Source organism: Periophthalmus magnuspinnatus, chromosome 7 (genome assembly GCF_009829125.3).
Source record: "Periophthalmus magnuspinnatus isolate fPerMag1 chromosome 7, fPerMag1.2.pri, whole genome shotgun sequence".
Taxonomy (NCBI): domain Eukaryota; kingdom Metazoa; phylum Chordata; class Actinopteri; order Gobiiformes; family Gobiidae; genus Periophthalmus; species Periophthalmus magnuspinnatus.
In genome coordinates, this window is record NC_047132.1 from 11044421 (window position 1) to 11163789 (window position 119369).

Genomic DNA, 119369 nt, shown 5'->3' on the forward strand with positions numbered 1-119369 from the left:
AACATTGATTTAAGCCTGAACCAGGGCCCTGGTCTTATTGAACCAGGGTCTAAACCAGAGACTAAACCAAAACTAAACCAGGACTGAATCAGGGTCTAAACCAGAGACTGAACCAACACTAAACCAGGACTAAACCAGAGACTAAATCACCTCCCCTGCTCCTACTAAGACATGAAAGAAAGAAACCAGGACAATAATGTGTAAATCAATTTTAAATAAATTCTCCTATTTGTTCCAAGTAAAGTGATCTGAAACTGTAAACCGGATTCATACGTCTTTTATTACACAAAGAAAAATGCTATCACAAAGTTATCACCAAACATTTAGCAATAAATATGAAGTCCGTACACAACATTAAAATGGTAACTAAGATAGAGAAAATAAAGTACAGGTATGGGACAGTGAACAGGGAGCACACAGCACGCACACGGACACGAGAATGACAAAACCAATGATTATGACGCTATCTCCAAATCTGAGCAGGTTTAGAGTCTTTGTTTCAAGTCTCTAAAAACTCAAATCTACTCGCTGGGATGGGAAATATTACTGTGACCGCCCCTTTTGTACGACTCATTTCAACTCTTTACAATCCGGTTCCTTAAACGCCGTTGGAGTTGCACATGAGGCAATCGTGAGCTGGCAGTGAGCGAGGTGGTCTGCTAGTCTGAGGACATCTTGAGTCTGTCCATGTTCAAATGCCTGGGGTGTAAAGCCTCTCCATTCAGACCCAGGCCAGTTTAAGAGGGGCCCCCGCTGTCCTGGGCGTCTGAGCCGGAGGAGCCCTCAGCGGCAGGGGCTGGAGAGGTGCCCGGCTCCTCTCCTGGAACAACAACAACAACAACAGAACAAAAATAATGATCATAAAGTGAATGGTAAATCGGTTGCGTTCATTCTCTGGGGGTTGAAGCTAATTAGAGGCACTGCTCTGTCTGAGGCTCTGTTACTTGAGCTAGACTTTAAACTGGGCTTTGTTTTAACACAATCTAACCATAAAGAACCTTTTGCCTCAATGTGTTGTTTAAATCCATTTTCTATTTTTTCTTGAGTTTTCAGACTCAAACTTACAGTAGGAAATGTGTCCTCTGCATTTGATCCACCCTTCAATGCCTCCGGGACAACCTGTCACGACAGTGCCCAGTGACCCGCCTCCAGATGTCCACCTCCAGATGTTAAGCTAGTTTTGGTCAGGAGTCAGGACTACCTTAACTGGAGGATTTAATCCATTGTGCATTTTGCATGTTTTGGGGAAACCGGAGTACCCGGAGGAAACCCACCCAGCGTCCCAGGAGTCGAACTCAGAACATTGCTGTGAGGCGTGTGCGTGCCAGCCACTTAGCCACCAAGCTGCAATATGACTCCTTGTTCAAAAGCTGGATCAAAGAGGATACTGACATCTTCCTCCTATCACACACCTGGGACATGCTCTTCTGTCTGAGCGACACTATAGGTCCAACAGGCTGACCACGTCTCAGGACGAAACAACAGCCCTGACCAGTGACAGCCCTGAAGATGTCTCGCAGGAGCAGCCCAAACTGGTCCAGTACATAATAACATCTCATACAATTTATTGAAAAAAAACTCAACTAAAGCCCCATTTACACATGCAGCCTGACCTGGGAGTTTACCTGCAGTGTGTGTGCAGTGTGAACGAAGCCCGAACTGACCCCTCTGCATTTTTAAAAATCCTTAAATTACCAGGAATATACAGGGAAAATGTATGTGTGAATGAAGGCAAAAAATTGCCATAGACCAGTAACACTCAGTTTAAATGAGCCAAATTCAAGTGTGAACAGACGAGGCAATGTTCTGGGACTGGTGCCTGTGTGAATAGTGCATATGGGTCATATCTGTTCTGGCATTTCCTGGGATGTTTGTGTGAACGGCTCTTCATGTTGTGTTATCCTGACATACCTTTGCTCTTGAGGTCCATGCCCTCCAGGTCCTGGCTGAGCTGGCTGGTGCTGGCCACGACCGCGCCCTCCCCGGCGATGTCGGGCACCGCGTTTCTTCGGCCCGTACGATCGCACGTAATGAACTCTGAGTAGGACGCCTCAACATCCATCATCTGCACACGGCCACAGACACCATTACACCTGAGAAACAGAGAAGAGAGACAGGTAAGACCAAAGACACTATTACACCTGAGTGAGAAAGAGTGGAAGACAGGTAAAGGTAAATACAGAGACCATAAACACTGTTACACCTGTGTGAGAAGAGACAGGTGAGTCCAGAGACCAAAGAGAGAGAGTTACACCTGAGGAGAGTAGGAGGGGGGTAATATTACACTTGTGAAGCCAGTGCATTCCCATCAAAACAACAAAACTTTTTTATACAACAAATAATATACATGTTTACACAAAATGATCCACAATCTCCCTTCATGTTTTCAACTGGACTTAAGAAGCACTTGTCAGGAAATAACAATTCAATTCATTTTTTTTTTTTTTTTTAACAAAATTGTGCATCCCTGCTCCCGATCAAGACACACTGACACATTGAGCCAGTGAAAATAACCATCGCAAAAAGCTCCGTCTCAGTCCAAGGCTGATCTCAATGAATGAAAAGGCACCAACCTCAAGCCTTAGAATAATAGTGTTTCTATTTCTGCAGTGCGTTTAATGGCTCTGTTCTGCTAATAGTCCTGCCCTAATTACAACCGAACAAAAGACCGACACTCCACCAGCCCACGACATCTGCATATACGTATACAGCAAGACTCGGATTCAAAACAGGGATAAAGTGACGCAAATCTGCCCTCACTTCACTGGTCAAAACTAGAGTCATCAAAAGTATCGAAAATCATACACTAATTGAACTAATTAAACTAGTATCAAAACTAAATACTCATTTGAATTCGCCCCAATAACTGCTCTCGCCCGGATGAGCTTCATTTGACTGGAGCCGAACGCTGTGGGTGACGTCACACTCACTTAGTCCACATCTTTATACAGTCTATGGTCAGGGTTGATTGATTTTAGCGCAACTTTGCTAAAACCTCCGAGACATTAAATTACACTGAAAATGATCATGCTGACTTTCCCTCTGAGCTGATTAAGGCCTGCAAATGTAACTTTTTTTAAATCATTTTAAACTCCATTTACTTCCACTTTGCTTTATAATCTTCATTACACCAATAAAGAAGTGGAACCAGGTGAGAAGGATAAAAGTCGTATCTTAAACAGGGAAGAGTCATCCCTCATTTCTCTTTTCTTAATCGCATTGTACTGTACCTTACCCGGGGCTTCTTTTCTTGCCAAATAAAGCATGAGATCTGTCTGTACTACGCCCTACAGTAACACTCCAGTATTTCCACTGTCATACATACAATTCCTCTTTTATCACCAAAGACAAAGATTCATAATTTGTTTGTAATATATTTGAGAAATCTATAGTCATTGTGAAATATTTTAGTCCAATTCAGATTATATTTTTCCTGTAGATTCGCTGAGACAGTGAAATTTAAGGCCTTCACCTGTGTTATAGAAATATTTCGCTTGTAACCTGATAGATTACCAAATTCTTTCAGCACTTCATCCACCCATTAAATGAATTCTCAGGTTCCTCCGTGTAAATAAGATCATCTGTGAACACTCTGACCTTGTGTTCAACTCCCGCCACTGTCCCACCTTTAACCTGGGGACTTTGTCTTATCAACTGTCCAAGAGGCTCGATAAATAAAGCGAATAAAAGTGGGGAAATTGGACAGCCCTGTCTGGTTCCCCTTTCCAACTGAAACAAGTCTTTATCTGTGTGGTTGGTTTTGAATATAGCGCTTAAATCACTCTGGTAAGCATCTCATGAAAAGCAAAAGGTGGACCGAGTGAGTGTGACGTCACCCATAGTGTTCATCTCCAGTCAAATGAAGCTCATCGAGGCTAGAGCAGCTATAGAGGCCGATTTAAAGCGGAGTTCCATCAGCAGCAGTTACAGAGAGATGGGCCACAGTTTTCTGATGTAAAGTGAATTGGAATCTGAGTCGATGGAGCTGGAAGTGCGCCCGTGCTCACTTCCTATTTGGAAAGCAGCGGCTTGCAGGTTAGCTATGTCCATTTATATATATAGTTTATGATCTAGCTCCACTATTATGTATAAATCCGGTCTCATCTAGAACTGATTATCAAAACATTTTATAATCAACGTGCCAAAATGGAAGTAAATAATCTATACTCCACATTAAAGACACTTATGGGTATGTAATTTCCACACACACTTTTTTTAAAATCACCAAAATAATGGTTTCAAACTCGCACACACAAGAGGGAGGAATTCACCCATTTGTTAAACCCAATTCAATATTTGGAACAACATTGGAGCCAGACTCGTTTTCTGGCATTTCTCCCACTCTCCCGTGTACCCGACAGAGCCTGGGGGTTTACCGGATTTGAACTTCTTTATGGCTAAATTTACTTCTTTAATTGTGATAGGCTTTACTAGCATCTCATTTTGTGAAACTTGAATTTTATGCAGCTCAAGGCCATACAGAAACGCATCAGTAGAGTTCTCATTAGCTGCTGATGGCTGGGTATATAAATCTTGACAAAACTTTCCAAAACATTCTTTGATTTTCTCCCTTGAGTCTTCACCATATCCTGTACTAGAGCCTGACCAGCAATAGAATTATCAGCTTATAAATTGTATACTCCATTTGTTATTTTCTTATTTTATAGGTGTGGATCATGCTCCAACCTCAATCTGTTTTTTTTTTTTGTTTTTTTTTTGTTTTTTTAGTTCTAGTTTGTAAAGCTCATCAATTTTGTTTTTGCACCATCTTTATTTCAAACCTCACTTGCACGTTGGTATTTTGGCTCTCCCTGTTTTGCATCTGTTTCAGTTTTTCCTGTAGGTCTGCCAGAAATTGACCCCTACTTTTTTTCATAAACGCTGTTGATGTTGGCAATTGTTGATATTTGAGAATTTCTAATCTTAAGTCTATCAGAACTAAAAACAAAGTAATAATCAATCCTCGAACGGAGTGTGGGCTAGAAAAACGCGTGTAATGTCTGGCATTTCAGTGCATTTAATTGAGTTTTGTCTCTCATTAATGTTCATATGTTGACTTCCGGACACAATAGCGAAATAAAAATACAAAGATCATATAGAGCGGGTTAATATGAACACTTTAAGACCAGAATGATGAGCCTGACAGCAGCAGTTACAGAGAGAGGAGTGACAGTTTTCTAATGTAAAGTGACTTGGCGCCAGAGTTGATGGAGCCGGAAGCGCAGCCCATGATCATTTCCTATTTGGAGCGCAGTGGGCGAGCAGGTTAGCTATGTCCGTGTACATATTCAGTCTATGGTCTACCCTGATATTAAAATCCCTGCCACAAATAACCAATCCTTGGGACAGAGCCACCAACTCAAAAATGCTTTTATAGAAGAGCCAATCTCTCCCTGGTGCAGTATAAACATTTATCTAAGTTACATCAAAGCCTCTAATCCACCAGTAATCTTAATAAATGGGCCTCCCTCGTCTCTCTTCTCAGACCCATGTTCATATGCAAGAACACTTATTTAAAACCTTGCCTCTCAAGCCCTTGCCCAGACCTATGAGTTTCATTTCATTACACCACTATGCATTTTCCCCCAGTCCAGTAAAGCAGTCAGTTCCAATAAAAAAAAAAACAATGTATAGCTCCCCCTTTTTAATGTAACAGCAAACATAATTAAACTAAACACTAAACTGTAAACTTTCAAACACACTGCCAAACATGAGGTTCAAACTCTATTCTAATTCTAATTATTCACGTCAATGAGTTTATAAGCGCTTTTCAAAAATCTCAGAGGCCAGAATAAAGTTTTGCTGTCACAGTAATGCAAACGACAACTAGCATGCTAACAGAGTGTATCCTGATTCTCAAAAGATATAACGCTTTATAATTAGATGCGGACATCAGACAGTACAAAGTGTTTTCATTTCTACTTTGAGAGCTGCTTATAAAATATATCTGTACTTGGACAAAACAAATCTTTTAAAAAATGTGAGATGCTAAACCAGACCTACTATACAAAATCAACTTTTTTAGTGCAGCTATACATAGGAGGTGCAGACTACTCCGCGGCTTTTACAGTGACGTTAGCTCCGTTGGGCACCACAGAAGTCAGCAGATTTGTTTCTTTTATTAAGTTGTTAAAATGTCCAAATTATCACAGTGATCCCCAGGTGTCATAGATTACTACTATGTCGCGTACACAAGCACAAGCACAACATGTCTTCTTTAAAGAGGGTCAAGTGTCCTCAAGCAAAACAAAATGGCAGAATCAAAGAGTTAAAGTTCCCAAGAGGAAGGACCGTTTTGGCCTCTGAACTATCCCAGCATACTTCACTCTTTTGTAGTGTGCCAAAGAGGAAGTGCCCTGGGGATGTGACTCTCAAAGTATTTATAGTACCAGTAAAGAAGATATTTGAGATTTTGAAGTATCGTCCTATTAATTAAATGAAAGTTCATGGATTAAACCAGGAGTGAAATGGACAGAAATCACTTTACTGGTTAAGTGCTTGTTTATTTTTAAACTGAATCAAGTGACTGTGATCTAAAATGTGCAAATTAAAACATAATGATCCACAGGTGTCATAGATTATAACTATAGGACAGACACAAGCACAATATGTCTTCTTTAAGTTTATCCAGTGCGGACATTTTGAAGTAGCTCTGCACGTTGTTTGTAGAGCTGTGGTTTTATGGAGGATTGTGGGGAGCTGTTTGCCGTTTCTGCTCCATTGGCCCAGTTGTTTTGAGGCTGATGGAGCTGGGGATAATTGCTTTTGGTTTTAATGAGTCGCTGCCTGCACACGTAGAGCTGTTATCATTACAGCGTTTCCATGGAGGAGCAGAGAGGAGGAGGAGGGCTGCACCCGTCTCCTCCGGTTTGAAGGTCCTATATTACACAAAATTAACTCTTGCGAGCTTTAAGCCATGTTAAAATGCTGTTACCTCCTCAAAAACATACATGGAGTTGTGTTTCATTCACACAAGTTTCAGTAAGCCTGCATTTTTAGTCTGTCTACATCTCCAAAGGTCAAAATGTTCCGTTCCACCTTGTGATGTCATACACTGGAAGTTTTCCGGTTAACAGCTACATTTTACTTTTTACTCAGTAGATTTTTGAAATAATCCTAATGATTCTAATGAAGATGTATGGAGTTTAAAACACAGTGAAGGACTTCCTGTATCAACACATGACATCACAAGGTGGAGTGTTTTCAGTTTGAGAGAAGAACTCAGGCTAAATATACAGAGTTTGCGTGTTAAACTTGTCTGAATGAAAAACACAACTCCAGGTCTGTTTGTGATGAGGAAACAACATCATAACATAGATCAGAGAATACTGTTATATGGGTTCTTTAAGCTTTGGGAAAGGTCATGTTCATATTGTAACTTTCTAAAGATTATAGTTTAATTTCATACTTAAAATGAACTTGTTCTGTTTTTCATATTTCTAAGACTGTAAAAATCAGGTAGAGTGCTTTTAAACAGTTTGCAGTGGTCCAAAGTTATTCCTCACTTACCTTATACATTCAGAGCATCCTAATTATTCACAGTTATGAGTTTATAAGAGCTTTTCACAACTTTCAGAGGCCAGAGGAGAGTTTTGCCATCCCAGTCCTGCTAACAACAAATAGCATGCATGTGCACTTTGTGATTCTCGGACAATAAAAGTCTATAATTAGATGCAGACAGCACACAGCTGACTTATTTTGACCTCAAGAGCTGCTTATACAGTATATCTGAACTGGGACAAGACACATTTTGCTCAAATACAGGAAAAAATCTGGCACAGGGCCTTTTTTATTTAGAGTATATTGAAAAAACAACACAAAAAACAAAAAAATAACTTTGTGACAAAATCAGATTTCTGCAATTGATCAGATATTATTTCACAATATTAGGCCATGGCACAGAGCGGTGGTATTTCTCAGTCACACAGGCTTCATTGTTTTTCATCCAAACCAGAGATTTAGAAAGACACGTACGAGTATATTACTCAGGCAGAAATACAGAGTAATGGTTCAAGAAATTTGACCAAAAAGCATCTTTGGGAATACTTCAAGAATAGTCCCTGTTCCAGCGACACATCTGGTTTATCATTTCAAGTGCATGTAATTGAAAAAAAAAACATGCAAAAGAGAGACATAAAACAATGAGAAAAACTAAATCATATCTGAAAGAAACACAACTATTCAAATCATTTCATATTATCGACATAAAGTTTTTGTTACTTTAGACTCACAGTGGGAAGAGGAACCACAACTTTTACTCAAGTAAGAGTACTGCTACAATGTACAATATATTACTCAAGTAGGAGTTAAAAAGTATGAGGTTTGAAAAGTAATCTGAGAAGTAGAATTGTATTAAACAGTTACTCGAGTAAATGTATTGTCCATCTCTGTATCGGACCAGTTAAACAGTGTCTCACCCCTTGTGTAGAACTTCAACTCAGCCTAATGCTCAAAGATCCCAAACACTGGAGCGTCCACATCGTCCACACAGACAGCCCAGACTCTGATAAACACAGAGGTCAGGGGTGAGCCGTTTACACTCTGATTTGTTTAATGCAAATGAACAGGTAAATGTCCTCAACGTCATCTCTACACAACTACAAACTGAGCGTACAACACAGCACTGATGGGAACCAGGACTAAACCAGGACTGAAACGGGACTGAACCAGGACTACACCAGGACTAAACTGGGACTGAAACGGGACTGAACCAGGACTAAACCAGGACTGAACTGGGACTAAACCATGAGTAAACCGGGACTATAAAAGGTCTGAACCGAGACTGAACCAGGACTGCACCGGGACTAAACCAGGACTAAACTGGAACTAAACCAGGACTAATCCGTGAGTAAACCGGGACTATAAAAGGTCTGAACCGGGACTGAACCGGGACTGAACCGGGACTATAAAAGGTCTGAACCGGGACTGAACCAGGATGGAATCGGGACTAAACCAGGACTAAAACAGGACTAAACCAGGACTGAACCAGAACTAAACCAGGACTGAACTGGGACTGAACCAGGACTAAACCATGAGTAAACCAGGACTATAAAAGGTCTGAACCGAGACTGAACCAGGACTGAACGAGGACTGCACCAGGACTAAACCGGGACTAATCCGTGAGTAAACCGGGACTATAAAAGGTCTGAACCGGGACTGAACTGAGACTGAACCGGGACTAAACCAGGACTGAACCAGGACTAAAGGGTAGAGATCGTCACTCACCAACCCAAAAGTAGTAGATACTATATGGCCTATTAATATGAAGTAGAGTGCCCCCTGGTCCTTATTATGCAGCTATTAATTCCACCTTTTTATTTTATTGGATTTATGTCTGTGTGTGTGTGTCTGTGTGTGTTTTAGTGTGAGTGAATGTCCACTATGAGCCTTTTAACTGCCCCTCGGTGACAAATACAGTTATCCGTAAGCCTGTTGACACATATGAGCACAGATGCCAAAGGTGCAGTCTGACACAGAGAAAAAAACACAAGTCTCACAGGAACAGCACCACCTGTTTACTCTTCACACCTCTGCCTCTCTTCCTCTTCCTGCTCTTAACACCACGACATTAGGTCATTTCCAAAAACTACTTCCTTTTAGCTCAGTCACAATATCACATTTTGAAGCGTAATATATTACTGAAGTGAATATAGACAATAAACACTAATTGAAACCAAAACATTAAGCAGAAATATGCCCCAAAAGGTATTCTAAATGCACAAAATTCTTAAAAATATGAGCTGTAATAAATAAATAAATAAATAAATAAATAACAGAACGCAACACTTAAGTAGATGGCCTGTGTCTATAATGAGTCATAAAAGTTCATCTTAATACAGAAAAATAGCCAAAAAATGTCCAATTCAGACAAACTGGTCCCACAATAAATATTGACCCCAAAAAATAATGGTACCATCTGTCATGTGTTGAACGATAAGTCGATACAGTCATTATTGTGGTAGGCCTACTGTCTTTCTGTTAAATTAAATATTGTGAAACCAAAATTGTGAACTGGATCTCACAATTTATTCATTATAAATTATTCAAAATCTCATCTAGTTGGAACCAGTCTCATGTCTTGTCTTAGAGAAACTGTCTTGTCCAGTGATGTAAGAAGTACTCGATTTTGTTACTTAAGTAAAAGTACAGTTAGCAGAGCAAAAAAAAAAAAAAACTCAAGTAAAAGTATCACATGAATAAATCTACTTAAGTAAAAGTATTAAAGTACCCTTTTAAATGTACTTTAAAAGTAAAAAAGATAAAGTATTTCACACAAATTGAGGTTTGATAAAGATTTAAATTTAAATTTTGTTCAACAGAAACAACTGAATCAATCTTTTTTTTCTATCTGTTTTTATTTGTATATTTTTGTTTTGCACAAATTATGAACATATTCAAAATAAACCCTCAGCCTTTTCAGCAGGTCTCAAATTATCATAAAAAATACTTCTGCTTTTCAGTCCTGTTCAAAAATGTAGTAGAGTAGAAAGTACAGATACTGCTCTCAAATGTAGTGAAGTAAGAGAATCCACTGTGAAATGTACTAAAATAAAGTACAGATACCTAAAATGTGTACTTCAGTATAGTACTTTACTACTTTTACTTTGTTACATTCCACCACTGGTCTTGTCCCATCCTAAATTATTTGGTAACAACTTAGTCAGTAATTAGTTCAATTAACTGATTAGTTGAAATAAATCAGTTAATTAAACTACTTATTTTAACCCTACATCCCAATGACATTAAAGGAGAGTTCAAACACAAAAGAACCATATTAAAGGTCCAGTACCTGATTTTTACTGTGTTAACTGGAAAAACAGAACTAGTTCAGGACTAGTTAAAATTTTGCTCAAAAAGATGGCAAAATATTTAGAACAGGGGAGGCCATTAATAATTTTCCAGACGTCTTTAAAATACCTTGCCAGTCAATCCAGTCTTTGTGGACTGTTCCTCTCTTAAACACTACAGATGGATGAGGTAACTTCCAGTGTGACCATAACAGTACTTCCTGTCCTGTTCTCAAACACATATTTGGAGCCAAGTGTTTTACTGTCCTGACATTTCCACTGGAGTGTAGATTGCCCACACGACGCAGATCAGGCAGAGCCATTTTGAAGGATCTCCAAGGGAACGTGAGTCAGCACACTTTCAGGGCTCCATTAGAGGGGCAGCGAGCTCGGTCCCACCGGATCTGTAAACGCCTGACGTGTGTGTGGAGTAAAACTATGTTACACAAGAAATAAACTGGGCTATTTAAAGCTGTTTTTACATCTATGGAGGAGCTGTGGGTCCAAACATTTTATGTTTCACTGACACGGAGACAGACAGAGACACAAACACACACAGCTAACAAGGCCCATATTCTGCTGTGTTGACTATCATGAGCTTGTAAATGTTTAAACCTCTATTTTATCCCCCCAGGAGAACATTCATAGGGATGATTGGTGCTGTGTTTTTATAGTGTTTGCTATTTATTGGAGCTGCGCCGACTGAGAAATGTCCCTTGAGGATGAATAAACTATTCTAAAAGTATAAGCTCCCTAGTATGTACATATATGCCCCTAGTAATTAAACCCTGTGTACTTAAAGGTGCAGTATGTAACGTTTCTGATAGAGAGTCTGCCACCTGCTGGTCTCAGTTAAGATTGTATTGTTTAGCCTGAAATGTTTGCCAATGTAACAAACATCTTTGCACTCGATGGGTCTTCTGTCTGTACTCTATGGGTCCTCTTTATCTGAGGAAGTTACTGCAGCTTTATACTCCATCAGAGCCCTGAGGTCTGCTGACCAGCTCCTGCTGCTGTGCCCAAAGCCAGGCTCAAGACCAGAGGCGGCAAAGCCTTTTCTGTGGCGGCGCCAAGACTATGGAACAGCGCCCTCTGCCTGTTAGATCCCCTCAGTCTTTAACACAGTTTAAGACTAGTCTGAAAACCCAATTTAACACTAGCTAGCCAGGATATACAGGTGTTATATTGTACTTTTCCTATGTATCATGTTATCTGTATATCTGTGTTTTTATTGACTTTTATGTGAAGCACTTTGAGCAGCTGAAGATGTTTTAAATGTGCAACAGAAATAAACTTTAATTGAATCCCCATAGAGTCAAGCCAGCACTGTAGTACTTGAAATTGCAGTGGCCACTGAAGGCAGCACACACTACCACACAGTTTTGGTAGTGTGTGCTACCAAATTTTCTTAGTTTTCACCAAAACAACCCACTTAACAGCTATGCCACAGCCTTAGACTGATGTATGGGCACATATTCTACATTTAAACACTTCAAAACCAGAAATAGTAGGGCAAGGATTAGTTGCTTTGCTTTAGCATTTGTTTGTCTAAGGGGCTATCCCATAATTCTTTGCAATGTGATGTCACAATCTATATTTAGGAGCTGTGAAAAGCATTAGATCTCCAAAAATGAATGGTAGACAGTGCTATTAAAATGCCATATACACAGTTTAGTAGCAAAAGAAAGTTGCTTTAGTATTTAGTTCCACTTCAAAAATACAGATCTGAGTTTAACACATTAAAGCCGATAGAAGCTTGTGACGTCATCTGAAACCAAGAAATTCACACAGTGTTTGTGAGAACCTGCTCACATCCCACACCTCGTCTACCACTGCTCTGCTTTTTCCTCATACATAAATAAACCCACTGCATCTGCTCCTACAGTACATGCGCGGTCTGCCTCTCTCCTGCCCCCTGTGGGACACTCTGAGCGCTGGAGTGAAGGTCTGATTTCCCCCAGGCGCACAGGAGATACAGCTCTGGTCATTTACACCAGCTCTCACAAGAAGCGCTGAGCTAAAACACAAACCTGCTGTCACTCAAAAGGCTTTCAACACCACGGCTTCACAGCTACGCCCGAATATAGGTCCAGCGCGAATCTCCATCTCCCCGACAAACAAGGATCTAAGGAAATGTAAAGGTAAAACATAATGTAAAAAGGGGGAATATTTACAAGGATGGAATGAAGTTAGAATATTCATCTTGAGGAGTGGTATTGACAAACTTAGATATAGACTGACTGACTTAATTTAAAGAAAAACAATACTATATCCCATAATCACTTTAAAGTCCCAATACCATGCATTCTGTTTAAATAATCATAATATTTATCTACTCCACTTGTAGCCACAGCTGCCCTTGGACAAACTGACAAGACTAAGGCTGCCAATTGGCCCCTCTGACCAACACCATCACTCTCCCACACAACACTTTCATTCTAGGCAAGAAGAGTGAAGTGTCTTGCCTGAGGACACAACAACAGAACTTCTGGGAATTGACTCTCTGACTTTCGCCTTGTGGATCGACTTTCTAGACACTTCACCAGTTACATTTCACAACTACCTGGCATTGTCACTGGTGGTTGTTTCCACATGGTTCTTATCTCACAAAAAATACTTATGGACTATATCATTCAATCGTTTTTTTGTTTTTTTCATGAACAGCTGTGTCTATTTTTGGACTAAAAGGACATAAAAGTCAGCTACAGCTTAAATATACTTTACTTTTATGTTAAACAAATGCACAGAGAAAAGTTCTTCTGTGTTTTGTTTTATAAGTGTTAAATCAATGTGAGTGATGTGAATGTAGCACAGATCCTGGAGGGGGGGAAGAAAATAGCAATTAGAATCAAGCCAAATAAATAATTTCTTTATAAATAAAGTTATTTTGTATGAACTAATATATATATATATATATATATATATATATATATATATATATATATATATATATATATATATATATATATATATATATATATATATATATATATATATATATATATATATATATATATATATATATATATATATTATATAATATATAATATATATAAATATATATTATATAATATATATATATATATATTATATAATATATAATATATAATATATATATAATATATATTATATAATATATATATAATATATATTATATAATATATATATAATATATAATATATATTATATAATATATATATATATATATATATATATATATATATATATATATATATATATATATATATAATAAAAATATATATAAATATATATATATATATATATATATATATATATATAAATAAATAAAAATATATATAAATATAAATATATAAAAATATAAAACATTTGGCTGCTCATCCAAGCCATTCTTCAGTTCTGGTCAGATCGCTGGTGAACACTGCCTTATATCTGTCTGTATGAGATTCCTGTCTATTTCAAACCTACAAACACTTTAAGACAGAAACTGGTTCACCCAAAGAACAAAACCTCAAGTCGTAAACAAAGTAATGTGGTCTACTCCATTCAGTGTAGTGAAGAGTGCAGTGAACGTTACACTGGAGAAACTAAACAGCCACTGAGGATGTACCAACACGGTCACAAGAGCTCCTCTGGACCTCAGTCTGCTGTACATGTCCATCTCAAAGACACTAACCACTCCTTTGAAAATAGTGAGGTTCATATCTGAGCCAGAGAAAAGAAATGGTTTGAGAGGAGAGTTAAAGAAGCTATTTCTGTTAGGAAAGACAATCCTTCCTTAAACAGAAATGGGGCCTGAGACATAATCTCTCACAGATCTATGATTCCATCCTCAGACCCAAGGGAAACAAGAAGAACAATAGGAGGGCTATTAATGGTTGAATAGGGTTCTTAAGGCTGAAACTGGAGACAAAAGCTGTTTCCAGTTTCAGTGTAGTTAGCTCCTCCCTTCAGATAGATATAAGGCAGTGTCCACCACAATCTGATCAGAACTGAAGAAGTGGCTCGGATGAGCAGCGAAATGTTTTCACTCCTACAACAATTTGTCCACTTGACAGATTTAAACTTCATATTTTGCTACTTTATGTGTACTTTAAGTGCACTGCAACTGTACTTTAATTGTACTTTATGTGTACTGTACTTTAAGCATACTTTACATGTACTTTACGTGTTTCTGCAGCAGGCCGGCCCTTTCAAAACTATAGTTCAGATTAGGCGTTTAGACGTTTTGGTTCAGAAATTTAGGACACAATACCAGAGGGAAACAATGAGTATACACTTGATAGGTACAGTATCTGAACTCGTAAGATGCTTCTGGACAGTCAGTGTGACCGGGCTGTTCTGAGATCAAACATCAAATGCTCCAACTGAATGAACAGCAGCTCAGGTCACAACACAAGTCACAACTGCACCTGCGCCAGCAAATGCACCACTCACGTTTTCGCCACTGGGTTTAAACATTTGTGCCAAAGGCAGTGTATTTTCTTACCGGATAGATAGATAGAAGAGTTGATGAAACAGTGTCTCACAGTCAAAATGTTGTGTTTAATAATATCTACATTCAGTCACAGTCTGCAGCGTCTGCGCGTAAAGTTGAACCCAAATACATAATATGAATCAAACTCCGCCAAAAAAACTCATCCTTGGTCCTGGTCAAAGTGTAATTCCCAGGTAAATGTGGTGTAGTATATCCATGTGCTCCGCAGTGCTGTCTTTGTTATTAATCACCATAAGATGACAAAACAAAAGTGAAACTTAAGCGTGTATATGTCCACATCAGCCTCAGCTGTGCGGCTCGTGTTCATTCGCGCGTTAGTTTTGAGTTATAACTAAACAGATATTACATAGTTTACATACTTTTAATAAAGGAATTATAGTCATAACATGATTAAAAGCTTGAATAATATTTTTGCTTAATATTGGCCATTTATTTAGATAAAACATTGAGATATAGTGCTTCTATTTAATCCTTAACTGGTTCTTTTTATCAAGTTTCTTTTATATGTTATTGTGAATGTTAAACAAGCATCTATTGTTCAACTTTTTCAAATTTGAACTATGGGGCCTCCATCTCCTCTATTAATGGGACACAATGGATTTTGTGAGTTTTGTGCACCACTTTGATATTTGTTTTTTGTCCAAATCTAAAGTAAATAAATAAATAATAGTAAGTCTTACATGGAGTTGTTACAACGTGTTGAATTTGTTTCCATATTTTCACATTGTTCAACAGTATTTTGTACAGTTGCGCATGTAACTTATTTGTAAATAAATTAAACTGTTTACTGAATACCTTTTCATTGTAGGAAACAAATATTCACTAGTAGGCCAATAATAGCCTTATCATAATAACATAGTTATTAAAATTATGATTAAGTATCATTACAATGACCTCGAACGATAGTTTGAATTTCCATCAATGTATTGTCCTCCCCTAGACCAAACTGAGAGTTTTACCCCTGACAACAGGTCATTAATATTCTGAATTCAAGTTTATTTTTATGTATATAGCTTAAGTTTCAATTTCTTAAGATTTTTGCAAACCAGAGGAGACAATCAGGGCATCTTCACATAACCGTAAATGAGACGCAGAGCTCTCCCACGCCTCAGGCCATTACCAATCAGGCAAGAGGAGAATACTGACCGTGAGAATAGCATTAGCATAGCATTAGCGTTACCATCAGCGCACTGGAGTGAAGTCATGAATTAAACAAAAGAACTACACAGAAAAACCAGGCTCAGATCAAAAATCGATGAGCTCCATGGAGTAGCTCAGCGGGAGCAGAGAGGTCTCCCCAGAACACATCCATCACAAGAGGAAAATCACAACTCATAATTACACACAAATATGTTTTTTTAATGGACAACATTGTACATACTGAACTAAAAGTCTTGTCTCCATGGAGATGTTATTGCTTGGAATTTTCCACAGTATGGCATTAAAGTTATGTCTTGTCTTTAGTCAATCCAAAAACACGCACTGAAAAATAGTAGAAGAAAAATTCATATCTGTCAAGAGGAGAAACGTTTTAGCGTGAAGACGTTTGGCTGTTCATTTAAGCCACTTCTTCAGTTCTGGTCAGATTACTGGTGGATACTGTGTTATATCTGTCTGAAGGGAGGAGCTAACTACACTGAAACTAACACAACTTTCTGTTTACGATTTCTGTTCGTTAGTGTAGTTCAATAGACTTAGCTAAGTGTGAACTGTGCCCGAGTCATGTTCTGCATAATCATTCAGACCCCTAATGGGAGCTCTCACACCTATTAGCATGCTGGCTAGCACGATTGTTTCCTTTGAGTTGATTTAGGTCTGAGGATGGAGTTATAAAAAGGAAATAAATGATTTTTTCTTTACAGATCATACCTGGACAACTGAGGGATTACACACACATACATTAAAAATATATAAATAAACATTGGGGGAGTGTTTTTGAACCATCCACATGCATGAGTTGTGCAACACCCCCGAGATAACTGATATATTGCTTGGCTGGTCAATATCGTTATCTGCATTGTCTGGAAAAATCCCATATCGGTCAATATCCAGAACAAATAAATGGGACAGAGCTTGGACCAATCAGAGTGCAGCACTGTGGTTTTGGGCAGAAGCCAAACGTTTCCCCTATCAGTTTCAGTGAGAGCCATTAGAGATTGAATTGAGTTATGCACATTATCAGAGTGCTGGCTTTCATCATCACTGCTAGATATGCTGTGTTCATGCCGTCCTCGGGAATTTGGGTTTCTGAGATAAGATGGGGTTCTCGGAAAGTCTGGATTTTGATGTCACCAATATCAACATCACTGAGGTCGTTCATTAACAACAACAGTTTAATAGAGCTAATCAGTCAGTGTGTTGTTGTTGGCCTTCTCAAAATGGGGTCAGCTCTTGGTTCCCTCATTTGTTTGGTTGGAGGGCCTGGTTTTGAGATTCTGGTTAAGGTTAGAGCTAATGTTAGGGTACGGGTTATGGATTTACTTTCAAAAATATCTTTTAAAAGGGCCCATACTATGCTTTTTTCTGATCTACGTTACAGTGTTGTTTCCTCATCACAAACATACCTAGAATTGTGATTTGTTTCGTTCACATTTAAGACACAAACCCTTTAGGCTGAGTTCTTCTCTCAAATAGAAAACACTCGTTCCACTTTGTGATGTCATGTGGTAATACAGGAAGTGCTCCACTGTTTTTTTTAAACTTGATACAACTTCACTAGAATCATTTGGTAGCATATAGAAAGATGCTATTCTTGTCTTCCTTATTTTAAACACCGTAAAAAAAAAAATTTAAAAAAAGTTTCCACGAGTCTACTATTTGGTGAGACGGTGTATTGGTCAGAGAGTGAATTAAAAACCAATTTGTAAATTATCTCGACCCCAATATTAGGCTTTAGGAGTACAGCCAAGAAAAAATAACTTTACAATACAACCATAGATAAACATAATATGAGCAATTTACAAACTACTTTTTTTTTTTACAAAGCTTATCAACAGAAATACTGTTGGCAACATGGCAAAAGCTGCTCCCAAGTGGCTTACAGATTATATGCAATTTGGTCACCTACAAATGGTCTGCAGAATCTGTGACCAGGACTTTGGGACCAAATCTGGGGACATGATGCCAGGTTTCAGGAACGAGGGAACAAAAAGAATACAAAAAGCAGATCATCGAGCCAAAAATCTTAACAGGGACTTCCTTCTGGAAAAACCCGCCTCAAATGACTCAAGAACGTGTTATTCTTAGTACGATCCACAGTGAGGATAACAGAATAAGACTAATCATACAAACGTACTGGAGTATTATTAAAGTGATCACACTCTAAAAAGTTTTTCCAGAGCCACCTCTAATCCTACCTCCTACTGGACACAAATTGCTCCCCCTCGTTCTTGTTGTGAAGCACTCTGTGACATCCCTGCCTGTGAAAGGTTCTATATAAATAAACTTTGTCCAGAAATGTTTTAGTCTGACAAACCTTTGCAGTGATTACAGTTATTGCAAGCAAGCAGCAAGCAAATAATATCCCATGTATTTCATTTCCTGTAAAACCGCTTTTGTTATGTACAGGCTGCTCTGACAAATTTGCATGTTTTGTTTTGTTGTTTTTTTTACATAGTGATGACCAAAGGCACGTAGAGGACGGGCCTGTCTAATACCTCTGTCTAATCCCTCCCTCCTCCCTGCGCCTCCTGTTGTCGCTGTATCGCGCCTCCTCCTCTGAGCTCCACACACACAGTTGCGTCTCCGTATGGTTCTGCAGACTCCACGTTTCCCTCATGCTGATTGTTGATATTCTGGGAGCATGGACACCTGCTCCTGAGTCAGCTCTGAGTCACTCCGATCGGACGGGAATTCCCTCTCCTCCTCTGGAACATTTCAGTTTCCCTTTAAAGACGCAAACGCAGCTTTCTAGAAAAATATAATGTAAACCTTTTAGGTAAGGAGTGGGCGAAACCAGCCAGAATGAATATCTCTTAGAATAGCCTAGAATGTTCCACAGTATGGCATTAAGATAGTAAAAAAATTAAATAAAATAACCTGTGTTGCCAGAGCCTTAACCTGCAGATAAAGGACATGTACCAGTGTCTCATTCTCAGTATATGTCCATTATGTTTTTGTAATTAAGAATAAATCAACATCAGAATTGTTACCAGTAATGTTTTACTCGTATCTGGGGACACAAACAGGTATTTATGGAATTAAAAATTTAAATCTTACATTTGGTAGTTGTGCAAAGAGTCTCCTTTTGTAGGCACTGATAAATGTAGAAGCAAAGACAAAGAATTGATTTCTTGCAAGAAACAGGTCCAACAGAAGAATCAGCAGCATCTCCCCAAGGTTAGACTCCAGATGATACAAAACACCAAGTTTATATACTCTGAGATGATCAGAGGACAGACATTTCAAAGTGAGAAGGTGACACATCTTAATGAGGTGTGGCCAGAGCTCTTGGTGGCATTCAGGAGCCGGTTCACTTCAGGATGTGACATGTGGAGTTAAAACAATACAGGGTGTGATCCACTTCAAAGGAGAGAGGTCTGATTGCATCTATATTCAGGGGTGTGGACTAAGGGAGTGTCACGTCACCCATAGTGTTCGGCTCCAGTCAAATGAAGCAGTAGTTGTAGGGTTGGATTTGGAGCCGAGTTCAACATTTGCAATTCCAACCACCTGTATCATAGCAAAAGAGCCAATCTGAAGCGAGGCTGTTGAAGGTAACGCCTTTTCCCGCCCCCTCTTCTGATTTAGCAGGGAGTGGGCGCATAGCAACACTGTCAATCAAGCCTGTTGCTAACCCTAGCGACTTCAGGGAAAGAAAATTAGGCTGATTTGTTTGTTATTAATGTTCATATCTTGAATAATAGACAAAACAGTGAAATACACCAAGATCAAGTAAAGCGGGTTAATACAAACATGCTAAGACCAAAATGACGAGGCTGAATGCAGCAGTTACAGAGGAAGGGCCGACAGTTTTTCAATGTAAAGTGAATTGCAGCCAGAGTCGATCCGATCCTATTTGGAACATGTTAGCCACGTCAGTTTATACATACAGTCTTTTATATATACAGTCTATGGGTGTAGCACCAAATTCTGGCCCCTGGGTACAAACCATCTTGTTGAGTTTGTACCCAGGGCACATTATGGCACATTACAGACTTTGTGAGGGGCCCATACCTCCGCTGGGGCATGGGTAAACAATCAATTCCCCCAGTCCAACAGCCCTGTCTATATTTAAATGCATTTGTCACATTTTAACAAGATTAACTAGTAAAACGGAACAGAGGGATTTGCACTTAATTATCAAACCCAATGAGTTTTATTTACAAGACCAAGGGAGTTCACAAAATAATTTCCTTTACACGGTTCCTTTAAATGTGTCTTTGTGGATACAGCAGGTTGCAGTGTGCTGTTTGCTATAATAAAATCAGGTATGGGTTTGCTTTTGAACCTGTTAATATATAATGTGACCCCAGTTGATATCTGTTTCATTTATTTTTGGTAAATTTATCTATATACATTCAGTTCATATTTGCAGTATTTACACTAACCTCCTCAGGGACTACATGCTCGTCTGGGTTAACATGTTGCAGTGCACTGTCCCTGCATAAATAAAAGTAGACCAAACCATACCCCAGCCACATCTATAATGAGGTTTAATTGCCATATTGACCATTGTTGACATCCAGTACTCCCCATAGCGGAGTTGGGATTCCCTTTAGTCCTCTGGTCTCAAATGTCTCTGACCGCATTGTACCGCTGTGATCGATAAAGATTCAACTTTTTGAACCGCAGGGCCTCGGCTGGGCACCTGACACCTTCAGTACTCTCCAGCCAGTGATATGTGAAGAAGAGCAGCGATATTGAATCTCCGTAGCAACGCTGGGGTTTGTGTGAGCACTCGATCGACTTGTATGATCCTACAGTGGCTCTGGGATATTGATTGGCCAGCAGCTGTTAACTCAAGAGAAGTCAGTACAGTATTACAGTATTATTGTATTGTATTGTGTTGTATGGAGCTTGTCCAAAGCACTTAACTGCAGCCTTCCTCTATGATCTTTAAAAGGTCTGACATTAAAGTGCATACCACAGGTCAGACTACAGCTTTCACTAAAACATACTTTAAGGTTCATGCTATAATATTGTTACTTCATCAAAAACAGACCTGGAGTTGTGTTTTGTTTCATTCACACATGTTTGAGCAACACTTTATTATTAGTCTGTCTACATCTCTAAAGCTCAAAATGCTCTGTTCCACCTCATGAAGTGATCATTTTCAAGTTACCAGCCCCTTTTACCTAGAAGGTGTGTGGAGTTTATTACCTTTTAATGTTTTGACAATGCTGTATTCGCCAAAAACAAGGTATTAACTTAAGTTCCATTTTTCACTCTGTGTCCCCACCTCCCTTTACTCTCCAGATTTGACCTTTAACTTGGCCTGGAGACATTACCTACTTCTCTCCAAGTTTAAAAACATAAAGCCTCCACCAGAAAAGCTGCATAATGCAACTTTAACTTTAACATGCTACACAGGCCCTTTAATAGTGGCGTCTATGTGGTCTTATATTTGTTCTGATACAGCTCAAGATCATTTTAAAGCTTCAGCAAAGACTCATTTCTGCCTTGTGAATGTGACTTTTTTAGTATTGATACTTGTTTAAATGAGTATCTGGTTTCGGTATCGATTAGTATCAGATTTTCGATACTTTTTGACAAGCCTCCCCTGTGATATCATTGCCTGGTCACATGTGTCTGACTGTTCTCATTGTATAAGCCATAAAACTCAGTAAACAGGCCTGTCTCATTTAAAGTGATATAATCTGGATTTATGGGTTGATTTTCGTCACTGCCGTATGCTAACACGGTGCTAAGCTAACGCTGTGCTTCTATTTCTGTGAAACACATTTAACACGAGCCCACAGACAGGAAGCAGGTGCTCTGTTTGTGCCTCCCATTGTTTATGGCCTATCCTTTTCCCAGGCTCTCATACACAGAAGGGAGGGAGGAGCGAGGGGGAGGAGAGAGGGAGAGAGGGAGCGAGAGAGGGAGGAGAGAGAGAGAGGAGAGAGGGAGCGAGAGAGGGGGAAGAAAGAGGGGGGAGAGAGGGAGGAGGGGGGAGAGAGGGAGGAGTGGGAGTATGAGGAAGCGAGTGAGAGTGAAAGAGAAATAAAGAGAGAGGGGAGAGGAAAGAAAGAGAGGGAGAGAGGAAGAGAGAGGGAGGAGGGGGTGAGAGGAAGGGGTATAGAGGATGGAGAGGGCAAGAGGGAGTATAAGGAAGAGAGAGAGAGACATAAAGAGATAGGGGGAGGAGAGAGGGAGAGAGGAAGTGCGAGAGAGAAGAGGGGGTGAGAGAGATATATATATAAAAAGAGTGCGGGAGAGCTAAGAGAAACGATTGAGAGAGAACGAGAGCACAAGTCAGTGGGAGAGAGGGAGGATGGAGGGAAAGACAGAGGGAGAGAGAAGGAGGGGTGTGGGGAGAGAAGGGTGGCTGAGAGAAGGAGAGGGAGAGATGGGGGCAGGGGGGAGGTAAAAGAGACAGGAAGAGAGAGGGCGTGGAGAGAGGAGGCGAAAGAGGGGAGGAGAGACAGAAAGAGAGAGGGGGAGAGGAGAATTAAGGGAGGGGGAGAGAGATAGAGAGAGGATGGAGGGAGGAGAGTGTCAGGGTGATAGGAAATGAAGAGAATGTGCCAGCTAAGTGACAAAACCAGACTACACTGCAAAAATAACCAACAAGAACAAATGAGTGTTTTTTCTACCTTCAGATGAATAAAAACATTAAAATACAGCTGTACTTTGGACATTAAAATCTTTCAAAGTGAAAATTTAGCTTGTGGGAAAATACAAAAAACACTTGCCAATAAGATGTATGATATTAAAGTGATTGTCCTATATTCAAACCTAAAGTCGTTTTAACTAAAGTAGATTTTTTACAGTGCAGAGATGAATGTTTCAAGAGAACGATCTGATGGAGCGATTACTTTTTTTAAGCCATTAGCACAAGTCCCTGGAGTTTATGCGTGACAGAACGTAATTCCACTTCCTCGTTCTGCACCTGTTACTAGCATTTCCGGCCAATCCCGAGCCAGCTCCTGCTCCCGAGCCAATCAGACGACACCAGAACCACGTGGACTCAAAGTGAGAGATTTAAGGATAAAGTGAGTCAGACTGAACACAGAAGGTTTTTTAAACCTAAAAGCCCCTTTTGATGATGATAACCACCTCAAAGTATAGTTACATTAAGCCGTGCACAACAGCGCCCGGCAACCTCACTGTTAGTGCCACTACTTCCTGTCCAGTTTCACCTCTGAGGTTTTTGCAGAGTCAGGCTAAAATGAATAAATATTTAAAGACCAGGGAGTGGACAGGGAGCTGTGTGTGGATGTCACTGACAACATGTGAAACACTACACACATAAAATGAATACTCCACCAGGGTTTAGAAAGAGACATGTTTGTGTCTGGACACACACTTCCGGCAGATCGAATCTGGCTCCAATTCACTTTAAATTAGAAAACTGTCTCCCCTCTCTCTGTAACTGCTGCTGTTGCTAGCCTTAAAGACCTTCATGATATGGTCTCAATGCTAATGCTAATTTTGAGGCATGAAAACATATAAAAACAACGCCACAAACAGAAATATTCTACACATAAAAATACTTGGGTAGTCTTTATTTTTTATTAATTTGAATTTCAATAGCTAGTTTATTTTAGGTTTTCCAATTTTAATAAAAGTGACTGTTAGCTTTGACACACAGTGAGCTAGCTAGCATGCTACTAGCTGGTGGGTTTCAGATTGTGCAATGTGATGATGTCATGTTCCCAGATGGGGTCACGGACAGGTTTCTCTATAGATTACAATGTACTTTGCCATGAAATATCCAAAATCTAAATTCACAAATGTTAAACCTGGTAATTTCTCTTATTTACTATTGAAAATCTGCACTAACAATACAACAATACAGCTGTACCTGCTCCCACTCGTCTAAAATATGACTGGCCGGTAGTGTTACAGTGTCATCTGGAGCGCAGTCATAGTATTCGGGTTTGGGATGGGCTGGATTGAAAATAATGCCACTCCTCGCCCTCACCCTCCCCTCCTCTCCTCTCTTTTTGAAGTCTTTTTCTCCTCTGGCCCCATCTCCACCTCTTCTCTGTTCTCTCTTTCCTCACCTCCTCTCTCAACTTCTCTCCTCCCTGTATGTTTCATTATCAGGTTTGCTCTCCTCCTCTCCTCCACCACCACTCTCCTATCTCTTTATGTCTCTAACCCCATTTTCTCCTCTTTCCACACCCCTGCTTTCTCTTCTCCTTGCTACTCCCCTGTTCCCCTTGTCCATCCATTCTTTTACCTCACCCTTCTTTCCTATTCTTGTCTCTTTCCCTCTCTCTCTCTCCCTCATTCCCTCTCATTCTTTCTCTCTCTCCCTCCTCCATCTCTCTCTTTTCCTCTCCTCTGCTCATTTCATTCTGTTCTCTATCTGTTGTGAGTCTGTTCTTCGTGGCGCTGTAGAGGCAGAGGACGTGGGCGTCATGATGAGATTAGCTCAGGTTGGAGGAGAGAGGAACACAAACAGAGCACTGCAGATGGTTCACCTAAATATCTAATACAACACAACGCAACGCAATACTATGCAATACTACGCAATACTACACAATATTATGCAATACCATATAATACCACGCAGTACGACACAATACTACACAATACAACACAATATTACGCAATACTATATAATACCACGCACTACGACATAATACAATACCACACAATACATCACAACATAATACGAAACAATACTACACAAAAAACAATACAACAAAGCACAACACACAATACAACACAATACTACAAAATACAGCACACTACAACACAATACTGCTTAATACGAAACACAATATAACACAACACAGTACAACACAATACAATGCACCACAACAAAGCACAATACAATACAACAAAACACAATATGACACAAGTCAGTGGGGCTTAGTGATACAAACTGGATCCTTTCCTTTGAATATTGTGTCTTACTCATTGTGTTAGTCATAATATACAACACAATATTTGGAGATATATTCATAATGTTAGATTTGTCTTATTCCAGAAGTTGCCGTGGACGCCGCCATCGTTATTTGAGTTGTATTATTTTTAACTGCTATTGTCAATAAGTTCAATAGAGATCAGGGATAGACCATAAACTGTATGTATAAATGGACATAGCTAACCTGTTAGCCACCGCATTCCAAACAGAAAGTGAGCATGAGCGCACTTCTGGCTCCAATTCACTTTACATTAGAAAACTGTCACTCTCTCTGTAACTGCTGCTGTCAGGCTCATCATTTTGGTCTTAAAATGTTCGTATTAACCCGCTCTACATGTTTATACGTTCTTTTCACAACTGTCAGAGACCCGAGCGGAGTTTTGCCGTCACAGTGCTAACAACAACTAGCATTTATCTCCTATTTATAACTTACATGACCTACATCAAAACGAGGAAAACAATGGCACTAGCCAGCATGCTAACAGGTGTGAGAGCTCCCATTAGGGGTCTGAATGAATCTGCTAAACATGACTCGGGCACGGTTCACGCTCCGCTAAGTCTAATGAACTACACTAACAAACAGAAACCGTAAAAAGTTGTGTTAGTTTCAGTGTAGTTGGCTCCTCCTTCAGACAGATATAAGACAGTGTCCAGCAGCAATTTGAAATTTCTTTTACTATGGATCAAACCTGGACGGCTGATTGATTACACAGACAACAACTAGCATGCTAACTGCGTACTTCCAGATTATATAACAGTAAAACGCTCTATAATCAGATGCAGACAGTACACAGCGGGTTTATTCTGATGCTAAGAGCTGCTTATGCAATATATCTGTACTGGGTAAACACTTTTTACTCAAATAAATGGAAATTGGGTACAGATCCTTTAAACAAATGCCATTTTAGAGTTAAATTCTCCATGATCACAGTCTGAACCAAGTCCATAAACACAGACAAAAATCAGTTTAACGTGACATTTATTATTATTGATTATCTGAATGAACCTGCTCTCCTTTCATATTTTTCCAGTGCGGTCCTTCATAAAAAAGTGTGTTCACTGGTCTCTTACACGAGCCTTTTCCATTAATCATCTCCTCGTCTCTGTTTAATTTGGTGTCACATTAGTTTTCCATTAAGCCTCGGCGACAGGTGCGCTCCAGTCGACCCTGCGCTTTGTTCTGCTCCTGTGGGAACAGCTGTTTTTACTTCAACAGGAAACACCAAGTCTATGTGAGCCACGGATTTGAGAGTCAGAGGCATCAAAGCTAATCGCACGCTCAGGGTTAGCTTCAGAAAACAGAGGAGAGAGAGAGGGACGGAGGGAGAGGAGATAAAGAGAGAGACAGAGAGAAAGAGAAAGGGGGAGAAAAGGAGAGGGGGAAGGAGGGATGGAGAGAGGGGACAAAAAGAGAGACAGAGAGGGAGGGAGAAAAGGAGAGAGAAGGAGACAGAGGGAGAAATAGGGAGAGAGACAGAGAGAGAGAGAGAGAGAACAAAAAAGAGGAAAGCCCATCTGATGAAGTGTCAAGTCTTTCTTCAAAAAATGAGGAACATTTGTGGTTGAAAAACACAACATAATCATGTTTAAATGTACACTGTGGAACCTTCTAGACACAACAATAACATCTCCATGGAGACGAGCAGGCGATCATTATAATTACAAACCAAGTGACTGGACAATGCAGAGTTTAATGAGTTCTATTTTTACCATGTATTTTTTATTGATCAAACACTGATGCATGTTAGACCTGGTTTAGTCCCGTTTAGTCCCGGTTTAGACCCGATTTAGACCCGATTTAGTCTCAGTTTAAGGCAATTTAGTTCCGGTTCAGTCCCGGTTTAGTTTCGGTTTAGTCTCGGTTTTTACACAGTTTAGACCCGGTTTAGTCCTGGTTCTGACCTGGTTTAGTCCCAGTTTAGTTTCCAATTTAGATTTGGTTTAGTCTCAGTTTAGTCTCGGTTTAGTCCCGGTTTAGTCCCAGTTTAGTCCCAGTTTAGTCCCGGTTTAGTCCCTCATAAAAGCGCATTATAAAAATTGTTGATTAAAGCCTTTGTCCTCATTTGCAGACAGTTTGATCTCATCCCGGTGCCTGAACAGGACAGAGGCCTTTTACTTCCACATCATTTCACCCACTGAAAGCCTTTTACAAGATTATAATCCTCATTTAAAGTCTCTGAACAAGTCACGATAAACTGTTTTGATTTATCTCAACCAGATCAGTGTGACGGCTGCAAAGTGAAGAACACGCACACAAAATGAACACGTCTGAGGTTGACATCTGGAGATTAAAGTTGGAAGTTGTTGATTATTTAAAGGGGAGGTTGTGAAAAGCGATTATAAACTCATTGCCGTAAAAGGATGATAGGAATGCATTTGGACCACGGCAAACTCTTTATTATAAACCAATTTTGTTTTTCACATTTTTGAGATGGTAAAAATCAGGTACAGAGCCTTTAAAGGAACTGTATGTCTCAGACTTTAAACAAGGAACGAGCACAACTGATCCTGGGTCCAGAGACTTGACCTGCAGATAAAAGCACACACATACACACACCTACACAAACACACACACAGACACACACACAGACACAAACACACACCTACACATGAGCACACACAAAAACACACATACACAAGTGTGTCTCATTCTCAGTTTATGGACCTGCCTCATGTGAAAGCTCAGAACCTCTAAAATTCACTCACTGAGCTGCAGAGGCTGCACTAGCACTGAGTCATGATTGGCTGCAGATGCTGGGGTTTGGTTTAGGAATACGAAAAATTTTGGTGGACCAGATATTGAGTCAAAGATATCTCATTTTGGTCTATAAATTGGTGTAATAAGACGATTATCTGGACAAAGTTGGTAAAAACACCTCATAATAGTTTTCAAAGCTTTTGTGTAGTTACTTCAAATGATAAACAACAGTTACAAAACATATTTGGATCATGTTTTCCATTTGCGGTTTGTGTTTAAAGGAAGTAAATGGTGTTTTCAGTGTTCAGTCCTGGTTCAGTCCTGGTTCAGTCCTGCCATCAGCTGATTTCAGGTATTGGCAGATACTTAAAGCCAAAGTATCAACATCAGTATCAGAACAGAAAAGCTTGTATCGGAGCATCCTTAGTTTCATGTAGGTAGTGCCCACTGAGATGAGAGTGTGCTCTTTCTCGACACAGCCCCTTTCTCACTGTTCCTGCAAGAGGGGTCCACATATCGCCTCTTATCATTGGAACTAGAGTTTTCATATTGTTCCAATTTGAGGATTTAGGACAGGGCCAGCAGAGTTTTAGGAGTTTAGGGAACTACAAACGATGACATCAGCGTTGCCCCATGTGTCTGTGCAACACTGAGGCTGGTTTTCCTTCCTCATTAGTTCCTTCTGCTGTTTGAGGTATTAGTCAGAGGTTTCAAATGACTTGAGTCCAGCATCGTTAAATTTTTCGGTGATAAAAACATAGACAAACATTTAAAACAATTTCATTAGCTACAAAAAAATTAGTCAAAAGTCCAAACCACATGTTTTTCCTGGAGGATTGGCTGTGGACCTCTGCATTAAAAAGACCCAGGATGATCACTGACCACCTGGATCCTCATTCTATTAAAATGCAGTGGTGGATGAAGTACTCAACTTTGTTACTTAAGTAAAAGTGCAGATACTGAGGTAAAGAGTTACTCAAGTAAAAGTAGAAATAATCATTCAAATTTTTCTGATGAATTTTGAGTATTTATTTTAATTTGCTCAAAACAGAAACTTGAACTTGAAAACTATAGACAGGATGTTACCGCAAACATGGTAAAATAACCCCTCAAATCATATGAAAAGTACTTTTTACTTTCAGTCCTGTTCAAAATGTAGTAGAGTAGAAAGTACAGATACTGTTCTTAAATATACTGAAGTAAAAGTAAAAAGCATCCACTTGTACTTCGTTACTTTCCACCACTGTTAAAATGTGATTAATTACACAGTCCTACATTAAACACACATCATTCTCAAGTAATGGAACTTTTGGCTCTTTTTCTCAGATCCGAATAATTTGGATCCGTTTATATAAAAGAGCCGTTCAAAACACTGGCTCTTTTAATATTTATTTATATGACAGAAGCGAGTGTGAGAACTCATTACCAAGGCTCAGATGTGTTTAAAATTGTTCAAACTGAGAGTGGGAGTGTGTTTAGCCTTTCAAATTATGAATCCAAAAAAAAACTTTGCACTAGAATAACAATAATTTATAAACTAGCTTTTATTATGTTGCCAAATATGTTTTATCTTTGTGCACAAATCTCTCACTCGTGTCGCCGGCTCTGCTTCTGTGATAAGTCTTGTGTAGGTATATATCTGTCATATATCAGCTGGTCGATATATGTGGGCGATATTTGGACTTTTTGGCGTATTGGCAAATCGGCTTTAACTCTCCAGCACAGGCCAACGTTTAGTTTTGGTCAATTTGCTGCCTAAAAATACACACAAAGCTTCATATTAACACTTTAATATAATGAGTTAACTGCACAAAACATGACTAATGGTAAATGGTCACATTCATAAATAGAATTCTCCACATTTAATGCTCAAAGCCCTTTACATGAAAGACACATTCATACACCAGTGCACACAGACACTGAGGCGAGGTGGGTTAAGTGTCTTGCCCAAGGACATAATGACAGTATTCATCTGTGGGAGCTGGAATTGCACCACCAACCTGTGGATCAGTGGATCTGAGCGTTCAACCAATGAGGTTTATGTCGAAAGAGGGATTCGAACTGCTAACTAACTACTGTCGCATACACAGCTCAGTTGGTAAAAGAAAAAAAGGCTCTGGTGGGAGTTTGTAGTAAATGCAATTAAATTAAATAAGTTGGGGAAAATATATCGTCGCCCATCGATTGCTCTGGATTTTATTGGGTGACAGTATATCAATTGGTAGAGTGTTTGTCCATTGATCCAAAGGTTGGCGGTTCGAATCCTGCTCTCGACATAAACATCGTTGGTTGTGTCCATGGGCAAGACACTTAACTGTGTCTGTGTACACTGGTGTATGAATGTGTGTGTGATTGAGTGAGTGATTCCTTGATGTAAAGCGGTTTAGGTGCCTTCAAGGTGGAAATATAAAAATGTGACCAGTATTCTAAACAACCGGCATCAGCCATTAAAAACCCCAAATTGGTCGATCTCTCTTTAATCAGTATAAAATGCATAAAACTAGAAAGAAAAAGATTCGACTCTTTTCAAAGATTAGATCCGGTTCCAATGGTTCACGTTAAAGAATCGTTCAAAGAGCCGTCACATCGCTATCATGCACCAGAGTCCACTTCTACTTCTATGTCCTGTATCTCTCGTTCATTCTCACTCCTCTCTGTATCAGCCTCTCTTCTTCAACACTGAAAACACACATTTGTGGTTCATTTCCTTATTTGGCGTTTTGGCACCTGCCCCTCCCTCCACGTGTTCACCGGGGCGGCTGATCCACGGCTGACAGAAGGTGCCAACATGCGCTGGATTTAGCTGAACTCACTAAAGATAAATGAATGTTTAGACTATTGCAGGAGAAAAAAAATATATATATATGGCAACACACAGCGCTCAAGGCAAGAACCACAACATAAATAATCAATATGACTGCAGAAGCAACAAGCAGAACACACAGACTGAAGGAGAACAGTGTGAGCTGGTATGGTTTAGACCTGGTTTGGTTTAGACCTGGTTTAGACCTGGTTTAGACCTGGTTTAGACCTGGTTTAGACCTGGTTTAGACCTGGTTTAGACCTGGTTTAGACCTGGTTTAGACCTGGTTTAGACCTGGTTTAGACTTGGTTTTGGTCCTGGTTTTGGTCCTGGTTTTGGTCCTGGTTTTGGTCCTGGTTTTGGTCCTGGTTTTGGTCCTGGTTTTGGAACTGGTTTTGGAACTGGTTTAGTCTTTGTTTTAGTCCTACATTAGTCCTGGTTTAGTTCCACATTAGTCTCTGGTTTAGTCCCACATTAGTCTCTGGTTTAGTCCCACAGTCTCTGGTTTAGTCCCACATTAGTCCTGGGTCAGTCCCGGTTCAGTCCCGGTCCAGTCCCGGTCCAGTCCCGGTCCAGTCCCGGTCCAGTCCCGGTCCAGTCCCGGTCCAGTCCCAGTCCAGTCCCAGTCCCAGTTCAGTCCTGTTGTGGTTGTACTGCACGTGGGGAAGTCCAGGATCTAAAAACAGACGTTTTGGTCCTCGGAGGAAAGAAAGAATGAGATTTGAGTTGAGAGCGGTCAGACTGATACAAATAAAACATAGAATACTCATTCACCCCTGATTACACAGCGGAGAGAGGGAGGAGAGAGGAGGAAGTGGAGGAGGAAGTGGGAGAGAGAGAGGTGTGAGGGGGGAAGAGGAGGAAGAAGAGAAGGGAGGAGGAAAGAGAAAGGTGAAAAAGGTGGGAGAGGAGGAGGGAGGATGAGAGCGAGGTGAGAACGGGAGAGTAGAGAGGAGGAAGTAGAGAGGACAGGAGGAGGACAGAAAGGAGGAGAGAGGGAGGAGAGACAGAGAAGGCAGCGCTAAAACAGGCTCTGGTTAAAGAGTAGGTCTGTGTAATGAGTGCTTGGTAATTAAAGGCTCCAAATATATCCCAAACGTTCTGTCTATAACTATATATGTACTGTGGAACATTTCAGCCTAAACAATGACATCTCCATGGAGACAAGCAAGAAGCAGCCCCACCACCACAAAAGTTACATAGTGCACCTTTAATTTCAGACTCAGTTCCAGTCGACTGGTGTTCTTCACCAGAGCAGCTGTCCATGTGGGTTTGTTATGGCAGAGACCGTGGACATTATAATCACACTCAAACCTCAATGGCACCTCTGAAAATAGACGTCTAAATATACCCTCCGCTCAGTGTAGTGCCCCCCCTCATGGACCAGGGCCTCGTGCACATGGTAGAATAGAGACCTTTTCAAAGTTTCTAAATAAAAACATTGTAAACTACAGAATGGAGACGACTGGAGGCAAAAGCGGAACATAATGTGAAATGAAAAATGCCAAGAAAACAGCTCAGACATGTCAGTTATATAAGACCCTGGTTGTTAAAGCTTTTACTGTTTTTATTGTTTTTTACTTTACTTTACTGGATCATATATTGGCTTCCAAATATCGGTTCAGTCGATATCCTGGTTGGACATATTCATTAGTGTAATAAAACAACAGGTCCATTTCACCCATAAAGTCTCTTGTTTGAATTTCTATTTACACAAAGCTGTTCTGCAGTTACTTGAGGGATACATAACACATTTGGATCAGTTTTTTCTCTTATTTTACTTTTGTATTAAGGAAGTAAATCTAGTTTTCAGTCTCTGCTCTGGTATCGGTTCATGATAACACATTTTGAAGTGTGACATATTGCTGAAGTAAATATAGACACAAAAGGATAATATTGAAAACAAAACTTAAAGCAGAATTATCCCCCAAAAAGTATTCTAAATGCACAAAATTGTTAAAAAAGATTAGCTGCAAGAAATAAATAATTGAACGCAGCACTTAGGAAGTTAGTTTGTGTCTGTAGTGAGCCACAGAAGTTCATATTTCAGCCCTCCACAGCTCAAATCTCATCACAGAACAGAAAAATAAACAAACTTTTCCCACTAGCGCAAAGAAGAAGAAGTCCCCACAAAAAATATTGACCCCCAAAAATGATTATTAATGTTCATATCTTGATTTACAGACACAATAACAAAATAAAAACACCAGGATTATGTAGAGCAGGTTAATACGAACATTTTAAGACCAAAACGACGAGTCTGACAGCTGCAGTTACAGAGAGAGGGGTGAGAGTTTTTCAATAGAAACTGAACTGGAGCCAAAGTCAATGGAGCCAGAAGTGTGCCCATGCTCACTTCCTCTTTGGAACGTGGCGGCTAGCAGGTCAGCTATGTCCATTTATTTATACAGTTAAGATTTGGCCTATTGTGCGTGCGTTGGGTTGACGGGGGAAACCGGAGCGCCCAGAGGAAACACACCCAGACACAGAGAGAACAGGCAAACTCAGAAGAGAAAGAGAGAGTCAGAGAAAGAGGTAGAGAAGGGGTTAGAAGGAGAAGGAGAGAGTTAGGGGGGGTCTGTGGTCAGTTTGATAAAAATTAAAACAGAATACTCATTTACCACAGATTAGAGAGAGGAGAGAGGGAGTGCACTGTAAATGTCTAGCCCCCTCTGTGAGCTAAACACACTGTCTCTGAGGGAGGGAGGAGAGGACGGAGGGAGGAGGGAGGAGAGGATGGAGGGTGGAGGGTTCTGACTGTTCTCAGGGAAGTGATGTTGTTGTTGGCAGAGCTCTATAACAGAGGAAAATACGGCTTCAGGAAGAGACCGTGCCCCAGTCCTGTGTGTGGAATCTGCTCCGTATTAGAAAAGAAAAATAAATACACTGATTTATAATTTTTCTGACAGATATAGCTACGATTAGGTTTATGATTTACATTGTGCACTCTGAACTGAATCATTCCTTTTTAAGACGGAAACAACTCCAGCAAGAATTAATATTTGACAGAAGACTGAAATTTGAACGGGTAAACTAATACAAGAATCCCATGTATTTGAGAACACAGGGATGCACAGGGAGGGCATCTGACGCACAGGGACATTTCAGAACATGTTTATAGAGGTCTAAACTACAGGAACAACAAGCTTTTGTGATTTTTCTATGTGATAAACGACTACCCACAATTCATTGCTTCCATTCAGAAATGCAGCCCTCACTTAGACCTAAAGTCCGGGCTTAAGTCTCCAGCTTTATCTCCTGATTTAGTACAAATCCAGGTACAATCTTTTATTATTAAAAAGGGTATTTAAAGGCGTCTCATATTGTCAACCAAATATATAAGCTCTTTCTCTCCATCTCTCTTTTAAATCTCTCTCTTGTCATTTTTATAACGTCCTCCACTATCTTTCTCTCTTCTCTTCTTCTCTCTCACTTGTTTCTCCATCTTCTCTCTTTGACCTTCACCTCTTTCCCTCTCACACTTCATCATCTCCATCTTTTGTTTTCCCACTCTCCCTCCATGCTTCTCTTTCTCTTCTGTCCAACTTTCCTCTCTCTCTCTCCCCTTTTTCTCTCATGTCTATATTTCCATCTTTCCCTCCCTCTCTTCCCCCTTTTTCTCTCCCTCTCCGTCTGTCTCCATGTTTATGTAAACTGTTTTACTCTCCCCTTTGTTATTCCATCATATCTCTTCCTTCTTCTCCCCCCCTTTCTCTACTTCTATCTCATCTCTCTCCCTTGTTCCCTCCCTCTATGTCATATTTCCAACTCTCTTCCCCCACTCTCTCACTCCACCTTTCTCCTCTTGCTCTGGGTCATCGTCATCGTCATTTCTCTCTCCCTCTCATGCACAATCCCTCTCTCTTTAATCTTTCCATTCTTCTCTCCATTTCCCATTTCTCTCTTTGTCTCTCTCCTATCTCCTCCCCTTTCTCTCCCTCCCTTTCTCCATCTCCCCCTTCTCTTTCCTGCTTCCACTGCATCTCATCTCCCTCCATCTTTCCCTCGCTTGCTCATTCCTTTCCTGTCATTCTGTCCCTCTTTTTCTCTCTCCCATTTCCACGTCCTCTCCCCGCTCACATTGCATCCAGCCCTCTCTCCATCTCAACCGTCCCTCTCTCTATCTCCACACCCTCACCTCCTTTCCCTCGTCTCTCTCCTTCTCCCTATCTCATCGCTCCCTCTCATATCTCTCTTCTTCTGTCTCATCTCTCCCTCTATCGCATGTCTCCCTCTCTCCTTCTCTCCCTCATCTCTATCTCATCTCACCCTCTCATCCCTCTCTCTCTCCTCTCTATTGTCTCTTCTCCCAATCTCATCTCTCTCTCTCCCCTCCCTCATCTCTCTCACGCTCTCCTCCTCTATATCTGATCTCTTCAACTCTTCCTCTCTCCCTCATCTGTCTCCTTCTCTTTGTCTCATCTCTCCCTCTCTCTCCTCTCCCTCATCTCTCTCCCTCCCTCCCTGTATCTATCTCATCCCACCCTCTCTATCTCCCTCTCTCCCTTTCTCTCTTCTCCTTTCGTCCCTCTTGCTATCTTCTCCATCTCATCTCTCCCCCTCTCCTTACTCTCTTCTCCTCCTCACATCCCTCTCTATCTCCTCTCCCTTCTCTCTCCCTCTCTCTTTCTATCTCCTCTCCCTCATCTCCCCCCTCTCTCTCCTCTCATCCCTCTCTCTATATCCTCTCTCTCCATCTCCTCCATCTCATTTCTCCCCCTCTCTCTTCTCCTCTCATCCCTCTCTCCATCTTCTCCATCTCATTTCTCCCCTCTCTCTACTCTCTTCTCCTCCTCTCATCCCTCTCCCTCTCTATTTCCTCTCCCTCCTCTCCCTCACCCCCCCATCTCCTCTCCCTCATCTCCCCCCCTCTCTCTATCTCCTCTCCCTCTGCTCTCCCTCTCTCTCTCTCCTCTCCCTCATCTCCCTCCCCTCTCTCTCCCTCTCTCCTCCTCTCATCCCTCCCTCTCTCTCCTCCCTCCTCCTCTCATCCCTCTCTCCTCTATCTCCTCTCATCCCTCCCTCCTCTCTCCTCCTGTTTTCACATGAGCAGACTCAGAACAGTCCATGTTTGGTAAACTTCACACAGAGGGCACATCCTGACATCATCCTGTCTGCTGCTGCTGCTCAAACTCAAACTCTCAAACTCACATTCACATTTCAGATTGTTGTTTCTTTAGATTGTTAGTGTGAAATTCAGTTTGAAATGTTCCTCTCGTCACGACGCCACCTCCGATAAACTGGTTTTGTAAACGCGTCTCGAGTGACTGTAAACGAGAAATACAAACAAAACTTAAAGACATTCACTCAAACATCTGGTCTGTGAGGAACAGGCCAAATCCCCATCTCTCTCTCTCCATCTTTCACTCCCTCTCTCTCCCCCATTTTTCTCTCATCTTTATATGCCCCCTGTCTCTCTTTCTCTTGCCCCCCTCTCTCCTCCACCTCTACCTCTTCTAAAACTATGTATTGCTCTCCTGCTCTTTCTCCTTCTCTCCCTTTCTCTCCTTTCTCCCATGCTCCCTCTATCTCATATCTCTATCCCCCACTCTCAACTCTGTTTTGCTCTCCTCCTCTTTTTCCTATTCTTTTCTTACTCCTCTCTCTTCCTTCTTCTCCCTGTCTCTCCTTCTCCATCTCATCTCTCTCTTCCTTGTTCCCTCCCTCTGTCACCTATCCATCTTTCTCTTCTCTCACTCCATCTTTCCACCCCTTTCAGTCTAGCTCATCACCATCTTTTTTTCCTGCCTCTTGTACTCATTACCTCTCTCTCTCCTTCATCTTTCCATCCTTCTCTCCATTTCTCTCTCCCCTCTCTCCTTTTCTTTCTCTCTTCTGGACCAGTGTTGAGTCTTGTTCTGAGCAGCTGTCGAGTCCCAGAGGAGCCGACAAACTAAGAATCTTTCAGAAAACTTCAGAGAATGTGCTCGGACGTAACAGTGCAGTGAATTATATACTTCCGTTTACTGCAAATATTTAAAAGAGGAGTAAAGCAGCAATAAATCAACACAAAGAGATCACCATGACGACGGCTGAGGGATATAGTCAGAAAAATCCAATCATGATCTGAGTATTTTTATGCATTTTTTCATATCAGCGTATCAAGATTCACACAAAAAAAATTAATAAAAAAATGTCCCCACCCACCAATATGAGTGACAGGTAGAGTTAACCAATCACATTTAGGGCTGGACACAGTACCACAACGATACCTGCTTTTCGATACCAGTTCCTACTCGGTTCTTTATTCAGTGTCTGTATTTTTTAAATGTAAATTAATGCCCACTATTATTTAAAAATACTTATCGCTCATTCATCAATATCATCACTCAAACACAGTACTAGGCTGTACAATGTCAAGTTCAAACTCAAAACAAATGCACAAATGAACCAGACCCACTCACACACATGACTTAAACCACACATTTACTACACCACGTTTATTTGTGAATTACGCTTTTACCAGGACTGAGGAAGAAGAGGATTTTTCGCAGAGTTTGGTTTGTATTATCTTCACCTTTACGTGAACACTTCAGACTGTCACCGTTTGTGGATTTATTATTGTGCACGACCCTTTGACTCTGAGACAGCGTAAAGGCCCCGCTCTGGAGACTTGACGTGTTTTTTTCAAAGTATAAGCTGAATCTCTGAACACGCTGTTTCTTCATCTCTCGTTTGGACACATGAACCTGTGTTAAACGTGAGTTGTTTGTTTTATTCTTTTGTGCAGAGCAGTCGTGCTTCGTGAGCTCGTGTGCTGCTGGTAAATCAGTGCAGCGCGTGTATCGGCTCATTGACTCTGGCATTTAAAGCTAAAGAACCCAAAGTTGGCGCTGGACAAACGTTACTTTTTCGGTGCTGGTACTGACTGGACCTTTTCGTTCGGTGCCTACGTTTTGGCATAATATCGCTCCGCCCCAGACCTGCTTAATGTCAGTATTTCAGAAACTATGATCACCCCCCACCCTGACACATTTAACCCAGAGACACTGAAGGATGGGTCAAACACAAAGGACAAATCCCCTTTAACCTTAAATACCATCTTCCTGCAGTGCGATCCAAGATTTGATCAGAGCCGGAGTCAGGCCAGCAGCCAGTGTTTATTTGCACTATCACCAGGGCCCAATAACGCTGGCACTGCCCCAACAGCACAACATGCAGAGTGTGGGCTCCTCTCAGCTGCTACGCTCCCCACGGCTCAGGCTCTGCTCTGCCAAACCTCCTGTGCCCTCACTCCCTCCCCCCTTGTACCCCCTGCCCTCACCTGTCCCCTGTCCTCCCCCCTGCTCTCGCCTACCCCCTCTGTTTCCCCTGTCCTGTCCCGTCCCCTGCCTTCCCCCCCTGCCCCCTCCCCTCTCGACTAGGGCTGCCACTAGCTATTATTTTAGTAGTCGACTAGTCAGCGATTTTGTTTTTTTTCTCCACATGTTGACTAGACACAATGGAGCTCAACAGTGAGTCAGTGACCACCTGCTCCGGATCCGAAAGCAAATTTCCCATAGACAAGTTCAAAGGCTTCACTGAGTCTAAGCAGCTACGTGCTAACTGACACCCATAACACCACTGTTTTAAGTCCAAAAAACACATTTAAAAACAAAAGAATCTGTGAAATGCTTTAATAACTTTGTGGTTTGTAAAGTTTCAGACACAGATTTTAAATATTATAGGTGGGCATTAGTTCCACAGAGCTGATTAGCCCTGAGCAACATTTCAAACTTTTAATATGATATAGAATATTCTGAAATGTGGAAGTCTCTGGAGAAACAAATGGAAAATTTACTTTATCAAATCAATTTTCAAGATATATCACGGTACCATATATATTACGATATTTTGTGGAGACTACACAATTGTGAATATGGTCCTTTTTCCTTTTAAAATGTCTTAATTCTGTCGTAATTCAAAAATGAAGATTTAAAAGTGCTTAATATTAGTTATTATTTAGTCCCATTGAAACAGAGCAAAGGATCATGGTCTATATAGTTCCCTCTGTTTTTTTAGCTATTGCTGCACCATAATGAATTTAAAGTTGTTTTCACACATGTTAATGGCTCTGTGGATTTAGCTCTGTTTACTTCACTTTTGGGTTGGTCTTGTTCACACACAGCACATCATTCACCCCAAACACCATGAGCCACATGACAGTTCTTCAGCTGATCAAATAACTTATTTCTATAACAACACGCTTTAAGCAGCAGAGCCCTGTGAACACACACGTGCTCGCCTCCTTTGTACGCAGTGGACTTTTCTTTCACCTGTGGCTAAATACACCGTGAGGACTGTGCGCGGAGGAGGCAGAAGAAGAAAGGCTTTTATAAATATACGTAATCCAAGTGTTTTTTGCCCAATTCCAAGCACTTTTTTTACTCGATTCACGGTTGGCTGACTCCACCTGTGCTCCAGATCGCAGGTGGAGCCGCTCTCTTTTACATCCACCTGATTAGTGGCAGTGTGAAAACGACCTCAGTAAGAGACTTTGATATATTGTGATGGTCCATGATTACTATTGTGAGACGTTTGACGATACGATATCATGACATTTGGGTATTTGTTCCATCTCTGTGAACAATTAGTCACAATCTAATCTCAAATCTAATCATAATTGCTATTTGATTTGGAGCATTTATCAAATTACAAAAGCTGTAATTATTTGTCCACTGCAGAACAAAACATCTGATCTATTTATAGAAAAATCCTGTTCTACCGGTAGTTTAGACCGTTACAAACATGTTCTGAAATGCATGGGATTCTTGTATTAGTTTAGCAGTTCAGATTTCAGTCCCTCAGATGTGAATGTGCCTGGAGTCGTTTACAGTGTGATGAACTAAATACTGCATTTAAATCTCTCAAATCTCATCACAATCACAAAATCGGAAAAATCACCATCACAGTTTATTCTTTTTTGAGATTTTGAGATTTGGAAATGCATTTTTAACCTAATAAAGGTTGAAATATGGTGACTGAAGGTTTTTAAATTGAAAATAATTATGAATAAATAGTATTAATGGTCAGTGCTGAGCAGTAGCATAATTAAATATATGGAATGAAAATATGGAGGCATTCAGAATACTAATTTCAAGCAGCTGTGTTCTGTTACAGTTGCTCTTTCATTTGGCGATAGACTGTTCAGATTACAGTTACTTCCCTCAAATTAAAGGAATACACTGCAGTAGGCAACTCCGAAAAACTGAAACACAAAATATTAAAGGTCCTATGTTCCACAAAATCGCCTCTTGTGCCATGTTATAATGTTGTCACCTCCTCAAAAACAGACCTGGAGTTGTTTTGTTTCATTCACATATGTTTGAGTAACACCTTATTAGTCTCTCTACATCTCCAAAGCTCAAAATGCTCTGTCCCACCTTGTGATGTCATGAAGTTGTAGTTTTCAAGTTAACGCTTACATTTTATCTTTTGCTCAGTAGAGATCGGCAATTCCGAAGCTAAAATTATCAAAATGATTTTAGTGAAGGTGTGTGGAGTTTAAAAACACAGTGGAGCACTTCCTGTATCACCACATGACATCACAAGGTGGAACAGAGTGTTTTCTGTTTGAGAGAAAAACTCAGCGTAAACATGCAGAGTTTGTGAGTTAAACATGTGTGAATGAAACAAAACACAACTCCAGGTCTGTTTGTGATGAGGAAACAACATTAAACATAGATCAGAAAATTGCATAATACGGGCCCTTTAAGCTGTTTGCATTTGCTACACTCCTCTGCAGTACAACTCCACTTAGCGTGAAAGTATTTGAAGTATTGAGAATAGTACTTTGATTGGACCATGCGCCAGAAATAAAAAAAAATCTTTTATTATTATTATTATATTATTTTTTGGGCATTTTGATTTAATAACACTGCTGCTTTTGTTATATAAGATTTTAGATAGATAACAATTGCGAATTCCAATAGTCGAGTAGTCACGATTTTTCCGATTAACCGCTGCAGCTATAGTATCGACAATATAAGAGCCAGAGGAGCCACCGAACCGAAACCTAAGCGGATTCGTTCCAGCTTCACGGGACCTGTTGTCAACGCTGCTTCAATGAAACGTGGATAAAATATGAAGTGGTTAGAATGAGAGCGAAATGAGAGCGAAATGAGAGCGAAATGAGAGCGAACTGAACGCGCAGCGGCGATGAGAGGACGATATGAAAAGCCCTTTAGAAGCTGTCCAGTCTATCATTAGATTTGCTCCACGGATCCCAGCAGAAGCAGCGATGTGTGGGAAGACCAGGCATACCAGTCCAATACGCACGGGCAGCAGGGGGGGACGGACACGCCAGCACCGCCTATGCACGAGGAAAAACAACGCTAATAACAATAAAACCGTGCCACTTTAAAAGCCCAGATTTATCCAGTGTTTAGACTGAACACTGCGTAATGGCAAAACGCATTGTCTCTAGCCTTGTCTGTCTTCCTACTATCACAACGCACAGCCAAGGCAGAATCGTGACCACGTATTCTGCAGTTGTCAACATCACAAATAAAGCATTTTTGGGTATTTTTACGCATAGATATTCCGCAAGATACACACAGTTATTTCACATCGTCAGTGCGCAAAACGTGCAGTGACATTCATCCAGCCAAGATTGGAAAAGCAGCGCCACTAACACTAACCTTGATCGGGTCGCCTCCTCTTTTCATCCACTTGTTATAATGGAAATTGAACAGCAAACGTTCCCCCGGAGAAGTTTCAAACCGCAAGGACAAAGCGATGCGCTCCCGAGTCACCGCCAACGCTCCGTAAACGCCGCTGTTCTCAGTTGGAGCAGTGCGCGCCGTAGTCTCCTCGTCTCTCCTCGGGAATCATCGCCAAACAACGGGGAAAGGTTGTGTCTTTGACCAGCTGTTTTTCCAAAATGGAGTTAGCCGTGTCCGGACCAATCAGAGCGCGGCTGGACTGGCTCCGGCTCCTCGGTGGGTTGGTTCTCTGCAAAAGGAATGGCCTCAGTGAAACATGACTTTAATCAAGAATATTGATCTGTGGACAGCTGTTTATTAGATCAATCTATTGTGTAAATGATGTCGCTGGTTTAAAAGGGAATTCCGTTTATGGACAAATAATCTACATATTTGTACTTAAAATAAAACGTATATAAATGTGGTTGATCAAAGAAAAGGAAGCCAGGAAGTTCACTCCACTCACTTTACCTGTGTGAATATTGTAGTTATTGTTCACAGGGGTTTAGCAAAGATTGTTATGATGAATGAAGAAATACTTAGGTGCAGCAGTTGCCCCATGACCAGACACTTAGCAGTTCAAATTCTAGCTCTGGCTGTATCATTGGAAAAGTCCACCGCTCTCTATGTGGTAGTGTCTCTATGATCTGTTATCCAAAAGGCCTTTGGCACAAATAAGCATTCACATCTTGGTCAGTCTGTCTCTAGGCAGCTGTGGCTGGAATACCTCCTCCCAGTGTCATACATACACATATACATACACATACACATACACATTCATACATATATACACATACACATATACACACACACATACACATACACATGCATACATATATACACATACACATATAGATGTATACACATATATACACATACACATACATGCACATACTTACACTCATACGCATACAAACATATATGCACACATACGCATATACACAAACACACCCATACTTTAACATAGACAGATACATATACATACTTCTACATGCACACATACACACACATGCACAGGCCTACACATACACACATTCATACACATACACAAATACACACACACACACATATACGTTGCATTTGATGATTGGATAAAACCTTGTGAAGGTCATGCGATGCTGTGAACCCTATAGTCACCTCATAAAATGTTAAAGGCCATATCGAATGTTACATAAGAGAACAAAAGGTACAGCTGAACATAAATATATATGAACAATACTGAAAGTGTGAAATAACCCAGAGCTAATACTATTACTTACTTTGAAATAAGTTCACTGCAAGGCTAAACTAGTTCCACTCATACTTGCACTTTTGCATCAGTTTTACGGCTCCAGCATATATATATTTTTTGGCTAAAGGATGGATGAATAGTTGTGTGAACACTTTTTCCCTATTAAAGCTGTATTGTGGAACTCTTCTGGTGGAGGGTCATGGAGATTTTACTGATAAGCCTGGAATGTTCCACAACACAGCAATAAATGTATTCATCCCCGTGGAGACCACTGAATAAGCCAGGTCACATCTGTGGAGGGGGCCCTGTTGACAGTCACGATGCACGTTTTTCATCGGATTTTTGAGCAATAAAATCAGTAGTTGGAGTTGTATAAATGCAAGATAGATAAGTTTAATGCTATACTGTGGAATGTTCAGAGCAATAGCAATTCCATAGAGAAAAGCAGGTTGCCAAGTACTCCGGTTTTAAGTGATTTTAGCTCATGTAGGCTGTTTTTTTATAGTGCATGTTTACAGCTGGAGCAGGCCCACATTTATGTTCTCTCATGACCAAAACAGTGTGAGAAAGCCCCTTAAGGCGTGTGATCCGTGGAGATTCACTAACACAGGGACAGAGCTGTGTTTAGTCCTCTGCAGAGCCACACTGGTATGTCCTCCTCCATGACATATGTACGTCTGATTCACTGTCCCAGCAGAGCGGGGATTACCAGTGATGCAATCAGGGAGGGAGCGCCACACTCTGCACTGCACAAAAGGGCATTTTTATGACTTACAATGTGATTAGAATGTTTTTATGTGTATTTAAAGTACTTAACTATTTAGACAAAAAAGATTCAAATAAGCATGTATTTTCATTATTTTATTACACTAAAGAATTTTTCAGGATCTGTACTTTACTTAAGTACATTTTACAGCGGATACTTTTTCCTTTTACTTCACTACATTTCAGAGCAGTATCTGTACTTTCTACTTCACTGCATTTTTGAAATGTCTTGAAAATTCATAAGAAAAAAAAAAAAAAAAGATTTGTATTGTTACTGTGACCAAAATCTGTATCATGTATCACAAGATTGAGCACTTCATCCACCGCTGGTCCTTACTGAGCGGGCTTGCATCTCCATAAACATGACTCTTACTTGGGCTCGACGAGGGCCTTCACCTGCTTGTTTCCATGGAAATGTTGTTCCTTTGGCTATAATCCACAGTAATCTATTTCCATAGAGAATGTTCCAAAGTATGATTTGAACTTTTCCTCCAGAGTTACATAGTGTTGCATTAATAGGTCTCTCCGTGTCATAAGAGTACCCACTTGACTCCATAGAGATGTTATTAATGTTATTAGATGTTATTTGCCTGGAATGTTCCGCAATATTGCATTAAACCTATATTTTCGTAATTTATTCAATTGCGGGTGATTTAATTTCTAAAAGTACATAGAAGAACACGCATTCCCCCTGTGAGCAGTCTCACCTATCCAGAGAGCCGACTCGTAACTTGGCCTGGTGCTTGTCATGGAGATAGATAAGTGCAATTAAATGTGCACTGTGTAACTTTTCTCATGGAGGTTCTACCACTTGCTTGTCTACCTGGAAATAGCTGGAATTGTTTTGACCAGAATGTTCCACCATATGGCATTACAACTTTTCTGTAATATGTTAAAAAATACCTTTGAAAGCATGCATTTTTAATGTGAACGGGGCCACCTCTCCACAGATCTGACCTGTAACTTGGTCTGTGTGCGTCATCTGCTCGTTTCTATGGCGATTATCACAAGTACATAAAGCGAAAGAATGATCATCGACCCTTTTATCACAATAAACAATATTATTGTTTATTGTCTCATCCCTAATCTCCATGGAGACAAGCAGGTGGCAGAACCTCCACCAGGAAAGTTACATAGTGCAACTTTAATGCAAACTGTGTGATCCATTTCTGACTCAGCGTTGAGCCCGTGCTGAGTCGATACAAAGGCGGCTGGTGTTTTATGATGTGGGCGACTCATTATTGTCCAGTGTCCCACAGACCAGAAGAATTCAAACAGAAGAATTCAAACCAGTGGGATTTGTTTGGAGTCAAAATTAAGTTGAATTGACAAAGGCAGATCAAATTACCCCGTCCTGAGAAACAGAACAGATGGCTCATATAAAACATCCGTACAAATCTATTTTAATCCTCAAATAGGCTACTGTGGCTGTTTACTGAAAACGACACTGTAAAAAAAGATTGTGCTTGTGTCTCTCTATAGGATCATTATGTTATAATGTTATAATTTGCACATTTGAAATCACAATATTCATCTAAATCACTTAATGAAAAAAAACAAGTTCACTGGCTTCTGTGTTAGAAAACTGTAGCTGTAAACGTCATCACAACAAAGAGCCATGTAGCTGTCGGCGCCCCCTGTGGATAGCTGCACGTCACACTAGCGAGCAGCTGATTTTTTATTTTTTTTTCTTAATTTGTTTCAAAATGACTACATGACGCTGCCAAATCCTGAGTATCACCGATTAAGAAAATAAAATTGAAGAGCAAAGTGCGTACGTCACAGAGGGCGTGTACCGGTGGCAATGAAAACGTGAGAAATCGTCAAAATGGAGTCTTGAAAATAAGCAATTAAAGATTCTGCAAACATGCACGAATCACTCCAAAAACAACTTCAGAGGATGAATGAGAAGAAACAACTATAACATGGCTAAAAGTTATGAAAAGTCGAATAAACATAATAGGTCTGATTTAAAAACATCGTGAATTCACAATATGATCTTTTTTCTAGTTATAATTATTACGTATTGACATCCTTCAACTTATCTGTGATTAGTTTATTATATTTTTACTTTATTTTGAGAAAAGAAATCTGAAATCTGGAAGGAGGGGCAGAGTCTGGAGCAGTAACGGGGAGAGTGAGGGAGGAGGAGGGGCAGCGTCTTGAGGACTAAAGGTGAGAGTGAAGGGGGAGGAGGGGCGGGGTCTGGACATATGAGGAACAGTGTGATTGGTCTAACACGGATCCACACTTCAAGCTCCGCCCCTGTAGCCAGGTGTTTGTGATCAGAAGGTTTTTGCCTGTTTTTGGACACAAAGTTGGCACTGGGGTTGTTAAATGAATCAAAAGTCAGATACTAATTGATAATAAAATTTATATCAAAACTAGATACTCATTTGAGCAAGTATTGACACTAAAAAATACTGACTTTTAAAACCCCACACTAACAATAACCTTTCCTGAATTGACCACTATGGACCTACTGGACACTGAGGGATTACACAGATATAAGACACATGGGAATATACAAGAAAGTACTACCATGTAATGCTAAAAATCACATTCTGTCTAAAGAAAGAGTGTTTTTTTTAACTATCATCGTGGTATCAGAATCGGAAGAGTATCAAGTCTATTTCCTAATATCGAATTAGAAAGTATCATAACAACTCCTCACAGTACTCCATAGTCACACTGGATTTAATGATGGAATAAGCCTTGTGACCGTCATGAGCCATAAACTCAGGTTAAGTCACCTCATAAAACGCTAACGTCCATATCAAGTGTTACATAAGAGAAGACAGTAGGTACAAAACAGACAGAGACACTTCAATATATCTTCACTCTTTACCACCACCATGGGCTAATTGTCACATGCAGGACGAAAACAAACATGGAAAAAATAACAAGAATACACATTATTGCACTTTCACATGGCCTGTTGGACAATTTGGCAAAACACAGCTCTGTTCACTGTTCTTAGGAGTAATATTACATAGAAAAGTTAAGTTCGACCCATTCAGACTTTTAAAAAAAAATGACAAAAAGCAGCTAGCAAAAGAAACATTTTTTGATTTTGATACAGCACTACGTACATTTGTTTAAAATAAAATGATAATCCTGTGTTGTATTTGATTTATTATAGTAAAACCCTTTTAGTTAATGCCGTAGTATGTAACTTTAAAACCAAAAAATAGGCAAAAATAAAAACATGATTTTTCATTTTGCTGTTTTATTGCACTTAAAAAACTCTTATCTGTGTTTTCATGGAAATTTTGTTCCTTTGGCTATAACATTACACAGTATGACATAAAACGTGTCTATCTCCATGGAGAATACAATGTTCCAAAGTTTGGTTTTAACTTTCTATTTCCATGGAATCATGCTGGTGACGTGCCTCCTCCAGCAAGTTACATACTGTACCTTTAAAATATGAATTACCTGTATTATTTGGAAAACAATGAGGAACACTTCTGAAACTGTGAAACTGCTCAAAATCCAAAGGCAATTTATAAACAATATATTTACCAAAAGAGTGGAAACCAAAAGAGAAAAAACTTTGACCTAAAATAACTAAATAATACCTCATTTTCTCTCATATCTGGAAATTTTCACTGTGATAAAAAAAATTATATCAAATTTTGAAAGGTGGACTCAGTTTTCCAGCAGTTCTGTACTGGACCCCTCCTCACCTCTTCCTCCTCACCTCTTCCTCCTCACCTCTGTAGTGTTAAGACTCAAAGATTTCCAGGCAAAAGTATTAAAGTTTACATTTTTAGAATCAAGAGAACATAATAAGGCTTAAATATAAAACAATACAAAATGATCTAATGACATTCACATGACTTGAACTAAAGCACAAACGTAAACAAAGGCCCTGAAACTCAGGATTTTAGCTTCAGGAAACGCTAAAAGAAACATATCACATTTTATTCTGTCTTTTTAAACACATTTGAACATTTGATGACTTAAAGATGCACCGTGAAACTTTTCTTGTAGAAGGTAAGCCATCTGCTTACCTCCATGGAAATGCCAATGATTTGCCTGGAATGTTCCACAGTATGGCATTAAAGGTCTACATAAAATCTTTAATTCATTACAGTATTTTATTTCTAGCATTCTTTTAATCTCCATGGAAACAAGCAAGTGGCAAAAAAGTTACACAGTGCATCTTTATATAATGCATACAGACACCTGTAGCCTTGAGCACTTTGCCTCACAGTATGTGGGGTTAGAATCTGCTAGTTTAACCAAGATCCAGTGGTTTAAAATCTCGGTGATCAGCTCAAGGTTTTTAATAGAGAGGTCTACAGCCAATCCTCTGTCAGGGAACATGATAATGTCTCCATGTTCCACTAAAATGTTCCACAGTGTGGCATTTCATTGATGGGTTCAGATTCCTGTTATAGGCAACATTTTGAGAACTTTTCACCATTCAAAAAACTATGGATAGGGAGGTGGTGATAGGTCAGCTCTGTGGAGAGGCGACCTCGCTCACAGTAAAAGTCATTTTTTCTAAATTTGTAATTGCATTTGAATACATACTAGATAGATATAATTAAAGCCATACTGTGGAACATCGAGGCAAAGCATTGAGGTCTCCATGGAGACAAGCTGTGGCAGACCCTCCTGAAAGTGTGTCTTGTCTTGGAGTTAAAATTTAAAAGCATATAGTAGTAAACTGATGTATTATTATGATATTGGCGCCCTCTTCTGGTACCAATGAAAACTCCATCTGTGAGCTGGTAAAAAAGATCAAACTTTTGGACAATGTCTCCTTTGAAACGACAGAATACACTTCCTCTCCAGAGCACTGAGAGGATGGACAGTATTGCTTTGGTTCAAAATGATCAATATGGCAAACACAAATACATTTAAGGCAACTGAGAGTTTTTAGTACTAAATTAAAATACACAAAACTGGAGATAATTTTAAAAATGTATGGCTAATAGTTCACTTTAGTGCCTTTAGCTACAACATATCTAAATAAGCAAAAAGGTTCAACTACTCAGAAATATGTTTAAAACTAAGTAAACCATAGTAAACTTAAAGGAACTGTATGCAACATTTTGATTTTAAGTTTCAGGAACTTATCTGTCCCCAGATAAAAGGTAAACATGTTCAAATTAAAATATAACATTTACTAATAACAATTGTAATGCTGGTTTATTCTTAATTACAAAAACATTGGACATGATGTTAAAATTGTTTATGTTATAATTTGGAGTTTTGTTTCTCAAGACAATTATCCAATCAAATTGCAGAACGAGCCTCACACGAGTCTCTCATTTGTGTTGCCAGTTTCAGTGCTGTCCAGTTGGTTTAAACCTAAAATGCTTCTCTCTGATCTGAAAGGTTATTACGTTACACAGGTTCAGTTGTGACTATAGTACCATTTTTAAAAGTGTAAGAGTGCAGACTTCATACAGTTCCTTTAAGTAAATCATTTAAATTAAAAGAGTTACTGTAAATTCAAGTTCATCATATTAACATGTTTGTGTAGAAGTAGATAAATAAAGGCTACCCATGCAGAAGATTCAGCCCTGCACCTACAGGAGCTGGACTAAGTATAAACTACAAATCTGACTTTGTGTCATATATTGGCCTTTGCCCTCTAACGTCCCCACCTATTTTTATATGAAACAGAAAATGCAGTGAAAAAGTGATATCTTCATGTGTTAGAACAACTTGACCTGATTTGAGTAGTTTGAACAACATTAGATTTATTTAAAGGTCCTGTATCCAATTTATCCCATGTATTTGAGCAAAATGTGTTTTGTCCCAGTACAGATCTATTGTATAAGCAGCACTTGAGGTCTAAAAATGTCAGCTATGTTACTGTCTGATGATCAGGATGTGCATATTAGCATGCTAGTTGTTTTTAGCTTTACCGTGGCAGTAAAACTCTGCTCTGGTCTCTGTGATTTGTGAAAAGAGCTTATAAACTAAGAATCGGGATATTCTGAATGCATAAGGTAAGTGAGGTATAACTTTGGACCATTGCAAACCATTTAAAATTAACTAGTCCTGTTTTTCATGTTTTTAAGTTTGTAAAAATCCAGTACAGTGCCTTTAAAATCAGATGATTTAAAACAATAGACTTTTTTATCTATTGCCGTTTGAGATGAACAGAAATTGGGTACAGGGCCTTTAATACTATTTAAGTAAATAATCAAATAAGAATAGGTTGCTTTCACGTTCTACAATATGATGATGTCATATTTTATAAAGGGAGGGCGGGGCCTGTGTAACACTATGGGAGATTCACTGTTTTTGAAAGAAACATCCAAACCTATGTTCAAACAAATGTTGAACCTTATAATTAGTTTAGAATTTTGCTCCACAAAACTGTCATATTAATCTTATGGCTTAAAGTCTGTACTGTTAAAAATAGGGAGTTTGGGGTTGAGAACTGGCACCACTTTCTGAAGCAGTTGTGAAAAAATAATTATACTTTTGTTCATTTATACCGACAGAGACGACGTTGAACTTTGTGCCAGTTTTTGTTTCATGTGGATAGGCCCAGTGATTCCACCATAGAATTCTGACCCGTCTCCAGCTGAGTTTAAACTATTGATACTTTGCAGCAGATGTCAGTAACATTCCCTGGGCTGGGGGGGTGAACTAACTAGAGGCAATATTCTGTCTGCTACTCTGAGCTTTGTTTTAACAATCTGACCACAAAGAACTGACTTAACAGCACAAATCAGGTCACCTGTTGTAGTTTCAGCAAGTCCCTCTCAAATAAAATTACAGTTAAAAGCTAGCTAGCATTAGCCAACAGTTTTTCATTTAGTCACTCTCACCTTTTTGTTGAAAACCAAACATCTAAACAGGACCATGAATACTTCCATTGATCACAGGCACTTGACAATGTGGTGTTTAAATTCATTTTGTATTTTTTCGTGTTTTTGTTATTATTATTTTTTTTATGTGGACATGTTTGCTAATGTGTGCATCTTGTCACCACGGTAACTGCTGAAACTTTTTCCACAGAAATGCATGCTGTCCCCCCCAGCATGATGTCACAGCAAAGTATCAATAGAGATTCTACAATATTGTGAAGTCACGTGAACGCAGCCTATAGAAATGTGAAGTGATGATGTCACTTCACTGAAACTTCACAGCTGATTACTAGAGTTGTTTTGTTACTTTTCAGTTACTTTTCAAAAGAGTTTAACTACAAACTATCAAATATGTAAATAATGTCGTAATAAGACAGTATAACACAGATTACCAGTGTGTATATCTCACTAACTGCCGGTCACTGCTAACGTTAGCTTAGCCTGGCCTAGCTTCATACCACAACCTCCTTTGTACACTTTGCCACAATTATAACCATAGATCCATGTTCATAACCTTGTGAGCTTAAAACGACTGTCGCTAAAAAAAAAGAGGAAACTGTAAACATGTTCATTGTCAATCAGCTGATGGACCTGGAAGTGACATCACACTTTACAACTTTGTAAAACTTAGAATTCAAGTTATTCTCACACACACAGATACTCCCTCTATGGCGTATGTCAGTAGCAGTAGTACAGTTGTGAGCGCAGGGCCCTGAAGCTGTCCTCCTCGTATCCACTGGCCCCTTCTCCTTCAAACAACATGGAGTCTGGAAGCACGATGCCCTCTAGTGGGTCGGGCTGACAGAACTCCACGATGAACTCCTCCTCACAGTCCAGGAGGAGTCTGGACCAAGCCCCCAGGTCCAGGTCTACAGCAGTGCCTCCATACTCTGGGGGCAGCACTGAGCGAGGGATCTGTCTGTGCAGCGAGTGCAGGTCTGAGCCGTGCAGGACGTACTGAAGAAGAACACAGGCGATTATTAAAGGTGTACCTTGGAACTTTTCTGGAGCATGTTATGATTTTCTGACTAGTATTAGTACAATTGTGATTAGATTTGTGATTTATGTTTTGATAATAAGATTCTGTTCAAAGTTCACATTTTAAACATGTCCCAAAGAAATAGACTGAAATCTGAACTGACAAAGTAACACGAGAATCACATTTCAGAACATGTTTGTACAGATCTGAACTACAAGGTTAACAGTTTTTATGCAGGATAAGACATGACATTTTGTTGTTTGTGGAAAAAATTATGGCACTTGCAAACTGCAGTTGTCGCAATTGTGCCTGATCAAATTGTCATATTGATTCTACTGCCATCCTACCTGTTTGTTTCCATGTAGATGTTTTTGTTTTGCCTGGAATGTTTCACAATATGGCATTAAACATATCCAGATCTATCTCCATGGAGATGACCAGTTGATGCCACCTGGTCAGATCTATGGAGAGGAAACCCCGCTCACAGTAAATTACTTTTAAGCTATGAAAAATTGTAATTGAGTAAGTGTTAGATTAATGCCATAGTGTGGAATATTCAAGGCAATGTAATGTTAAGCATATCCATGGAGACAGGTTTTGAACCCTCCACCAGAGGAACACTCCACATTTTACTGTAGTTTACAGACTTTACTCACTCTCTCGGCCATCTTCTCTTTCAGAAAAGGTTTAATTATCGCAAAGATTCCTTTAAAGATTCTGGGCTCATTGATGATGTTTACAGCTTTGATTCTGATTGGAAAGCCGTCCTGTGAAGTAGAATGTGAAAAAGTGATTATTTATTAAGTTAATATTCTGTTTTCAATCCCTATCCCCACTCTCAGTTTATTATGTATTTATTTGCAACTTTGACTAGGTGTCAAATTTTAATGGATAATATGGATGAGAATGCTCACTTTACAACTTCATGAGAGGTTAAGTTGTAAAGTTACGAGTCACTTAATTATTTTGACTGCTTCCTGAGTTTGTACCTTGCACCTCTGTGTCTGGCTGGTGCAGTGGTAATGTTTTGTGGTTATGATATGAAGGAGCAGCTCAGAATCGCACTGAAACCACAGCAAAGAGGGTCCTAATTCAGGCAAAATGTTCTGTAGTGTGTAACGAGCTTAAGTCTATGAGTGACAAATGTTATGTTGACAATATGAAATAATTTTAACATATGATTTTGTGTATTATTAAATGTTTTGACCTTCAAATCACTCTAACATCAAATTATACATCAGATGTTACAGTTATTCTTTAAGTTACTCTTGCTTGAGTAATTTTTCCAAATGCTTTTTACCCTTACTTAAGTCATTTCTTTCTTATTTCGAAGTAACTTTACCATTGCTTGACAAAAATGTTTGACTATTCTACCTATAATACTAGTGATGTGAGAGGTGTGCTCTAACCTGCAGGATGCTGACGACCTTCTTGGCGAGGAAAGGCCCCGGGTTGGAGGCCTGCGACATTCCGACTCCACTGTAGTCGGCCAGGATCACGATCCCATTCACCTGGGCCTCTTCGGGCTGGATCAGCTTCTCCAGAGTCAGGTACAGAGCACGAACGTTATCCACAAATGGGTAGTCATTGGGCGTCCATTTCCCTGGAAACAGTTACATAAGGAATCAATTGCATATGCTAATGCTCGTTAGGGTAACAAATCTGTATACATTAAGATGCAGCAGTACTTATAAGTTCACTGTGTAACTTTTCTGGTGTGGGGTCCTTTTCTTATATTGCTTTGGTTCATCCTGGTTCCATCCCAGTTCAGTCCCAGTTCTTGCTTTATACTGGTTTAGTTCTCATTTAGTCCTTGCTTAGTCCTTGGTTCAGCCCCGGCTTAGTCCTGGTTGAGTTCTGGTTTAGTCCTGGTTTTACCCTAGGTTAGCCCTGGTTTAGCCCTGGTTTAGTCCTGGCTTAGTTTTAGTTTAGTTCTGGTTCAGCCCTAGTTTAATCTTGGTTTAGTTCTGTCTTAATATTAATGTCCTAATCCTCACCTGGTCTGAGGCAGAGGATGTAGCGTCCGTGTGGGTCTGGTTTGGGCAGCACTGTGAGAAAGCCGAGCTCCAGAACGTGCTTCACCGATGATGGCTTCAGGTCCTTGAACACCTCAGGCCAGGCCTTCCTCCCGGCCTGGTACTTCAGGAGCAGCTGCAGTGCGCGGTCGTAGTCGAACTTACGTGCCCGAAGAAAACGCAGAAGAAACGCATCATCAAGACGCGTTCGAAGGTTTGGCTGCTCCTACAGACAAGATATAAAACCATGAGTGAGAAAAAGGACAGAGACATTCATCATAATCAGGATCCAAAACGGTAACACAAATTAGGGAAAATTGTTGGTCCACACAATTGGTCACACAGCTTACATCAGGGGTCTCAAACCTGTAGTTCAGTAGCCAACAATAGTTCTCCACTTGCTTCCAAGTAGCTCACCAATGATTTCTGAATTATACATATTTTGCTAAATAACTGAATGCCTAACCTTGTGCAAATAATAAATGGATAATGGTTTATGTTTTTTAAGCAGCTAACTGTACTCAACCGTCTTGCCATGACTCTGGTATTTACTCAATAAATTGCGACTGCTAAAATGACCAGCTCTCTAGCATTTTCATTTGGTAAAGGTTGCTCACCAGAAGAAGAGGAAGGTTGCAGACCTAAAAGAGCTGCAATAAACATTATTGCAGTAGTTGAAATATGGAGACTGACGGCTTTTAGTAGCTAGAGTATTGAGAATCAGATACTAAAATTAGTATTGAAACTAGATACTCATTTGAGCAAGTATAAATATTTTTAAAGAGTATGCTCAAAGCTCATATTTTAAGTGTGTTCAGAAGAATTGACAAAAACTGAAATATGAACTGACAAGAAACTAACAAAAGAATCAAAACATGTTTGTACAGATCTGAACTACAGGGTTAGCAGTTTTTTATGCAGAATAAGACAGGAGATTTTGTTGTTTGAGAAGGAAATTATGGTACTTAAAAAATTGTAGCTTTTGTGATTTGCTGATTGCATCCATTCAAATTGTGATTTTGGTGCAGATCACAGTTTGATTTTATTGTCCTATTACAAAGTCTTAGTGCTGTGTAAAATATTTAATTGAAATTCTAACCTTGAGGATCATATCTCTGAGAGCCTGGACATCTCGGAGCCTCCACTCTGGTTTCTCTTGGAGTTCGTCCCTGGCTTTGGCCTCCAGAGCTGGGGTGAGAGTGCAGACATAGAGGGGTGGAGGAGGACCAGGGAACCAGCCTGTCTCTGCCTCAGGGCCCAGGGGAGGTGAGCCCAGGTCGATGGACTCATGCTGATCCGCCATGGACTGACAAAACAAACACATTAATATTAGCTTACATTTTACATATTTATCATACATATTTTTGGTCATTTTCACTCTACTCTTGTTCTTTTACTCTGATACAACTATTTCAAACTTAAATAAGGAAAATGATGGATGCTCAATACCAATTACTACACCATGATGATTTAAAAAAGAAAGATTTAGACAGTTTCTTAAATATTGCCATGTGGTCTCATATCATCATTTCTGATACTGTTTTCAGTATTGATATTTGCTCAAATGCATATCTAGTTGCTGGTAGAGCTTTTTGTGTATGCTTTATTCAAAGATTTGACACAGATGTCATTGGGAACAACTACCTCCTCATTTGATCAATTTCCGATTAGCTAGTTGTTTGTTGTAAAAATATACTCAATTTCTTCAGCAAAAGTTTGTCTTTTTTAATAAGAATACATCGATAACAATATGATTTGTATAGCGAACTAAAGGCATATTTAGAGAAGAATCCAATATGCGTCAAAAGACGAAGATTTTCATAAACAATAGAGCAAAATTAATTATTATTCAGATCAATTATTAACGTAAAGCATGCACATGTGTTCAAAACCATAAATACGTAAATTAAGCTTGTAAATTTGCCCAAAAGGGAAGATGCAAAAACAAAACCGACCTGTCTGCGAGGATCGTTTAATTACTTCCGCGTTGAGGATAAAAATCTCTGTGATTGGTCCAAATGAAACACGTGACGCATGTTACGCTCGGAAGACGCAGCTGTGAGTGCGGTTAGCTCGGAGCTAAAGCTAAAAACAGTGCAAACATGTCTAAAAGCCAAAAGCTCAGAGCTCTGGTGAATGTGCGGCTGACTGCGGCTGCGGAAGAGATATTTGCGCTCTTTGAAAGAACGATAGCGGAATATGAAGAGGAACTGCGCCGCTCCAAAGAGGAGAACCGGAGGAAACAGGGGCTGCTGGAGGCTCTGAACCCGAGAACCGTGCTGCTGTTCAGAGCGGATCTGAGGACTATCCCGGCGAGTCCTGGTCCCGGTCTGAACCAGGGACTGAACCAAAGTGTGCTCCAGGGACTAAACCAGGGACTGAACCAGGGACTGAACCAGGGACTGAACCAGGATCTGAACCAGGGAGTGAACCAGAAACCAGTTAAAACTCCAGTCATTAAAGAGGAGCCAGAGGAACAACACGTCAAACAGGAGGAGGATCAACTGAAGGTGACTGTCCCAGAGTCCAGTTCTGTCTGTGTGAAGATCGAGGAGTCCTCACAGCTTCAACAAACTGAGCCGAGAGAGGAGACACCGGGAGCAGATGTCAACACAGAGCCACGATTACACCCAGAGACTGAGGGGGAGACTGACACAGACAACGATGAAGACTGGAGAGCTCCATTCAGCTGTTCAGGAGCACACATGGAAACAGAGGCTGAAGAACCAGGGACGAGTGTCACTACAAACAACAGAGATATGACAGGAACAGCCGAAAGAGCTGACAAGACGACAGAACACTCGTGCTCCATTTGTAAAAAGATATTTCGGAGTAAACATCACTTAAAAATCCACACTAGAGTTCACACAGGAGAGAAACCTTGCAGTTGTTCAGTTTGTGGTAAAAGGTTTGCGGTCGGATCAACTCTGAAACTCCACATGAGAACGCACACAGGGGACAGACCATTCAGCTGTTCATTCTGTGGGAAAACATTTAGCCAAAAGTCTCATCTAAATGGACACGTCAGGATACACACAGGAGTTAGGCCTTTCAGGTGTTCAATTTGTGAGAAAAACTTTGCTCAAAGATCTCACCTCAAAAGACATATGACGACACACTCTGAGAGGGACCAGATGATATAAGAGGACCTTTACTTGTCCCACTATGGGGAGATTTCAGTGTTATGTCAACAAACTAAAATGGACCATGAGTCTGCAATAAAGATGAACTGGAATAACCCTAAGATCAACAGCAGAGAAAACAGAAAACAAACATATGCTAGATAATGAAAAAACATACATTAAATCTATCAGTCAAACTATAATAACTACAATTAAGATACTCAGTGTACCCATCCATTTATTTTTTTCTTACACTTTAACCAGGGCCGGGACACAGTTAGAGCAGATATCCCCAGACTAGGGATGGGCAATACCACAATTTTTGGTAATTTTTTGAAACTGATACCGATACTCCATACTGCTTCCAAGAGGCATCCAGAACAGATGCCCGAGCCACCTTAGCTGGGTCCTCCCTACATTGAGGAGCAGCGGCTCTACTCCGAGCTCCTCCTGTGTGACTGCAGAGGAAACTCATTTCAACTGCTTGAATCTGTCTTCTTGCAGTCATTACCCATGCTCATGACCATAGGTAGGAGTAGAAACAGATAGAGCAGTAATCGATCCATCTTCACCACAACAGTCCGATACAGCGACCGCATCACTGGGGATGCTGCACTGATCCGCTTGTCAATCTCATGCTCCATTATTCCCTCCTTTGTGAACAAGACCCAGGTAGAGCAAAACTAAGTCCTGTCTAGACTTTAGTAACTCCCTCCTCTCTGACTTCAACAGTAAATCCCCCTCATGCCTCCCAACTGGTTTATAATGCAGCAGTGAGGTTCCTCATTGGCTTTAATAGACGACAACACATCACACCTGTTTCAGCCTGCCTCCATTGGCTCCCTGTGTGTTTGAAAATTGATTTTAAGATTTTTCTGATCACTTTTAAAGCTTGTTTAGGTCTAGCACCAGAATGCATATCTGAACTCCAAAAAGAGTGAATTTATCAGTTAATCCACTACAAAAACAATATCAGTGTAATTCAACCCTCACTCATTCACTCTCATGCTATTTACCCGTGAGTAGTTTTGTTTTATCAGTATCATCTTTTAAAGCACTTCCTAAAACTCACTTATTGAATAGCCTTACCTCAAATGCATTGTAATGTATTGTTTTAGTTTATATATATATATATTGTGTATTTATTGTGTTGTTTGATCTATCTGTCTGCTTTATCTACATGTTTTGTTCATTACTATTTTAATTTGCTTAGTATTTTCCAACAATTCTGAGTGCACTGCACTTTGTAAACCGTTATTTTAAAAGTTAAAAATAAAGACTATTCTATTTCAAAGCTCAGAAGTCCTGTTTTATCAAGTGGTTAATTTTCCACACATTATACTATATGCCTTGCTTTGAAAATAAGCTAGCAAGACGACAATGTTTGTGTATATTTGCATAATTACACATAGAATATCTTGAATTTTGACATTTGCAGAAAATATTTATTGCTGTTGATATTTGTTCAAAGCAGAAGATGGCGCTCTTAGCGTGCCTTTACTGTTTGTAGATGTTTATTTTCTTGTAAAATGCTATGTGTATGAATATATGTATAAATAAATTGTAACTGCCCAAAATAAACTGCTTCCGTGTTGTGGGAGAAAAGCCTCGTGATTGGTCCAAATGAAACACCTGATGCGTCATTGGGGCAGTGCGTGCGGTTAGCTCGGAGCTAAAGCTAAAAACAGTGCAAACATGTCTAAAAGCCAAAAGCTCAGAGCTCTGGTGAATGTGCGGCTGACTGCGGCTGCGGAAGAGATATTTGCGCTCTTTGAAAGAACGATAGCGGAATATGAAGAGGAACTGCGCCGCTCCAAAGAGGAGAACCGAAGGAAACAGGGGCAGCTGGAGGCTCTGAACCCGAGAACCGTGCTGCTGTTCAGGGCGGATCTGAGGACTATCCCGGCGAGTCCTGGTCCCGGTCTGAACCAGGGACTGAACCAAAGTGTGCTCCAGGGACTGAACCAGGGACTGAACCAGGGACTGAACCAGGGACTAAACCAGGGTCTGAACCAGGGTTTGAACCAGGGACTGAACCAGGGTCTGAACCAGGGACTCAACCAGGGGATGAACCAGGAAATCTCGAAAACTCACCAGATTCAAAAGGAGCCAAAGGAGCAGCGTGTCAAACAGGAGGAAGAGCAGCTGTCAGTGTAGGCTCATTTTAAAGTCACCTAATTGTTGTTGGTTTTTTTTTCAGATTGTAGAATAAATATAAAGGTGCACTATATATGTAATATACATATACACATATATTGAGAGCCACTATAAAAACTGTCAACATGCACATTTCAGGACTCTCATCCTATCCTTTCCGTAGGGTCTGTTGCTTCATTGTTCACTTTGCCTGTGTGGAACTCATTAAAACCTTTCTGACATTTCAGATTCTTGGATCTCTTTGACAGTTTCACCAGAAACGAACATTCTTACAACCACTAGAAACGTTACAAAGTGATCCTTTAAATCCTTTTCAGGTCCGTGCCAGGGTCCAGTTCTATCTGTCTGAAGAGTGAAGAGTCCTCACAGCTTCTACAAATTGAGCCCAGAGAAGACACACAGGGAGAAGGGGCTCGATTACACCCAGAGACTGAGGGAGAGACTGACACGGACAACAGTGAAGACTGGAGAGCTCCATTCATCTGTTCAGGAGCACACACAGAGACAAGGGCTGAAGAACCAGGGAAGAGTGTCACTGCAAACAACAGAGAGATGACAGAAACAGCCGAAAGAGCTGGCAAGACGACAGAACACTCGTGCTCTATTTGTAAAAAGATATTTCGGAGTAAACATCATTTAAAAATCCACACTAGAGTTCACACAGGAGAGAAACCTTGTAGTTGTCCAGTTTGTGGAAAAAGGTTTGCGGTTGGCTTTACACTCAAACTCCACATGAGAACGCACACAGGGGACAGACCATTTAGCTGTTCATTGTGTGAGAAAACATTTAGCCAAAAGTCTCATCTAAATGGACATATCAGGATACACACAGGAGATAGGCCTTTTACATGTTCAGTTTGTGAGAAAAACTTTGCGCAAAGATCTTATCTCAAAAGACATATGACAACACACTCTGAGAGGGACCAGATGATATAAGAGAACCTTTATTCATCCCACTATGAAAGAATTGACAGTGTTACTTTGGCAAACAACAACAACAGCAGTAAAAGTAAAAAAGTGTTTCAAAAATATGTTCTACAAAAGAAAAAAAAACCCAAGCCTTCAATCTAACCGTTAAGCTATAATATTAAGATAAACTATATTAAGATACTATGTGCAATAGAATATCTGTCCATACCCACATTTTCCTCCACTTTCTCTGGGGCTGGGTAGCAGAGGGCAGCAATCTAAGCAGAGGTACCCAGATTTCCCTCATCCCAGACACTTCCTCCAGCTCTTCCTGTAGCCACTGCATCACTGCCAACGCTGCTCTGTTCCACCTGTCAATCTCACGCTCCATCCTTCCCTTACTCGTGACCCACAAGACCCAGACATACTTGGGGTTGTTTTCTTTCTTTATTTATTTTGTTGTTTGATCCTTGTCTGGCTGCTTTTACTATGTTTTTTAATCATTATTTTATGCTATTTGTATTGCTCTTTGTATTGTTGTAAATCTTGTTTTAAAGTGCTACATAAATAAAGATTATTACAATTCAAAACTCACTCCTGTTTTACCAAGTGGTTCAATTAAAACACTTTTTTTTTTTTATGTGCCTTGCTTTAATCTAGCATGACGACAATGCTTTGGTTGTTTTGAGTCACTCCATGTGGGACATCGAAGTATTTGGACACTTTGTTGTTGATGTTATTTGTAAAAAACTGAAGGTGGCGCTCTTGGCTTGTCTTTACCTCTGTAGAAGTCGCCGGCTATAGAAGGGATATTTTTTATTTTCCCCTTATGAAATATTAATTAAGAAATGTGTTAATTGCCTAAAAGAAAAATTGAAAACCGACCTCTTAGGGTTTTTTTTGTTTGTTTTGTTTTGCTTTGTTTTCTTACTTCCGTGTTGTGGGAGAAAAGCCTCGTGATTGGTCCAAATGAAACACCTGATGCGTCATTGGGGCAGTGCGTGCGGTTAGCTCGGAGCTAAAGCTAAAAACAGTGCAAACATGTCTAAAAGCCAAAAGCTCAGAGCTCTGGTGAATGTGCGGCTGACTGCGGCTGCGGAAGAGATATTTGCGCTCTTTGAAAGAACGATAGCGGAATATGAAGAGGAACTGCGCCGCTCCAAAGAGGAGAACCGGAGGAAACAGGGGCTGCTGGAGGCTCTGAACCCGAGAACCGTGCTGCTGTTCAGGGCGGATCTGAGGACTATCCCGGCGAGTCCTGGACCCGGTCTGAACCAGGGACTGAACCAGGCAGTTGACCAGGGACTGAAGCAGGGACCGAACCAAGGACTGGATCAGGTTCTGAACCAGGGACTGGACAAGGGACTGAACCAGGGACCGAAGCAGGGACCGAACCAGAGACCGAACCAAGGACTGGATCAGGGTCTGAACCAGGGACTGAACCAAGGACTGGATCAGGGTCTGAACCAGGGACTGAACCAAGGACTGGATCAGGGTCTGACCCAGGGACCGAACCAGGGACTGAACCAGGGACTGAACCAGGGACTGAACCAGGGACCGAACAGAGGACTGCATCACGGTCTGAACCAAGGACTAAACCAGGGACTAAACCAGGGACTAAACCAGGGACTAAACCAGGGACTAAACCAGGGACTAAAGCAGGGACTGAACCTGAGACTGGACCAGGGACTAAACCAGGGACTAAACCAGGGACTAAACCAGGGACTAAACCAGGGACTAAACCAGGGACTGAACCTGAGACTGGACCAGGGACTAAACCAGGGAACCCCAAAACCCCCCCGGATTAAAGAGGAGCCAGAGGAACAGTGCATCAAACAGGAGGCAGAGCTGCTCTCAGTGTAGGCTCATTTTTAAAATCATGTAACTGTTTTTTTCCTCAGTGAGATTATAGAATTAATATTAAAGTGTTACTGTGTATCTTTTCTAATGGGATGGTTCATCGCCTGCTTGTCTACCTGGACATATTATTAATTTGTTCAAAATGTACCACTACATGGCCTTATCTCACCTTTATTCAGTTACATTCTTCTTATCATGAACACCTTACCTTCATCTGACTCACAATACTGCCCTGTGATTGGTCTAGCCACACTGGTGGGCTGGACCAATTGCAGTTTTTGTGAGGTTGTGAACTAAAGCAATAATTAATCTTTCTGTGCAAAGGTAGGTTTGCTTCTCCACAGATCTAAGTTTAAAGAAGATATGTTGTTCTTGTGTGTGCCATATAGTTATAATCTATGACACTATAATCTAAAGAAACCAGTCTGCTGACGTCTCAAACAGAGCGTTATCACAACATAGAGCTGTGAAGTTGTCGCCCCCTCCTATAGATAGCTGCAGACAATACAATTACAATAACATGTTTACAAGCTCTGAAAACTCAATTTTGCATAATATGTCTGCTTTACTGCCATACTGTGTAACATTCCAGGCCATAGAGTAACATTTCCATGAAGACAAGCAGGTGGCAAAGCCTCTACTTGAAATGTTACGTAGTGCTGCTTTAAATCCTTTTCAGGTCTGTCCCAGAGTCCAGTTCTGTTGGTGTGAAGAGAGAAGACTGGTCACAGCTTCAACAAAGTGAGCCCAGAGCGGAAACACAGGAGGAAGAGCCTCGATTACACCCTGAGACCGAAGGAGAGTCTGACACGGACAACGACGAAGACTGGAGAGCTCCATTCAGCTGTTCAGGAGCCCACACGGAGACAGAGGTCGAAGAACCAGGGACGAGTGCAAACAACAGAGACAACACAAACAGAGGAACAGCCAAAAGACCTGGAAAGAGGCTACACAAGTGCCCTATTTGTGAAAAGACTTTAACGAGCAAGCAAAATTTAAAAGTCCACACCCGAGTTCACACAGGAGAAAAACCTTACAGCTGTTCAGTGTGTGGCAAAGCTTTTGTCATTACCTCAAAACTTAAAATACACATGAGAACGCACACAGGGGAGAAACCATACAGCTGTTCGTTCTGTGAGAAAATGTTCAGCCAAAAGGGTCATCTGCACGAACATATCAGGATACACACAGGAGACAGGCCTTACAGGTGTTCACTGTGTGGGAAAACCTTCATCCAAAGACCTCATCTCAAAGGTCACATGATCACGCACAGGAAGAGAGGTCATACAGCTGTTGAGACCGAAGTCAATACACAGGAGCCCGTTCAGCCCACGGCTTTGACCTTATTCAATCAAATGTGATATTTATGGTTATAATTTATTTTATTTTGAAAAGATTACATTAGAACCGGGAGCAGGGGTTGGCTGCAGCTGAGCCCTTTGTCCTAGTGTCTACGGGCGGCTCTCTTCTCTTGGTTAGGGATATAAAGATTATTCAGATCACTATATAAATGGTGTAATAGTGTGATATTTTGGGTTTCATTCAGAGTTGACACCTTTTGTTGTTCTTGTAAGTGTTTATGTGTTGTTGTTAATGTAACTGCTTTTGTATGTGGCATTTGGTTGCCATGTTTGCAGGCGACAAGTTGATGTGAAGGTTCTATTGGTCAGTTTTTTTGCTCTTGTTTTTGCGTGGGTTATGGCCATAGTCTCTATAAAGAGGTGGACTAAGTGAGTGTGACGTTACCCATAGTGTTCGGCTCCGGTCAAATTAAGCTCATCGAGGCTAGCAGCTTTAGGGTCCAATTTGGAGTAGATTTTTGACCACAAGTATCATAGCAACCAAAGAGCCAATCCAGAATCAGGCTGTTTAAGGTAACGCCCCCAGAGGGAAAGAAGCAACCTGGTTTGTCTCTTATTAATGTTCATATCTTGATTTACGGGCACAATAGTGAAATAAAAAATACCAGGATCATGTAGAGCGGGTTAATACAAACATTCTAAAAACCAAAATGACGAGGATCATAGCAGCAGTTACAGAGAGAGGAGTGACAGTTTTACAATGTAAAGTGAATTGGGTCGATGCCGGAGGTGCACCTATGCTCACTTCCTATTTGGAATACGGCAGCTGGTGGATCCATTTATATATACAGCCTATGGTTACGGCCTACAGTAGCCCTCGTGTTCAGAATATAAACAACCAAAAGAAATTTGCTGTGTTTCCTCACACCAGACCTATTTGTGACATTTGAATTCAGCTTTTATTCCAAAAAGTATAATTAGGGAGATTTTTATCTGACTGTTTGATTTGATTAAACTATAGTCGCATACTGTAACATTATATTTGTTTGGCCATGGTGTAATTGTGATGTTTCCTCTCACAATAATTGTAACACTAAAATTTCATCTCATTTGTGTGTGTGTGTGTGTGTGTGTGTGCGTGTGGGGGTGTGTGTGTGTGTGGGGGGGGGGTGTGCGTGCGTGTGTGTGTGTGTGTGAGTGTGAGGTGCATGTGAATGTTTTAACTATGGGCTGAAAGTGGGAATAATTTTGTATTGCAATGGATGAAAAATGTCTTATAAATAAAGTTTGATTTGAGTTAAATGGGCTCATATGACATCAGTATTCTTGATTTTGAGCTTCCTGTTATATGTAACATTTTGGTGACTTTTCCCCTTGAAATGGCATAATATTTTTTTTGTCATGTTCTCAGATTTAATTCATAATTTTCCTGATCTTGATGTAGTCTTTGTTTTTGGTGTTACTGTTATATTTGCTGAAAACTGCAGAGGGCGCTCTTAGCCTGTTTAGATTTATTCTGCTGAAGTCTTGGGCAATCTTTTCCATTTTCATTTCATTTGCAAGGCTTCAAAATTCTAAAGTAACACATGTCGACATGAAGCTTTTGCGCCTGTGTGGGACAGTGCAACAGGAACTGGACTTTAGGGGCAGACAATGAAGGCTTATGCCATCTTAACTCCTGTCAGATATGAACGTGGAATGTGTGTGTCTGTGTGTGTCTGTGTGTGTGTGTGTGTGTGTGTGTGTGGGTGTGTGGGGGTGTGTGTGTGTGTGTGTGTGTGTGTGGGTGTGTGTGTGTGTGTGTGTGTGTGTGTGTGTGTGTTTGTATGTGTGTGTGTTGGAGGTTCCAGTGGCACAGATTGGTAGTTCTCAGTTCTGTCAGTCTGTCCCAGGGCAGCTGTGGCTACAGTAGTGTCTTACCAGAGTGTGGAGTGAATGAATAATGAAAGATAAAGTGCTCTTGGTGAAAGGTGCTCACAGTGAGAAGAGTAACCAAAAGCTTTACTCGAGTAAGAGTACTGTATAGAGTACACTGTGATTGTGAAAGTGCACCGGGTTAACTTTCTGGTCTACAAAAGTACACAGTGTCTCTTTTCCCAAACCTAAACATATTCTTTTAACAGCAGCAGTACGAGCCTGAATGACACTGCTCTAAGTAGTTTCTCTTTCGTCCTGTTGCTGTGTTATGATTTTATGACGTTTTATCAGCTCTGAAGACACGCGGTGCTGCAGTGCTGCCAGTGCCACGCTGGACTCTTATCTCATTTAAACTTATATCTGATCAACTGTCCAGGAAAAACTGCACCATTTTAGAATTTAATTTAAAACACATCCGGGAGCTTTTCCATTAAAGAGAGAGACTGAAATCTGAACTGCTAAACTAACACTAGAATCACATGCATTTCACAACATAGAGACACAGGGAGGACATCTGACACACTGGAACATTTCAGAACATGTTTGTAGAGGTTTAAACTGCAGGGTTAGCAACTTCTACACAGAAAAAAGCCCCCCATGGAAACACAGGGAGGGCATCTGACACACTGGAACAACTACAGGGTTAGCAACTTCTACACAGAATAAGACCCCATGATCCAATTGTGATTTCACAAATTTTAATTTTGTTTAGGTTTAATTGGTCTTCGCTCAAAATTATAGCTAAAACTCAAAAACAGTAAGGTTCACTTTTGGAAACATGTCCCATTCATTTGACCCATCCTTCAGTGTCTCTGGGTTATAACTGTTAGGATGGTGAAAGGTAAAAGGTTACATTTTTATATAGATTCCACCTTCAAGGCACTCAAAATGCTTTACATCAAGGAACCACTCACACATTCATACACCAGTGTACACAGACACTGGGGGTGAGCATTCATCTACAGGAGCTGGAATCACACCGCCAACCTCTGGGTCAGTGGATCTGACCTCTCAACCAATGATGTTTATGTTCAGAGTGGGATTTAAACTGCCAGCCTTCAGATCAGTGGACAAACACTCTACCAACTGAGCTACTGTCGCTCATAATAATAATCATGCCTTGTACTTGTAATGCTCTTTACAGGCTTTACACACACTGGTCTTTATTCATTCACTCAGTGGTGTTAAGCTGCTACTGAAGCCACAGCTGTCCTAGGGCAGACTCATGGAAGTGAGGCTGAAAATCTGCACCGCTGGCCCCTCCCACCACCAACCACTTACACACATGCACCATTCACACTAGGCAAGGTGGGTGAAGTGTCTTGCCTAAGGACACTATGGCAGAACTTCGCCTGAGTGAGATTCAGTCCTCTAACTTTAGCTAACCACTGAGCCACTGCCGCCTGAATAACCCGTGTATGTGACCATGCTAACTCTCTACAGGAGGGTTTTGGTCAGGAGTACCTCGATGGAGGTTGTTCCAGCTGTTATATTGTGCACATTATAGTTTGACTGGGGAAACTTGAATACTCGGGGAAACCAACCCAGGCACAGGAGGACATGTGTTAAATAGGCTCCGTGCACAGCAACATGCTAGCTAACTGTGTCTCAAAGTTAACAGCCACTTTTATTCAAATCCAAAAATATAACATAAACAACCTACTAAAATTCTAATTAAATAAACTAAAGACAATTTTTATATGTAGAATATCTTAGTTTCAGGTGTAGTTTTAATATTTAATATCAAAATTAGCATTAGCGTTGGCACTGAGACACAAACATGCTTCTTTCTAAACACAGAAGTGTCTCTACTGAAGTATTCTATGTGTGTAGTGTTTAACATGTTGTCAATGGCATCCACCCTCAGTTCCCTGTTCACTGTCTGGTCTGACCCCAAACCTCTGACCCCTGACCTCTAAACCACCCATAGCTCCCTGTGCACTGCCTGATCTTTAAATATTTATTCATTTTAGCGTGGTTCGTCAAAAACCTCATAGAGTGCCCAGTGCCGAAAAAAAATTTTCTGTCATTGTTTTTGTCAGTGTCATATTTTTGCTGAAAACTAAACTAAAAAGTAATGATGACCAAGATTACATACATTTTCTTCCACTAAAACTTTGGGATGTAACAATGTCCAAATTTCACTGTACGATATTTTCACAATATGCACAGTACGATACTTACTGCAACATTTAATGGAGGCAAACAAAACGTGCAATTTTTTTCCTTTGCCTTGACAAGCTTATGGTTCTGTCATAACCACAGACTGTATAAAGAAGTGAGAGTGACGTCACCCACGGCGTTTGGCTCCAGTCAAATGAAGCTCGTCAAGGCTAACAGTTATAGGGGCCAATATGGAGCTGAGTTCCGACCGCGAGTATCATAGCAACTAAAGAGCCAATCTGAAACATAGCTGTTGAAGTTAACGCCCCTTCCCGCCCGCACCACTGTCAATCAAACCTGTTGCTAATGCTAACAGGAGCAACCTCAGGGAAAGAAGACTCCAGATTTGTCTGTTATTAAAGTTCATATCTTGATTTACATACAAAATAGCAAAATAAAAATGCCAGGATCATGTAGAGCGGGTTAATACAAACATTTTAAGACCAAAATGACGAGTCTGACAGCAGTAGTTACAGAGAGAGGGGCCACAGTTTTTCAACAGAAAGTGAATTGGAGCCAGAGTCGATGGAGCCGGAAGCGCGCCCATGATCACTTCCTGTTTGGAACGCGGCAGCTAGCAGGTTAGCTATGTCCATTTATACATACAGTCTATGTTACCACCAATAATAAAGAAGACTCCAGTGTAAAAATATACCAACAGTTTATTACCTCGACTTCACATTGTTGGGCTGTTGGGCCCGCTTTGTAAGGCAGTTTCAAGGCACATTTCAATCCACCAACCACAAAAAGTACTAAACAAAAAATAGAATGTATTTTTAAAACCAGAATAATTCTACATAAGTCTTTATATCCTTACAAAGTGGCAGTTACTAGTTCTCATGTAACAACTGAAGGCATTTCTGGCTTAAACCGACATACAAACATCTCATATAGCAAAAGTATGTCGCATTTCTGCATTCAAATTGACATTGTCCACACTTATTATGAAACTTACAACACAAAACAGCTCTGGAAATTTACACAAAATATTAAAAAAAACACTAAAATTAATTTATGGGGTCAAAATCCTGAGCATCATCTTAATAGTAGAGATGTAACAATAATAGACTTTTTCAGAGTATAATATTGCTTTCACATTAGCTGTAATTCAGCCCTAACTTAAGCCCGTTTAGTCCTAAAAACACCAATTACAAATATTAAAAGTGCACTATGTAACATTTCAGATGGAAGATCGACCACCTGCTTGTCTCCATGGAGATGGTAACTAGCCTTTGCCCGTGGATACTATGAGAGTGGACATGGTCTAAAATAAATACATGAAGAGACAGATTATTATAAAAGTATGGCATTAAAGTTATTTAAAGCAACATTGTGTAACTTTCTGGAGGTAGCTCGTCATCTGCAGGGTTTGATGGAAACAGAAAGTTAAAACCATACTTCAGAACATTCTCCATGGAGATATATACATTTTATGCCATACTGTGGAATATTGTAGACACCAAAGCACCAAGTAAGAGTCAGGTTTGTGGAGATGCAAGCCTGCTCACAGTAAGGATACACGTTTTTCAGTGCAATAACCAAAAATTAAAAAAAAACAACAAGCTTTTATTTTTGTCTAGTATTGCTCAAAACATGCATTCTTACTGTGAGTAGAGTCCCCTTTGCACAGATCTGACCTGTAACTTAGCCCATTGGAGATGGATTAAGCTAAAGCCTAAGAGTGGAACATTCTAAACAAAGAAAAAACATCATTCTCCAAAGAGATAAGCAGGTGGCAGACCCTCCACCAGAAAAGTAACACAGTGAACTTTTAAAGGCCCATATTACACTATTTTCTGATCTGTTATAATGTTTCCTCATCACAAACCTGGAGTTGTGTTTTGTTTCATTCACATGTTTAACACACAAACACTGAATATTTAGGCTGAGTTCTTCTCTCAAACAATAAACACTCTGTTCCATTTTGTGATGTCATGTGGTAATACAGGAAGTGCTCCACTGTGTTTTAAACTCTATACACCTTCACTCAAACTTGTGTGAATGAAACAAAACACAACTCCAGGTTTGAGGCGCTGACAGCATTATAACATGTCTTAAAACTCACAGGAGGCAGTTTTTTGTTGTTTAGTCACATTATGATATCGTTACATCTCCACTGATCCTCTTCACTTTCATTTAAAACTGTATAAGGCCAGTTGTAACACGCACTGAAAGCAGACATGAAAAGTCTCCATGTCAAAAAGACCCCACATTTTTTTGGGAACTAAAAGCAAATTTATATACAAAATAGTTATTATTAAAAATATTTAGTGTCTCTGGGCGTCATTTAGAAATATTTCATCAAATGTATCGACAACACAAATACAGTCATAACATATATTAAAAAGTCCTGAACCCAATTTTAACCCATTTATTTGAGCAAAATTTGTCCCAACAGATACAGATTTATGGCATAAGCAGCTCTTGAGGTCAAAATAAATCTGCTGTGTGCATCGAATTTAGTAGCATGTTACTGTCCGATGATGAGGAAGTGCAGGTTAGCATGCTAGTTGTTGTCAGCATTGCCATTACCGTGATGGCAAAACTCCGCTCTGGTCTCTGAAAGTTGTGAAAAGCGCTTATAAACTCATCTCTGTGAATAATTAAAATGATCTGAATGCATAAGGTAATTGAGGAATATCTTAGGACCACTGCAAACTAGTTCTGTTTTTCATTAACATTTGTGGATTTCATAGTTGATAAATACATTTTAGCTCCTGTTCCACTGTAAAGAGGAACACCGGTATGTTCTACTTTTTGAAAACTATTGTCTTTTAAAAGAAATATAAAAAAAAACCCATATATAATGATAATGCATTCATTTCTTCTTCCATCCTTCGGCATTTCCATTTAAGGCAGTACTGGAGATTGGCAGCAGTAGTAGTATTTGTTATAGAAGTAGCATTGACAGTAGTTGTAGTACTTGTATGGGATGGCCACGTGTAGAGCTGGGCTGCTTGGGCACTTTGACAATGACTCCAGTGTCCAGTGCTTGTAGTATCTGCAGTATTGGCAGTAGTAGCAGTAGTAGTTGTCGTAGTATTTGTGTACTTCAGATTGCCTCTTGCTTGGTGATGGTCGGCTGGGGGATGGAGGTGGGTTGCTTGGGAACTGTCGCTATGACGCCGGGAGCCATTTTGAAGTGTTCTGAGCTGGAGGCGGCCGGAGGGGACGGGATCGGGGTCTCGGGAGTGGCTGAAAATCGAACATAAAACGCGTTATTTATTTTTGCCTCATTTTGTCAGTGAAGCGTTTGAGCAAGCAAATAAGAAAGTAAACAAATCTTAAAGGCGCACTGTGGAACTTTTCTGGTGGAGTGTCGGCCACCTGGTTGTCTCCATGGAGATGTTAATGCTTTGCCTGGAATGTTACACAGCAGTAAACTTATATCTTATCTTGCATTTATTGAATTTTAGGTGTGTTTATTGCTTTAAAAATTAACTATATTCTTTCTGTGTTCTGGCTGCCCTCTCCACAGATCTGACCTATAACTTGGCTGGACTGTCCGCGAGAAAAGTTACACAGTGCACCTTTAAAGTCACTTAACTGTGGCTAGTATTTTTTTTTTTACAGTGCCAATATTTTTTCGTACTTTGAATTAGATTTGAAAATAAACTGGTCAGTGCCACTGTCTGTGTTATGAAGTATTTTCAGTAAACAGTGAATAAAATCTAAAGCGCTTCAGATGCAGAATAAGCACTTTTGTGGCATATTTGTGGGACTTAAACGTGTTAGGGCAGAATAACAGCTCTCTTTGACTAAATAATCCAGATTAGAACTGAAAAACTGAGAGGATTATACAGAGCTACCTGACTCACAAGGCTGCAAAAAAGGTCAGAGTGTTGTAATTTTCCGGTCCCAATTCTATTCATGATTTTACTCACTTAAAGCAGACATATTGAGCTTGTGTCTGCTGTGTAGTTATAATCTATGACATCCATGGATCATTATGTTGTAATCTGGACATTTTAAATCAGAATTTTAAAAGAAACAAGTTCGCTGACTTCCAGGTTGGAAAAGTGAGGAGCCCGTTTATGGTACATCGTCATAAACGTGATGAAATAAAAGTGGTTGTGTCTTTTATGAACTGGCTCAGGTAACACATAAGTGAGCAACGGATTAAATTTATTTATTTTTACCAAGATGACTATGCGATGCTGCCGAGTCCTTTGTGTATCACTGATTAAGAAAATAAGAAACCAAAGTGAGCACAGAGCTATAGGTTGGCACCAGTGGCAGTCAGAGCAATGACGTCTTGAACTATTTCCTCCTCTAGTGTTTGATCAACACGTTGTTTTTACTCACTTCTGTTCATGTTATTATCCCTGTGTATTTGAGTATAGATAGAATGTTCATATCTCCACTCACAGATCTGTCCATTGTGGATGGGCGTGGGCAGAGAGCTGACGATGACGTTGGTGTTGAGGTGCTCCTGGACCAGGTGGGGGTGCAGTGAGTGAGGGGCGTGAGGGGCTTCAGAGGCAGAACCTGAAACAGAACAGAGATGGGTCACACCTGCAGGTAATGTCAGTAACATCAAGAAATATTCACACTCATATTAACACCAGGAAACTGAGACACTGGAGAAAGGGGGTTTGAGTCCTGCCCAAGGACACAACAACAGGGATACAACTTCTGTGAAAAACACTAGGGACAGTACTACTGCCTCCTTTTTTTGCTCACTAGCTGCTGAGGCTAGTACTTTCAAAAACTCACAATATTTGTGAGATGTTGCACCATGACGCCAAAGCAAGTTCCTAGGATTTGAATTCTGTTCACTGACAATGGCAAAAAAACTTCATTGTTTTATCTGACTCTGATTCATAAACTCATGAGAATCTTCGCACGTTTCTGCTCCTGCTCCAGAGACTGGGCCTGGCCACCAGTGTCTGAAGAGTGGACCAATCACAGGGCTGCATCGTGGTTTGAGCAGAGCAAAATTAATTTTAAAGATTTTGTCCTTTATAGTTCTGTCTCCTATGTCTGGGATTTATTCATCATTTATTCATACAACATTTTGAGGACTTTTTCCAATTCAAAAATCATACAATTTTGTTTTGAATTGTTAATTGCTATGGCAACCGTACTGATTGCTCATCATTTTGTTACTTCTGGATAGCTGAGGAATGGAGGAGTAAAGGAGACAACTGAACAGAGCTTGGATGTGGCTCTGGGGTCAGTACCTTCCCCCGAGCCCTGCCTCACCTCCGAGCAGCATCTCCTGCAGTAGGTTGTCGATCTTGGCCATCCCGAAGAGCTTCACAAACTGGATCTGTTCGATCATCTGCCACGTGATGCTCTGGAGTGTGGGCAGCAGCAAGAGCAGCTCTCCAAAGCGCCCCCTGCTGTCGTACTGCCGGTCGTTGATGTAGTCCTCCAGGCTGACTTGGACCTGGTACCTCATGCGCTTGATCTTCCCCGGGTCACTGAGGCCTTTAGCGTCTGCAAACAAACAAACAGAGCCAACGGTTTACAGAGGGAGGATTGGACGTCATAGGGCTGTGTGCAGAGGGACGTCATAGAGCAGTGTGCAGAGGGACGTCATAGGGCTGTGTGCAGAGGGACGTCATAGGGCTGTGTGCAGAGGGACGTCATAGGGCTGTGTGCAGAGGGACGTCATAGGGCTGTGTGCAGAGGGACGTCATAGGGCTGTGTGCAGAGGGACGTCATAGGGCTGTGTGCAGAGGGACGTTATGGGGCTGTGTGCAGAGGGACGTCATAGGGCTGTGTGCAGAGGGATGTCATAGGGCTGTGTGCAGAGGGACGTCATAGAGCAGTGTGCAGAGGGACGTCATAGAGCAGTGTGCAGAGGGACGTTATGGGGCTGTGTGCAGAGGGATGTTGAAAAAATATATATATAAACTTCCTGTATTTCTACTACTTCTACTGCTACCGTACTACAGTAAAGTTACAATAAAGTGTATCTTTACATTAACCTACTACTACTATTACTATTATTACTACTATTACTACTACTACTACTACTACTGTTGTACTTGTAGTGTCCTGCAGATATGTATTAATTCTTCTCTTTTTGAGTCTATTCTTTGAAAACACCAGATTTGTGTATTATGTGCATGATTTGTGCTTCCAATCACATTAACTCCAAATTATAAATCAGATCTGTTGTCCAGTCAGTTACTTTTACTCTAATACTTTTTACTCTTACTTGAGTAATTTCTTGCACCACTACTTTGTATTTCTACTTGAGTAGTGTTATTTTTACTGATACTTTTTTTGGCTATTGTATCCAACACTGATTCTGGGTGTAAAACATATTGTTAAAACTGTACTACAGTAAGTTACTATGATCCTTTGTCACATTTTAGTATGTAAACTGAAGTTTTTTAAAATAATGCATCCAGACGAAACTCATCCAGACACAGAGAGAACATGCAAACTCCACTCCTCCTCCCTGCTGCTGTGTTGTACCTGGGTCGAAGAAGACGATGGCTTTTAAACAGGCGTATTCATTGTCGTCGATCTGCAGCTCCTGAAACGGCAGCACCAGCTCATCCAGGATCCTCACGGCCACTCGCCCCACCTCCAGCTCCGGACTGTTCCTCGGAATTATGTGGTCATTCCCTGTCGCGCAAGAAGAGTTTTGTCAAGATAGACATCAAGATATTTAGACTGTGTTTGCAAGTAATTTAGGACTAAACCTGGAACTAAACCAGGACTAGAACAGAACCAAGCCATCTGTGTGGTCATGATACTAACATTTCAAACTTGATTTCAACACTAAGAAATTGGCTCGATACTCGATACAGATTTTGATACTGCAGTGATAATAATAAGGCTCTATTTTAGACAGGTGAATGTAACTTTGAACACTAAATAATAATTGCCATGTGAACTTATACTAGTTTTGATAAAGCTAGTATAAGACTGGTTGTCTTGTTTAAGTAATATTTTCAGAATCAATACTTCAAATGAGTATCTAGTTTTAGTATCGATCGGTAGCTGATTTTCAATGTTTTTGACAACCCTGATCTGGACCAAACCAGAACAAATGTGAAATTAGTTTTGTTATGAAGCAAATGTAGTGGAGTGATGGTTAAATATTAGACCTGGCCTTTGTAGATTTATATATATTTTTTCCGAATACACATACTAGCACTATAACAGTTACTCCCCCCTCACTCTCCCCTTTAGTCCTCCAGACCCTGCCCAGTTTAGCAGCTCTATTTGAAATGCATTTAGTCCCACTTTAAACTCAACATTTTTACCTAATAGTAGAATGTCTTTGTAGAGCATGGACCTCTTTGCAGCTCCGAGCAGCAAATGTTCTCCTGCGTGAGCTCTGAGCAGTGCCACCTGGAACAGGACACAGAAAGTTAATCTAAATGTTACTTAAGCTCAAAACATTAAAAACAGTTATGCCAGAGCTCATTCATGTTGTTGGTAGACTCGCTGACAGCAGCAAATCAGTGACTACAGCAGTGACAGGCCTGTTAATGATTCAGAGGACATGACTTTAAAACTAACCATCATATTCTAACTCAGGATTAAAATACATCAACTACACTGGTGACAGAGTACACTATCTGTGCAGACTGGATCTCACCTGTGCAGAAAAATGTTAAATTACTTGACAAGTGAATGTTCTTGGGCCTAAATAAATTGTTTTAGCATTTTTCTGAATTGCAATATAGTGGAGTAAACATGTCCTTCTATGTGAGCTTTCACATGAGACATAAACTTGGATGTGTCCTCCATCTGCAGGTCAAACCCAAACTGACTCTTGTGAGCTTTTATCTCCTAAAAACATGCCTGAAGTTGTGTTTTGTTTCACTCACACATGTTTAAGTAACCTTGCATTATTAGTCTGCATCTTCAAACCACAAAATGCTCTGTTTCACTTTGTGATGTCATGAAGCAGAAGTAGTTTTCAAGTTAACTTTTTACTTTTTATTCAGTAGAGATTGGCAATTCCAGGGCTGAAATTAAGCAAATGATTCTAGCAAAGGAGTATGGAGTTTAAAAACACAGCAGAGCCGTTCCTGTACCACATGACATCACAAGGTGTCACCTCAGCATCCATACAGTTCCTATCAGCATATTTGTGAGTGGAACCTCTGACCTGATCATCAAGGGGCAGGTCGCAGAAGGCTGGGATGTACTTGGCCCACTCCACCAGCACCAGGAGCTGCTGCTTCATGGACTCACACACGTCTGAGATGGAGGCCAGTTTCTTAGTCCTAATGTCCCCGTTCAGGATGGGGGCCGGAGACGTGATCTGAGCACATAGCAGCAGATTAGAACAGTAATATCACATACACGGCCAGGCAAAAGTTTGGGCTGTGTCCTTGAGCAAGACACTTAACCCACCTTGCTGTGTACACTGGTGTATAAATGTGTGTGTGAATGTGTGAGTGGTTCCTTGATGTAAAGTGCTCTGAGTGCCTTGAAGGTGGAAAAGCGCTGTATAAAAATGTGATCATTTAGAAAACAAAAATAAACTCAAAATAACTCTGTTGTACTAAATTAACCTAAAAAACCAAAACTTTGCTTTGACTAATTTGCACTAATTTGCACCAAAACCATTTTAGGAGACATCATCATAAGGCAAAGGCCAAAGGTTTGCAGAGCTGTGTTTGAGTTTTGTGTGTTTGAGGTTTTTTTGAGTCATTTTATATCTCACTTCATCACTGTATCAAAATGTACAAAGTAGTAAACATAAAGGAAACCTATGAATGAGGGTGTGTCCAAACGTTTGAGTGGTAGTATAACAGTAATGTCATGTATACTATAGTGTTGTATGTTCCATAGAGCCCACCTGTCTGGAGAGCACGTCGGCCTGGATCAGGGCGTTGATGGAGGGAAGGCTGCTGTCCTCATAACTGGACCTCCTGGTGCTTATGCGATCTCTTTCATTCTGTACAGCTGCAACAAGCACACAGGGTTATACAGTGGATTAAAGCAAGACTAAAACAGGACTAAACTAGTACTAAACTAGGGCTGAATTAGGACTAAAGCAGGACTAAACCGAGACTAAACTAGGACTAAAGCATGACTGAACTGTGAATAAACCAAGACTAAAGCAGGACTAAACCAGGCCTAAACCAGGACTAAACCAGGCCTATATCTGGATAAAGTTGGACTTAAGCAGGACTATACCAGGTCTGAACTAAAACTAAAACCAGGACTAAAACAGGTTTGAACCAGGACTGAACCAGCATTTTAGTTCAAACTACAGCAAGTCTAAACCAGGTCTAAATCGGGCCTGTGCGTATGAGTCAGCCCAAACCGTTTAAACTGCATTAGAACTATTTAACAGGAAATATTCATCGTAAGAATAGCCTTCATTTATTTCTCATTAGGGTCCTTCCCAAAGCCAAGCACAGGTCATTTAGAAGAAAAATCTCTTCTCAGGTTTGTCACATTTATGGCCGGTTGTGTTTAAAACTGTTTACTCAGCGCGAGTCGTAGTTTTACTAAGAGAACATTAACAAGGGTCCGATGTGATGCAATAGAATGAGAGCTGATTCACAGCTCAGAGCGACTGAAGCCTTCATGTCAAATACTACAACACTATACCTCAACCTCCTATGTGCAGAGATGAGGTTAATATTGTTGAAGGTGCACTATGTAACTTTTCCGGTGGGTTGATTCGTCACCATGGAGATTTTGTAACTTATTTAAGATTTTAGCAATACTTTATACTGCAGGTTTAAACATCTTCTACCACGCTAACCTCAATTACAAACATGTTGGTGGGAGACAGGCCAAAAGTGTGAAGGAACAGTCAAACTTTTGCCCCCTTTTTTTTTTTTTTACATTGAGAAGCTTAACGAGCTCCTGTGAGGAGCCATACTGACCTTGTTCCCACTTTTTCCATAAATGCAACAAAACTGCTCTTTGTTTTCAGTAGCACTTCTGGTTAAGTGAAAATCCAGTTCCTTTAAATGGAGAATTTGGGAAAAGTTTTGGCGCTAAAATATTATATAAAGTAGGTTGGTTTGTGTCAAATCTTCAATGTTTACGTGCAAAAAGTCAACACTGCACCAATTCTCTGCAAAGCTTTAAAACAGCCCTGTCCCTATAAAAGTTATTTGCTGTCAAGATCGGCAGCTCCGTACAATAGTACAACGCAAATGACGATGGCGGTGCCCACAGCAACTATTGATAAACAAACAGTTAATGTCATGACATCATACCTTCTTTCTTCATTCCAGCTCTGAAGCACTTTTTGAGCCGACAATATCTGCACTGGTTCCTCTTGTCTTTGTCCACTATACACTGTCTGTTAAACCTGTGGAGAGGCAGAGGCATTAGGGCGGAAATTATAATGAAATCAAGGAAAAAATCATGGAAACAAGCGGCCAAAATGAGCGTCCTCTGCAGGGTGGCTGGGTGCACCAGTCACACAGGAAGAGCTCGGAGTAGAGACACTGCTCCTCCTTTATCATATGTAGCATATAGTGTCGTACCTGCATGAGTACATGTGGTTCTTGCGTACACTGCGTCTGAAGAAGCCCTTGCACCCGTCACAGCTGGATGCCCCATAGTGTTTCCCTGTCGCCCGGTCTCCACAGATGGCACACAGGCTGCCCACTGCCAGGTGCCCCCCACCTCCGCTCATGGTGGAGCTCTCCGTGGGGGACGCGTCTGGAACAGGACAGACAGAACATATGTGAGTTATACTGATGCATTTGGCTGCGTTCAGGCTTGTACAATAGGGCTGTAGTCCACTAAAGACATGTGCTGCTGATCAATTAGTCGACTCAAAAGCCAGTGTGTTTCAAACTGGGGAATGCAGCTAAAGCTCTCAAAACTATTATGTATCTCTATGTATCTGACTCAAACGGCACTCAGAAAACTAGGAAAAAACAACTAGTTATGAGAAAAAAGTACTAGGAAACAACGCATTTATATGAATACAGATTAAACTTGCACGAATTGCCTTTTTACACATATATACCACACACCCACGCGCGCACACACACACACACGCACCCACACACACGCGCGCACACCCCCACACCCACGCGCACACACCCCCCCACACACACGCACACAAACACACACACACGACACAAAACTAAACCCTGAATAAACCAGGACTAAACCAGGACTAAACCAGGACTAAACTAGGACTAAACCCAGATTAAATCAGGACTAAACCAAGACTAAACCAAGAATAAACCAGAACTAAACCAGGACTAAACCCAGATTAAACCAGGAATAAACCAGGACTAAACCAAGACTAAACCAGGACTAAACCAAGACTAAACCAGGACTAAACCCAGATTAAATCAGGACTAAACCAAGACTAAACCAAGAATAAACCAGAACTAAACCAGGACTAAACCCAGATTAAACCAGGAATAAACCAGGACTAAACCAAGACTAAACCAGGACTAAACCCAGATTAAATCAGGACTAAACCAAGACTAAACCAAGAATAAACCAGAACTAAACCAGGACTAAACCCAGATTAAACCAGGAATAAACCAGGACTAAACCAAGACTAAACCAGGACTAAACCCAGATTAAACCAGGACTAAACCAGGACTAAACCAAGACTAAATTAGAACTAAATCAGGACTAAACCAGGACTAAACCCAGATTAAATCAGGACTAAACCAAGACTAACTTGGTTTTTAACTCAATACGTTGAAATTAGGTATGAGAAAAAGATGCCACCACCTCATGACATCACCTGGTGGAGCAAAGTGTGTTGGGCACAAAAGCAAGCACAATCCCTCAACATGTGTGAATGAAACAAAGCAGTAATCCAGACATGTTTTGACAAGGGAACAAGACTATAACAACATCCATCCATTTTCTTCTGCTTATCCAGGGCCAGGTCACGAATGCAGACTTTCCCCACCCCAGACACTTCCTCCAGTTCTTCCTCACTACCAAATATTGCCTATACATTTTCTATATCGAAACAATATCTGATATTACGATACAGATATTAGCACTGATTAATGTGAGCCCCGTCACATTAATCAGTGCACATTAATCACTTCAAATAAATCAAAAAAAGTTGGAGAATACATATGTAAATTTGATTAAAACTGATGAGATATAATCAGAATTCATGTGACAGAAAGTCGTTAGGGTGTATAAGGCGTGAATGGTACAGCAGTGATCAGAGACTCGTAAAGCCTGAGTTTGTCAAACCAAAGTCAACAGAGTGGAGTAATGTGGATCTGATTAGGTTTAAACAGGCCTCATGGAGACGGCTTTCTACTGTCCCAGACCTATCAATCAAACTGCTGACATACACTGCAAAAAGTATCCGTGTGAGTATCTATGTGTACTATTCAGCCAGTTTATACCAGTTTAAAACATATAGCTATAGTCAAAAAGTACAAATGTTTACAGTGTTTTGCATCTAAATATTTTATGTTCTTTATTTTGTAAATAGAATGACTTAAATGCTTATAATCAACATACGTGAATAATACGGACAATTGTAGTTATTTATTTAATTCCGACTTATTCTGCAAAATCCACTTTTCAGAGATTTTAACCATGTTGTTTCTTTTCATTTACTTTCTCAAAGTTGTTTTTGGAGTGATTCGTGCATGTTTGAGCAATCTTTAATCACTTATTTTCAAGATGTCATTTTGCTGATCAACCCCAATTTTCACCGCCACAGTACACACCCACTGTGACGTACGCACTTCTTCGTTCTCCAGTTTTATTGTTTTAATTGGTGATACTCGTAGGATTTGACAGCGTCACGTAGTAATTTTTGGTACAAATGAAAAAAATCGGCTGCACATTAGTATTATGTGCAGCTGTCCATAGGGGGCGCCGACAGCTCCGCGGCTCTTTCATGATGTTTATGACAACGTCAGGTCCCATTGGGCACCACAGTTTTTAAACGCGGGAATCAGCGGACTTGTTTTTTTTAAGTCGTTTTATATGAATATTTAATATTTAAAATGTGCAAATTATAACATAATGATCCACCAGTGTCAGAGATTCTAACTACAGAGCAGACACAAGCACAATCTGTCTGCTGTAAAGTCAATATTTGAGTTTTTACATTTAGTTACCGCCAATCATTTCTAACTTGTGTCAAAGATGGTCTAGTGGTTTTAGTGTATTTAGTCCTTATTTGGAGCTTAATCATCAGCTCTACTGCACAAAAAACTGTACTTAATATGTTAATATGTTATTAATTGGACAGGACTGACAGAAAATTTTGCCTAAAAATGTTTTTAAAAAGAAAAAGCCAAACAAAAATATAGTTTTATTAAAAAAAAAAAAAAAAAACAGAACTGAGAAGACCAGTTGACTTGGATAAATGAATAGCAAACAACGAAGTTAAATCTGTCAACTGGACAAATCTTGTTGGATAAATGAAATTACCCTCAGAACAAAATATTCTGAATTCATTTCAACTCATTCCACATGTTTTTACAGTGTACATATTTAGAAATTTTAGATGTTGAAATTTTGCAGGAACTGTGGGTAATAAAATGTGCATTAAATGTTACAAGTTGACTTTTTTAAGTTGTGGGAATGCTTTCATTTCGGGATTTGAACGACAAGCCTGAGTCATGGGAGAGTGCACGGATAAATATGGAGATTGAGTTGCAGCAAGAAAAAAATCACTTCAAATCGGATCATTTTTGCCTGAGATTTTGTGGGAAGAGACAGAATGTAACTTAATATTTTAACTCAATGCATTTAAGCAACTAAACCCAGTGAACTATTGCATACAACGTAGTACTTTTACTATGGCTCATACCTGGACTGAGGGACTACACAGACATATTATATACAACATTAAAAAAAAGAACTCTGTGCATTATTCACACAAATATTAAAATCATGCATTGAAAAGTTCATTTATCTGATGCTTTTTCTTATATACACTACGCTCCAGCAGAGGGCGCAATGTCACCGGCTGCTGGTGCACTCAGGAGTGAAGCAGTTTGAAAATGCCATTATATTCTGAATTTGGTCATCTGTTCAACCCAACCATGAAATACCCAAATTTTATACTGAAATCAAATCAAAATCACAATTTGTCTGTGTCAGATGCCCTCCCTTTGTCTCCATGGAGTCTTTTTCTGTGTAAAAGTTGCTAACCCTGTAGTTTAGACCTATGCAAACATGTTCTGAAATGCATGGGATTCTTGGATTATTTTAGCAGTTCAGATTTCAGTCTTGAAATGTTAAGTATCCTCAATGGGTTTAAAATCAAATCTTTATATTTCACAGATTTAAACTGCAAATAATTCTCACCTGAGCCCATAGAAAGCACTTGCATGTTTTCAAACTCCAGCGTCGTATAGGCTGGGTCCAAGGCTTCACTGTAATCTGCCATGTCCATCTTGGCTAACGCTAACGTCGCTACACGCTATGTCACCAGTTAAAAACCTGACAATGAGAGACAGCCAGATCTGACCAAGGAAACCCTAATTCCCACACACCTCCACTCCAGCCCCCTCCACCTCCTCTGAGCTAAACTCCGCCCAGATAGGTGCTAACTCCTGTCCCATGGAGAAGATGGACCCATAGTGAGTGACTGACAGGACACGAGAGGTGGAGTGTCTCTGGTTGATGGTTAACCGAGGGCTCTGATGTGAAATCACGGACTTGTTTTTTAGCGCAGATAGCAGCGCTGAGTAAATCTGCTGTCAACATGTGAGTCAATACAAACCTGGAGATCACTGGTCTTTCATTTTGAAGTCAGGTTTTAAAAATCCTATATTACACAAATGGACTCTGGAGGTTTAAGCCATAGAGAACGTTATTAGCTCATCAAAAACAGACCTGGAGTTGTGTTTTATCTCATTCACACATGTTTTTCTAACCCTTTATTATTAGTCTGTCTACATCTCCAAAGCTCAAAATACTCTGTTCCATCTCGTGATGTCATAAAGTTGTAGTTTTCACATTGACACCTCCTTTTTTCTTTTGTTTAGTAGAGACAAAATGGCAATTCCAGGGCTGAAATTATCAACATGATTCTATGTGTAGGTGTATGGAGTTTAAAAACATACTGGAGAACTTCCTGTATTACCACATGACATCACAAGGTGGAACAGACTTTTCCCTGTTTGAGAGAAGACCAAAACACAACTCCAGGTCTGTTTGTGATGAGGAAACAACATTATAACATAGATCAGAAATGCAGTAATATGGGCCCTTTAAACTAAGGTTGACTCTTGTGAATGAGAACGTGGACTAAACTAGAATTATAACTAAGACTAGACCAGGACTAGACCAGGACTAGACCAGGACTAGACCAGGACTAGACCAGGACTAGACCAGGACTAGACCAGGAGTAAACAAGGATTAGAACTAGCTGTATAACGGTAATGCCAAAATCCTATTAAGTCTGGTTTTGGTTGGTTCTATATATTTTTGGTTCATTTTTGATACATATAAACTTGGCTAAAAACTGTTTCATTGATATAAGTAGGTCTACTGAGGTTAAATAAATATCCTTAAATTCACAAAAATAGGTCAGTGTTTTGAACAGGGCTAAACCAGGCTAAAAACGAGGCCACTTAGACTAAACAAGATCTAAAAGCTGTATTGCTGGCCCTGCGTTCCCCAGTTTGAAACACACTGGCTATGAGGAGATTATGTAGTCAAAGTCGTACCCACATGATGCCACACTGTGATTGGCTCAGGTGCTACTGTACACTTTGACTTTACTACAGTGGGGTTATAACGGCTCAAGCCCAAACAGAACTGGTTCACACTGTTAGCAGCCACTTCTCTGCCGACCCCAGGGCAGATGTGGCTACACTCACAAACACAAAGCACATAGTGGATAAATAAAGGGCCTATATTGCGTTATATTTTAATCTATGTTATAATGTTGTTTTCTCATCTCAAACATAGGCAGGTTTATTTGTAACAGAGCTGGAGTTGTGTTTTGTTTAATTCACACATGTTTAACACACAAACCCTGTATATTTAAGATGAGTTCTTCTCTCAAAGCTTGTGATGTCATGAGGTAATACAGGAAGTGCTCCACTATGTTTTTAAACGCCATACACTTTTACTAGAATCATCTGGATAATTTTAGCCCATCTCTACTGAACTGAAGGTAAAAGGAACTGTTAACTTAAAACTACCACTTCATGACATCACAAGATGAAACAGCATTTTGATCTTTGGAGATGTAGATGGACTAATAATAAAAGGTTACTCTGTTGCTCCTGACAGTTGACCTAGTGGCATTAGGTAAAATGCAGAGAAATAATTAACCTCTCTATAGATTATAAAGTATCCCATAACCTAGTACAAAGGGTCTAAATCTTATAATTAGTGAACAAAGGAATAGCATAAAGCACAAGAGGGTGAGGGCTGTGCAACTGATGGAATTTTAATCTAGACTGAGATCCAGTCATCTCTAATCTTATATGGAAATACTGGCAGTTTTTAATGGAGAGGTCTGCAGCCAATCCTCTGTCAATAAAAGCATATGGTTCTAACTGTAAAGTTACATGCATAGACTGTATATATAAATGGACATAGCTAATGTGTGCTTCTGGCTCTATTGACTCTGGCTCCAATTCACTTCACATTGTAAAGCTGTGGCCTCTCTCTCTGTAACTGCTGCTGTCAGGTTTGTTATTTTGGTCTTGTTTGTATTAACCTGCTCTACGTGATCCTCGTGTCTTTATTTCGCAATTGCATCTGTAAATCAAGATATGAACATTAATAACAGTCCAATCAGACGCGTTCTTTCCCTGAGATCGCGCCCACTAGCGTTAGCAACAGATTTAATTGACAGCGTTGGTAAAGCGCCTGCTCCCTGCTAAACCAGTGGTGCAGGCGGGAAGGAGTGTTACCTTCAAAAGTGTTACTCCAGATTGGCTCTTTGGTTGCTAGAATACTCGCGGTCAGAATTTCGTATGTAGAATTCGGCTCAAAATTGGCCCCTGTAACTGCTCCAGCCTCGATGAGCTTCATGTAACTGGAGCTGAACGCTGTGGGTGACGTCACACTCACTTACTCTGCTTCTTTATACAGTCTATGGTTACAAATGAAGACAGATACATTCATTCCAAACCAGTTTCAAATGGATGACTGATTTATCTTGTATATTTTTAAAAAAGTGTGAGTTTATTTTATGTAATTTTATTTTTATTATATTTTTACTGCTGTTTCATATTTTATTTGTATATGTGCTTTGCATGAAACTTTCTTAATAAAAACAGGTTAAAAGGAGGTGCTGGAGCTGGCCAAAAGGAGGAGTGTGAGGTTATAAATGTGTGTGTTTGAGCATAGAGTTTGAGATAGAGGATGGCTGTGGACCTCTCCATTAAAAAGACTCAAACTGATCACGCAATTAAAATTTTATCAAACGTAGAACCCAGAACCTTGTGAGGCAAGAGCCCTAACCACTGCACCACACAACTGTTCTCAACAATTGAATTAGTGCTGGCATGACATCTATATAAGACAAATAAATATTGAAAATCTGCTGCCTGCAATGAGTAACTGCCCCACACGGTAAAATCTGACTAGTTAGGACAACTCATAATGTGTGGATACTATAGACTGTATAAATGGACACAGCTAACGCACTAGCCACATTCCAAAAGTCAGTTTTTATAGGTTAACAAAATGTCTACTTATAAATTGCCTTGTATCCAGAACACAGACTACTTCAATAATTTACAAAGATCTGAGTCTGGTCACTATTGAATCTCCCCCAGGTTCAGATGGGCGTGATTGACAGGTGGATTAGCCAATCAGAGCGAAGCACTAAACTCTGTGGTTCTGAGTTGAGGGAAAAGTCACTTTGTAAATGTGAGGTGAGCAATGAGCTCGCTCGTTCCACATATATCACTGAAATAAACAAATCTGATTGGACGATCATGTTTAGTTCTGGCTCAAGATTATAAGTAGTACACACCCTACTTATTTAAGTTATTTCTAATGAACTATTTTAATAAAGGCCTTTGGCACATTTGTGTAATCAATGCTCAAATGACTTTAAGATGCCATGTTTACAGCGCATGCATCAAGAACAATGAAATTATATGTATATCACTGGACACAAACTGTCCCACGCATCGATCAGATTGTTTTCATAAATAAACAGTGGCTCTTGCCCAAGCGTCCAGCTCCTCATGGGTAAACAGTAGCCTTGTATTTGAAGAGAAAGTGGCAGCACACGACAGGTCAACGATCTTCAGTTCAGACGCAACTCTGCAATAAAGATGAACAACTTTACAATGTGCTCAAACTATATGTGCTCAAATGAAAGGCCCAGTCCCATAAAAGACACTACGCCCACAAGCAAACACATTACAAAACCTGTGAAGTGTGAACACAGCAGAATATCTATAAATATAGCTCATCTATAAATGAGCTATAAACAGTGGTGGAAGGTAATGAAGTACAAGTAGTAAAGTACTGTAACTAAGTAGAGTTGTTAGGTATCTGCACTTTACTTAAGTACATTTCACAGTGTATACTTTTACTTTTACTTCAGTACATTTGAGAGCAGTATCTGTACTTTCTACTCCACTACATTTTTTTACTGGACTGAAAAGTAAAAACTACTTTTCATTTGATTTGAGGGGTTATTTTTTACCATGTTCGTGGAAACATCCTGACTACAGTTTTTGAGTTCAAGCTTCGGCTTTGAGCAAAAATAAATACACAAAATTCATCAGAAAAATAAGAATTGATTTGTATTGTTATTATGACCAAACTATGTCTCATTTTGAATCAATATCACTACATTTACACTTTAAGAAATGAACAACACTTGTGTGAAATACTTTTGCTTTTTACTCTTAAAGTACTTTTTTAAACAGGAACTTAATTACCTTTAACTTTAATTTATATTTGAGTAGGTAAGGTGCTGTAGTGTAGACCTTCCAAAACACATCACAAAAATGTTTGTATTAATTGTTATACAGTTAATATAGTGTCTAGTCAAACTGTTTTACTACCACAGTTGACTTTGGTCAACTGTGGTTGATTTTAAATGTGCTATAAAAAATACAGTTTGACTTGACTTAATGTGTAATTCTGTATGTAATTGTAATGCCTCTCAAAGCACTACACCATAGTCACTCAAGTTAAAACTTTAATGATGTAAGTGAGGCTGCTGATCTGCACCATCAGCTCCTCCGACCACCAACACTCACACCACATTCATACTAGGCCATGTGGGTGAAGTGTCTTGCCTAAAGACACAACAACAGAACTTTGTCTGAGCGGGAATCAAACCTCCATCAAACTCAGGTTAGGATGGAACAGTACTGATCTTCCTCCTGATGCCCCTCGCTCAAATGGGGCAAGAATTGTATTATATTTCTGAATTCAACATTTGGCATTTGATAAATTAATAGTTTTCATAGTCAGTGAATCAGTGTATTTTTAGAGTAGCTGTTGTATTTGGACAAAGTGATGAATGAATTTTAGAATAATCTTTCAGTCTTTAGCATTTTATCTTCATTTTTGTCTTTGCCGCATTGTTTGTAATTTTTTGGATTATTTTCCTTGTCAAAACCTGCACAGGTGAGAACCATCAGAAACTAACCTCAGATGGAACTGTTTACATGGCATTTCGGTAATTGGATAACTCCAGAAATCAGATTATGATCAGATTAATCAATGATCAATGTAAGATTACAGGGATGTGGTGATGTCACCTAAAAACAGTGAAACTAAAGTGATTAACTCTGGGTCTGATTAAGAAGCTGCTATCACAACAAAGCAGCCTGAGACAAACATACTGAGGGCTAACGAGTCTGAGGCAAAGAAATGAGAAGAAGAAAATACTTCGGTCTTGCATTGATTTCATTACATGTTTTAAATGTGTTTTAAAACAGTGAAATACGTAGATTCAGTTCAGTCTTTAGACAACTTTTGTGTTTTTAATATCACTGACTTTTATTTGAACTTTTCAGAAAAGATTATTTTAAATGCATTATTTTAGTTTTAAGTTTCTATACATCTTTTAAGACAACTATTGATTATTGAATGAATGAGGATATGAGCATTTTGTATTTGGCATTATTGGCATAAACAATAAAACATATGGTTGACGTGTAGCACCAATGAGTGTCCACTAATCCAACTCGAGACAGCTCTAAGCCACAATATACTATCCACTTATTTTATGCTCAAAAACAGACACTTTCCACCACCCACTCCTCCTACTGGTGAGCCTCTGTCGTGCTCTAAGTGAGTGACAGGTGAATTTAACCAATCACAGAGAAGTGGGGACTTTCAGACGCAGAAGTAGCTCTAGTTACCTCTTAAACACTGTACTAAGAAAAAATGAATCAAGATAAACTCGAAATAATGATCTGGCTGTTAGAAAATCTGATATGATTTTCTTTTTATTATTTTATTTGCCCCTCCCCCCATTAATATAATTGAGATAAGCAGGCTTCCATCAGAAAAATTGCATCCAGAATCTTGTGGTAGAAGTAAGTACTGTAAACACTGTAATCAGTGTTCAATAATGAGCTACAGTAAAACCCCTTCATAACCTACACCTTAACTAAATAAACATGTAGGTTTTTGAAGTGTGCGTTTGTGTGTACAGGGGTCACGAATTACGCCATGTCTTTTTGTTCGATTTGTCCTTCTCTGCAGAGCTCATATTTGCACAAGATCATTATTGCAAACGCTGTAAGCAGAGGAGGGAGGGGCAAACGGTGGGTACACTGCACAAAAGAACATCTAATGTTCAAATAAGTTTCCATGGACATCAGAATAGTAATGATAGTGGTGAACTTTGAGTGGCTTTTAGTTCTACTTTATTAACATTATATGACCTGAGATCATGTTTCATCCATGTTAAATGTTGTTACCTCCTCAAAAACAGACCTGGAGTTGTGTTTTGTTTCATTCACACATGTTTGAGTAACACTTTATTATTAATCTGTCTACATCTGCATAGTTCAAAAAGCTCTGTTCTGTGATGCCATGCAGCGGTAGTTTTCAAGCTAACAGCTCCTTTTACCTTTAGTTCAGTAGAGATTGGTAATTCCAGGGTTGATATCATCCAAATGATTCTAGTGAAGATGTGTGGAGTTTAAAAAAACAGTGGAGCACTTCCTGTATCACCACATGACATCACAAGTTGGAACAGAGTGTTTTCAGCTTGAGAGAAGAACACAGCCTAAATATGCAGGGTATGAATCAAGAATTTGAATTTGCTCATTTCAAGTGCAATAATTTTCCCTCTGACTAAAACATGTTGAAACAAACCACATAACCTAAATCCAACTAAATAAGTCAAATTTGTCTTTCAGTACAAATATATTGCAAAAGCAGCACTTAAGGTTAAAACACATCGCTGTGCACTGTCTGCATCATCTAATTATAAAGTGTTTTTATTGTCTGCAAACCAAGAAGTAAGGCTGGTGCTCTGTTAGCATGCTAGTTGTTGTTAGTTTTACTTTGACAACAAAACTCTGCTCTGAAAGCTGTGCAAAGTGCTTATAAACTCATCGCTGTGAATAATTACGATGCTCTGAATGCATAAGGTAAGTGAGAAATAACTTTGGACCATTGCAAACCATTTCAAATGAACGTGCTCTGTTTTTCAGGCTTTTAACACAGTAAAAATCAGTGTCTTTAACTTATCTCTCTGTGTGTAGAAGGTTTGAAAATGACTCACTCATGCCCATCTTATCTGAGGCCTCATTAAAAGTGCTGTTATCGCTGCTCTCATTCCCGAAGTCTGTGAACTCCTCGAAGAATAGCCATATATTGGGCCATAAAGTGCAATCTGCAGGTTATGGGCGTCTTAATCATGAACTGACAAACTGTTCTGATACAACACTTATCATGGCTTTGAGGCGCAGGCTTTCCAACACTGCAAAAATCACACTTAAAGGGCCCATATTACGGTATTTTCTGATCTCTATAATAATGTTGTTTCCTCATCACAAACAGACCTGGAGTTGTGATTTGTTTCATTCACACATGTTTAACAGTGGCTCTCCAACCATGTACCAACAAAGAAAAGATTTGGCTTTCCAAATACCACCAGATCCAGACCAGGTCTATAACAGGACTATTCTAGGTCTAATCTAGGACTTGCGTAATCTTTAACCATTTATTTTCAAGACTCCATATTGCCATCAATCCCCATTTTCCCAGTTTCTTTCATTAAATCATTTTAGGTGAATATTTAAAATGTGCAAATCATAATGATCCTCGGGTGTCAGAGATTATGAGTATAGAGCAGACACAACAGGTCTTCTTTAAGGGTTTTGGGTTGATGGGAGAAAAAGCCCAGAGTAAACCCTCCCAGACACAGGTAGAACATGCAAATGTGAGTGAGAGTGCAAGAAAATCAGTTTAGCATGTGCTTGAATACTCCACAAATATGTCAATGCTTTCAAGACGTATTGATTGACACAGTTCTACAGCAAACTCCTGCCGTTTCTATGTCTGTATTATAATCAATATTACAGTGGATGTCTCGATACTAACATTGTAAACTTGATTTGAATTCTAAGTTCTAATTCAATTCTTCTTATCACAATGACAATAACAGGCACTCTTTATTGATAGAATGTAATTTTTAACATTAAATGGTAGTACTTTCTTGTGTCCTTATATCTGTGTACTCCCTCAGTGTCCAGTAGGTTCATAGTGGTCCATGGGTGTAAACTAGTCTATGTGTCTTATACTTGTGAAAGATACAGCTCAACATCATTCTAAAGTTATTCAGGAAAGGTTCATTTCTGTCCTGTGAATGGGACTTTTTTAGTATCGATACCCGCTCAAGTATCTAGTTTAACTTCTAGTTTTAGTATCAATTAGTATCTGATTTTTGATACTTTTGAAAACCCTAATTACATTTTCTGCCTCTGAAACAGTTCAAGAGCATTTACTGCAGCTCCTCAAGTGATCTGCCCAAATCAATGATGGCTTTTTTGCCCAGTCCAATCGCAGTCATTCAGATCTAACCATAACAAAGCCTATAATAACGAGCTTCATAACAGCAGCAGTTACAGGCCGCAGCGACGCTCCCATAATCAGTCACTACTCACTGCCCCGGGGCTAAAAGTCACGGTGCCTCAGGCCTGATGTAACACAAGTGCCATGGAGTCTCCCCTTTGAAACTTCAAACTCCAGTTTACGAACAAAGTCCTGTTCAAGTTCTAAATAGGAATCTCCGACCACTGAGCAAACTCCATTCCACCTCGTGCTTTTGTGCCTTAGTACTCGGTCTCTCACACGCATACAGCCTCTGAGCTTTTACTTCAAACTCAACGAGGAAAGTTACTATAGCAAAGAAGCGTAAATACAATGGGATACACACAGGAGGACTTATTTTACTGGACTAAAGGAACGTGGGACGAGAGAGTTTGAAGGAGGATTAGAACATGGAGGAAAGGTCTACAGTGTGAACAACAGGAGACATCAGCTCATGGAGTGACTGCAGCAGGAGCCCAGAGGTGAGTGGAGTCATGGCAGAGACCTTGTCAACAGATAACTATCTGCAAACAGCTTATGCAAGCCCCAAGCACGGCCACATCCGACGGAGACCACAGGAGCATTTCTGAGGGAAAGAGGGATGTTTAAATGTGAAAACAAATGAAATCTCATTAAGTTTAAGAGGAAAGAATTGGAAAATATTTAACGCAATTTTGTTTATTTTTTGTAATTATGTTTCAAGAGGAAAGTACACAAGGAATGCATTTGACCTCTACACCCTGTCTTATGTCGTACAGATAAAGTTAAAAAGATGAAAAAAGTCTGTATATAACTGGCCTATTTTTTTATTTTAAATCCTTGAACATACATAGGCCTGTGTTATTTTTTCACTGTATGATAAGATTTAAGACGTAAAAGTTTGAACTTGATTTGAAGAGAATAAAAGTGACATACACTTTTGACGTATAATGTATTGTACTGATCAGATCCAAAACATCAGTTCAAATTGTATTCAAAGTTTTTTCCACATACAAAACTAAAGTCACATTCCCAGAAGCCTCGGAGCCTTGTGACCAATCATGTGACGGCGCGATGGGCTTATATAGAGTTTCAGTCGTGCAAAACTAACCTGATAACTCAATGCAGTGGGATATTTTGAGTGATGGTGAAAAAAATATGTTTCAGTTGGAAAAAAGGGCAGAATTTGGGTTTCAACTCAGCTCCATAAAAGTGGAAACACTGCAAAAAATGATTCACATTGTGAATATTAGAGTGATATTAGAGTTTTGATAAGCGCAGACAATATATGTGAGGGAACTATTATCATTTCATTTTGCGTTTAAATTTTTGTTTCATTCATTTAAGATCGATATAAAATTATAATATTACATCAACCAGAGTGAATGAAGTAGCCAAAATATTGGGAACTATCTGCCTCATTTGTTGTTCCAGTACAAACTTTAATATTTCAAGTCAATTTCTTTGCCAAAGGGCCAGAAAATCACACTTTGGCAAGTTTATTTTCTTATTTTGAGGTCAATTATCTTGAAATCTGTCACGAAACACTTTGGATAATCTGCGCTCTACCGAATTAATCCAATCTCTTCAAAACTGCTCAATCCAGATGAGTTTTCTAAATTCAAATTGCTTTTTAACCCAAGCTAGATGTTATTTTTTGCGGTGAACAAGTCTCCGATGGCACTTTTAAATGACCAATCCCAGTTCACAGCACACAGACGTGAGTAGCACTTTTTAAAGAAATTGTACGTTTCAGAGTACTTTTATAGCCGCATACTTTTACCCCTACTTGAGTAATCTTTTTTTTATTGAAGTAACAGTACTCTTACTCGAGTAAAAGTTGTGGTTCCTCTTCCTACTGTGAGTCTACAAGTGATAAACGCTTTATCTGAACATTTGTGTTTCTTGCAGCTCCTTCAGATATGATTTAGTTTTGTCCTGACAGTTACTCTTTAAGTTACTCTTACTTGAGTTATTTCATGGACCATTACTTTGTACTTCTACTTGAGTATTATTATTTTGAAGTACCAACTTGAGTACAGTTTTTGTCTACTCTACCACCTCTGACAGAACATACCAGCACTGTATTCTGTTTGTTCAGAGTTGATTTCATTCTGTTAAAAATTATACTAAAATTTCACACTCAATTTTGATACGAAGGAAAAGTAATTAACTCATCCTGACAGTTATTATTACTTGAGCAGTACTTCCCCCAAAAATTTTTTAGTCTTGAGTAATTTCATGGACCACTACTTTGTACTTCTACTTGAGTAATACGATATTTTGAAGTAGCGTTACTCCAGTGGTGGAAGGTAATGAAGTAAAAGTAGAAACGTACTGAATATTTAGGTATCTGTACTTTACTTAAGTACATTTTACAGTGGATATTTTTTACTTTTACTTGACTACATTTGAGAGCAGTATCTGTACTTTTTACTCCACTACATTTTTGAACAGGACTGAAAAGTAAAAAGTACATTTTATATGATTTGAGGTGTTATTTTGACCATGTTCGTGGCTTTGAGAAAAAATAAATACAAAAGTCATGAGAAAAACTAAGAAATTGTATTGTATTGTATTGTTACTGTGATCAAAATATGTCTAATTTTAATCAATATCACTACATCAAAATTAAAAACACTGAAATACTTTTACTTTTTACTCTTAAAGTACATTTTTAAACAGGTAATTTTTTCATGTGATACTTTTACTTGAGTAACTTTTTTACCTCTGTATTTGTATCTGTACTTTTACTTAAGTAATAAAGTCAAGTACATCATCCACCACTGCAGTACTTTTACTCACTACTCTAGCACCTCTGACAGCACATACCAGCTCAGTATTGTGTGTGTCAGCCTTGTATATCTTTGTATATCTTTGAGTTGATTTGATTATTGTAGTGTGTCAGACTTCTTTCCAAACGCAGGTAGCCTCTGTGCTCTAAATAAGTAAACAATTGCATCAATAAAGAGCTGAGGCCGAGCTGGACGTGAATCAGTCACAGCTGAAGATAAGACCTGAGAATCATTAACGTGTTTGTGCAGAAACTTTAGAGCCATGTCCTCGTCAGCAGATCTGTCCCATTATCTCTGCATCTGAGCTCATCATAAAGCCTCCACCAACTGCTGACCTCCACAACCAGCTAACCTCCACACACAGGTCAGCCCCACAACCAGCTAACCTCCACACACAGGTCAGCCCCACAACCAGCTAACCTCCACACACAGGTCAGCCCCACAACCAGCTCATCTCCACACACAGGTCAGCCCCACAACCAGCTCATCTCCACAGCAATATCACAGCCCTGATATAGACCCCTACAGCAAAGGTTACACTTAGAACTGCAAAGATTAATCTGATAATTGTGACTAGTCCACTAGGAAAAATATATATAATTTGGACTGGGTTTAAACTGGGTTCAGACCTGTTTTAGGCTGGGTTTAGACTGGGTTTAGACTGGGTTTAGACTGGGTTTAGATTGGGTTTATACTGGGTTTAGACTGGGTTTGGACTTGGTTTAGATCAGGTTTAGACTGAGTTTAGACTGGGTATAGACTGGGTTTAGATCAGGTTTAGACTGAGTTTAGACTGGGTATAGACTGGGTTTAGATCAGGTTTAGACTTGGTTTAGATCGGGGTTAGACTGAGTTTAGACTAGGTTTAGACTGGGTTTAGATCAGGTTTAGACTTGGTTTAGATCAGGTTTAGACTTGGTTTAGATCGGGGTTAGACTGAGTTTAGACTAGGTTTAGACTGGGTTTAGATCAGGTTTAGACTTGGTTTAGATCAGGTTTAGACTTGGTTTAGATCGGGGTTAGACTGAGTTTAGACTGAGTTTAGACTGGGTTTAGACTTGGTTTAGATTTGGTTTAAAACAGTTTTGGAATTGGTTTAGACCTGGTTCATACTGAGGTCAGACTGGGTTTAGACCTGGTTTAGACCATGTATAGACCGTTTTTAGACGTGGTTTAGATCTGATTCAGACCAGGTTCAAAATGGGTTTAGGCCTGGTTTAGACCTGGTTTAGACAGTGTTTAGACTTGGTTTAGTCCTGGTTTAGACCTGGTTTAGACCTGATTTAGACTGGTTTACTCCTGGTTTAGTCTTGGTTTAAACCTGGTTTAGTCCTGGTTTAGATCTGGTTTAGACCTGATTTAGACTGGTTTACTCTTGGTTTAGTCCTGGTGAAAGGTGCACTATGTAACATTTCTGGTGAGAGATCCGCCACCTGCTTGTCACTATAGAGATGTTACTGCTTTGTCTTATCTTACATATCTATTTCCATGGAGACAGTCACAAAACACAAAGAAAAAGAGCTTTTTATACCAAAGACAGAAAACATTCACAAACTGACCACCTACAAAAAACAGTGTTATAACAAGGACTGCAACAAATACACCTCCCGTATTTAATTCTATTACATTTTATCTATACAACACATTTAAAATACAACTTAAACTGCTTCACATAAACAACAACAGACAAAAACAGATATAACAAATAAAACTTTTTTTAGCTGGGCAAACTTATTTTTCCCAGCTAGAAGCAAACACCAGAGGTGGGTTTTTATGAGCAGAGTTAAAACAACTTGCATTTTGAATATTCTGCTGTATTATTAACCTTTTCCTTTGTGAATGTGGAAGTTTAGGTTTTTCCCCATTAAGTTTAATGTAAAAGCAAAAGTACATGTTGACACAATCAGACCACTTTGCGCTATCTGCATCACTTTGTCGTGAGCTAATAAGAGTGAGCTGTGTGCACCATAGTGAGAGCTGATTGGCTGAGCTCTGAGTCCGCCCTGCTTCACTTTTATAACTGAAAAAACTAAAACTGTGGCCAAAAGCTGAAGGTGGAAACTAGTGACGAGCCAAAGGGTTTGTGAGAGCTGGGGCCGCTCAGTTTCTTAAGTAAATGTGTAGATGTGGAGATAAAAAGTTACTCAAGTAAAAGTATCACATGAAAAAAATCTACTTAAGTACATATACTTAAGTAAAAGTATTTAACCACCTATTAAAAAATTTACTTTAAGAGTAAAAAGTAAAAGTATTTCACACAAGTGTTGTTCATTTGTTAAAGTGTGAATGCAGTGATATTGATTTAAATGGCACATATTTTGGTCACAGTAACAATACAAATTGACTTCTTAACCTTTCTTATAAATTGTGTGTGTTTATTTTTATTTGCTCAAAAACTGTTTGCTCGAAAACTTTAGTCAGGATGTTACCATGAACATGGTAAAAATTAACCTACTTTTACTTTTCAGTCCAGTTAAAAAATGTAGTGGAGTATAAAGTACAGATACTGCTGTCAAATGTAGTGAAGTAAAAGTAAAAAGTATCAACTGTGAAATGTACTTAAGTAAAGTACAGATACCTAAAAATTCCACTTAAGTACAGTACTTTAGTACTTGTACTTTGTTACCTTCCACCACTGCCAAGGACTAGTTGTAAATATGATCCTAGATTAGGTTTTACAGCTGCAAGAACCACTGGAAAAATGAGAATAAGCTTGATAGATAAAATATTGCATTCTGCTAACAGTTTTGCTCATTGCTAACAGTTCAATTTTAGACTTAAACAAAAGTTGGCACGGTTCCATGTCTTCTCCATCAACAAAAAATGTAACAAACAGGCTTCATTGTAGTTTTAAAGAGCTTTAAATGTGCACTGTGAAATATTTCTACTACCTGCTTGTCTCCATGGAGATGTAATTGTGTTGCCCGGAATGTTCCACAGTCTAGCATTAAACTCATCTATCTCAGTGACAAACAGGTGACACCTCAAGTCCACCATAAGTTGGTAAGGTCTCTGAAGAGGTGCAGTAAGATTACATGCTTCTCAATGTATGTAAAAGTAATAAGAACACCTGGAAAGGGATAAAAACAAAAGATTTATGTTTAATGCCATACTGTGGGACATTCCAGGCAAAACAACAGCATCTATGCGGAGACAAGCAGGTGGCAGATCCACCATTAGAAAAGTTACATTGTGCGTCTTTAAGTCACAAGAGTAAACTAGTGTTTGTGGACTCAAACTGCAGGTTTTGGAAAAAGAGACATCTGGTTTATGTAAATTATTTAATTTTTGTCTTACGTGTTTTGTTATGAGAATATAAGATGCTGTTTTCTGTTTAAGCTCAAATGTAGTTTTTCACTCAAAGTCAGAGAACTCTTCTCAGCACAACTACAAGCCTCTGGCCTATTCACTTTCACTGCTCAATGCTGTCACCATGTGGTCGGACACAGTAGTACAACTATCTTTCTGTACTCAATATTTGTGTTGCTTCATATTAAGCAGATAACATGCCCTACTTTTATAAGTGTGTGTCAATATTAAGCAAATGGCTTCCCTCTGAAGACAAAACTGGTCAATAGAAATGTAAGAATCCAAATCTCATGCTAAACAACAAAACAAAATGCTATATGACAGGTATAGCTGGCTGCACTTAAACAGAGGAAAGGATGGTGGTCTTTGCAGATGCCCCTTTGATTTTTTTGAAGTTCGGCAACAAGCAAAAACTGTATTTATGCTAAAGAGCTGGCACCCGTGTTAGAGGCTGCAACAATGATAACTGGACAGGGACGGGTCAGGAGTGCATGACTTTATAAACAAATCTGAACCGGATGAAGTTGAGTTGTATCTATCGTCAGTATATTTTATTGCTAAGAAACCGTCTTCACCGCAATATCTGCAAACTCTAGATGCTCTTCATACACACTAATCAATAATTAAACTGTCAACCATAGACTGTATACAGAACTGGACTAAGTGACTGTGACGTCACCCACAGCGTTCAGCTCCAGTCAAATGAAGCTCATGGAGGCTGGCGGTTATTGGAGCCGAGTTCCATATTTGGAATTCAGGCCGTGAGTATCATAGCAAACAAACAGCAGTGGAAGATAGCACACCTTCCCGCCTGCACCACTGGTTTACAACAAAGCGGGTGCTTAGCAACGCTGTCAATCAAACCTGTTGCTAATGCTAGCGGGAGCGACCTTGGTGGTGCCTGATTTGTTCATATCTTGATTTACCAACAAAATAGCAAAATAAAAACACCAGGATCATGTGGAGCGGGTTAATACGAACATTTTAAGACCAAAATGATGAGCCTGACAGCAGCAGTTACACAGAGAGGGGACACAGTTTTTCAATAGAAAGTGAACTGGAGTCGAAGGAGCTGGATGTGCGCCCATGCTCACCTTCTATTTGGAACGCAGCAGCAGGTCAATTGTTTATTTGTTTTTTGTGATCCAATGTCACAGACTGCAAGAGCCAGATTTCACTATTGTTTTTGGCATGAAATCTCCAAAAGATCATTCACAAATGTTTAACCTGATGCTTTCTATGAGGGGCCCATAGACTTTTACTATTATTGGCCTATATGTGTGTAGAGTTGTCAAAAGTAGTGAAAATCAGATACTAAAATGAGTATCGAAACTCATTTGTGCAGGTATCGGTACTACATAAGTCCCATTCACAGGACAGAAATGAACCTTTCCTGAATATCTTTAGACTGATTTTGAGCTGTATCACTGTAACAAGTATAAGACACATAGACTAGTGTACACCCATGGACCACTATGAACCTACTGGACACTGAGGGAGTACACAGATATAAGGACACATGGGAAAAGAAAACAAAGTATGAACATTTAATGTGAAAAATCACATTCTATCATCTAAATAAAGAGATCTATTGATAAGTATCAAAATTGAAACTGTAGTAATGTGACAACACTAGAATGTGGCGATGCCATCTAAAACATAGCAATATTCCTACCTGTACAGTGAAAGTGCAGCGTCCCATCGCATCCATACATCCAGCCCAGCCAGGCTCCTGACCTCAGTACAGAACCAGGGGCCGCTATCAGAGAGGAGGGGCCGATCACAACAGTAACAGAGCCATGGACCACAGCACAGAACCCGGGATCGATCGACAGTACAGGGGAAGGGCCACTGTAACACTCTAAGGACGGGGCCCCGAGCAGCTAAGGGCCACTGCATTAGGGTAATCCGCTAATGCCTGTCACAATGAGATTTGATTGGGCTGAAACTGCAGGATTACTGTTGTTTGAGTAAACTGTAAAAAACTGAAAAACTTCCTCTCTTCAAATATCAGAGAGCAGGAGAAGAGAGGGAAGAAGAGAGGGGTCAGTGACCAGTACATGGGTGACGCTTTATAATTACTACACCTTAATTAGCCTCAAGTATTGAGAAAAATTCAGGCTTAGTATACATTTGTGTTGTGTGTATGTGTATGTGTATGTGTATGTGTATATGTGGTATTTCCATGATTTTGGAGGGGGTAAAGTGGAGACAGCAGAGAAGAATGCTAGTGCTAGTAATTCATAAGTGAGAAAAGAAAATATAGAGAATGTAAATGGGGAAAAATAAAAAATAAAAATACATAATGGTGATGATAATAATAATAATAATAATACATATTATTATTATTATTATTATTTGTGTAGTAGTAGTAGTAGTAGTAGTAGTAGTAGTAGTAGTAGTAGTAGTATATACTGCATCATTAGAAGGCCTGAGCTGCAACAAATGACTATCACAATAAACTAGGTTACTAACTACTTACTTAAGGGTTTGGGTTAAGAGTTAGGGTCAGAGTAACACTTAAGAATCTACTAAGCCTGAATCATTCTTAATAGCCTTTTTGTTTTTATGAATGAAAGGTCACATTGGTCACTCTAGAGCACTACTGGCCCATTTGAGACCAAATGAGACCAAATAAAAGTCAGAAACAGCCATACGTTTGTTAACACAGCAAAGTAATTAATTAAATTAAATTAATTCAAAAGTAAATCAACTGTTTGCAGCTATGAACACATAGTAAACAATATGTACCATTTTGTATTTATGTGAAGTGAGAGGTTTGAGGAGGTTTTGAGGAAATTATATGTAATTCCCTACATTCTGGTGTGTTTTATGTGTAATATTCACTGTACAAAATTATCATTATTCTTTCTGATTCTTTCTGATGCTCAGACAAATAGATAACTGCCACAGGCACACAGGTAGTGTTGTCTCGACTGACAATGCTTAAATCCAGGCTAGAAATGGTTTTATTTAGCTGTGCATATGCTCTTTGAGTGATCATTTTATGATGATGCTATATTGTGATTGTAATGTCTTTCTTAAATCTCTAAAGCACTTTGAATTACTTTGTGTACAAATTGTGCTACATAAATAAACTTGCTTTGCCTATTAAAAAAACATTAATAAATAAAACAGAATCATTAGAATGAATACTCTTTGGTATGCTGCAAACAGATACAAATACAAACTTAATAAATAGAGTATATTTTTCTCAATTAAAGTGCAAAGAGCCCTCTGGAAGCTTTAAAGAGCCGCATGTGGCTCTTTAGAGAGTGGCTGCAGACCCCTGCTATATCGATTTTCCACTTTCAGAGCTCTAAAAGTGCTTTACATCAAGGAACCACTCACCCATTCATACACCAGTGTACACAGACACTTGGGGCGAGGTGGGGTGGATTATGAATGTCTATGGCTCATTACAGACACAAACTAACTACTTAAGTGTTACATTCAGCTGTTTATTTCTTGCAGTTCATATTTTTGTAACAGTATTGTACATTTAGAATACATTTTGGAGATAATCCTGCTTGATTTGATTTCAATATTATCATATTGTCTATGTTTACTTCAGCAACATATTGCACTTCAAAAGGTGTTATCGTGACATGCCTACTGACCACTCAACCAATCATGTTTTTATGTTGAGAGTGGGATTCAAACTACCAACCTTTGGATCAATGGACAAACACTCTACCAACTGAGCAACTATGGCTCAATTAAGTCTTTGTTCCAACTTGATTAAGGCTAAATAAGTTGTAGTTATTATAAGTGTTATTGAAATGTGTCCTCTGCATTTGACCAGTCGTTCAGTGTTTCTGGCTTAAACCTGTCAGTAGCAGTGGGACCCAGAGGGACCCAGAGGGACCCAGAGGGACCCAGAGGGACCCAGAGGGACCCAGAGGGACCCAGAGGGACCCAGAGGGACACATCTCCAAATCTGAGCCAGTATCCAGGGCAGGGCTGTAACATAAGGCAGAGCAGACAGTGCACTATGGTCCGTACTCTGGGTGTATCAGACTTGTGTATTATGCCTACTCTAAAGCAGGTTTAGTGTTTAAATGTTGTATTGACCTGTCTGGGCTTCTGGAGATGCTTTGAGGACTACATTTCACCAAAGATACTTAGTTTTTCATCCCACTGCCTATTGTGCAACACTTGTTTGCACATAGTAAATGGTCACATTTTTATATAGGGCTTTTCCACCTTCAAGGCACTCAAAGCGCTTTACAAGTGCTTTACAGCGCCTTAAGAGCTGTTTGAGTCCTAACTAGAACCAGGAAGTACTTCACACATGCGTCTTGTGCTCAGATCTCTGCACTGCCTCCTGTGGCTCAAAGAATAGACTTTAAAGCAGCTCTGCTTGTGAACAAGTCTCTCCATGGCTTAACACCAAAGTACATCTCCAACATGTTAGTGCCATATGAACCATCTCACACTCTGAGGACTTCATGGACCGGCCTCCTGCTGGTGCCAGAGTCAGGACTAAACATGGGAAATCAGCGTTTCCGTTTTCTGCAGCTAAAACCTGTAACAGTCTTCCTGAAGATGTGAGACAGGCCTCTACTTTTACAATGTTTAAATCCAGGCTTCAAATGGTACGGTTTAGCTGTGGATATGACTGAAAGGGTCTTATTCTGACTCTTCTCTTTGAATGTTAATTTTGTGATGATTATTTGTGATTTTTTTATGTTTTGATTTGTGTGATTTTAATGTCTTTCTTATTCTGTAAAGCACTTTGAATTACTTTGTGAACATATTGTGCTACTGTGTGGGGAGAGGCAGGTTAAGTGTCTTGCCCAAGGACAACAGCATTCATCTGTGGGAATCGCATCACCCATCTATGGGTCAGTGGACAAAGACTGTACCGACTGAGCTACTATTGATACACGCATGTGTATGTTCCATATAGGATCCAGTACTAAAGCTTATATATATATATATATATATATATATATATATATATATATATATACTAAAGGCCATAACCACCACCTCATCTCACCAGTCCAGACGAGCGCAAATGCAGGGATATTTTGCATGTTGATGGGAAAACCCCAGACACAGGAGAATATGCAAACTTAACAAAGAGACCTGACACAATCCAGGAGTTAAAACTGTGATCTCCTTGTTGTGAGGCAACGTTGCTAACAGTTTTAGCTGCCACTGACATAGGGGCAAAACCATAAGGTTTACAGATTGATATCAACACTGAGTATCAGAATTATGGCTATGTTTCTAACACCAGGAACACAATTCACAAGCTGGTCTGAATTGCACAAACTAGAGAGTTGCAACACAAAAAGGGAATTTCTTAAAATTACTAAATCTAAAGTCTGTGCTCAACAGTTTGCTGTCACCACTCACTTGCATAGCTAACATGTCCCTTCAATCTGGAACATTTCCAAGAGCTTTGAAAACTGAGGTTATCAAGCCTCTCCTAAAGAAGAGAAGTCTTGAAGACAATATTGAACAATTACTGACCAATCTCTCTGCCACTTTTAGGCAAAGACATTGCAAAAGTTGTTTGCCACCAGATTTCTCCAAATGAACAACTCCTTTGATGTCTTCCAATCAGGTTTTAGACTCCACCACAGCACTGAGACTGCTCTTATCAAGGTGACAAATGACATCAACCTGAACACGGATGCAGGCAAAGTCTCAGTCTTGATCCTGTTAGATCTGAGTGCTGCCTTTGACACTGTGGATCATGGGATCCTCTAACAGAGACTAGGGGACTGGGAGGGCATCTCTGGTACTGCACTAAACTCGCGCAAGTCCTAACTAGAAAACAGAGAGTACTTTGTTGAAATTGGAAAATGTGTCTCAGATAAAATGTCCCTGACCTGTGGGGTGCCCCAGGGGTCAATCCTGGGACCCCTGTTGTTCAATCTTTACATGCTGCCGTTAGGACACTTAATACGCAGCAATAATGTGTCCTACCGCAACTCTGCAGATGACACTCAGATCTATGTCTCACTGCAGCAGGTGAATATGGACCAGTGGATTCACTCTGCCACTGCATCCAACAGATCAGTGTGTGGATGCAAAACAACTTTCTCCAGCTAAACTCAGACAAGACTGAAGTCATCATCTTTGGCCCACAGAAACACAGAGAAAGTGTCAGCAGTCACCTCCAGTCTCTCTCTCTAAAACCTTCAAATCAGGCTAGAAATCTAGGGGTAATAATGGACTCAGACTTGAACTTTAACAGCCACATCAAATCAATAACATCTGCAGCTTTTTACCACCTAAAAAACATTGTAAAAATAAATGTATACAGTCAAAACCAGACTTGGAGAGACTTATCCATGCATTTGTCTCCAGTAGGTTAGACTCCTATAACGTCCTGCTCACTGGCCTCTCCAAACGAGTGTTAACACAGCTGCAGTACATCCAGAACGCTGCTGCTCGGGTCCTGACTAGAACCAGGAAGTACGAGCACACATACATAAATAGTAAAGTAGTAAATAAACTAATCCAAACTACTCAGTATAAGATCTTCCCTCCTGTACAGTTCTTGTTTGCAGTGTTGTATAAGCACCGGGCTGAGGGGGTGTTTACACTGAGACTGTGATAGAGCCAACAGTCTGAGCTCCGTCTGTCCAGTCCTGCAGCTCCATGTGTGTCTATGTGGGTCTCTATGAGCGACCTACCCACTGTAGTCCGCACTCCAAATCAACACTGCACTTTTTCCATCAGGGGGCGCTATAGTAAAACAGTCAGATGGTTATGTGGGAGTTTTTATGTCAGATGCGCTGCCTGTTTCAACTATAAATGAGCATTACAATTGAGGCAATGATGACAATGTTTATGCTTGAAGGGGAATGTAGTCAGTGAGAGAAAGGGAGGGAGAAGAGAAAGAAAGAGAAAAGGAAGGAAGGAGGAGAGAAACGTGAGAACTAGAGCAAGAAATAGAGAGAGAAGAGAGGAGGAGAGACATAGAGAGAGATAGAGAGAGCACTAGAGCAAGAAATGGAGAGAGAGAGTAGGGAGAAGGAGAGAATAGAGAAAGAAATAGAGAGTGAGAGAAAGGTGGAGGAGAGAAATAGAGAGAGAGAAAGGAGGAGAGAAATAGAGAGAGAGAACTAGCTTGAGAAATAGAGAGGGGGAACCAGACTGAGAAATAGAGAGAAGGGTGGAGGAGAGAAATAGAGAGAGAAAGGAGGAGAGAAATAGAGAGAGAACTAGCTCGAGAAATAGAGAGAGAGAAAGGAGGAGGAGATAAATAGAAAGAGAGAACTAGCTCGAGAAGTAGAGAGAGAAAGGAGGAGGAGAGAAATAGAGAGAGAACTAGCTCGAGAAATAGAGAGAGAGAAGGGAGGAGGAGAGAAATAGAAAGAGAGAACTAGAGCGAGAAATAGAGAAAGAAGGGAGGAGGAGAGAAATAGAGAGAGAAATAGAGAGAGAATTGAGGAGAGAAGTAGAGCAAGAGAGAAATAGAGAAAGAGAAGTGGATACAGAAATATATAGACAGAGAAATACAGAGAGTGAGAGAAAACTAGAGAGAGAGAGAACAGGGGAGGAGGAGAGAAATAGAGAGAGAGAGAAATACAGAGAGAGAGAATGGAGCCATAGAGGAAAGGAAGAGGATGAGAAAGAGAGAGAGGGAGAGAAAGAAAAGAAAGGGTATACTTGGAATGCATTCCTCAGCAGCAGAGTAGAAGTATAGAGCTCTTTGGCCAGTGTGACAGGATGCTTGGACTCGAGGGGCAGTGATGATTTGCTTAGACAGGATTAGCTTTCTCTTTCTATCTTACGCCCGCCCACTCGTAGGACAGTCGGCTCCTGTCTGCACTGCGCTCACTGTTATGGTCTTTTGCAGCTTTGGATCATGTTTCATCTGGGTCCCAAATGCTTAATGCCCAAATCGACTTTTTGGAGCTTTCGATCATGTTATAGCATTGTTTCCTCATCAAAAACAGAACTGAAGCGGTTTTATATTCATCCATGTTTGAGTAATATTGTGATCTCAATCCACAAATGATGATGTGCAGTAGTTTCATTAGCGGGATGCACACTGACTAGGTTGTGATAGAGCTCTGAAGGGGGAGTGAGCAAGGGGAAAGAGAGACTCAGAGCATCAAAAATAAAAAATTAAAATATTATGTTGTTTTCTGAAAATATAGCATTTTCAAAACAATAAGAGTTAACACGATGATCTAAATATGTTATGCAGTTAATACCCCATAGAAGAAAAATATCCCCTCTTTAAACTTCCTTGATTATGAAACTAAAATCCATGTTTGAGTTTTGAGTTAGTCCATAGTTGCCATAGTTGTCATAGCAGTTACATGGAAAGTGAAACAGACACAACATGAAAAGAACACATTTCCACATTTATCAAGTTAAATGAAACCAAAATACCAATGCAAAGGTCTCCTATGAGAAGTACAATACTACTTCATTTGAAATAATAGAAGGGGCTCCTATTTGTTTTTCACAGTGAATGTGGGTCAAACAGAAACTTGGAGCTGCAGAGGCCAAAGATCTGTGATAAATGCTCTGTTTCACATGGATGTCACTGTACAGCTCCTGTGCGTTCACTTTGTATGGGACAGACCACAACTGTTCTTTAAGGAGAAATCTGAATCCTTATGAGAGATGATTCATTCAAACAAGCTATTTCAGGATAAATTATCTTTAACTCTGAAATATCTTGGGCTAAAAGTTCTACTCCACATAAGCAATTAAAGGGACAGTATGTAGTCTGCACTCTACTGGTTTAAAAAAGTTACTACAATCACATCTGACCCTGTGTGTCCAGAGCCTTAACCTGCAGACAGAGACACATACAGTGTGTCTCATCCTCAGTTTATGGACAGGCCTCATGTGAAAGAACCTCAGAATTCACTCACTGAGCTGTAGAGGCTGCACTAGCACTGATTCATGATTGTCTGCAGGTGCTAGGGTTTAGGTAGTGGCCATTCAGATCAGAGAGAGACATTTTAGGTTTAAACCAACTGGATTTCAACACTGAAACTGGCAACTCAAATGAGAGACTCGTGTGAGGCTCGTTCTGCTAATCTACCAAATTATAACGTAAACAATTTGTCTAGGAACACTGATTAAGTTTATGAAATTTGCATCAAAATCAAAATCTTAGATACAGTTCATTTAAGTTTACAGGATTCTGTTTTGACAATGCTTACATCTGATTCGGCTACTTATGTGTGAATACATGACAGAGCGAGTAATATTTTTTGGGGTCAGTGTTTGTTGTGTGGACTTTTTCTTTGCACTACTGACATTTTTAGTTGTGTTTTTCTGTATGATAAGATTTGAGCCATAGAAAGTCGAATTAATAACTTGTATGACTCATTTCAAATGCAAACTAACAACTAAAGTGTTTCATTTTGCTGTTTATTTAATGCAGCTCATGATTTTAAACAGTATTGTAGATTTAGAATAGTTTATGTGGTTTAAATCTGCTCTTGGGTTTTTGTGAAATAAATTAGTTTCAATATTAGCATTTATTATCTATATTTATTTCAGCAATATATCGAACTTCAAAATGTGTTATTGTGACAGACCTGCATTTGATCAGCTATTATACGAGTAACTATGGAAACGTTGGGTCATTTACATTAGAAACATTTATTGACTTTATATTTCTTGCACTTTCAGATCTCCAGGCAGCAGAATGAGAAGCCACAGAAACAACAACAACACTGCTCCTTCTGCTGCTCTCCAGACCATCTGACTGCGTTACCCACAATCCCACACTCCTGTTTGCCATCACACACTGCCAATCTCTGCCATTTTTTGAGTTGGTGGAATATCGTGGAACATTTCAGACAAAGTGCACCTTAAAAATCGTGAAATATCATGAAAACAGTTAAAGGAGCACTAACTGTTCTGGTGGAGCATCAGCCACCTGCTTGTCTCCATGGATACATTATTGCATTATCTGCCCCACAGTATGGCATTAAATGTAATCTATCTCCATGGAGAAGCAAGCAGAAGGCAACACCAGGCCAGTTTACAGGTCAGATCTGTGGAGATGCGACCCAGCTCACAATACAAAATGCCTATTTTTCAACACATTTGTGAGCAATAAAAAAAACCTTAGTAAAATACATGCTATAAAGATCAGATCCAAGTGAAGCAACAGTATCTCCATGGAGACAAGAAGATGGCGGACCCCCACTAGAAAAGTTACTTAGTGCACCTTTAAATAATCTCTAAGTGGTACAAGTATTCAATCTAACCTGGTTTAAGATACTAAAAACTAAAATTAATATTTTAAATTAAAGTCATTTCAACTTACTCTAAGATCCTTTTGTCATCACCAAACTAATGCACACAATGTCTACTAATTTATATATATATCTATGTCACCTCTTGCATTATCATCACACAAGTCACAATACAACACAATGCAGCTCCATACAACTCTATACAAGCCAAAAGCCCCATTAAAATCATCTCTCGCTGACATTAACCAGGACACAAGCCCAACAGCTGCTGCTCTGTCCCTGTTTCTCACCTCCTTCGCCTGTGCCTCCGATCACAACAAAAGCCTCTTACCGTAAGTCCTCTCTAGTCGAGCACTCACTTGCGAATTCACATTGACCATTTCTTCTTGTTTCTTTGTCCTAAAAAAGTCCAAATGTGTCAATTTTCCACCATAAATAAGGTTTTCTTGCGGTGCGGCAGCGTGAGAAGGCAGTTGCTGGAGCAGGTAGGGCCTGGGTGCTGCCTGTTATCTTATTGATTTTCCTAATCTGGGCGGGGAGGTTAAACAGTAACTAAAGGACTTGTATGGACACCCATCTATAGCGGCGGTAACCATGCCAACGCGATGATAAAAACTCAAATACACATAAAGTTATGATGCACACTCGCCTCGTTCTCATCCCCAGGTGGGTAGGAATAGTCACATTTAGCTTGTCTCAAAGGTGAAGTTATGGTTTTGCCTGAAATGTGCCACAGTATGGCATTAAAATGTATCTATCCTGTGTTAACTAGCTAACTTTTTATAGCTAAAATTTGCCTTGAAAAACATCTGTTCTTATTGTATTGAAAAATGGCCTTGTGGGACTACCTTAGATAAGTTTAATGCCATACAGTGGAACATTCTTGGCAAAGCAATAACATCCCCTCGGAGACAAGCAGGTGACGGCGCCTCCACCAGAAAAGTTACTTACTGCACCTTTAAGGGCCTATGTGTTTTTGATATTATTAATAACACTGTAATATTTTTTTTTCCACAAGTTACAAGATGACAACAAACGCAAGATGGCGGTGGGCACAGACACAGGAGCGCTTAGCTGTACTGACTCTATCTGCCAAAAACTATTCACAAAAGAAACAAACGATAGGAGAGGGAAGGAAGGAGTAAGGGAGTATATTAAAAGAAAAGTATAAGAAGAAAAAACCAAAAAAAAGCAAAAAAATTGGAGCCTCACTAAAAAAAAATCTCTTCTTTCTAAGATTTCCAGCCTTTACCTCTTATTTGTTTCTTTAGTTTTCCTACTTTATTACTTACCTACACACTCACACGCACACAGACACACACGCACACACTTCCCCCTTCAAACTTGGATGTATGCTCTCTTTTTTATCTAAAATAAAAAAAGCTGCTTTAGTTTCAGCTGCTGAAAATCCTGAATCTCTGAATTATTTGATATAAGAATGTTTACTTTAACGTTTGGGGTTTTGAATATGTTTAACAAACTTCCCAAATTATTAAATATTATTCATTTATCTCAATGACTTGTTGGTGGTAAGCTAACATTTGTAGCCACAGCTGCCCTGGGACGGACAGCGACTAAGCAAACATTGTGCCAACCATCATTAGCCATTTACACATACGACGCACTCTCTTTCTCATCATAATGGCTCACACTGTAGCACAATACATTTACTACATATTCTGTGGTAGTAAACTTCTATCGTAGCCACAGCTGCCGGAAGCGAAGTGAGGCTGCCAATCTGCACCATCCCTCCCACCACTGCCAGTCACTCATTTACACACACTAGATTCATACTAATCAAGGAGGTGAAGTGTCTTGCCAAAGGACACAACAACAGAACCTGGTCCGAGTGGGAATCGTTGTCTCTGCTCATTACCAGACACATGGATCTGCTTGAGACATGTTTAGAGCCCAGAGACACTGAAGAACGGGTCAAATGCAGAGGACTACATCAACACACATACATTAAAGCAGAAATGGACTTTTCAGTTCTTAACCGTGCGTTTCCTTCTCATTTGCCCTCGCAAAGTTGTTTTTGGAGTGATTCGTGCATGTTTGAGCAATCTTTAATCGATTATTTTTAAGACACCATTTTGCTGATCAACCCCCAACCGTACACCCCAGCTGCTCTGTACTTCATTCATTCATTCTCCAATTTAGTTTTCTTAATCGATGATACTTGTAGGATTCTGCAGCATCACAGAGTCATTTTGATACAAAGGAAAAAAAATCTGCTGCTCGCTACTTTGATGTGCAGGTGCCGACAGCGACATTAACTCCCATTGGGCACTGGGCGTACTTGTTTCTTTTATTAAGTTGTTTTAAATGAATACTGCAATTTCAGTGTGCAATTTATAACATAATGATATGCGGATGTCATAGATTATAGCTATATAGCAGACACAAGCACAATAGGTCATCTTTAACCTTAGCTGCATATTTTGCTGCATTTATATTGATTACTACAGAAAACAAAGTTCTTTCAGAAACTTAAGTCAACAGTACTTTTATTTGAATACTCTGCCCACTACTGCAAATACGAGGAAAAGGCATTCATCACACACAAATATGTTTAGAAATGTGTCTGAATGAGTGAGAGAGGGAAAGTTTGCAGGAGGAGAGGCCTGTTGAGGCGGGAGTGGAGAATGTACCAAAGGTGTAGAGCAAACTGTGGCCTGACGCCTTTGTTTTGAACGAGTGAGAGGCACTTCACGTCTAGACTGAACACAACATGGAAGAAACACTCTGTCCCACTGTGGAGAGTCAATATGTGTGTGCAGCGGAGTGGAGTGTTTTCAAACCTGTGTACACGTGTGTAGCAAGTTACAAACATTGTTTCTGCAAAAATATGTCTCAAAATTTTAAGTTTTGTTTTTTTCCTTGTGTTTCTAGCATAAACTGTATAAAGAAGTGGACAAAGTTAGTGTAACACCACCCACAGCATTCAGCTCCAGTCAAATGAAGCTCATCGAGGCTAAAGCAGTTATAGGGGTGAATTTGGAGCTGAGTTCCATATTTAGAATTCTGACCGCAAGTATCATAGCAAACAAAGAGTCAATCCGGAGCAAGAATCGTCAGACACAATAGTGAAATAAAAATACCAGGATCATATTGAGCGAGTTAATACAAACATTTTAAGATCAAAATAACGAGCCGGACAGCAGCGGTTATACAGAGAGGGGCAACAGTTTTTCAATAGAAAGTGAATTGGAGCCAGAGTCAGTGGAGCTGGAAGTGCGCCCATGATCACTTCCTGAACGTGGTAGCTAGCAGGTTAGCTATGTCCATTTATGTATACAGTCTATGGTTTCTAGTCAATCACAAAACGTTTTTCAGGTATTATTTGCAGATATCCAAGGAGATAGATATGTTTAATGTCATACTGTGGTACATTCCAGACAAACGCAATAATATCTTCATGGTGATGAGCACGTGAGTGGAAAGTTATATAGAGCACCTTTAAGGCAAATATAGCAATGTAAATAATAAAGGGTAACATGTTGATCTAGGTATGTTATATGCTAGCAGTTAATGCCCCAATAAAAATGTAATAAGGATTTGAACTGTGTGGTCCTGTTGTGGTATTCATTTTGTTGTTGTGTGTTCTGTATTTCAAATAAAGATCATATAATTGAATCTTTTGCGTCACTGTCTTCTTCATAACAGTTAAACGATCTTTTTTCCTTTTTGTCGTTCCTGTGCAGCTGCTGTGTGTGAACTTCTCCTGTGTTTGTTTCTCTCGTATATTTTCAGACCATAAACGCAGCATTAGCGCTTTACACTTTTATTGCAGGGACAGGCTCGGTGCACAGATGTGACAAGGGCAGATACAGGGATAGAAACAACGCACATTTATGGTGTAGTATTTAAAGCGCCATTAAATCAGAATGAGCAATTGATTCTATTTTATACAAATGTAGAAGTTTAATGAGTTATCAGAATGCAGGATTTGAGCTACTACATGAATATAGTGCAGTGGTTTTCAAAGCGTGGTGCGTAGGATTCCTTTGAGGATAGTGAATTTGTATTTGTATGTATTTGGAGCCATGCAATCATTTTTGTTTACATCCAGTTTGGCATTGGTTGAGTTCTATTTTAGTGTACGTTTTAGTCAATTTTTAACTGGGTTAGGTGTTGTTTAGTCCTGGTGTAGTCCTGGTTTAGTTGTAGTTGTATAAAAATGGGGTAATTTATCATAGATGAGACCTGGTTTAATCCTGGTTTAGATGTCATGGTGTAGATCTATGATTGGGTAGTGTTCATATTTAGTCCTAGTTTTCTCCTGATGAAGTCCTAGCTTAACCTACCTGATTTGATTCCTATTGTTTAGACCTGATAAAAGACCAGATCAGATAACACTTGTGGGAGGTTGTTATGGCGTAATCTTGTGGCTCACCTCACAGCAAGGCGGTCCACAGCCCCAGAACTGAGCAGAGTCTTATTTTGTAGGGTTTGCATGTTCTCCCTGTGTCTGCTCCTCACCAGAATCCTGGCTCCAGATCTGTTTGGGTCCCCAGGGGTTGCACTGCTATCGCCCACTGCCTCTAAGGACATTTAAGAATATTGGTAAAATGCAGAGAACAAATTTCACAACAGGGATAATAAGGTATATCTATAAACTACTCCTAAAATAAAGACAGAGGTCACATGGTATCAATGCAAGTACAAAATTACGTTTGTAATTGTATTGTTTTGGATAGAATGCATGTTATATTTAATGCATGTTTTAAGGCCTGTAACACGTTTTTTTCTACACTTACCTTATCAGTTTTTAAAAGTTTACATGAACAACATACTATTTATATTATTATATTAAGACAGTAAATTACTATTTTTATTTATTTTATTTTTTATTCTTACTTCGCGGTGGGTCGGTTAAGGCATGGCTGAAGGACTACAGCTGGGGGCGCGTCTTATTTCTGTTCACCTTGCTAACTTCCTCAACTCCTCGATTTCTTAACTATAATTCCAATCCAACGAGGCAAAACAGAACGTAAAAATAAGCTTATGTATTTTTTGTTTCTCTTTTGTCAGTAAATTGAATTTACAGACAAAATTATTAAGAATTATTTTAAACTTTTAGGAGACTAGTTAACAGAAATGTGATGCTCCCATTTGTCCAAAACACGGAAGTGGCTCTGCTCCGACGCTCCTGATTGGCTGAGGCGTGTTTACGTCAGAGGTTTCCACGGTCCGTCAGTGTGCGGTGTCAACATGGCAGCGGAGGATGTCATTGTGGACAAACTGGTTTCTTTTTGGAGAATCCCGGGCTCCAAACGTTACTTTCCATGGATATTTTTGTTAATTTCCGTTATGGGGTCGTTGTTGAAGGAACTGCAGATGGTTCCGGAGACGTATTTTAGCAGTAGCAGGAATATTTTAAACTTGTGAGTAGCATTGAAGTTGCTGTGGCTAATTTTGCTAGCACAGGAGTGTCCTTAGCTGGCCGTCTAATCGCATTTTAACATTCTGACGTGATTATTATTGCTTCATATTATTATATGAATTTATCCAGGGCTAAGCTAACATTACTAGCCTGACCAACCAGACAAATGACAAAACCAGTGTAACTAGTCTCATTCATTTTTAACCATCCTAAGACACTAGTGGCTCCACCCATTGTTGGAATAATTCATGTTCAACAAGTTCAGTTAACAGACAAGTTTATATTATATACGTGAAACACAATTTTCCAGACAAAATGAGAACCAAATCGTTATTTTTGGTCTTAGATGCATTTGGAACATCAGTAAACTCCACAAAATCTACAAGTTCAAAGCAGCACAACCTACTGATACTTTGCAGTGACATCACGCTGGGGGTGTTCTACATTTATCTCTATGGCAGAATGTCCATCAGTTACCATGACACAGCTAGCTTGTGACTGTAATGTTATTTGAGAGGGACTTTTTCAACAGTACAAATCAGTTCACCTGTAGTCGTTCCAACTATGTCAGTTTTTTTGTCTCAAAGCTCAGATTAAAGTCTAACTTGAGTAACAGAGCTTCAGACAGAGCAGTGCCTCTGGTTATCATCACTCCCACAGGGAATGCTGATGACATCATTTGGAAAGTATCAATTGAGATAGCAAATTTAAAGAATGATTTTAGATTCACAAAACATTGTATGTAACTTGTCTTACTGTCACACTCTGCTCATACACTCCAAAAAGAGGCAAGATGAACTTATATATTTATAAATAATAATAACAAGAATTAATGCAAATATACCAAAAAATAAATTAATTAATTAATAATACCTAGTTGTCACATTTTAAAGAAGACATAGTGTGCTTGTAGCTTCTCTATAGTTACAATCTATGACACTCATGGATCATTATGTTTTTAATTAAATTTGCATTTTAAATTGCAATATTCATCTATCTTAAGGTCTTAAGAAACAGGTCTGCTGACTTCTGTGAAAACTGCAGCGCCTAGTGGGAGCTGATGTAACTGTAAATGTCATCACAACAAAGAGTCGTGGAGCTGTGTCTCCTAATATTATTCTGTTGTTTTTTCTCAGGTATTTCGTGAAGGTCTCGTGGGGCTGGACTCTACTTCTCCTCACACCCTTTGTCCTCTTGTCCAACTCCTCTTTCAGTCGGGATGTTTCGTTTCTCACGCGGCGCCTGCTCGCTCTCCCCATCGCCACCGCCATCTGGTACACTTTCACTGAGACATTCTTCTACATTGAGGACGCCACCGGATCTTGCTACGAAACCACAGCCATGGACGTTTTAAAGGATGAATTTACTATCAAGTCTACCTGCAGACGCGCCGGCTTCCACTGGTTTGGCTACGACATTTCTGGACACTCGTTCATTCTCACATACTCTGCGCTTTTTATAATGGAAGAAACGGCGCCCATGGGTTACTTGAAAAATGCCAACATGTCGACCTTCCCGCGCATGGTTCTTAAGTTCTTGTACATATCGTTGAATGGTCTTGTATTTCTCTGGGTGTGGATGTTTTCTTGTACTTCTGTGTATTTTCACAACCCTTTTGATAAGTTGCTGGGTACGCTGTGCGGTTTGTTGGGTTGGTATGGGACGTATAGAGTTTGGTATCTAAAACCACTGTCGCCAGGACTACCGCAGAAACCGAAAGAGGAGCAAAAGCAACGCACATGAACTGCTAAAACTATTTCAATCTCTTATCCATCTCAAGTACATTTTTTTGTGTTTGGTGGTTAAAGTGCATATGGCAGGTTTGGCTACTCATTTTACCAAAACAACGCAGTTTACATAATTATAATTAAGATTTTATAAAAATCTTGCCAAGTTTTTTTTTTTTTGGTAAAGTTTATAATTTTACTTCCTGCTTGGACACTAAGAGCAACCTACCTACCTGTTTATTATTTTAAGACTAATACAAGCAAGAATTTATTTAGTTTTTTGTTGAATCAATGTTTAAAAAGCCAGAAAAATGTGTTCTCCATGCATAAATTGTCTCTGGATTTTGGATGTAATTTTCCATGTTGGTGACACCGGTAGTGGGATTGTGTTTTTGGACTCGCGACTTCCTTGATTTTTGCTCTTTTCTACTTGATGTTTTGTCATAAACTGCCTCTCAACTCAAATATACCATAGATTTTCCACCGAACCAAGTAATAATTAGAAAACCATGAAAACCTGTCATGTGCTCTTTAAGTGTCAAATGGAGGGCAGGGATCAGTATTGTTCTACGGGTCAGGTACAGTTTTAAAACAAATCTCAAAAAGAAAACATTTTATTATTGAACCACGTTATGTTGCTATACTGAAGTTAGTTCACCTTATGTCATGTGCCAGTAGAGAAGATATTAAAGGTCCTGTATTATGCGAAATAGACTCCATAAGCCACGTTAAAATGCTGTTACCTCCTCAAAAACATAGCTGGAATTGTGTTTTGTTTCATTCACACATTTGAGTAACTCTTTATTATTAGTCTACCTACAACTCCAGAGCTCAAAATGCTCTATTCCACCTTGTGATGTCATGAAGCGGTAGTTTTCCAGTTAACTGCTCCTTTTACCTTCAGTTCAGTAGAAATCGGCAATTCCAGAGCTGAAATTATCTAAATGAATCTAGTGAAGGTGTGTGGAGTTTAAAAACACAGTGGAGCACTTCCTGTATTACCACATGATGACATCACAAGGTGGAACAAGGTGGAGTGTTTTCCGTTTGAGAGAAGAACTCAGCCTTAATATGCAGGGTTTGTGTCTTAAACATGCGTGAATGAAACAAAACACAACTCCAGGTCTGCGATGAGGAAACAACATTATTATACAGATCAGAGAATAACATAATATGGGCTCTTTAAACTTTGTGCCATGTTTTGTTTCATGTGAATGGGCTCAGTGACTACAGAGATACTGACCATAAACTGACCTATTCTTTTTCAGTTTTAAGCTCTTAATGTTACATTCAATGAACACATCTCCACACTACAACCTCTGGGTCCATGCCGTCTAAGGTTTTATTTAATTTATTACAATTTTTAACCAAGATTTTGGTTTTGAGATTCCTTATGGACACAATGTAAACAATGTATTTTAACAGGAAAAGCTCACAAATTCACTTTGAATCACTCTGTTTCATAGATGCAGATTGTGTTGTTTTGGTGCTAGTGGAGAGATGCTCATAGTAACATTCTTATGATTGTGTGGTGACATACATATATTATAAATGATTATTGCTCATATTAAGTTCAGTTAATTTTGAAATAGACGTTTCAAATGAGAATGTATTTAGCGCTGCTGTTTTGCTATTGCCTTGTTTTTATTTATTAATTTAACAGACTCTGCCTGACGACCGCAGCTGGTCCAGACACTACATGTTGGGTTCATATCGTTTGGTTTAGATAATGATTTGTGCCAATACTGAATTAAAAGTGATGTAAATAAGATATTCTCAGTTCTTTGTTTCTGTTTTTAAAGTCCCTTTTTCAAAATTTGGCATCTGGGTGTTCAAAGCTTAATAGAAAACCTTTTGCTTACTGGATATCGTGGCTGTAGTCTATTTGAAATATCGTAAGCAGCTTATATTAAAGAATTTATTGTATTTTCTGTCTCCTCAGATGCCTCAGATGCCCTCCCTGTGTCTCCATGGGCTCTTATATTTATCAGAATAATTCCAGTTCCAAACACTGTTCCTCTTTCTCCCACACACACAGTCACATACACAAATCTCCCGGCCTGAGCACAGTTGATACACATCCAAAGCAAACTCCGCTGTAGTGTTGTAATTCCATCTTTTATTTGTAATCGATGAAAACTGAATAAATTAAGGCTTATGAACCAACATCATAAAAAGCACCGTAAAACAACGCCTTTAGAAAATATTCAAAATGAAAAGTACAAAATTAAATCTATCAATAATAATAATAATAATAATAATAATAATAATAATACTCTTGTGAAATATCATGGCCACTGATCACAGGGAGCTCGTTTGGTTCAGTCTGGGTTTTGTGTGTGTGAGTGAATTCAAATATGTAAAAACAAGTATTTAGATCTGTGTTTACAAAGACATAGAATAAGCTGATGTCAGTCTCACGGCAGAGTCCAGAGTTTCTTTATAGAACTTACACTGTACAAAAAGTAATATCTATGAGTTAAAATGACTTGAATTAGATTTACTCAACAGAAGATCAAAGTTTAATCCTCTGTGCACAGTTTCCCTCCATGTGTTTGAGCGAAAAATAAGCAGCTCTTGAGGTCAAAATAAGCCCACTGTGTGCCTGCATCCAATTATAGAGTTTCAGGAAGTGCGTATCAGCAGGCTAGTTGCTTTTAGAATTACTAAAAGCAACTCAAAAACAACTGTAGTAACTGTAGAGGAATAACTTTGCAAACCGTTTAAAATGAACTAGTTCTGTTTTTCACAATTTTAAGACAAGAAAAATCAGGTACAGTACTTTTAATCAAAATAACTCAAGAATTATTGTGAATTCAAGTCAGTTTAACTCCTCTAAATGTAATGCTGGTCCATTTTCCCGCCGTATTTCTCCAAACACATCTGCAGATTCACTACAGACATTTGACTCACCCCATGTCACTTTAAAAGGACACTATGTGGAACTGTTTGGGTGGAGGGTCCCAAACCGTCTTTTCTCCATGGCGACGTTGTTGTTTTGCCTGGAATGTTCCGCAGAATAGCATTAAACTTGGTCATCTCTATGGAAACAAGCAGGAGACTTCACCAAACCAAGATAATTTGACATGAAATGGAAGATAGATCAATTTAAGCTACATAAAAACATCTGAATGAGACTAGTGCTGTCATGATACTCAAATTTCAAACTTTGATATTTAAGAATCGATACTTAAAGCTGATTTTCATACCCAAACAATCATTTTAAAACCTCTTTTTTATATAATATCATAATTTTCAACCCAAAACAGCTGCAGCTCTGATGAAACTGTTGAAAAAAGCTCAAATTTTTGTCCTGTTAACATGATTTTTTGCACTACCGATACTTCAAATGAGCATCTAGTTTACTATCAGATTTTCAATACTTTTGACAACCTGAAATGAGACAGACAGTTGACAAACCTCCACCGGAAAAGTTCCACAGTGCGTCTTTAAACACAATACAATGCTGTTAACCCCTGTAATACATTTGTAATAAAATATAGCAATACTTGAGTTTGCATATGTTAAAGTAAAATAGGACTTTCAATAATTATTCTATGTACCATTTATACAATATTCCAGTGTCTGTTTTGTCCTTTCACTGTTGGGAAATACAACCACTACTACTACTGTGTTTGTGCTACTGCAGTCTGGATGTATGTTGCATATACTTTACTGTCCTGTTACTGTCCTGTGTCCTTATAAAGTTATGTTTTAATCTGGACACAGCCACATTTCACTGATGTTAAAGGAGCGTGTCTTTGGTTGAGTGTTCACCGCTACTGTTACACTGCAAAACATTAACTTTACATAAAATGACTTTAATTCAGAATATTACTGATTTATTTGAGTCGTTTTGATCAAAAAATGTTCTCAAAGTGTTTATATTACACTACATCTGATCTATGCTATAATATACAGACCTGGTGTTGTGTTTTGTTTCATTCACACATGTTTAACACACAAACCCTCTGAGTTATTCCCTCAAACAGAAAACACTCTGTTCCACCTTCTGATGTCATGTGGTGATACAGGAAGTGCTCCACTGTGTTTTTAAACGCCATACACCGTCAGTAGAATCATTTGGATTGGCAAATTCAGCCCTGGAATTGCCAATCTGTACTGAGCAAAATGTAAAAAGTAGCTATTAACTCCAAAACTCCACCATCACAAGGTGGAACACAGCATTTTGAGCTTTGGAGATGTAGACAGACTAATAATAAAGTGTCACTCAAACATGTGTGAATGAAACAAAAAACAACTCCAGGTATGTTTTTGAGGAGATAACTGCATTATAACATGGCTTACAGCTCACAAGAGTCAGTTTTGCGTAATATAAGACCTTTAAAATCCTGAATAAATTAGTTATCCACCAGTATATCATTTTGAGTATATACAAATATCTTGAAATGTGTTAAATAGTCCAGGGCAAATATCACATTTGCAATTTGGCAGATTTTTTATGCCGGATGCCCCTACCTCATACACAACAACATCACATTTTTACCAATAGCTCAAATTAGTATTAATATTCTGAATTAAAGCTCATTCTTAGTGTATTTTCTTATGCGTGTGTGAGTTGGATGTTGTATTGACACAGTGCACAGGGCTGTGTGTGACATTCAACTCAACATTAATCACTTTTAACAAGATACGTTTGATTTAAAAAAGGCTCCCATAAGATTAAACTGAAAACACAGAAATGCAGTAAACAAAAACAACACTGTAAAAAAAGTACATTGTTTAAGTTACCTGTATTTAGAATTTTAATTTGAGAAAATGTAAAAATTGGACTAGATTTGTTCATTTATTAAAATTTTGCCTTGGTTTTAAGAGAATTTAGTTGGACAATTTTGCTTTTTTAATGGCAAATCTTATAACTTCAAATAAAAGCAATTTACAAAAAACACTCCAAAAAATGAAATGTTGACCCGATTTAATTAAACTGTTGTACTTGAGTTGTGATTGTGTTGATCCAAATCAGTTTATTTTGTTATAAGATGACTTCATTAATGTATTTATGATAATTTAATAATAATAAAAACAAAAAATACATAGAAAAAAAGGTAACATCGAGTCAACATTTCATTATTTTAGAGTCTGAAATACACTAATAAAAATCTAATTATTGACTTATAGCGAGCACACTGCAAAAAAAGTCATATTTAGCTCAGTTAAAACTAATGTATTTTCTTATTTTAATTAAAAAACGTCATGTTACATTTGTAGATCATTTTATTTGTCAAGTATTCACTCAACTTTTGACAATTCAAGTAATTTTCACTAAGATAGGTGTAACTTTTTGCAGTGTAGAAATCCAGTTAAAATTATTATTATTAAAATCCAGATTAATATTCTCAATGAAAGTCAATTTGTGTAAGTGGTCTATACATTTTACAGTGCAAACAGCTGGTATGAAAAAGGGGAATAATCTGCATCTCCTTCATCACAGTCGAGAATAAGACAGCGCCCCCTACAGGCTCCACTTACTTAACCTTTACCATATCATAAAAAAATAAAAATAAAAAATCAGAACAGAAAAATATCGACATATAATCAAAAATATCTTATCTTAAAATAGTCTTGCAGTTGTATGTGGAGCTGCAGCAGTACTGAAGCGTATATTAGAGTTTGTTAAAATAAATATCCAGTGGAGTGCAGTGGTTTTAACGATAGGCTCGTGTACACGGCAAAAATATCCAAATGAGTTGTAATCCGGAATTTTATGTAGTTTTGACAAGTTTAGTTTTATTTTTGTTAGTATTTCTGTTACTTTGACTTATCTCAAGGTATTTTTCTGACTTGTTTCAATATATGTCCCTCATAACCGATAGTTAACAGCCAATACATTGTACTTAATATAACACGTACTTTGTTACCCAGCTGGTAGATTTTGTTTTTCTTTTTTCAAACTAGATTAAAGTAAATTCAATTTTAAAGCCAAATTGTGTTGCATTTTTTAATACTTTTTAAAACTTGCCTCCCAAAGTTATTTCCATTAAAGCAGGGGAGTAGGCAGAGGGGGGGGGGGCAAAGGGGTCTGTTGTCCCAGGCCCCAGGGACTTAGAAGCCCCGAATTAGACGAATGTGAGACTTCTTGTCCTGGGCTCCCAAATTTCTGTTGCTGAGCCTGCATCAAAGATTGAAGAATAAACCAGGACTAAACCAGGACTAAACCAGGACTAAACCAGGTCTAAACCAGGACTAAACCAGGTCTAAACCAGGACTAAACCAGGTCTAAACCAGGACTAAACCAGGTCTAAACCAGGACATAAGCAGGTCTAAACCAGGTTAAGCCAATCTTTGTTATTAAAACTGGAAGAAC

At 39.5% G+C, this 119369-nt stretch overlaps 5 protein-coding genes across 6 annotated transcripts; 2 read left to right on the plus strand and 3 right to left on the minus strand.

Moving 5' to 3' along the window:
- Positions 1-266: 266 nt before the first annotated feature.
- Positions 267-41686, minus strand: pkig (protein kinase (cAMP-dependent, catalytic) inhibitor gamma). The gene is made up of 3 exons (XM_033969665.2): positions 41427-41686; positions 1912-2093; positions 267-820 (listed from the first exon to the last, which is right to left on the minus strand). Exons 2-3 carry the CDS (start codon positions 2063-2065, stop codon positions 738-740), a joined length of 237 nt encoding a protein of 78 aa, XP_033825556.1. The 5' UTR covers positions 2066-2093; positions 41427-41686; the 3' UTR covers positions 267-737.
- Positions 41687-50404: 8718 nt separating this feature from the next.
- Positions 50405-55320, minus strand: ttpal (tocopherol (alpha) transfer protein-like). The gene is made up of 6 exons (XM_033969584.2): positions 55277-55320; positions 54421-54627; positions 53304-53547; positions 52716-52909; positions 51963-52073; positions 50405-51284 (listed from the first exon to the last, which is right to left on the minus strand). Exons 2-6 carry the CDS (start codon positions 54622-54624, stop codon positions 51006-51008), a joined length of 1032 nt encoding a protein of 343 aa, XP_033825475.1. The 5' UTR covers positions 54625-54627; positions 55277-55320; the 3' UTR covers positions 50405-51005.
- A 5182-nt stretch (positions 55321-60502) lies between these two features.
- On the plus strand, positions 60503-63602 carry LOC117374042 (zinc finger protein 660-like). The gene is made up of 2 exons (XM_055223245.1): positions 60503-61368; positions 62049-63602. Exons 1-2 carry the CDS (start codon positions 60551-60553, stop codon positions 62728-62730), a joined length of 1500 nt encoding a protein of 499 aa, XP_055079220.1. The 5' UTR covers positions 60503-60550; the 3' UTR covers positions 62731-63602.
- Positions 63603-67394: 3792 nt separating this feature from the next.
- Positions 67395-106422, minus strand: hnf4a (hepatocyte nuclear factor 4, alpha). Of its 2 annotated transcripts, none has more exons than XM_033969845.2 (10): positions 106263-106422; positions 77184-77361; positions 76911-77005; positions 75530-75636; positions 74834-74989; positions 73980-74067; positions 73183-73335; positions 71956-72192; positions 71119-71238; positions 67395-69945 (listed from the first exon to the last, which is right to left on the minus strand). In XM_033969845.2, the coding sequence occupies exons 1-10, from the start codon at positions 106309-106311 to the stop codon at positions 69803-69805; spliced, it is 1326 nt and encodes a 441-aa protein (XP_033825736.1). In that variant the 5' UTR covers positions 106312-106422; the 3' UTR covers positions 67395-69802. The 2 variants fall into 2 exon arrangements, with proteins under 2 accessions (XP_033825736.1, XP_033825735.1); XM_033969844.2 differs by lacking the exon at positions 106263-106422 and adding an exon at positions 80968-81104.
- A 4713-nt stretch (positions 106423-111135) lies between these two features.
- On the plus strand, positions 111136-114807 carry fitm2 (fat storage inducing transmembrane protein 2). Its single transcript, XM_033969767.2, has 2 exons — positions 111136-111318; positions 112454-114807. The coding sequence occupies exons 1-2, from the start codon at positions 111146-111148 to the stop codon at positions 113058-113060; spliced, it is 780 nt and encodes a 259-aa protein (XP_033825658.1). The 5' UTR covers positions 111136-111145; the 3' UTR covers positions 113061-114807.
- The last annotated feature ends 4562 nt before the right edge of the window (positions 114808-119369 follow it).

Excerpts from the sequence above, each read along its gene's own strand:
- pkig (XM_033969665.2), bottom strand. The coding sequence starts at position 2,065 with ATGATGGATGTTGAGGCGTCCTACTCAGAGTTCATTACGTGCGATCGT. Across the intron at positions 821-1,911 it reads CATGGACCTCAAGAGCAAAG|GAGAGGAGCCGGGCACCTCT; the intron begins GTATGTCAGGAT and ends TTGTTGTTCCAG.
- hnf4a (XM_033969844.2), bottom strand. The coding sequence starts at position 81,055 with ATGGACATGGCAGATTACAGTGAAGCCTTGGACCCAGCCTATACGACG. Across the intron at positions 74,990-75,529 it reads CCGACGTGCTCTCCAGACAG|ATCACGTCTCCGGCCCCCAT; the intron begins GTGGGCTCTATG and ends CTATGTGCTCAG. Across the intron at positions 71,239-71,955 it reads GCAGGAGATGCTGCTCGGAG|GTTCTGCCTCTGAAGCCCCT; the intron begins GTGAGGCAGGGC and ends GTTCTGTTTCAG.
- LOC117374042 (XM_055223245.1), top strand. The coding sequence starts at position 60,551 with ATGTCTAAAAGCCAAAAGCTCAGAGCTCTGGTGAATGTGCGGCTGACT. Across the intron at positions 61,369-62,048 it reads GAGGCAGAGCTGCTCTCAGT|GTCTGTCCCAGAGTCCAGTT; the intron begins GTAGGCTCATTT and ends AATCCTTTTCAG.
- fitm2 (XM_033969767.2), top strand. The coding sequence starts at position 111,146 with ATGGCAGCGGAGGATGTCATTGTGGACAAACTGGTTTCTTTTTGGAGA. Across the intron at positions 111,319-112,453 it reads AGCAGGAATATTTTAAACTT|GTATTTCGTGAAGGTCTCGT; the intron begins GTGAGTAGCATT and ends GTTTTTTCTCAG.
- ttpal (XM_033969584.2), bottom strand. The coding sequence starts at position 54,624 with ATGGCGGATCAGCATGAGTCCATCGACCTGGGCTCACCTCCCCTGGGC. Across the intron at positions 53,548-54,420 it reads TCAGAGATATGATCCTCAAG|GAGCAGCCAAACCTTCGAAC; the intron begins GTTAGAATTTCA and ends TCTTGTCTGTAG. Across the intron at positions 52,910-53,303 it reads CATCCTCTGCCTCAGACCAG|GGAAATGGACGCCCAATGAC; the intron begins GTGAGGATTAGG and ends AACTGTTTCCAG.